The 141,813-nt window shown below is 50.4% G+C and overlaps 2 protein-coding genes and 1 long non-coding RNA gene across 4 annotated transcripts; 2 read left to right on the forward strand and 1 right to left on the reverse strand.

Annotated features, from left to right (window-relative positions):
- LAMB3 (laminin subunit beta 3) lies at positions 15,952–58,457 on the forward strand. The gene is made up of 23 exons (XM_018060783.1): positions 15,952–16,412; positions 17,805–17,869; positions 18,809–18,963; positions 31,993–32,107; positions 32,594–32,667; positions 37,193–37,384; positions 37,888–37,951; positions 38,293–38,486; positions 40,361–40,481; positions 41,227–41,415; positions 43,283–43,438; positions 43,709–43,905; positions 44,095–44,206; positions 44,921–45,299; positions 46,655–46,815; positions 46,954–47,174; positions 47,446–47,643; positions 48,210–48,354; positions 52,108–52,315; positions 53,576–53,717; positions 54,125–54,301; positions 55,269–55,422; positions 57,974–58,457. The coding sequence occupies exons 2-23, from the start codon at positions 17,842–17,844 to the stop codon at positions 58,108–58,110; spliced, it is 3,519 nt and encodes a 1,172-aa protein (XP_017916272.1). The 5' UTR covers positions 15,952–16,412; positions 17,805–17,841; the 3' UTR covers positions 58,111–58,457.
- Positions 59,416–92,212, reverse strand: CAMK1G (calcium/calmodulin dependent protein kinase IG). Of its 2 annotated transcripts, none has more exons than XM_018060785.1 (13): positions 92,133–92,212; positions 81,913–82,033; positions 75,941–76,069; positions 72,864–72,938; positions 70,209–70,347; positions 69,442–69,565; positions 66,448–66,523; positions 64,739–64,851; positions 63,909–63,987; positions 61,954–62,041; positions 61,304–61,722; positions 60,405–60,532; positions 59,416–60,272 (listed from the first exon to the last, which is right to left on the reverse strand). In XM_018060785.1, the coding sequence occupies exons 2-12, from the start codon at positions 82,002–82,004 to the stop codon at positions 60,442–60,444; spliced, it is 1,425 nt and encodes a 474-aa protein (XP_017916274.1). In that variant the 5' UTR covers positions 82,005–82,033; positions 92,133–92,212; the 3' UTR covers positions 59,416–60,272; positions 60,405–60,441. The 2 variants fall into 2 exon arrangements, with proteins under 2 accessions (XP_017916274.1, XP_017916273.1); XM_018060784.1 differs by lacking the exon at positions 92,133–92,212 and adding an exon at positions 91,133–91,845.
- On the forward strand, positions 113,367–121,847 carry LOC108637758. Its single transcript, XR_001919257.1, has 3 exons — positions 113,367–113,525; positions 114,102–114,148; positions 121,708–121,847. It is a non-coding gene; the product is annotated as an uncharacterized LOC108637758 (long non-coding RNA).

Consider the following 141,813-nt stretch of genomic DNA (forward strand, 5'->3'; position numbering starts at 1 on the left):
TATCATCCTGGTTTTAAAAAAGTTTTAATAAAAAACACTAAAAGCTTCAATTGTCGAAGTTTCTAGTTTATTTCTTTATTGTTTGTCTCCTCCGGGAAGGAAGGGTCTTTCTAGTCCGTCTTGTTTGCTGTTTTTTTTTTTTGGTCCTAGCCTAGTGCAATGCCCAGTATAAAATTCATGTTCAGTAATTGTTTGTTTTTTAAAATAACTGTACTTATTTATTATTTATTTTTGGCGTTTCTCTGGTTGTGATGCACAACCTGCTCATTGTGGTGGCTTCTCTTGTTGCAGAGCATGGGCTCTAAGGTGTGCGGGCTTCAATAGTTGGGGCCCATGAGCTCAGTAGTTGCAACTTCCAGGCACGGTAGTTGTGGCACACGGACTTCGTTGCTCTGAGGCATGTGGGATCTTCCCCAACGAGGGATCGAACTCGTATTGCCTGCATTGGCAGGTGGATCCTTTACCACTGAGCCACCAGAGAAGCCCCAGTAATTATTTCTGAAATGAAAGAATGAGTGAACGCAGGCTGATGTATGGCAAGTCGTAGTGAGTAGTTTCATTGCCAAGTTGATGGGTCATTTTTGGTTCTTACCGTGTAAATGGCTGTCTTCAGGGGGTGAGATGGGAGAAGTGAGTTCACAATGAGAGGAGACTCCCGACTGGTTAAAAGGAGGGAAGACCCTGGTACCAGCAACCAGGGGAAGACACAGAGCTAAGGAGAGAGGTGGCAGCGGGAACTGGCCATAATGTTGGATGGATTCTGGAGACAGTGAAAGCTGAATATTTCTTTTTAGGTTGTAATTTCCCTATGTCATCTTCATATTTTCAGTAAAATCTCTCAAACTCAGCAGCTGTGTCTTTTGTCTTTAGGAAAATGGAGAAAGGACCATACATTCTTGTTTGGGGCCAAAACAGGCTGGAGAGATCAGGGGCGGCATGAAGAAATTGTAAAGAGGAAGCTAAGATTGCTTGAGAACAAGCAGCGACTAGAGAGAATTTGCATCATCTGTTAGCATCTCCCTAGAATTCTCAGAATTGGGGTTGTTGGCGTAGTAGAGGAAAGAGTGACTTGGATAGTGAAAAAAGATGAGATCCCTCTGGCTGCCTGATCAATGAGTTATTTGGCAATGATGTGCTTAATGTCTGTGTCCCATGAGACAGTAGTCTCCCTCTGGACAGGGATGCATCTGATTTATTTACTACGGGGTCCCTGGATGCCTGGCATTGGGTGGGTACTCAGCACGTGTTTATTTTGTGAATGAACAGCTCAAAATGTCTTTGTGTTTCTTGGTCAAAAGTCAGAAGGGTTTGCTGAGACATGAGGAGAAACTGCAAGAAAAGCTCAGAGTCTGGGGATGAGGGCCAGGCAGAAGCTGTGGGCGGAGGGGTGTCAGTGAGCAGGCTGCTGTGCCGGGAGGATTCAGACCCAAGCTCAGGCCCCGAGGGTAACTGGCAGGGGGTACCGGGTCCTGTTAGAGACCCAGGCAGAAAGGCCAGTAGAGCAGCTGTCAAGATACACAGAGGGATGTAAATGAGAGATGTCCCCCTCAATGCTTATGCCAGCCCTGGGACACTGCTGGTCCCCAGTGAATTAATGGACTTAGACAAACCCATACACCTAGACTCAGTTAGGTATGGGATGGAGTTCCTTTTTTTTTTTTTTTTAAGTTGCCAGTGGTTTTAAAAAAGAATTTTTAAAACCGTGGACCATTTTAAAATTCTTCATTGAATTTGTTACAGTATTGCTTCTGTCTTATGTTTTAGGATTTTTTTTTTTTGGCTTCGAGGCATATGGGATCTTAGGCCCCCAACCAGGGATCAAACCTGCATGCCCCTGCACTGGTGAAGTCTTAACCACTGGTCCACCAGGGAGGCCCCTGGGATGGGGTTCTTAATGGACCAGGCTTGACGCTTATCGGCCAAGGGTTGAGATAGGCCTGAAACTCCTAGCAGAAGGACAGGCAGGGGCTGACAGACCTTCTGCTACACGTGTCCCTTGACTCTGGAAGTGACCAAGAACGCTTGAATCGTGTTTAGTTCTTAAGTCCCAAGACCTTCCCTCCCTTTGTGCCCTCCCCTCCCTTGGACCCATATTTACCCCGTTCGTTACCTCTCAGGCTTCTTAATGGAGAAGGCAATGGCGACCCACTCTAGTACTCTTGCCTGGAAACTCCCATGGATGGAGGAGCCTGGTAGGCTGCAGTCCACGGGATCACTAAGAGTCAGACACAACTGAGTGAATTTACTTTTACTTTTTACTTTCATGCATTGGAGAAGGAAATGGCAACCCACTCCAGTGTTCTTGCCTGGAGAATCCCAGGGACAGGGGAGGCTGGTGGGCTGCTGTCTATGGGTTCGCGCAGAGTTGGACACGACTGAAGTGACTTAGCAGCAGGCTTCTTAAAGCTTGGATGTCTTGAGGACCTGGATCTATGGCTCAACTCCAGAAATATTTCAATTCCAAACACCAAATCTACTTCCGACTTGACTCCTGGCCATTCTGTCCCCAGGTACCAGTCATGGAGGACGGGGAAGGAAGCACAGCCGTGGAAGTCTGCTGATCAGTGGATCAACTCCTCATGAATTTTCTCAGGTCATAATTCTTAAGGGGATAAAAAAGGTTTTTCTTTTTCTGGATGATTTTCTATCTATGTTGTCTTGAGAGGGAGTTATAGGATGATATTCATGACATCATATTCTTCAAACACGCTCTGGTAGGTTTTTCCTTGCATCAAGGATTCATACTAGTACATCGTGCTAAGTTGCTTCAGTCATGTCCGACTCTTTGCGAGCCTACGGACTGTAGCCTGCCAGGCTCCTCTGTCCATGAGATTCTCCAGGCAAGAATACTGGAATGGGTTGCCATGGCCTCCTCCAGGGGATCTTCCCAACCCAGGAATCAAAACTCTTATGTCTCCTGCATTAGCAGGTGATTTCTTTACCTAGTGCCACCTGGGAAGCCTACTAATACATAAGTGTACGTTTGTTGAGCCTTTAACCATGTGCAGACAATGGGTGCGCATAACTCAGCAGACAGAAAGAGTGGCCAAGGTTTGCCCTTCTCCTTAAGGAGTTTGCAACACAGAATTGGGAGCAAATCACAAAGTAAATAAATGTTGAATAGCCTTAAGTATGTAAATATGAGAAAGAAGGGATTTACAAGACAGATTAGAACTGGTTGTTAATTGAATTGTATCTGTAAGGTCTGCTACTGGAGTTTGGGAAGAATTTACAGAAAATAGCAGAGAAGCCACCACCTAACCAGAATCTAATCTGAATCTTGGATTTAGGATTTGGCCAAGTACACAAGAGGTGGGAAGGGCAATATAGACAGTCAGAGCCAGAAGAATCAAGCCTAAGAGTGGTCAAGGGAATGAAATGGCTGGATCAGAGCACTTGTGTAAAGCAGGGCTGTGTGAATTAGGGCCAAAAAGGCAGCTTTTCTTCAGCAGGATTCTGAGAGCCTGACTGTGGACTCTGGACTTTAACCTGGAGATGGTGGAGCATGGATAGGTCAAAGTGCTTACCAAATCCAAGTTCGCAAATGGAGCGCTAAGCCAAAACTCGCAAAACAACATGCAGTAGGAAAAAGTGCAAAGGCCTGTATGTGCTTCTGTGTGTGTGCGTTTGCGTGTACATGCTTGTCAAGAAATAGCACGAATTCAAGATGACACCAGACTTGAATGGTTTTAATGGTATTTGACTTGAAAAAGATGGAGGTGTTGATGCATCTATAAACTCAGGATGAATCCTTGATGTTTGGCTGGAAAAGCCTCCTGCCCATCAGGGAGCAGCAGTAGAAGCACAGTCATAGTCTTTTCTCCCCCCAGCTCCTCGAAGAGGACCACTTGGCTGAAGTGAGCCAACATCCAGAGAGGAGCTGCCCGAGCCCTTTCCTGTGGGAGAGTTTTATTCTCACGTGCTATTTCCACCCGGGTTTTTCTTGGATGTAGGGCCAACTTTACTTTCTCAGATCACTGTGCTTTTTCATGCAGAGATGACTGAGCCACTTGAGATCATGCCTTGAGAAGCTGTCAGGGAGAAAAAGTATCAATGTGCAACCAGGTGACCGAGCATTTTTCTGTAACTGAAGGGTGTCCTGGGAAGTGAAACTCAAGGCTAATGTGAGGATGGACTAGGATGGTTGGTTAATAGCATATCAGAATCTTCTCTTTGAAGATTTGCATCCCCAGTGGATTTTCCCTTAGACTCTGGAGTGATGTTAATGTCTCAAAGATATTTACCCTCTGGGTACAACTTGTAGAGATGTCACTGCCTGTGCTTAAGGTTTTTCTATGAGGCCATCTTGTGATGCTTTGTTCAGTCACTAAGTCACGTCTAACTCTGCGACCCCGCGGACTGCAGCACGCCAGGCTTCTCCCTGACCTTCACCATCTCCCAGAGCTTGCTCAAACTCATGTCCATCGAGTCGGTGATGCTATCCAACCATCTCATCCTCTGTCGTCCCCTTCTCCTCCTGCCTTCAGTCTTTCCCAGCATCAGGGTCTTTTCCAGTGAGTCAACTCTTCGCATCAGGGGGCCAAAGTATTGGAGTTTCAGCTTCAGCATCAGTCCTTCCAGTGAATATTCAGGACTGATCTCCTTTAGGATGGACTGGTTCGTTCTCCTTGCAGTCCAAGGGACTCTCAAGAGTCTTCTCCAACATCACAGTACAAGAGCATAAATTCTCCAGCACTCAGCCTTCTTCAGGGTCCGACTCTCTCATTCATACGTGACTGGTTTTGCAAATCTAAAGCATTCACTATGGCCGTTTTCCCTACCAGTTTCCTTGAGGAGTCACAGTCTATAAATTATTCTGTCACGAAAATTCCTTTTTTTTTAAAATGTAAAGCAAATTCTGTCAGTTTGGGGAGGCCAAACATTGTAGTGGAAAGAGCAGGGATTTGGGGAACTTAAGGGTCTGCTATTGGGTTCTGGTTCCACCACAGACTGGCTGTGGTGGACAATGCTATGTGGCCAGTAAGTCCTATTTCCCTTTCCCCCTGTAGACATGTAGGAAGATCTCTTAGGAGGCCTGGGAGTAGCTCTGCCCAGTAGGTCCTGAGCAGCATGACTGTGGAGCCTGGGGTAACTGGAGAGAGTTCCCTGGTGCCATGTGGCCTTGTTGCCGAGGCCGTAAAGACCACGTGTCCTGGCTGCTGCGGATACGAGATGGAAGCTGTCCCTGGGCAACTGTGGAGCAGAGGCCCCCTCCTCTTGCCGTTCCTTGCATTGTACTCTGTGCAAGCAGCAAATAAACATTTGTCAGTTGTGTTAAGCTGCTGAGATTTTGCAGTTAGTTTATTACTGCAGTGACCTCATAGACTATAGCCTGCCAGGCTCCTCTGTCCATGGGATTCTCCAGGCAAGAATACTGGAGTGGGTAGCCATTCCCTTCTCCCAGGGGTCTTCCTGACCCAGGGATCGAACCTGGGTCTCCTGTATTACAGGCAGATTCTTCACTGTCTGGGCCACCAGGGAAGCCCATATTGGCTAAAACACTAGTTCTGTGTCTTTATCACTTCAGGCTGCTCTAACAAAATACCACGGATAGGTGGCTTCAGCAACATGGTATTCATTTTCACAGCTCTGGAGGCTAGAAGTCCAAGATCAAGGTGCCAGCAGAGTGGGTTCCTGGTGAGAACTGGCTTCCTGGCTTGCAGAGGACTGCCTTCTGGCTGTATTCTTCCTTGATGGAGACAGACCCTGGTGTCTCTCCCTCTTCTTGTAAGGGCACTCATCCTGCTATGAGGATTTCACCTTCACGACCTGATGTAAACCTAATTATTTCCCAACATCCCCGCCTTCTAATACCATCACATTGGAGTTAGAGTTTTAACATATGAATTTCTGGGGATACATATTTAGTCAATTCCACTTGGAAACCTTGAACAAGCTACCAAATAATGCTGAGGCTACAAAAAAGGGAATAATAATAAATCCTTCAAACAACCACCCTAAAAGTCTGCTGTGATGCTTAAATGAGCTATTGTAGATGTGATGTTTAGAGTGATGCCTTATTTTCTCACACATTTACTAAGGAACTGTGTTAAGTGCTTTCTTGAAGTAAATCTAACAACCTCAAGAAGCAACACTTCCTAAGAGGGGGAAACCACATGTTATGAAATATACAAAGATGTAGAAAACTTGTAGATGGCTGGGGCAGTCTGTGGGTTTAGTGGACAAGGTTCAGGGCAAAGGAGGGAGCAGAGAGAGGAAAGATGAATCAGTTGTAGGTGGACAAAATCTCTCTCCTTCTCCTGAAAGATTTCACTTTATTTTTTACTGATTGTTCTAGTAAAATAGCCTTATTGTGGAAGATGAGAGCATCAGAGAACTATAAAGAGATGAGAAATGTTAACATTTTGGATATTCTCTCCCTGTCCTCTGTGTATTTTTCCTTTTCTTTTTAAATATTGAATTATAGTTGATTTACAATATTGTGTCACACACACACACACATATATATACACACATATTCTTTTTTGACTGTTTCGCATGATAGTTTATCACAAGATACTGAATCTAGTTCCCTTCACTGTACAGTAAATGCTTGTTGTTTTTCTGTTTTATATATAGGACTGTGCATCTGTTAATCCCATATTCTCAAATTATCCCTTCCCCTCCTTCCTCTCCTTCCCCTGTGGTAACCGTAAGTTTGTTTTCTATGTCTGGATCTGTTTCTATTTTGTAAGCAAGTTCCTTTGTACTATTTTTCAGATTCCATGTATGAGTGTTACGTATTTGTCTTTCTCTGTCTGACTGACCTTACTTGGTGTGATAATCTCTAAGTGCATTCATGCTTACTGGGGTCCAACCCCGGTGGATCCAGGGTGATTCGAAGGTGCGGACGGAGTCGGCGTCTTTGGAAAAATACATATTTAATCACAGATATAGAAAGATTAGAAATGGATAGTGTAGTAGGAAGATTAGTGGAGAAAAGGAGGCTGAATAACTTGGATTACGTGGAATAGCATCCATGCTCCAGATGGGAATTCAGCCAGAAATCGGGAGCAAGAAAGAAGCAACATGGGGGAATCAGTCTTTCCGGAAACTGATCCGATTTCTTTATTTTTGGGTTTGCTTATATACCTTTTGTTACACATAGGGGTGAATACAGAGTCACGTGGGGGTCAGCAGTCCTGACCTTTATCAAAATCAGGTGCTTCACATAAATGTATAAAAAAAAGGTCTTAGGGATATTACATCATCTTCTGGCCATGAGTGAGACCTGTTGACATTTTATGATCCTTTATTTCTGATAACCAAAAGACTTATTTCTTCCAAGGGTGTTTTTTCTTAAACCAGGCACCACCCTCCAAATAAAGTTACATTCCTATAGGGTGAGGGTGTAGTGAGTTACAATCAAGAAAGGAATTTATTTAACCCAAGGTTAACATGATTAATCTTAAAGGTTAATACTTATTTCTTCCTATATGCTTAAAGGTTAATACTTATTTCTCCTATATGCTAGTTATATTCATTATAAGGGTAGGGAACATGGAGATTTAGCAGCAAACATCAGCCTAACAAATGAAAATCCTTTCACCAATGCTCCCCTTAAGATCTGTTTAGTCTTAAGATATGATAAAGTTACATTTTTACATAGCAAGGACACAGTGATTAATAACAAAGTACAGTGATCTATTACAAAAGAGAAAATCCATTAACTCAAAAAGTCTAGTATTGCTAACATAAAAAACTACTATATTTCCTTTGCTATATTCCAAATACATTGATTAATATATTCCCAGGTGCCTAAGGATACAGAGGCCTGGCGGCAATCATTGACTCAACAAGAAGGAAAAGCCCTATGCTAATTAAGACTCTCAAAATACTCCAAAACTCTCTGTGCTATTTATGGTTGAGAGGTAGTAAACAATCATGTGGCAGGAGTATGGATAATCCTGTCACACAAGCTAGTCTGTCAGCAGAGAGGTTTGACCTGCGACATCCTTGTCCCACCCAGAGCAGGGAATTAGCAGCAATTATTGACACAACAAATGAAGAACCCTTCACCAATATAATTCCTAACCAACACACTATACTAATAATTTCTAACTCCCCAAAAGAATTTGCCTTTAGTAAGTCTAAAACATCTCGTGCCTCTCAGGTTGGGAGGCTGTAAACAATCACATGTGGCCGGGCAAACCTATACAGGTGGGCTAGATAACCTTCAGAGGAGTCCGTAAGCTGAAACACTCTTGTCACGCCCAAGAATTTTTATTGCCTTGGAGCTGCACGTTTACTCCTTCTCCAAGAGAAACGATTATGGGGGAGAGCCCCCCGTAAAGTCAGAGGTGTAGGTGAGAGCATAAAACAGACTCTGGCTTTGGGGTTAGATGCTCGGGAACAGGGGGTTTCCTGAGGCGTGATCACGCCTTTGCGTATGCCAAGCCTCCTTCCTCATGACCTTTGCCATGGGCAGAATTCCTCACGCTGGCCCCCGGCACATGCTGTTGCGCGTGGCAATATTTCATTCCTTTTTTTATAGCTGAGTAATATCCCATTGTACACATGGGCTTCTCAGGCTGCTCAATGGTAAAGAAACTGGGGGTCAGTGCAGGAGCCACAGGGGCCACAGATTCGATTCCTGGGTCTAGAAGATCCTCTGGAGAAGGAAGTGGCCACCCACTCCGGTATTCTTGCCTGGGAAAGCCCATGGATAGCAGAGCCTGGTGGGCTACAGTCCCTGAGGTCACAGAAGAATCGGACACGACTTAGCAACTAAGCAACAGCAGCAGCGAGCAGAGGCTCCAAGGAGAGAACGCGCCTTTTCTCTGTAGCCCTCAGACTTGCTGGGCAACTGCCCCGACGTAAGTGACAAGCTGCGGTCCAGACCAGCTTTGACGCCTCTCTTTATCAGGGGTTGGACTCTGGTTTTATTAACTCTTGAAGGCCATAAAGCAATGTAGGTTATGCTCCAGCTTGCTCTTCTGCCCTGTTTGTAAACACCCCACCCCGTGTCTTTTCCTGTCTAGGAAGGCCGGAGGTGTCACCTTGCTCTCAAGGAACTTAGCTCATCTGGCCCCCTGAGTGGCCTCTCTTCCCTTGGGGTCCAGATCATTGCTCCTCGAGAATTTTCCTTCACCCGGGGAACAGAGTGGAATGGGGGACCTGAGGCCTCGGGGTTGGCCCACTGTCTGGTAAGTGAGCTGTCAGACATCTGGATGGAATGGGGTTTGCTTTTTGTTACAAGCACCTGCGAAGACTGCTGCTCATACCCAAAACCTGTGTATGTGACGCACACTTGGGGACAGACTTTGATAGAGCACACAGCCAGCCAGGTACTTTGCCGAGAGTCCTGTATGCATCGTTCCCTTTGATCTTTACAAGGATCCGTGAGGTGGACTGTTATTGGTCCCATTGGATGCAAGTAGCTTTGGCTGTGCAGAGTCACTCAGCTGGTGAGTGCAGAACCAAGACATGTACCTTCATCTCTTTCAGTTTCAACTCTAGGCTTTCAAGTGCTATCCTAAACCACCAGCCCCGAAAGCAGGGCACCCTAAAGCTGGAGGGGGCTTCGAGTATGCTAAGTCGTGTCTGACTCTTTGCAACCCTATAGTCTGTAGCCTGCTAGGCTCCTCTGTCCATGGGATTCTCCAGGCGAGAATACTGGAGTGGATTGCCATGCCTTCCTTCAGGGGATCTTCCTGACCTAGGAATCGAACCCGTGTCTCCTGAGGCTCCTGCATTGGCAGGCAGATCCTTCACTGCTGAACCACTGGGGAAGCCTGGAGGGGGCTTCGAGGGAGCTTTAAAAGCGTTGTCAATGTCCCTGCCCCTTTGCCCACCCATTAAATCTCTGGCTGGGGCCTGGCCTAAGTATGTGATTTTGTAAGTTCTGCAAGTAATTCTGAGGACAGCCTGGATTGAGGACTGGTAAAATCCAACACTTCTATTTACAAAGGATGAAACTGAGGCCCAGAGTGGGGTTCTCCCAAGTCTGTGCTTCTGTTGAGAAGCACAAGTGGAGTTGGGTCCGGGAACTGTTCAAGTCCATACAGAGACCCGCCCCATGTGGCCACAAGCACTGAAGGGAGGTGCTGATTCCATGCCTTCAGGTGTGGTTGATTCCAGGCAAGAAGCCAGACACACCCGTGCCTGCTCCCCCTCCAACCGCAAGAGGTTCGTTTGTCCGTACTCAGCCCTCAAACGCCAGTCTGAGCAGTAGGAACCTGAGTTTGTCTCCTGGTGGTCCTTTTAGAGACGCCGTTTGGAATTTTAAAGTCCCCTCCGCTAGTGCAGGGAGCCGATCTCTCGAGGTTGGTTTCCCCTGCTCCCCGACTCTGGTCCCTCTTGGCCATGCCCAGTGGGTCCTGACCTCACCTGTGGCTGCACTTCCCCGCGTCAGGTATACGCCTCTCTCCTCTCAGCCACGTGGCCAGCTCCACATGGCAAATTTGTGGCCAAAGTGCACAGAGGTTGGACTTAGGTTCTGAGAACCTAGTTCACGGAGGGCAATGACTGGACCGTAGGGGGAGGGGCAGTGGGGGGTGGAGAGGGGCCTTGGTCTGTGCCAGCTCGTCTGAGGAGGCGTGGGTGCTGAGTCACTCAGTCGTGTCTGACTCTTTGTGACCCCATGGACTGTACCCCCCAGGCTCCTCGGTCCATGGGATTCTCCAGGCAAGAATGTTGGAGTGGCAGATCTTCCCAACTGAGGGATGGAACCCATGTCTCCTGTGTCTTCTGCATTGTCAGGTGGGTTCTTTACCACTAGCGCCACCTGGGAAAAGCTCGGGAATTTGGGAGGTCAGCAAAAATGGCAGAGATGCCGAGATATTCCACCCTCTTCTCAGGGGAGCCAGGAGCCAGCCTTCGACCCCACCACACTGCCGGCTGCACTGGGCTATACCCCTCAGGAGGGGGCAACATTTGGCAATGCACCCTAGGACGTGGGAGATAGGACCTGGAAGAAACTGGGGCCCTGGCCTCAGAGGAGGGGATTCCTGCCGGGAGCCAGCGTGAGGAATTTCACCCGTGACAAGGTCATGCGGCAAGAGCTCTGATGGCAAGGCTAATCAGACCTCAGGTTTTCCCCCTGGAATTTCCTGAGCATCCACCCCCCAAAAAATAAGAATCTGCGTGCTTTTCCACTCTTCTGACATTCTCTGGAAAAAGTCAATTCAGGGCTTTAGTCTTCTGCATTTGAAAGAGTGTTTCAATCTAAAAACCCCTCTGATGGCTTTCTAGCCTGCCTGCAGGACTCGTACAGCTGTGCGTGTGATTGTTTGAGGCCTCCTGACCGCAGGAGGCACAGGAAGCTTAAAACATCCTAGGAATGTAGGGGCTTCCGAGGAGTCAAAATCTTTAGAATAGGACTGATTTAAAGTTTCATTTGTTGAGTCAATGCTTGCTGCTAAATTTTCATATCCTTTATTTTTAGATATAGTTGGTGTATAGAAAAACAAGTAGTAGACCTGGTATTAGCAACTTAACTTTGAGTTAAGTACCTTCTTTGTTATAACCCACTGCACCTTTGTTCTACAGAGATGTAACTTTAACGCTTTAAGGAGATGCAGATTAAAGAAAAACACTTCAGGGGAAACAAAATTAACATTCATTAAGGAAGAGAGCCAAAAAGTGTTAACAAGCCTCTTGGCCAGAAGATAATGTAAATCACCTGAGACCTTTTGTATACAAAAAGATATACGCAAAGAGTCTCGGCTGCGAACGCTACATAATTTTGTATTACCCATTGATCTCTATGTATAATCAAAAGTATAAAAGGCCTTGAAGGACAATAGAAGGAGAGCCAGTCGCTGGACTGGTTTCCCCCGTGTCTCCTCTTTACTCTAATTTCAGGCTGAATTCCCATCTGGGACGTGGAGGCTCACTATGTCTACTTACTTGTCCCGGCTTTTAAGATCCGTAAAAGAGAGAGAGCCCAAGGCGGGGCACTCTCCGATATTCAAACGGGCGCCGGCGGCCTAACGTAGATGGTGCAAGCTCCTTGTCTGGAACTTTATTGGTTTTCCACGTAACCCAAGTTAATCAGCCTCTTCTCTGCACTTAATTTTCTTACTACACTACTTCTTCCTAATCTAATCTTATATTAATAAATAAATAAGGTTTCCTCGCCGACTCCGTCCACCCTTCGAATTCCCTGGATCCACTGGGGCTGGACCCCGGCAGATTCCCCTTCCTCTGGCGACAGGGGAGTTGTGTTATCCGATCCTCACTTTCCATCTTGTTTGTTTAATCTTGTCAGCAATCCGTGCTGTTTGTCTGCTCACCTTCTCTGTCCTCCCACCCCTGTGGGGCACTCACGTCCTCACTCAGAGCAGCTTCCTGTTGGCATGAGGGGGAGACCCTGCCCGTAAATGCCAGAGGCTCTGAGATGGGGCAGCTGGATCCCAGCACCTTCTCCAACTGTGCCCACGCAGAAGACGTTGTCTGCATGGGAAAACAAAGAGGAACGCACCTTGTGGTGGTTGTTCTGGGTGTTTCTGTAGCATCGGTGTTTACCCAGGAGTCTCTGGTCCACGTTAGTGCTCCAAAAGCACAATTTTCAGATATCAGGTCCTGATTAGGTTTGGGAAACATCAAGTTCAGAGTCTGGTGGACTCTGGTCAAGGCTTACCAAGTGTGGAAGCAGGGAGTTTAGGCCACTTTAAACTCTAAGTAGTGGTTAAGAAGTTGAAGCTCCAATACTTTGTCCACCTGATGCAAAGAGCCAACTCACTGGAAAAGACCCTGATGCTGGGAAAGATTGAGGGGGAGAAGGCGGTGACAGAAGATGAGATGGTTGGATGGCGTCACTGACGTGATGGACATGAGTTTGAGTAAACTCTAGGAGATGGTGAAGGACAGGGAAGACTGGGGTGCTGTGGTTCATGGAGGTCACAAAGAGTCGGCCATGACTGAGTGGCTGAATAATGGTGGTGAAGAACATGAGTGCTGAGCAAACTGGTCTGGGTTCCCATGACCACTTATTAGCTGGGGCCAAGTTGTTGAAGATGTACCTCACTGTCCTCATCTTCAAAGAAAGGACGATAAGTGTCCACTTCATGGGGACATGGTGAGTATGAAATGTGGGGATACATTTATGAGCTTAGAACAGAGCCCGGGGCACAGTGACCTCGCCAGAGGATGTCAGCTCTGGTTAACTTCGGCCTGCTGCCGGCTCTCTCCCAGACCTCAGGCCTGGGCTGATCGCAGTTCAGGCTGGGAAGGGGAGGGAGGAGGAAGACAGACTCTGTGGAAGAGAGTCACCCCGCGATGGCAGCCCAGGGCCCGTTCTGCCTTCTCCGGGTCCCCGCCGGAGCCTGGGCTCCAGCCTGAGTTTAGAAAGCCCCACCTCCTCTCTCCTGTGCGTGAGGAGTGACCCATTGTCTGGGCGGCCGAGCAGCTGTGGCTGGAGCGTAGACACGCCGGCTTTAGTCACATGGCGGATCCACAGGGCCCTTCCTGGAGCCCACCCAGCCCCACAGACGAGGACTCAGCCGTGATTCACTGGGTCCAGGTGGTGCCTGAGCCGTGAGTCACCCAGTGTCCCTTCCTCTTACACCTGGGATTCGGCATTCACAGCCTGGACCAGGTTCTGTTGCCTTCTCAGCCTCTTCTCTTCTCCCTCCTTCCCTTCATTCTTTGCTCCGTATGCCTTTCTCTCTCACTCATCAGACCCTGGCTGATCTCCCTGGCAATGTGCGCAGCTTGAGCCTGTCAGATGGGTGATGGAGATGGCAGCTTCCCAGGCCACCCCTGAGATGTCATGAGGGACGGCGGACAAGCAGGCAGAGGGCAAGACTTGCCTGTCCTGACCCGGTGTCGTTTCTGTAACCTGGGGGCGTGTGTGCGTTAGTCTCTCAGTCACGTCTGACTCTTTGAGACCCCACGGACTGCAGCCCTCCAGGCTCCTCGGTCCATGGGATTTTTCAGGCAAGAATACTGCAGTGGGTTGCCATTTCCTTCGTCAGGGGATCTTCCTGACCCAGGGATTGAACCCGTGTCTCCTGCACTGCAGGAGGATGATTCCTTACCGTCTGAGCCACCAGGTTAATTCTGTTAGCCCCCTCTGCCTTTGGAAGCGGGAGCAACAGAATTGCTGGATGGACAGACGTGAGTGCGAGAGGAATGGGGGGGTGGGTCAAGGAGAACCCCTTTCCTGAGCATCGGTTCTAACAAGCCAAGGCTCTGGGGAGCTGAGGGTGGGGGCTCTGGGGCAGGATGGTGGGTGGCAGGAGAGGAAGGGGATGTGGAGAAGAGGCTGTCAGAGCAGTGCCCAGCTTGCCTTTAGTCCTTGCCAGGTCCTACCCTTGCTTCTGCCTCTGTATTAGACTTCCTGTCTCTGAACAAACTGAGTTCTGAAGTTCAAGGCCTGTGCCTGGGGCCCTGCGGTCCTGGCCGGTGGGGGCTGGGGGCTAGATCCCCACTGGGAAGTGCTCAGCGTTCCTGAGGGGTGAGGCTGGCTGGGCCCTCCTTGGGGTTTGCCAAAGCAACGTCCTGGATTGGGCTGGGAATGCGGAATGGGGTGTAGGGGTCCACACAGAGCAATTGGCTTTCCCCTTTGTGAAGCCAAACCGCACTGGGACCTGCCCCAGCCTGTGAAGTCTGAGACACCTATTTACCTGGGCTCCTGGCCGTGCAAGGGGAGAGGAGGAGGGGCGTTTAAAGGGCTCAGCCTCCTGCCGCCTGCTCGCCCCGCCTGTCTGGGGATCTGGGAAGGCAGCAACTGCTTCTTCTGCTGAGTTAACTATTCCTGAGCTCTGCATCACATCCTCTTCCTGGCGGTGGGCACAGGACAGAGCTCCATGAGGGGCCAGGCTCCCTGGAAGCCCTGCATTCAAGGAGTTGGCAGGGTGGAGAGAAAGAGACCGGCAGGTGGGCTTAAAGCCCCGGTGGTGTGAGCAGTGACCTTTCCCTGTGGGGGGGCTGTAGGCTGTGTGCGTGCTCTTGCTGCAGAGGCAGGGCCCAGGAAGGCCCGCTTCTTGTATTGATCCTGGCTTGTTAAGCCAGATTTTATTGGAATGTTTACATGGGTCAAGACGCTAACATGTATGGCAATGTCCGTTTTGCTTATTGTCCATTTGCTACTTGGAGTATTTCTCCTGCCTATCAAAACCTCTTGGGCTATATGAGAATCTGAGGGTTAGAAATGCCCAGTTTATCATTTAATCCACAAAATCCTCCATTTTGCCCTGAAGGGTTCTCAAACCAGTTTCTTGGACACAACCCTCCTGTTCCCTCTTAGGAGACGCTGACAGGCTGGACCAGCTTGTGTAGAATCTACTTTAATAGAAACTTGGAGGTGACTGTGTCCAAACAATGCCCCTGTAGGCTGTGCGCAGCCAAGATCTGGACTGGGTGACCTTCTGGATCTCTCTAAAAGCCCTCGGACCCTCGCCTGGTGGAGGGGAGGCATGTCCTCCAAGACCAGCCCCTGTGACTGTCATTACAGCCACTTGCAGCCCAAAGCCCCGAGCCAGGAGCCGCCCAGCGTCCCACAAAGGCAGCTGTGTTCTCAGGCCTGGCGGGGGCCCAGGGGAAGTCGGTCCAGCTGTGCCTCAGCCCTCCCTTCCCACCCCTTGTGGTCAGATCTGCTTTCTGGCCCTCCAGGCAGGCATTCTTGCCCAGTAGGAAGGGCTGGGAGAGCAGCCTTTCCCTGAGCTGGGAGCCGTGACTCACAGGTGGTTACCTGTCCTTGGGCTCCCTGCCAAGGCTTCAAGGGAGCCGGAGGGGAAACATTTAGAGTTCATGCCTGTTGATTCCTCCTAAGCTTTTCTTGGGTGGGTTGGGCTCTGACCCCTTCCTGATGAACCATAGCCTTTTAATCCCCCCAAACCCCCCCCGCAAAAAGCAGGGGTTTTCCACTTTTTTGCTTTCCCTTGGGAGGGGTCTGGTGCTTTCCAGGGTCCTCAATGTTTGCGTCTTCTCCCCTTCCAGCTCGCTGACAGGTCTGGAGCTGTAATAACCGATATGCAAGCCCTGATCCTTCTGTTCTCTGCGTGGTCTTCTGTCCAGGGTGGCCCAGGACCCCAGGAGAGGCTGACCTCTATGAGCCTTGGAAAAGCACCCAGCGCAGCGGCTGTCACAATGCGAGTGGCCATCACCCCTCACCCCACCGGCCCCCAGGAATCCTGGTCTCCTGTGATCACTCACATTTCCCTGGTGCAGCCCCCACCCACCCACAGCAAGCAGATGGGCACTGCCGATCTTGCCGTGAGGCCTCCGGACTGCCTCCACCTGCCTGGTCCTGTCTGGGGTGGGGGTAGGGGTGCTGTGACGGCAGATGGGTGTGCCAGCGGCCAGATTCCTGAGTCCCGCCCTGCAGCCGGCGACGCCCAGCCGGGGAGTCTCCAGAGGTGAGGCCGTTGTTTAAAAACTGGGAGCCAGGAGAGGAGACCCCCACATTCAAGGGGAGCGTCTCGGAGAGGTGATCTGGAGAGAGATCCGCGGCAGCACGGAGCAAGGTCTGTTACCTGTCTTCACCTGCCCCGTGGGGACCGGGGTGGGCCCAGGCTTGTGTACCTGGGTGTCTGGGGCCTGGCTGCAGGTCCAGATTCCTTCCTCTTCCTGGGAGCTTCAGTTCTTGAGCCCACTGGGATCCAAAGTCTGGGTGTCGAGTCTACCACTGTTTGGATTGCTTTCTCCCATCTGATAAGCATCTCGGTGACTTAGAAGAGAGCAAGTTCAGAGCTGGGGCTGGACACAAAGAGGAAGGAGAGGGCAGGCTGGCCTCTTCTAAGAACTGCTCACAGTGCCTAGTTCCAGGCAGGGAGAGGGCGAGGTTCCAGCCCCTGGAGGAAGCCAGATGATGGGTCTTCCTCTTGGGCCACAGTTAGCTGTGTGAGCTCAGGCCCTGTCTCTTCCCTGGGCCCCTGACTGCTCTGATATGGGATTGGAGGGAAAGAGTTTGAAGCCTCACGATGTTTGATTTAAAGATGTCAGGGGGTCCCCAGTCCCTCCCTGCCCTGCCTTGCCGACTCCCCCATCCCTCCATCCAGGCCAAAAGAATGTGTGGCTGTTGCTGGAGCTGAGTGGGCATCTGATACGAGGCAGAGGTGGGCGCCCCATGAGCAGGGCGGGGCTTGCCTCAGCAGGGCAGCACCCTGCCTCTAGGACCCTTCGAGTATCACCCCCCACCCCAGCCTCCTTCAGAATCCCTGCTCTGTGGCCTCCCAACCCCCAGCCCTCCTGTACAGCCCCAGTGCATCACTGGAGACATTTTGAGTTGCTCCCAGTTCAGATGAATCCCTCACTCACTTTTTAAACACTTCCAGGCCTCCCTCTCTTTCCCCATTCTATTCCACAACCTGCTCAGCCCAGAGATGCGGGCACCACAGTCTCACCCTCAGGGTGGCCATGGGAGATACTGGAGACCATGTCAACAGCAGGAGAGGGCTCCCCTCCAGGCCACCAGCCTCTTTGAGCCACTCACCATTGGGCCTGTAGGTGGGCCAGGGCCTGAGAAAGGCCAGTCCTCTTTCCTAGGGTGACACTGAGGCCACAGACTTCTCCTGCAAAGAGCCTAGTCCTTTCTGGCTCCCCAACTTGCTCTGCTGACCATGGCGGGCAGGGCAGGGTTGATCCCTCCCGTCTGTTTCAGAAGGGGGAGCTGGAGTCCAGGAGGATGTAGTGACGTTCTCCCAGGACAGCCTGGGAGTCATGTGCCAGCTGGGACAGGGGCCCAGGTCTCTGGCGTCTTCCAGGTTTTGGCTACAGATGTGCCTGCCATTCAGAAGTGTCCTAGGCCAAGGCCCTGAGTAAAGGCTTCTGAGAAAACCCAAGTACAGAAACAGCAAAGGGCTAGTGCAACCTAGGGGTCTGCGTGTCTTCACCCAGGCTGCTTTGCTATGCCCTAGGTGAGGTCCTGAGTGGGGATCGCCTCGTCAACTGAAGATGAGGCTGCTCCTTCTCCTGTATTTTGGTGAGTATCCCTTCCCGTCCTTCCGGGCCCTGTCATACAGCGGAGAGGGGACCAGCCATGGGTGGGAGGACAGTCTACCAAAGTGTGAACATCACCCATCACCCGGGGTCCTGGGGTTTGGAACACTTATCTACTGGGATGCCCATGGGATTTCTCTGTCCTGGGGGCCTCTGAAGAAGATGAGACTCTTAAAAGGCTCCCAAACGCCTTCTTCCTGCCTGAGGGTGGTCTGTGGCGGCCCCAGTGTTCTGGTGCTGCATTTATTTTCCATCCTCTCACTCTCAACCTGGTCCCAGAGCCATCATGCCTTGAGTTCCAGATGTTCAGGGAGCTGCAGCTGTGAAGTGAAAGTCGCTCAGTCGTGGCCGACTCTTTGTATCTCCATGAACTCTACAGTCCATGGAATTCTCCAGGCCAGAATACTGGAGTGGGTAGCCTTTCCCTTCTCCAGGGGATCTTTCAGACCCAGGAATAGAACTGGGGTCTCCTGTGTTGCAGGCGGATTCTTTACCAGCTGGTTATTTGCAAAGTGTGGCGGGGCGACTTTCAGAGATAAAGGAGCAGACAGAAGGCAGGTCTCTCCCCGTGTCCCCCGGACGACCAGCAGCCAGCGCTGCTCCGTTAACAGGCGAGGAGAGCTGTGGGCAAGCGTGTGTCCACAGCTCAATTCTGAAAGCCACATATGGATGCCACATTTCAGGATCAACTTCTGCTTTTTTAAAGCTGAGAGTTACAGACTATAAAATCAGCTTTTTAAAAACCAAACAGCACCAGGATTGCAATTATTCCCACCACCAGTAGGTTGGAGCATGAAGGCAAGGAAGAGGGTCTAGCCTTGCTGATGGATGACTGCTTCCCTGGGGGGCACTGGGGTGTCCGGCTAGACTGCCCTCTCTTTAGGCTCCACCCCAGCACCCCCTGAGCCCCCTGTGATTTCAGGCTTGCCCAGCCTCCTGTGTGCCCAGCAAGCCTGTTCCCGCGGGGCCTGCTATCCACCTGTCGGGGACCTGCTCATCGGGAGGACCCGGTTTCTCCGAGCTTCATCCACCTGTGGCCTGACCAAGCCTGAGACCTACTGCGCCCAGTATGGTGAGGTAGGTTCTTCCTCCACGGCCTCCAGGGGCTGGAAGAAGGTGAGCTTGGGGCACGGGGGGAGCCCGCCATCTGTTCACTGAACACTTAGAGTGGACTTGGTGTAGGCCCAGCCCCATGTACTGTGGGGAATGTAAGCAAAGCATAAGGCTGGATCTCTGCCTCTCAGGAATTTCCACCTTCGATGAGCAAGAGAAAAACGTACTCAAAATGCCTTTTAACTGAACAGATCCTTTTCCTCTTTTGCTTAATAAAGCTGGAGTTTTTCTCAGCCCTTGGCCCTGGGCAGGATAGTCGCTGAAATCTGGGGCATAAGCAGTAGTTCGAGACAGGTCCTTTAGGTGTGTGGAGAGTGAGGTGCCATCTTTGATGGACGGAGTCAAGGCTGGTGGCGCACAGATGCTGGGATGTGTGCACGGCTTGTCTTCTTGCCAAAGCGGGAAGGGAGCTGTGCTTCGGCCACACTCTGCGGCCTTCTCTTCTGCCCGTGTTGGGCTAAGGGTGGGGCTGGAGCTACCAGACCGTGTGATTGTAGGCTGGAGGCTCTCCTTCTAGGTTTTGTAATTGTCATGTGTGAAGAGCCAACCTGTTTACCTCCAGTCTCTGCATGTTTCACCACCCTGGGCGAAGCGGGAGACTTATTTATTTATTTTGCAGAATTTCCTTTTAATTAAAAAAATTTTTTTGGTGTGTGGGATGGATTGGGAGATTGCGATTGACATAGAAACACTGCTGTGGTTAAAGCAGGTAACTGATGAGAACTGGCAGCACAGGGATCTCTGCTCAGCGCTCTGTGATGGCCTAAATGGGAAGGAAATCCAAGAAAGAGGGGACACGTGTGTGTGCTAATCTAGCTGATTCACTTAGCTGTGTAGCAGGAACGAACACAACACTGTCCAGCAACTATCCTCCAGTAAAAATTAGTAAACATTTATTTTGAAGGATAGTTGCTTAATAATGTTGTGTTAGTTTCGGGTTATAGCAAAGTGATTCAGTTATCGTCTTTTTAAAGTTTCTTTTCCATTATAGGCTATTTTAAGACATGGAGCATAGTTCCCTGTGTTATACAGTAAGTCCTTGTTGGTTATCTATTTTATACACAGTAGTGTGTATCTGTTAATCCCAACATCCTAATTTATCCTTCCCCCTGGGAAAATATTCAAATTGCCATTAAAGGACACAGATCAGTGAGGTGAAGGCAAAGTGACTGGGGGTTAGCAAGAGGGTTCAGCGGTTCAGCTGATAAGGAACCCTGCTGAGCAAATCCAGACATTGGAACGCTTTGCTTATTTAAGCAACTGATTTATTTTTCAAAGAGCCACTGTGAGTTTTCTGCTTTGCTTCTGGACCTTCCTGGTAGGAACTTCAGTTTTCTTTTCCCTTCAGTAAGTTTGAGGTCTTTCCTTGCTCCTTATGTTGCCCAAGGTGGAAATCACCCAGTGTTTTCTTGTTTCCCAGCTGCCTGTCTCTTTTTTTTTTTTTTTGCCCTCAATACATAGATTTAGACAGGAAAGAGTGAGGGAGTCGTTTTCCCTTGAGTCTCTGCATCTTTGGCATTAAAAAGACAGAGCAAGAAAGGGAGTGAGAGGCTGATGGCCGCAAAGGCAGCTTGGGGTGTCTGCGGTTCCCTCTCCCTCGGCGCTCCTTGTCCTCAGGGCCATGCGGTGGCGTCTGACCCTACCTCTGGCCTCTTATCCTCCTGTGTCCTCTTGGCCGCTTGTGATCATAGATGGCCCTGGGTCCTGGCTTTGGAGGTGTTGCGCGGAGATGGCTGTGGTTTCTGCACCTTACCCACTTGGACGTGAGAAAGGCCATCTGACAGTGTTGGGAAAGACGGCCAGCAGCAGGCGAGTCCTCCCTGTGGGCCTAGATTACTCCACCGGCATCAGGGAACCTGGCAGTGGGGAGCCCTCCAGACAACAGAATGAGTCCAGCTGCCCCCTTCCCACTTGCCCTCCAATCTTGTACCACTGGGCCATGTCTAAAATTTTCAGGATGTCCTCTGCTGGGTCCTCTCTTTGGGCGGAGCCACCTTCAGGGATGGACACTGGGCAGAGATCCGAGGCTGCTGAGAGAGGCTCAGTGCCAGGCCTGCCTGGACAGCCCCCCTCCCTCCCTCTAGGCCACACTCCATCCTGTCCTGCCCTCTGCCTCTCTCAAATGCCCCAGGGAGCCAACTGCCTCCCCTGCTTTTAAGCAGCATTTTGAGAACACATAGGAGCTTGCAGAAAGAGAAGGCTAGACTTTTGCAACCCAAGGGATGGATAAATTTCAGCTATTTTGATGCTGTGAAAGTTGAGATGCATTGGTTCTTTCTTCCCCTCGTCTACCAGGGGAATAAATCCATGTAACCTCTCGGAAGAGGAGAGGATAGAGCATCTTGAGTGTAGTGTGTAGCCCAAAGTCTGCCACTAACTTGTAGTGTGATCTTGGGCAAAAGATCACCCCCTCTAAATCTCGCTTTCCTCTTCCATGAACGAGTGTTAGACCAATGGTCTTTCGTGTCGCTCTTTGCTCCAGTTTTCTTTCGGAATGAGCTGACCATGGGGAACCAGCTTCTCTCCCCCACCTGCCTCCTCTCTGCCTTCTCTGATTTCTCTTTCCTTCTTTCTCTCCGGCCTCCCCTCCCAGAGGCCATCGGTTGCCGGCAGTGAAGACATACGTGAAGGCACGGATACTCCTCTGTCCGAGTGGACCCTGAACCCTCCCTGGGCACACGGGGGGCTGTGTGATGAGAATTAGGAATCCAGATACAACTCTCATGAGTTCTAATTTCAGTTTTCAAGTTTATTTTTATAATTAAATGATATTATAGTAAAGCTATAGTTTATTAAGCACATATTATATGTCTCAGGCATTAGGCTGAGTCTATTTTATATAAATTATCTCAATTAATTTTCACAGTGTTCCATGAGGTATCTCTTATCCCCATCCCCATGGGAATGTCTAGGTGTGTGCTGGGATCCCCCAAACTTCTGATGGAAATGCCTAGGAACTGAGTTTTCTGAGTGGCTAGAGATGGCGCTGCAGTGGCCAGGCCCAGCTGGAGAAGAGGGCGGCATGGTACAAAGCTGCCTTGCCAAGGCCTGCCCCTCAGCCCCGACCTCCCCATCCCTCTCTGCCAGCCCCTCCTGCCATGTATACACCTTACTTGAGTCAGAGCCCCTGGTTAGTGCCTCTGTTGTAGTTTCTTACAGGGGTGACATGGTGGGCCCTGAGCCCAGTAAACTCACGCGGCCCCTGCCGCCTGCCTGCCTTCTGGTGTGACATAAATGCGAGTGCACTGGGGATTCATGACTCTTGGACATTTTAGCATTGCTCGCTGCCCCCTGCCCACCCTGGGGAAACTCGGGGGCAGTGGGGACGCCTTCCAGCTCCAAACGGCCTCTCCCAGCTCCTGACCTCAGAGTATGGCTGCTTTCTCCTGGGCCAGTCTTAGCCTGTCGGCCCATCACCTCTTCTGCCTGCTTTTGTCTCACTGGCTTAATCCTATTGGCCTTTGTGCCCATACTGCAGCCTTGACAACGGACTTAGGGCTCGGCCAGCTTTGCCTTGTCCCCCCACCCCCTGCCCAGCTTTGCTGTTCCGGGTCTCCCTGCCTTGACTACCCATTAACTGTTTCGGACTTGAACCCAGACTGATCCTTACTGAAAGAGCCTGAGGCGGAAGTTGCACCCTGTCCCCTGGCTCTCTCTCTTCCAGCTCCCAGGTAACCTCTGGGTGAATTCACTGTACTGTTTCCCCCTAAAGCCCAAGGCGTGGATGAAAATGTCTGCGATGTCTCCATACCCTCATTTCCTTCTGTGCTTTCCCCAAGCCGTCGATCCTTGTTTGAAAAGTAGGAGGGATGATAGCACCCCCTTCAGTGAGCTGCTGTGTTCATGCATGCTGAGGTCCTCCCGCCGTGTCCAGCTCTTTGTGACCCCATGGACTGCAGCCCGGCAGGCTTCTCTGTCCACGGCATTCTCCAGGCGAGAATACTGGAGTAGGTTGCCATGCCCTCCTCCAGGGTTGTTGTGTGGACCACATTAAAAAAGGAGCTGAGTGACGGTGGGCCTGGTGTCTGGAAGGGGCTACATGTCCCAGCCCCTCGCCCACTGGCCTCCCGGGACCTGTGTCTGCGTGCAGAGGCCGCCTCACCTCTCAGTCATTCTCCTGAGTACTAATTCTTGGATCAGGACGTGCAGTTGCACAGTTATTGAAGTCAACCTGCCCTTGGGCCCGCCCACTGACCACCGCACATCTGATTTTCAGTCTGGCTGCTGGATAACCCAGAGGCAGTTATGGTTAGTGAAGTCGCCTGATGGGGGGTGAAGACTTTCTAGGTCTGGTCCTGCCTCTGACACTTAGAAGAGGAACATGACCTTGAGAAGGTCATGGCTTCTGTCTAGACCACCATTTCCCCATTTATGAAATGAGGGAGTTAGTCAGCCTTTGTTGGTTCAGCTCTCACACGTCTGCCAGGCTTCTGGCTGGGCTGCATGTGACCCCAAGGGTCAGCCATGATCTCAGCCAGGTGGGCCCTGGCAGGGGCTGAGCCATGACCTTCAGTCCTCTCTCGGCTGGTCCATGCTGCTTAGGGACCAGAGGGGTTTTGCTTGGAAGCTTTCAGCTCTGATTTCTGCTCCTGACAAAGTCTCCTCCAGTGTTGTGCCTGTTCCCTTAAATGCTTTATTTATCCCCATTCCCTCCCTTTCTGGGGGAAAACTTAATTATCTAGTTTCCTTAATAACAGTCTTACACAGTGCATTCCTCAGGTTAATTAGCTGTGTAAACCAAACAGCTGTCATTTTTATCTCTTGGAAACAAGCTGAGGAGCAGTAGTCAGTTGACATCCCTTCCTCCTAACACACACACAAACACACACACCACATAAGCACACTCACACCCACAGGCACACACCCAACCACCACTGCCTTTCTGTGTTTGACAGACCTCTGTTTTCTTGACCTCTGGCATGGCTAACGTGTACACGCAGAATGTGAGAATGTGTTCATATCCATCCTGAGGGCCTTGTTCTCTGCTCACAGAGGACTTTGAGCCTCTCTCTGACCAAAATATCTGCTCCTGATTCCCAGGAGATTTTAGAAGATCTGAAACATTCAAAGCTCCTTCCATTGTGAATCTTCATTTGGATGAAACATCGTTGAGTTCTTTGTTTAAAATACAGATGCCCTTGGGAAAGGCGTCATATTAATCTATCATCATTTATATTTCAACAAGGGTTTGCTTATCAGAAAATTAGCTGTGGCTTTTGCAAAGGGTCCCAAGAGAATGAGACCAAGAATGAATAAGTTTAGAAGAGATAGCAGAAAATGAAAAAGATCACTGGGGGAAAGAGTTGCTATCAGAGGGAAGCAAAACTTGGGATGTGGAACGTGAAATTTGGGGGTCCTGGTTGCTTTGGACTGGGGAGTGTGTCTTGTGGGGTTAAAAGGAGGGAAGAGAGTTGAAAGGTGAGATGGAAACGTGGGCACAAACTTGGGTAGCCTCACAACTTTGTTAGCCTGGCTTCTCACACCGTTGCTTCTTGAATCAGGTCCCTAGAAGCTCTCTGGGCAGTGCCTTGCTTCTTTGCCCTCAGCGGCGAAAGGAATCACTGTCAATGGTAGAACTTTCAGAGGACCAGGAATGCAAACCAATTATCTGCACTCAGGTCTAGGAGGACACCTCAGTTTCTGGAGAAGTCTGGGCGGGGAGTGAGGTTGCCTTTACTAGGGGAGGAGAGAAGGAGCATCCTGAAAACCATCTCTAGTCCCTGCAATGTCCCATGGTTGTCACGTGACTGCTGTGTCCCTTGAAGCCCTGCAGGATGAGAAGGTTTGGAGACAGAGAGCCAGGGAGCAGAATTCCTGCTTCTTCTCTTCCTAGTCCTGTGGATTTGAACACATTCTTAGCTTCTCTAGGACTTGCCTTCCTAATCTGTCGAATGAAGATACCCACTTTTGATCCAGTATGCCTACCTCAGAGATTTTGGAAGGATACAATGAGATAATGTATGTATCATGCTCAGGTCAGAGCCTCAGTTCAGTTCAGTTGCTCAGTCATGTCTGACTCTTTGTGACCCCGGGGACTGTAGCACACCAGGTTTCCCTATCTATCACCAACTCCCAACATGTGCTATTGAAGCCTGGCTTGGAGAATTTTGAGCATTACTTTGCTAGTGTGTGAGATAAGTGCAATTCTGCGGTAGTTTGAACATTCTTTGGCATTGCCTTTCTTTGGGGTTGGAATGAAAACTGACCTTTTCCAGTCCTGTGGCCACTGCTGAGTTTTCCAAATTTGCTGGCTTATTGAGTGTAGCACTTTCACAGCATCATCTTCTAGGATTTGAAATAACTCAACTGGAATTCCATCACCTCCACTAGCTTTGTTCATAGTGAGGCTTCCTAAGGCCCACTTGACTTTGCATTCCAGGATGTCTGGCTCTAGGTGAGTGATCACACCATCATGATTATCTGGGTCATGAAGATCTTTTTTGTACAGTTCTTCTGTGTATTCTTGCCACCTTTTCTTAATATCTTCTGCTTCTGTTATGTCCATACCATTTCTGTCCTTTATTGTGCCCATCTTTGCATGAAATATTCCCTTGGTATTACTAATTTTCTTGAAGAGATCTCTAGTCTTTCCCTTTCTATTGTTTTCCTCTATTTCTTTGCACTGATCACCAAGGAAGGCTTTCTTATCTCTCCTTGCTATTCTTTGGAACTCTGCATTCAGATGCGTATATCTTTCCTTTTCTCTTTTGCCTTTAGCTTCTCTTCTTTTCTCAGCTATTATACTCATGCAGTATAATTTTGGAGTGTTGTGGTATTGATCATTTTGGTCATCAGCTTCAGAATTGAGCTTTCTGAACTTGGTTTCGATGGAGATAAGAGCTGTATGAGTTAAGGCTTTGGTCAAGATGTTAGTTCATAACAGTGCTTCATAGCACTGGGGCTCAACTCCCACCTGGCCCCAAAACAGGCCCTGATTTTTCACCCTTTGCTGGAAATATACGTTGACGTATAAATGATGAGGCTTGTGAATCACAGGAGCTTCCCAGGTGGCTCAGTGTTAAAGAATCTGCCTGCCAAGTAGCAGACTCAGGAGATGCCGGTTTGATCCCTGGGTCAGAAGATCTCCTGGAGTAGGAAATGGTAGCCCGCTCCAGCATTCTTACCTGGGAAATCCCATGGATAGAGGAACCTGCTGGGCTATGATCTGTGGGGTCACAAAGAGTCAGACATGACTGAGCATGCACACGCGCGTGGATCACAGTGGGAGTCTAGTGGAGACTTTGCTGACCAAGGCCTTCAGGGTCCCTTCTTTCCCTGCTCACTTTGCTGGGAAGAGTGCTTCTCCAGCACCATGTTTGGCCAACGTCTTATTTTTCCCTTGCTTCTTTTGCATTCTTGTTTGGAGTGTCTTTAACCTCTGAGCAGATAAGCTGGAGTTGGGGAGAATTCTAATAGCATGTTAGAGCAAGGAGCTTCATTATCTCATCCCACCCCTGCACTTTGCCAATGAAGGAGCTGAAGTAGAGGGAATGTCTTGTAGGCAGCTGCATTTTTTTTTTTTTTTTTGGATTCCGGCTGTCTTTCTCTCGGCCCTGGCTGACAGCCATGACCCTGAGTCCAGCTCCTTAGATGGACATAGGCCGTCTCTCACTTGCTTGGGGGGAGGGAGCTGGCCATGGCTAAGCAGAGCCTGTTCTCCCATTTCCCTCCAGAATTCGCTCCCTTTTCTGCTAAGACACAGAGCTTTGATTTGCTTTGCCTTCCTTGTTCCACACTCTCCACTGTGATTGAGGCTTCCCGCTGTCTCCTTTGCCCTCCCATAGTTCTCTGGTTTGTCTTCCAGCCAGACTGCTGAGCTTCTAGAAAGCTCTGGGATAAGGGAAGAGGCCCAGCCTTTCCAGACGGAGAATGAGCAGGAGCCAAGCTGGCTGGAGGCCTGGCAGGCTGAGTGGATAATAACACTGTGTCTCTGAGGTAGCCCGGCCAGGGGAGCGCTGGCCAAATGACCCCAGAGAGGGAGGCAGCTGCGGCTGGGAGCTTCCATCTCCAGGAGAGACAGAGGCACGTAACACACACGAGGGGAAGGGCCTTGTGTTGAGAATCTCTCTCTTTCACACATATACACACACACTCACACTCACACACACACTCTTACACACGTACTGCATGTAGACATACAGGAATAAAATAGAAAGGGAAACTGAGGCCCAGAAAGAGAGGGAATTGGCAGCTTGTCTTCATGTGGGCTTGTGCCATAAGCCACCCTAATTTGGGCCTCCATCCCTCCAGCTGGTTGACAAGCAGAGCTGCTTAAAATACCTGTGGCTTAGGCTGTGTCTGAGGATTGAGATAAATCCCTCCTTTAGCTACATTACTGTGATGAAGGCGCGTAGGTGTTCAGCTCATGAGGCCATCTGATCCGTCATCACTGTCTGTCCATGTGGAGGCAGGTGGCGGAGGCTTGGGGTGCCCCAGACTGACTGCAAAGACAGGGAGGATGCAGGGTGGCAAGCCCATGCTGAGTATCCTGGGCCTTTTGAGTTTGTTTAAAACAAAGGCCTGGATATAGAAGTTAATATATATTCAAGGCATTGAAAGTTATTAAAAAATAACCAAGAAAAAAAGTTACCTGTAATCCCATTTCTCAGAGGTAATTAGGTTAAGCTGTGTGTAGTTGCCATTTTGCAGGTCAAGATAGCTGAATATCAGCCATTTCATTTGGTTCAACCTAATATATTGGTGCACTGCCTCCTACCTACTGATTCCTTTAAAAATATGCATTTGTGATCATGGTGTATATACAAGCTTAGGCCCAACTTTTTTCATAAAACATTATAATTTTTTTTTCATAAAACATTGTAAGCATTTCCCCCATGCAATGAAAATCTTTCTGTCAACTGTCTTTTCAAAAGTTACGTAATATTCCATCATTTGGGAATATCAAAGGCATCTCCTGAGTCTCAGGTTGGGCTGTTCTAGCTCCTGGGTCCCACGGCCCAAGCAAAAAAAAGCCTTGTTTCTGGCACTCTCTTGGCCAGAGAACAGGCTGGGATCTGTTCCCAGCAAGCCCAGAGGAGCTCGGATGACAGGTCACCGGAAGGCGGCTGGCCCCCGTCTCTCGGTGGGACATGTGCTGAGCGCAGACAGAGGATGGGTGGTGGAGAAGTTTGCCTCTGAGAGGCTGGGCAGAGCGGGGAGGAGGGCGTGCCTGCCTCCAGGGGCCAGAATAGGATCCTGGAGGAGACTCAGATGCCAGCAAGAGGCAGCTTTTGCCCAGAAAGGATTATTTTAAGTGCTTAGGTATTTGTGTTAGCCACTGACATCCCTGCAGTCTCTGTGCTAACTGAGCGAGGTTAGCATGACAAACCAGCTTTTTTCCCCAGAGCATTTTCCCTGTTGTGGTCAGCCTCAGGGTCAGACTGAGCCCTATGAGTGAGACAGATGGTCACCCTTGACCGTGCTTCCTTCCCGCGACGTTGAAGTGAAGTGAAGTCGCTCAGTTGGGTCCGACTCTGCGACCCCATGGACTGTAGCCTTCCAGGCTCCTCTGTCCATGGGATTTTCCAGGCGATATACTGGAGTGGATTGCCATTTGGTTTCTAGTGGAGAAGAGAGAATGGCAGAGAGGGAGGGATGGAGGGGAGGAGAGAGAGACAAGAGGAGGGGAGAAGAGAAGGGTGTGGGGAGGGATCCTGTCTGGTGCCGATGCCGGCACTGGCCATCAGTCAACGGGAAAGTCACAGAGCCTCATGGAGCCTCAGCCTTCTCACACCTGCAATGGGAATAATACTACACGTAGGGTGGTCGTCAGGCTTACATAGATTATTGCACTGAAACTCTTGATACAGCACCTAGCACGTGGTCGGCACTCCAGTCATTTGTTGATTTTGGTCACCTCACTCTCTCACCCTTCTCTTTAAACTCCCAGGAAGGGAGGGTCGAGCAATAATATAAATGAAAGTGCTAGCCTTTCCTGAGCATTTACTGCTGCTGCTAAGTTGCTTCAGTCGTGTCCAGCTCTGTGCGACCCCATAGACAGCAGCCCACCAGACTCCTCTGTCCCTGGGATTCTCCAGGCAAGAACACTGGAGTGGGTTGCCATTGCCTTCTCTGTGAGCATTTACTATTCATTCCAAAAGTATCTACAGAGGGCCTACTAAGTGCTGGGCGCTTTGCTCAGCACTGGAATACCGCATAAAGGAAAGTAAGTTCTGCCCTTGTGGAGTCCACATTCTAACAGAGGGAGGCAGATGGCAAGTGAACTCTGAGCAAATGCATGGACACTCAATGAACAGTATGTCCCATGGAGACACTACTGTGAAGAAGAACGTGGCTCGGCAAAGGATGGGCAGTGGCTGCTGTTTTATATAAGGCATGCGTGCCAGCCATTATGTGAGCACTAAACGTCTCCCCACAATATTTTTTTAAGTATTTCATAATCATTTAAAATTCTTTTTCAACACAGTTTATCATAGGATATTGACTATAGTTCCTTGTGCTATATAGCAGGACCTTGTTGTTTATCTGTTTTCTATATAATAGTTTGTATCTGCTAATCCCAAACTCCCAATTTAACCCTTCTCCCCCCACCCCCGACCTTTCCTCTTTGGTAACCATAGGTCTACTCTCTATGTCTGGGAGTGCATTTCCATTTTGTAAATAGGTTCATTTATTTTGTACCAAAATTATTGTTTACTAAAGCACTTTGGGAAGTGATGAGGACACCTCCAAGCTCCAGGAAGGGGACAATCCTCTTGTTTTGCAGATGGGTGGTGGGAGCTGGAAAATGGGGTGGGAAGCAGATTCTCACAGAGCCAGGACTCCTGGCTCCCCTCCGGCACCGTCCACCATTCCAGGCTTTGCTCAGTGGCTCTGGGGGAAGAGCAGTGTTGGGTGAAGAGTTTCTGTAACTCAAGGCGCAGACTCGGCACGTTAACTCTTCCCTCCGGGACTGAGCTGTCAGCTTCACAGGATTAGCAGACGTCACCTATTCTGATGGATCATCCTCCCCAGCTTAGGGCCTTCCCTGGATGGAACCAAGGTTCAGGGGCTGCAAGGCCTCAGAGACGGCTGGCTGAGCTTTCTCTTGGTTCTGCTGGGTGGAGGCTTAGGGGCAACAGAGGCAGGGGGTGTGGGGAGGTACAGTCGCCTCTGCCCAGAAGGACTTGCAATTCAGGGAGGTTCTCGTCCAAGCCTTGCTTCAACATGTGTGTCAATCTGGAGCTCTCTGAAAAGTGTTTTTTCTGCTGGACACGAGGTTTGGGACTGTGGTTACTCAGAGAGAACAGGTTTTGTGTGTGTTGCATGAAGAACCTAGGCAAGGTCATGATGTCTCAGTGGGGTGTGTGTGGGCTCGCGTATGTGCCAGGGCAAACCCATGCAAACATATGCAAATGTATGCACATTCACATATTATGGACAAACCAAAAGAACAAAGGCCAATCCTCTGGCTGTGTTCTTTTCCTTGATGGTCTCTGCCCTGCTCTGGAGCCCATGGGGTTCATTTCTGTCTCTTGTCTCACTCCAGGGCATGGGCAGACCAGGGAAGGTGATGTTTCAGGGGGACCTCCCTGGTGAGGCTGTTTCCTCCTTGGCTGCCCACTTTAACCCAGATCTTCATGGGGAAGAGACCCTGCCTTCAGCCCCAGGGCTGCAGACTTCCTCCGCCTTCCTGACCTTGGGACACCTGCCTACAAAGCTCCATCTGGTTGGACACCCTGAGCTTCTCTCCTGTGGGTCAGTTCAGTTCAGTTCAGTCACTCAGTCATGTCTGACTCTTTGCGACCCCATGGACTGCAACGCCCCAGGCCTCCCTGTCCACCACCAACTCCTGGAGTTTACTCAAACTCATGTTCATCGAGTTGGTGATGCCATCCAACCATCTATATATCCTCTGTCATTCCCTTCTCCTCCTGCCTTCAACCTTTCCCAGCATCAGGGTCTTTTCCAATGAGTCAGTTCTTCACATCAAGTGGCCAAAGTATTGGAGTTTCAACTTCAGCATCAGTCCTTCCAATGAATATTCAGGACTGAGTTCCTTTAGGATTGACTGATTGGATCTTCTTGGAGTCCAAGGGACTCTCAAGAGTCTTCTCCAACACCACAGTTCAAAAGCATCAGTTCTTCGGTGCTCAGCTTTCTTTATAGTCCAACTCTCATATCCATACATGACTCCTGTGGTTAGGGGATGCCAAACTGGGAAGGACCCTCAAGTCCCAGAGGTCAAGTGCTGGAAGGCCTTTAAGATCATCTAAATGGTACTAGAACGTTGGCTTAGAGGTCAAGTGCTGGAAGGCCTTTAAGATCATCTAAATGGTACTAGAACGTTGGCTTCCTGATGGCTGGGTCTTTGTTTTGTTCACTATTACAACTCCAGAGCCCAGAGCAGGGTCTAGGATGTAGTATGGCCTTAATGAATATTGTGAAATGACTGAGTGACTCTACTTCAATATCCACTCAATTCACAGAGGAGAGCTAGGACTGGAACCCCAAATTCCCTTGTCCTTTTTTCCTATCCCTTTTTCTAATCCTAAGAAACTCCACTTTTCCAAGGCTGCCAGGATTCAGTGAGATGAGCTATAAAACTCTCTAGCCTACATCTAGGACATGGTGGTGGTGGTGGTTTAGTCACTAAGTCATGCCTGACCCCATGGACTGTAGCCTGCTAGGCTACTAAATCAACGTGAGCTTCTCCTTCTTTCTTCTTTTTGCCCTTAGCACTCTTTTCAGATTTCTCTCTGAGGCAAGGTCATATACAAAATTCATTTTTACAGCCTCATACCTCTCTCCCAGTCACAGCATCTATTTACTATTTACTTAGCTATGTGTTGGGGGCTGACACAGAGGACTTAAATGGAATGATGACCAGTTAGTCTTGTTTTGAGCAGTTGGTCATTCTAAATGTATTGATGAAATCCATGAATTCCTTAGGGGAGCATTTCCATGGAGAGAATGTTCTAGGCTCTCAGTATACAAAGGGAGAATTCCCAGTATACAAAGGCCCCACCTCTGAGTCTCTGATATCTCCCGCAGTGGCAGATGAAATGCTGCAAGTGTGACTCCAGGCTGGCTCACAATTACAACGGTCACCGAGTGGAGAATGTGGTTTCATCTTCGGGCCCCATGCGCTGGTGGCAGTCACAGAATGGTAAGCGCCTGCCGCCGCCTCCAGGAGCCCATGCGTGAGGCTCCCGTAGGATGTGCAGGGCGCCCTTTCTTATGGTGGTGGGACATGGGTGGTTGGTGAGCAGAACCTTCTGTCTTTGTATTTGAGGCCTTTCAGATGTTGTAGGTAGAATAATTTATTGGAGGTTAATGAAAAGGTAAGAAGAGAGAGAAATGCCTTCATTTTATCCTACTTGGTCATAGTGGGCTTGCTGAAGGAACTGGGCTTTGGGAACAGATCTGTGTTGGGCTGAGGAGTTGAAAGTCTAAAGGTTTTAAAGACATCAAGGGACAGTGGGAAGGAAATTTGGCCGAGAAGACATGGGATCTTGAATAGGTGCTATAAGTAGAAACGTACTGGTACCATGCCTCTCTGAGAGGGAGATGAGAAAATCAGAGTTAGATTTCCTGGAGCCTGGGAAGGTAGACAGTCTCTGCTCTAAAGTTCCTGGGTTTTGTGTCTTTCCAGATGTGAGCCCTGTCTTTCTGCAGCTGGACCTGGACAGGAAATTCCAGCTTCAGGACATCATGATGGATTTTAAGGTGTGTTTCCTGGGTATGGCAGTGGATAAGAGAGGGGGGACTCTGGGCCATGTGGGCTTGGACTCATGGGGAGCCCAGGGTCCTTGTCTCCTCAGGCTGGAGGTGATGGTGCCACATGCGGGGTGGGTCTCCCTTCCTCAGGTTGGGGCTTAACCCTGAGCCTATATCATGGGGACAGCAGAGGTACCACTTCTGGGAGATCAGGCCCCCTGTTATCCTCTACCTTTCTGCACCTCCCATCCTTAGCCCATCTAATTAATTCAGCTCTTCCAAGACCAATTGTACTTATACAGTTGTGTAATAGCCACTTATACAGTTGCGTATTCTTGGTATACTCTGTTTTAATAAGTTTGCTGATAAGACTGAGTTTAACCAACAGCAAGGAACTGGCCAAGCCACATGTGAGATGTGCTTTCAGAGCCATTGGCTCATTCAGTGCCATTACTTGTCAGGTTTTGCTTTGAGTCTAGCCTTTGGAGATATACCTTTTGGAGGGAACATTTTCATTCATTAGTGACAGGGTCTTTGGTTTTCCTTTACAGAGATTTGATTTGATTCTTTCTATAGAAATAGTCAAATATTTAATGATAAAGCTTGGTTGATGAGGATAAATGATCAGGATAGGTAATGTTGAGCTGTGAATATAAAGCAACAGGACCTAATATCCTATATGACTGAGGAAGTTGCTATAAGAACCTCACCTCAAGAATGATAAAAGTGGAAGTGTTAGTTGCTCAGTCATGTCCAACTCTTTGCAACGCCATAGACTGTAGCCCACCAGGTTCCTCTGTCTGTGGAATTCTCCAGGCAAGAATATTGGATGGGTTGCATTCCCTTCCCCATGGGATCTTCCTGACCCAGGGAAGACGCCTGACCCAGTGCAGGGGTCTCCTGCATTGCAGGCAGATTCTTTACCTTCTGTGTCACCAAGGAAGCCTCAAGAATAGGTCTCCAGTATTTTGAGAAATGCTAGAGCCATTTGAATAAATGCCCAGTCTCTAATGGTGACAACTCTGAAGGGCAACATGCATTTGGATGGATACTCGTAGTCTCATTGCTTTGTCATCATCCATTCATTTATTTGTCCATTCTTGCTACACACATATTGAACATAGATTATATGCTGTTAAACAGCTGAATAAAACTAGATCACAATCCTCAAATTGCTTTGGTATATATAGGGAAGACAAAGAACCAGTAGCAAGACAGTGGGACGTGTGCTCTGATGTTGGTAGGAAGAAGTACTAGGGACATTAGCAAGGGGGCACCCAGCTTGATCTCTCTTTGATGGGGATGGTCAGAGAATGCACCCATGGGAAGATGAAACTTCTTAGGCCAGTAATAGCCAGGTGAAGGTCAAGTTCATTCTAGGCAAAGAGAATAGCAAAGTACAAAGACCAAGAAGTAAGAGACAAGAATGTATGTAACTGAGGGAGGGGGCAAAAGAATGCACAAAGGGTCTGGAAGGGCAAATGTGTACATGGTGGCGAGAGGCAAGGATATGCAAGGCTACAGACTGAAGGGAGATGCGTTTACAGACGTAAACGGGGAGAAGGAGAGTGGATGAGAGATTCATGTATTCATTCAACAGATGTACTGAATGACTACTCTGTGCTAGATGCTGGGGGTGCAACTGTGAACCAGCTAGACAGGGGGTGCCTGTGGTTTACTGTCGTGGTTCTCAACCAGGTTATTTTTGGCCGTTTATCGACCAATTTGTGGTTGGTACAGCTGTGGGCATGATATTGACATCTAGTGAGTGGAGGTCGGGGGCTGCTGCTAACCATCCTATAATGATGAGGACAGTCCCCATGGCAAGGCATTATCCAACTCCAGATATTAACAGTGAAAGGCTGGGAAACCCTGGTCTGGGGGGAGAAAAAAAAAAAAAAAAACAGGAAACCAACAAATAAGCAATGGGAAATTGTGGTGACATTTACGATGGCAGCAAATGAGATCCCAGAATAGGAAATGATGTGGTGGGTGGGCAGAGTGTGGGCAGAAGAACGCAGGCTAGGTGGGTATAAAAAGATCCCTGTGAGGAAGTGACATCTAGCTGAGAACAAAAGAAAGAACCACCAGGGGAGAAGCGTATACCAGGCCAAGGAAGCCATGTGAACAAAGGCTCTGAGGAGGGAGCAAACGGGCTGTGACTGAGGGCGTGAGGAGATGGAGGTGCACAGTGGCATGGTTAGGGGTTCAGATTTATTCAAGGAGAGCGAGCGGAGGACTTGGATAGATAATCCTCCAAGGAGGGTGTCCACGAAAAGATGCTCAGCATTGTTAGCCATCAGGGAAAAGCTAGTGGAAACCACAGTGAGCTGTCACTTCACACCTGTCAGAATGGCTATCAGCAAGATCAGGGGGTCCCTGGGCAGCATAGCGGGTAGGATTCCAGGCTTTCACCGCCATGGCCTGGGTTTAATCCCTGTAGTTGGGGAACATCCCGCAACTTGTGTGGCACGGCCAAAATAAAACAGATGAGGTAAGTGTTGGTGAGGATGTGGAGGGAAGGGAACACTTGGTTACTCTTAAAGGGAATGTAGACCGGTGCAGCCACTGTGGAAAGCAGTATGAAAGTTCCTCAAAAAGTTATTAGAAAAAAACATCTACCATATGATCCTGCAATCCCACTTCCGGTTGTATGCTGGAGGAAAATGAAGTCACTGTCTCAAAGAGATGTCCGTAATGCCCATGTTCGTTGCAGTATTAACCAGGAGATGCAAACAACCTAAGTGTCTATCAGTGGATGAATGGGTAAAGAAAAGGTCACTCGTGCACACACACGCACACACACGTGTGCACACACTACACACATATATACACATGTGCACACACGTGTGTACACACACCACACACACGTGTACACACACAGACTAGAATATTCAGCCATGAAGAGAGAGGGAGATCTTGGGACAACATGCATGGATTTTGAGGGCATTCTGCTAAGTGAGCTAAGGCAGAAAGATGAATACCATATGTCTTCACATATATGAAAGGAAGTGAAAGTGAAGTCGCTCAATTGTGACCGACACTTTGCGACCCCATGGACTGTAGCCTACCAGGCTCCTCTGTCCATGGGATTTTCCAGGCAAGAGTACTGGAGTGGGTTGCCATTGCCTTCTCCAGGGGATCTTCCCAACCCAGGGAATGAACCTGGGTCTCCTGATTACAGACGGACGCTTTACCATCTGAGGCACCAGGGAAGCCCTATATAGGGAATCTGAAAAACCTGAACTCATCAACATAGAGACGAAAATGGTGACTGCCAGGGCTGGAGGGGGGAAGAAATGGGCAGGGGTTGCTGCTCACAGAAGATAAAGGTCTGAGTATAAGAGGCGTAAGTTCTGAAGATCTAACGGACAAGGTGGTAACGATTATAATGATTAACACTGTACTAGACACCTGGAAGTCGTTAAGAGAGTAGACCTGAAGTGTTATCATGACACAGGAAAAGATTATTATGTAAGAGGATAGACGTGTTAACTCACCTTATTGTAATAATCATTCTGTAATATGGGGCTTCCCTGGTGGCTCAGATGGTAAAGCGTCTGCCTACAATGCGGAAGACCAGGGTTCGATCCCTGGGTTGGGAAGATCCCCTGGAGAAGGAAATGGCAACCCGCTCTAGTATTCTTGCCTGGAAAATTCCATGGACTGAAGAGCCTGGTAGGCTACAGTTCATAGGGTTGCAGAGAGTCGGACATGACTGAGCAACTTCACTTCTATGACTATCAAATCATCACATTTGATACACCTTAAACTGGCGTATATTGCACATCCATAATATCTCAATAAAGCTTGGAAAGAAACAGAGTGGGGAAGCCGTTGGAAGGTTTTGAGGAGAGAAGAGTCACAGCCCATTTTACGTTTTAGAAAGGAAGTTCTCTTTGTGTGGAGGTTGGGTTTTGGAACCAAAAGAAGTTTTCCAAGCTGGGAGCTGTCAGCATAAAGACAACACGGAAAGCCGTGAGAAATGGATGGAATCACTGAGGGCAGAAGTAGGCCAGTGCAGACCCGTCAAAGGGTCTCATGCAGGGAGCGACGTGATCAGATAACCCTGCAGGTGAAGTGTGGGGGCGTGGCTTGGAAAGCCTGGGCAGAGGCTGGGCTTGAGTTCCAGGCTGTTGCAGGAATCTAGGCTCAGCGCGATCAGGGGCCTGAGCTCTGACCATGGATGTGGGAGGAAAAAGGGGAAAGGATAGAATCAGTATTTGGCTATAGGAAGCCCAGTGGGAGAATGTTCTGGCCTGACTGCCTGGGTGGTGGGCTGAGTAGGGATTGTGCCTTCTGGAAGTCAGATCTGTTTTCTCTCACTTTGCAAAAGCAGGGAAAACCTGCTGGGGCCCATGGTTTGCCAGGAGGATTGGACCGCAGTGCCCCTGAGCCCACTTGCTCTGTGCAGCCCTCCTTCTCCCTCCTCACTGTGGTTCTCAGGGGCCGCCAGCACTTAAGAGCGTCTTTCTGTGACTGTGTCCCCCAGGCGGGGTCACTCAGGCCTCCCCCTCCCCGTGTGTCCCTGCAGGGGCCCGTGCCTGCTGGCATGCTGATCGAGCGCTCCTCGGACTTTGGCAAGACTTGGCAGGTGTACCAGTACCTGGCTTCCGACTGTGGCTCCACCTTCCCCTGGGTCCGCCAGGGCCAACCCCAGGGCTGGCAGGACGCTCGGTGCCAGACTTTGCCCCAGAGGCCTAACGGGCGCCCGAATGGGGCCAAGGTAGGAGAGGGCACCCTGAGAAACAGGCATGGGGAGAGGTTTCCCACTTCCCATCACTCACGTGGTCACTGAGGCTTTGGGGAATCCGCGAGAACCCTCCCCCTCCTTCGGGCAGAGCTCTGCTGTCTTTCCTGAGCTCCCCAACAGTGACCGCTTTAGGAGACGTACGTGTGAGTGCGTGCTCAGTCATGTCTGGCTGCGACCCCATGGACGGTAGGGGTCCTCGGTCCTCTCCAAGCTCCTCTGTCCATGGGATTCTCCAGGCAAGAATGCTGGACTGGGGTGCCATTTCCTCCTCCAGGGGATCTTCCTAACCCAGGGATCAAACCCACATCTCTTGTGGCTCCACGTCGGCAGGCATATGTTTACCACCGTGCCACCTGGGAAGGAGCCCTCTGGACACCCTAAAGACATTTGGCAGGGCATCAAATGGAAAAGAGGACTTCTGGGCTTGGCGACAGCTCACCTCTTCCTGGGTCTCCCCTTACCCCCACTCTCTGCAGGTCCAGCTCAACCTTATGGATTTAGCCTCTGGGATCCCAGCCACACAAAGTCAAAAAATTCAAGGTCAGTGTGGCTACTCCTCTAGCCTGTGGGACTGTGGGTAGAGAACAAAATAGGCTTGCAGCTCAGATCGTGGACATTTCCGAGTCTTTGCTGCCTCTGTCAGTGGGGTTGGATTGAACTCCGGCCCTGCTTAAGCTCGTAGGGGTATGGTGCTGGCCCGGCCACTAAAAAGGCCCCAGGCAGGGTTGTGGGGGGTCTTTTCGTTGTGGGAGGCTTGGGGAAGATGGGTAGTGAGACCAGAGTTCCTTTCCTTATCGTCCTGCCCTAGGAGACTCTGCGTCTAAATTTTTTTTTCCTTTTTTCCCCATACCTGCCCCCTCCCTCCTTGCTGTTCCCCGCAGAGCTGGGGGAGATCACCAACTTGAGGGTCAACTTCACCAAGCTGGCGCCTGTGCCCCAGAGGGGCTACCACCCTCCCAGCGCCTACTACGCTGTGTCCCAGTTGCGTCTGCAAGGGAGCTGCCTCTGTCATGGCCATGCGGACCGCTGCGCCCCCAGTTCCAGGACTCCTGCCAGCCCCTCCAGCGCCGTGCAGGTGGCCACCCAGGGCGGGAAGGGAGAGGGGAGCAGGTGGGGCAGACTGTGGGCATCCTCGGGACCCCTGGAGAGGGGTGGGGCACTAGATTGAAGACTTGAGTATTTACTGTTTTAGCGATGGCGAAGATGAGTGTAAACGGTTATCGTTTTCAAGGTCCCATTTGGTAGCACTTCTTTGGACCTGCTTTATTATTTGAGATAATTTTTATTCAGTAACATAGGTGTAAGTATAAGTACACATGTAAGTAGAAGTATATACATGGGTATCGCAGGGAACTTAAGGCATTGATTCTTAGCCCTGGCCACACATCATAATTTCCTGGGGAGCTAAAAAGATTACTCGGACCCCTACCTCAGACACTCTAATTGTATTATTATTATTTAAAGCTCCCGGTGATTCTAACATCTTGCCAGGATTGAGAGCCTGGTTCGGGGGACTTTGAAGTCCCATTTAGAGGTGAGATATGGGACAGGAAGAGAAAACAGAGGCTAACACGGATGCTAAGTTCACCCCAGAGCAGCTGAGTCAGATGCATCAGGGATAGAAAGAGAAGCTCCAGCTTAACAAGTGACCCAGGGGCGTTTGCTGGGAGGCCAGGCTTGAGAGCCATCAGCAGAGGAGGGAGACCCTTTTGCACCAAGAAGCAGAGGGAGCTGTCGTTTCACGTCCCTGCTTCTTCTACAATATTAACAATCGGGAGCAGGATACTTGTTCTAGTGATAAAGGCACACGGTCAAATCCTATCAAATCCTATCAGGTGGCCAGCTAGGGAAAATAAGGGGACAGGAGCATTGGGTAGCCTTTTCCTTTCCACTTTCTGGGCCAGTGCTTCCCCCAGGCTGCAGAGGAGGCCAGAGAGAGACCGGCGCCAGGGATGTGTCAGCCGTTAGGGCCTAAAAACGCAAGACCAGAACACAGGCTGAGTGTGATCGCTGGCGTATGAGGATGTAGAGGAGGGTGAGGGCCTGCCCAGCCCCAGTGGTTCTCAACTCTGGCTACACCATGGAAACACCAGGTTATAAAGTACTGATGTCAGGGCCTTGTCCCTGAGATTGGATGGAATTGGGCCTGGGCATTTATATATACAAAGCTCCTCAAATAATGCTTAAGTGTGTCCAGAGTTGAAATCCATGGAGTTAGAGGGACCAGGCAGGCCTGATGAAGGATGTGCCATTCCAGCTGGGCAGGATCTCGCTGGTGAAGAGAGCGAGAAGGGGCTTCTAGGAAGGAAGCAAAGCAGCAGTACAAGCCACAAGGTGGGGAGAAGTGGGGCTTATACCGGGAGCAGCCAGTTCAGCTCAGCTGCGCTGTTAGGAGCGAGCGGAGGGCGGGCATGGAGCAAACACAGTGCAGGTCCTGATGCCAGCCGGCGGGTGGTGAGCTTAATTTGGAAGACAATTAGCAAACAATTGCTATTCTATTTCTGTACCTTAATGAGTCTAGTAACAATTCATCATCACAGTCTCATTAGCCAAGCAACTGCAGTCATAGCTTGTTGGAGATTCTCCAGAGGGCCCACAAGAATTGCAGTTTACCAACAAGGCTGTGTGAGCAAACTTCCAGGCGCTGTTTTGCATTGGGCGGTATGGGGATGGCCAAATACAAGGACCGGGCTTTTAAAAACCCAACAGGAGGAGCAGTGTAGATGTGAATGCATAACAAACACACGTGTGTGTACACATATGCACACGTGCACCACACAAGCCGGCCTCTGGGAGCGTCAGAGGAGCTCAGTGCAGGCTGGAGGAGCTGGGGTCCGGGCTGGGCCCTGGGGTCTAAGCCGAGCGGGAGGGTCAGAGCGGAGAGGGCAAGTCTGTCCCTGGGACGCTCCTGTGATGGTTCCTCCTGGTAAGTGATGGCCCCGCCCCCAGGTGCACGAGGTCTGCGTCTGCCAACACAACACCGCCGGCCCCAACTGTGAGCGCTGCGCGCCCTTCTACAACAACCGGCCCTGGAGACCCGCAGAAGACCAGGACCCCCACGAATGCCAGAGTATGAACCTGGGATCCCCCACCTCCCCTGCAACCACTGGCAGGGGTGCTGGCCCCTCTGGGCTGTGATGACCTCCTCTGGGATACGAGGAGAATCTCGTCTTTATTATTAATATTTAAATCTAAACTGAATTGCCCCTGTAACCAAAGCTCTCCTTGCTCTTTGGGGAAGGAGAGGACCTGTGAGTCACATCCTCCCACCGCCCAGATCTCACAGGGACCACGGGCAGGTTCATACTTCTGATGCCACATGCTGTTCATGCTAACCCAGGTCCTCCTTCCTCCAGCCTCTCCAGTGCTTTATCTTGTGTAGGACACACTTGATCTCCCTGTTGTCATTCTTTCTCTTTCAGATGGCTTCCTGGGGGCAGGGCCCTTCCTTCCATAAATGAGGACAGCCAGGGTCCCAGCCTAGAGGACAGTGACCCAGCAGGAGGCCCATGGTGGCAGTGGGGGAGGATTGGCATGGGACTTTTGAACGGCTCTCTCTTTGGCCCCACACGGATATCATCCTGGGATGAGTCTACACACTGGGAGTCGGGAGGCCTCCGTTCTCCGTTTTCCTTTCTTACTGGCTGCATGAACTGAAATAAATTAAACAAGCCTCCTTGGGCCTCAGTTTCCCCATTTTTCAGACCTGGGCATCTTACAGAGTCAGTGGGGATGCCAGTGAGTTAGCGTGGCGCGTGCTTTGTAGATGCCAACGATGCCGTCTAGTGTTCAACCCCAGGAATCTCCTTTTTCAGGGTGTGACTGCAACGGACACTCAGAGACATGTCACTTTGACCCAGCCGTGTTTGCTGCCAGCCAGGGGGCACATGGAGGTGTGTGTGACAACTGCCGGGACCACACTGAGGGCAGGAACTGTGAACGGTGTCAACTGCACTATTTCCGGAACCGGCGTCCTGGGGCTCCCATTCAGGAGACCTGTATCCGTGAGTAGGGGACCCCGGGCCTCATCTGTCTATTAATCTGCTCTGGGCTCAACAGAGCACACATCCCTGGGGACTCACATGCCCTCAGGAAGCATAAAGACTTGGGGGCAATTGTTTTTGACTTGGCCGTGCCTTCCTAAGCAAGTCACCCAGCCTCTCTGGGTGTCAGTCAATTGGTCAGCTGGTCATTATGTAGAACTTATTGTGAGTATGTGGCTGCTTAGTTGCTTCAGTCATGTCCGACTCTACGACCCCATGGGCTGCAGCCCTCCAGGCTCCTCTGTCCCTGGGATTCTCCAGGCAAGAATAACTGGAGTGGGTTGCCAGGCCCTGCTCCAGGGGAATCTTCCCAACCCAGGGATTGAACCCGGGTCTCCTGCATTGCAGGCGGATTCTTTGTCATCTGAACCACCAGGGAAGCCCTTGTTGAGCATAGGAAAGAAAAAAGTCAATATCAGATACAGTTCCCGCTGTCAGGAAACACACAGATTGTTTGGTAAATGAGGGAGGAAATGAGGGAGCACTTGGCCCGTTTACCTGCCTTTACCAGGTGGTAATGTGGTTTGCTTATTTTTCTGTTTCCGCCAGCATTAAGAACTCCTCTATGGCAGGGATTATTCTTGTATCCTTGGGCCCTAGCACAAGGACAGATAAATAACTGATGCTCCAGAAATGTTTACTGAAGAAATATAAGTCCCCCAGGAGTGACTAAACACATCCATAATGGTCAATAGGGCTTCCTGGGTGGCTCAGTGGTAAAGAACACACTTGCAATGCAGGGGCCCCAAGAGATGCAGGTTCAATCCCTAGGTCAGGAAGATCCCCTGGAGGAGGACATGGCTACCCACTCTAGTTATTCTTGCCTGGAGAATCTCATGGACAGAGGGGCCTGGCAAGCTATAGTTTGTGGAGTTTCAAAGAGTCAGACACAACTGAAGCGACTTAGCACGCATGCAGCGAGGGCCAGTGAATTTGTACAATTCGAATCGAAAGCACTCTGATTCAGGTGGATTAATCATGCAAAACTTTCCAGAAGAAGTAAGAGTCTCTATTTTGAAAGCTATGAAAGGCACCCAGGTGTTAGGGTGAAAGAAAGGTGGTTCACTTGCTGTTGATATTATCTGCTTATGGAAAGAATGAGAAAGCTTGAGTTTGACTTCTGTTTCCAGTACTACTTGCTGTATGACCTGAGTATGTTATTGGAACATCTCTGAGCTTCAGTTTCTTCATCTGTACAACAGGGATAAGCATGGTCAATTCTCAGGGTTATGATAGGATTGCATTAAGGCAACATGCAAGAGTGCCCAGCTCAGTGCTGGCCACAGAGTGGTTTGTTCAGTATATCATGCCAACTGAAACTTTCGTACTACATAACATGTGCCAAGGACTTCCCTGGTAGCTCAGCTAGCAATGCAGGAGAATCCATATTGCAATGAATTCCAAAGAATCTGCCTGCAATGCTGGAGACCCGGTTTGATTCCTAGGTTGGGAAGATCCCCTGGAGAAGGGATAGAATTCTTGTCTGGAGAATCCCAAGGACAGAGGAAGCTCACGGGCTACAGTCCACGGGGTCCCAAAGAGTCAGACGCGACTGAGCTACTAAGCACATCAAGGCACAGCAACACATGCCAAGCCGAGCCCTGTTGCCCCTGCTTTATTGCTCATAAGAGGCCCTATGAGTGTTACATAAGTATCCCCATTTTATAGATGAGCAAACTGAGGCACAGGGGAGCTTAAATAACTTGACTAAGGTGGTCAGGTCCTAAGCCAGGAAGTGGGGGGGCGGGGAATAAGAGTCTGAACCAGAATGTGCTCCCCATGCTCTGCTTTTTCTCTCTGCCCCCCTGGCACCACCTTTGTCTTGCAGCCTGCGAGTGTGACCCCGATGGGGCAGTGCCAGGAGCGCCCTGTGACCCAGTGACTGGCCAGTGTGTGTGCAAGGAGCACGTGCAGGGGGAGCGCTGTGACCTGTGCAAGCCGGGGTTCACGGGGCTCACCTTCTCCAACCCGCAGGGCTGCCACCGTGAGTAGAGGGTCCCAGCCTGCCATGGGGCAGGGCACGCGGCCCTGCGCATGAGCCGGGTGCAGGCCTGGCTCAGAACGGGACAGAGACCGCCCGGGGAGGTGGCCAGGTGCTGGGACTGGTGGGAAAGCGTGGCGGCCTGGTTTTCTAGGTTTTCTGCGGGGGGAGCGCCCGGCCAGGTTCGTCTCCCTGATGCGTGTCCTCTGGGGGAGGGGTGGGGGCCAGACTTGGGTGCCCCCCCTCAGCTCAGCAGCTCCCCCTCCTGTGCAGGCTGTGACTGTAGTGTCCTGGGCTCCCGGCGGGACGTGCCGTGTGACGAGGAGACGGGGCGCTGCGTGTGTCTGCCCCACGTGGTGGGCCCCAAGTGTGACCAGTGTGCCCCCCACCACTGGAAGCTGGCCAGCGGCCGGGGCTGCGAGCCCTGTGCCTGCGACCCGCGCAACTCCCTCGGCCCCCAGTGCAACCAGGTACACCGCGGGCTGGCCCCCACGCCCCCGCAACGTCCCTCCCTGTGGCTCTCGGCCTTGGCAGGCCCGGAGACGTGCGCCTACGGCGGGGCGGGCCTGGTTCCGACCGCGGAGCTTGCGTGCTGGCGGGAGCCTCTGCGGCTGGGTGCGCCGGCGAGTCCCGCTGGCTGACCCGGCTCTCCCCGGCAGTTCACAGGGCAGTGCGCCTGTCGGGAAGGGTTCGGGGGCCTGACCTGCAGTGCCGCAGCCATCCGCCAGTGTCCCGACGGGACCTATGGAGAGGCAGCCGCCGGATGCCGAGGTGCGGTCTGAGAGGCGGGGGCTGGAGGCGGGGGGTGTGCAGACGCCGTGGGGGGTGCGGGCTCGGGTGGGCTTGTGCTGGGGGCGTGCGGGTCTGTGGTGTCTGGTCCACGGGGGCTGGGCCCTGGCAGCCCGTGAGAGTACTTGTCCCCTGCTAGCCCATCCCCATGTCCCCGTGTCCCCTTGTCCCTGTGTCCGCATGTCCCCCTGCTCCCCCCGTCCTCATGTCTCCCTGTCGTCCTGTCCCCCTGTCCCCGTGTCCCGGTGACAGGAGGGCTGTTTGCGCCTCTCTTCCCTGAGAAAGCGTCTCCCAGCTGTGGAGAAACCCCCTCCTCCCTCTTCGCGGATGCAGAAAGTGAGCCTCGCGGGGGTCAGTTTGGCAGACCCCAGTCTGTTCCCAGCCCTGTCGCCCCGGGCGGGGTTGCTCCCCCTCTCCGGGCATCGGCCTCCTAGCCTGGGAAGGGGCACCCTGCCTCGGGTGCTTGCGCCCTTGACGGCGGGCGGGTCCGAGGCGCGCGCGTGCGCTCGGGGAGCGGAGCTCGGGGCCGCGCCTGCACAAAGGGGCTGCTGAGTGAGCCCCGCCGCCCTCGCCATGGTTCTGCTCTGGCCTTGACAGCCTCTCTGAGTCCTAAGACCCCGAGGCCAGAGGGCGCTCCCCGGCAGACGCTCGCCCTCCCTGGCCCCCGGCCCCTGACCATCTTTTCTCCCCCCCCAGCCTGTGACTGCGACTTTCGGGGCACCGAGGGGCCGGGCTGCGACAAGGCTTCGGGCCGCTGCCTCTGCCGCCCCGGCTTGACGGGGCCGCGCTGTGACCAGTGCCAGCGGGGCTACTGCGACCGCGCCCCGGTGTGCGTGGCCTGCCATCCCTGCTTCCAGACCTACGACGGCGGCCTCCGGGAGCGGGCCCTTCGCCTGGCCGGCCTCCGCAACGCCTCTGCGGGCCTGTGGCCCCGGCCGGGCCTGGAGGACCACGGCCTGGCCTCGCGGATGCAGGACGCCAAGAGCAAGATGGAGCAGATCCAAGCCACTCTCGGCGACGCCTTGGTCACGGAGCAGGAGGTGGCCCAGGTGGCCAACGCCATCTTCTCCATGAGGTCATTCCCTCTCCCCACTGAGCCATGGGGGTCCACAGAGTGGCCCATATTGCTTACAGCCCTTTACCATCTACAAAGCCTTTTCCTAGCGCTTCCCTGGTGACTCAGAAGGTTAAGAGCTTTCCTGCAATGCAGGAGACCCAGGTTTGATCCCTGGGTTGGGAAGATCCCCTGGAGAAGGGAATGGCAACCCACTCCGGTATTCTTGCCTGGAGAATCCCATGGACAGAGGAGCCTTCAGGGCTAGTCCATGGGGTTGCAAAGAGTCGGATAAGACCGAGCAACTTCCACGTTTCACTTTCAAGCCTTTTCATGGACGCCTCTCTTTTTCACCGTCACTGCAGTCCTGGGAGGTTGGTGGGATGGGTGTTACTATGTCAGTCTTGCCAGTGAGGAAACGGGCGCAGCTTGGTGACGTGACAGAACCAGCTGTCCACAGAGGGGCAGAGTAGGGGACCAGGAGCACAGGCACCAGCCCAAGTGCCCAGCACTGCCTGCGGGTGTCAGCTCTGGATGAGTCACCCTGGTGGAGGGCATGTGAAAGGCAGGGCTCCGAAAATAACTTGTGTTTGCCTTTGGAACGGGAGCGGTCCCACCCACAGCCCCCTCCTACCAGCAGAGGCCTCTTCTCAGTGAGGTTTGGTTCCGAAGTTTTCATAATGAGTTTTGCCTTCCCTGAGCCCTTGCCAACTCGCTGACTGTGGTGGGGCCGAGCCACCCTGGTGTGCAGTTGGCCTCGGTCTCAGAGCTGAGCAGGGAGCCTGTGGGTATCTGATGGGCTGGGCGTGCCAGCCTGGAGGGGCCTCCTGAAGGATGGTGCATGTGGAGCAGAGGTTGGCCGCGGAGAAGGGGAGGCTAGTGGCAGGGACTGGTCGGGTGGAGCTGCAGAGGGCCGGGGAGGGAGGAGTCTCTGCATACTCAGTGACCATGGGTCAGGGCAGGTGACCCCCCTTTGGGCAGAAACGGACCTGCGGGTCAGCAGCTCTGGGAGCCCTGGTGGGGAGAGGAGAGACCCGGGTGCCCAGGGTCCAGGCGTGGCTGACGGCAGCCTGTAGGGACCCCAGGAGGAGAGGGTCAGGGAATCTCCTTGTGGAAGCTGGTGTGGGGATGCAGAGGAGAGCTAGGAGCCTTAGGCTCACACCCGTCCAGGAGGGAGAGGTTTTTCTGGATCTGCTTGCGTAGGGATGGAGGGAGACGATGCCGGCTTTAGCCCAGCAGAATCCTCTCCCATCTGCAGCTTTCCCTGATGGCCTCTGTTTCTCCTGACTCGGTAGTTGTTTCTCTGGGGGGATGGCTGGGTCTGGGGAGGCAGCCCCTCTCCTGTATTTTAGTGGAAACTTCTCCCCCTACCTTAGGCGGACGCTTCAGGCTCTGAAGCTTGATTTGCCCCTGGAGGAGGAGACCTTGAACCTCCCGGGAGACCTGGGGAGTCTGGACAGGAGCTTCAATCGCCTCCTCGTCACGTATCAGAGCAAGAGGGAGCAGTTTGAAAAGATGAGCAGTGCCGACCCTTCAGGTGAGCGGGGTGAGGGGGAAGTGTGGAGACCCCACGCCAGGCCAGACTTCGGCTCCCCTCCCACTGGTCCTCCGCCTCCAGGCCTGAGGGGTCCAGGGCTGGCTCAGTGAACCTCTCTTCTTTCCCCTCCTGCACCAGGAGCCTTCCGCGTGCTGACTGCAGCCCACCAACGGTCATCCCAGGCTGATCAGCAGGTCTCGGACAGCTCCCGCCGGTTACTGCCGCTCAGGGATAGCCGGAGAGAGGCGGAGAGGCTGGAGCAGCAAGTGGCGGGAGGATCAGGAGCCGGTGGTCCCCAGCTCGCAGCCCTGAGGCTGGAGATGGCCTCCGTGCCTGATCTGACGCCTGCTATCAACCAGGTGATGCCTGGCAGAACCCTACTTTCCCCCTCCGGCCCCACACCAATGGCTGCCCCGCCATTCCCACAGGGGCCATATAGACCCCACTGCCACCCCACCCATCTTGACCCTCAGCCCCTGCCCGGGCTGCTCAGCAGCAACCAAGCCAACCAGTTTCTGGGGGCCCGGTTGCCACAGATATGTCTGTTGGCTGTTGGCTTCCCAGGTGTGGGATGGGAGTGGTTGTTGCAAAGCCTCGGGGACCCCCTTTGACACCTCCATCTCTCTGCAGCTCTGTGGGGGCTCCAGGGAGATGCCTTGCACCCCGGGAGCCTGCCCTGGGGAGCTCTGTCCCCGAGACAACGGCACGGCCTGTGGCTCCCGCTGCAGAGGAGCCCTCCCCAGGGCAGGGGGGGCCTTGCGGACGGCGGGGCAGGTGGCTAAGCAGCTGCAGGCGTTCGGCGCCCAGCTCCAGCAGACCAAGCAGATGGTAGGTGTGGCGAGTGGCGGTGGGCGCCCGTAGTAGGGGAAGGCAGAGGGGACAGAGCCCCCGGGCGAGTCAGAGCTCCTGTTTGGCAGCCAGGAGACACAATCCCAGAGGTGTCAGCTGACTTGCCCGCATGGCCCCACAGCCAGCGGGGCATCTCAGGCGACTCTAGTGGTAAAGAACCCGCCTGCCGGGGCAGGAGACATAAGGTACTCAGGTTCAGTCTCTGGGTCGGGAAGATCCCCTGGAGGAGGGCATGGCAGTCCACTCCAGTACTCTGGCATGGAGAATCCCCATGGACAGAGGAGCCTGGTGGGCTACTGTTCATGGGGTCACGAAAGACTCGGACACGACCTGAGCGACTTAGCAGGTGGCACGCATCACAGCAAGTGAGAGATGGAGGCCAGTGCGTCTACATCACTTCTTGTGAGGCCAAACCAAGCTAGTTGCACATCTCCCAGGTGGATCCTGGGTAGCCGATGCCTGCAGACCCCCACCCCCTCCATGGGGGCCGCCGAGAGGCTCCCTGGGGGCTTCGAACCCTGCTGACCCACAGCATGTGTCTGCAGATCAGGGCAGTGGAGGAGGCTGCCTCTCAGGTCCAGTCGGACACTCAGCGCCTGGAGACGCAGGTGAGCGCCAGCCGCTCCCAGATGGAAGAGGACGTCAGACGCACGCGGCTTCTCATCCGGCAGGTGCGGGACTTCCTCTCAGGTGAGCCGGTCCTCACCCTCCCCTGGGCGGCTTTCTGGGAAGGCGTGTCTAAGCCATGTTTTGAGAGTAGGACTCTGGGTTAGGCGAGCAGTTGATGGCCTCTACTGGGAGGTCCTTGTGAAAGCAGGTGGTTGGGGAAAATCTCATTTGATCAAACTGCCTGCTGGCCCCCAGGGCCCCGTTCGCTGTCCCCTGACCCTCCACCCCCCACTTCCCATTCCTCCATCAGCGCCTCCTCTCCCTGGACCAGTCCCCATTTTCACCTGGGCGGCTGCTTCCTCTCCCACCTCCTTCTGGCCTGTTCTCCACCCAACAGCCCGAAACATCTTTGAAACGTGCAGGTGGGGTGGCATTCCACGCACTCCTAATGTCCTTCACTCCACGGCCTCTGTCACCTCCTGGGTGTGGCCTGGAGCCTGTCTGTTTGACTCACAAACTGTCCTTGAACAGGTCAGCTCTCGCTAACCTCAAGAGTGCTCTGTCTCTTTCTCTGCCTGGGATGCTCTCTCCAGGGCGACTGATTCTTGCCCTCCAGGTCTGAGTGTACAGATCTCCCTCGAGGGGACTTTCCTGATCATCCCCTCCAGTCATCCCCCTCCCCCAGCCCCCTCCGGAGTCAGCCCTTCGTCGCTCTGAGCCTGTGGTTGTTGAATTCTTCTGTCAACGAGTGTGTTGCTTGTCTCCGCGCCAGACTCTCAACTCCAAGAGGCCAGGGATGGCTGTGTGTCTTATTCACTGTGTCCCTGAGAAAGCACCCAATGTTGGTTGCATGAGTAAAGGAACCTGGGGCACTCCCGAGCTACCCTGGGGAGCGGCAGAGATGCCAGGACAGGACTCAGGAAATTCGTGGAGCTTTGGGCAAGTTGCTTTCCTCTTTGCCTCCATGTTCGCTTCTGCCAACCGAGATGAGAGTATTTTGCAAGTTTATTCTGGGCATCAAGCAACTGACGTAAAATGTGTTTTGAAAAATGAGAGGTGCCTCAGGAATGTGAACCGATATTGTTAGATTTCTGGTTCCTGCCCGGGTACTTGCTTGGCTGGGAGCCGAGGGCTTGGTGTGACGACAGTGTTTCCTCCTGCTATTATTGGGGTGCCTTGGCTCCAGGAGCCCGGAGCTCCCTCCTAAGTGCACGTGGCAGGTTGGAGAGAAGCAGGAAGGATCTGCCTGAGGTGCCCTGAGTGGCCCCAGGCCAGGCTGCAGTCAGCACCCGCTGGAGATCCTCAGAATGGAGACGTGCCAATGGGGCCTGACGGCAGATGAAGGGGCAGGCCAGAGTTTAGGGCTCCAGCCCCCGAGTGAAGCCGAGTAAGGCTGACCCCCCTCCTGCATCGACCCCAGCCAGAGGTGAGAGGGGGTCGGGAGCCTGTCCTTGGGGTGCTGCCCTGGCTCCTGTGAATGGGCAGGGGGCTGCCAGGCTGTGGAGTGCCTGCTGCCCCCTCAACTCAGATTGAGTCCTGAGACAGGAGGCGGGGAGGAGAGGAGGAGAGGGGCCTTAGCCAGGACAGGAAGGAGCCGGGGCGGTTCTCACTGCCTCCAAGGCCATGGGTTCTCGTGTCCAGGGTCCTACTGCAGGCGGCACGCGTAGCAGCTGCTGTGGGCATGCAGGGTCACCCAGCGAGGGCGGGAGAGCATGAGGCCAGCAGAGGAGGGCGGGGATCCTGTCTTTCCCAGGTCTTCAACAGAAGTGACAAAAATAATAAACCAGGTGTACGGAGTTCTTACTGAGTGCCAGGCCTTGTTTTGAAGTGTTTCACGTATTCCCTGATTTAATCCTGCATGCCTGCCGCTTTGTAGATGAGGGCGCCAGACACAGGGAGGGTAAGAAGCCTGCCCACGGGCACCCAGCTTGGGGCGGGTGTGGGTAGGGCTCGCCTAACTCCAGGGTCCACACTTTAGATCATTGCACTCTGAGATGGAGGCCCCCCTCCTCGCCACACACACACACACACGCACGCACGCACGCACGCACACACACACACACACTCGCTTCCTTGTGCTTGCTCATGTTCATCTTCTCCTTGCTCTCTCTCCCCTGCCCTGACTTGCACCTGCTAATTCCTAGTCACCCTCTAAGCGTCCTCTAGGTATCTCAGTCTCCAGGAAGCCTCTCTAGACCCGTCAGAGCGGGTTAGCCGCCCCTCCAAGGGCGCCTAAGTGGTTAGATGCCCCCCTCACAGGTGCCGCCCTCACACCCCGTGCTTGGCCCCATCACCCAGGGTTGTGCTCCTTTGTTCCGCTAGATTCCAAGCTCCATGAAGTCAGGAACCAAGTCCAATCTGGTTTGCAGCCTCTGTGCCCCATGTCCTGCTGCTCAGAGCAGTGAAAGTTTGCTGAGCCCACCCTGAGACTCAGAAGCCCACGAAACTGTGTGACTCAGACCAAACCCTCGGGCACAGCTGAAGTGAAGCAGAACGGAGGAAGGGCAGGCGCTAGGTGGGGGTGTGCTCGCCATGGGCGGCTTTCTGGGAAGGCGTGTCTAAGCCATGTTTTGAGAGTAGGACTCTGGGTTAGGCGAGCAGTTGATGGTCTCTACTGGGAGGTCCTTGTGAAAGCAGGTGGTTGGGGAAAATCTCACTTGATTAGACTCAGCTGCAGTCATGGCCTGGGCTCCTGTGGTGTGCTGCTCTGACCCCGTAAGAACCCAGTAGCAAAGAGGCATGGTTTCCACCTTTCAAGAATGTCCTTCCACCTGGCACGGGGAGGGGACTTGGTCTGGGACCTGTGTAGCCACCTGGTTAGGAAGCTTTTGATTGCAGAATAAGGCTATTCTTACCTGGGGCCCCCAGAAAAGTTCCAGTCACAGGGCAAACCATCTGGGTAGGCGATGCCCCCTTCCTTCCCACAGCGGTACCAGTGGAATCTGTAGAGTGACCACGGGGAAGGCGATGTCACATCTGTACGTCTGATCTTACTCTCTGACCCGGAGGTGGTTTGTGAAATTCCTGATAATTGTTTCCTATCAGCTCCTTTCACAGATCAGAAGACTGAGCTCAGAGAAGCTAGCTAACTTGGCCTCGGTGGCTTGAGTAGAAAAGGGGAGGCCTGGGTCTGGAGCCCCTTCAGCCACTCATTTGCTGTATACAGAGTGCCTCCGGGTGCCAGGCACCGTGCGCGGGGCTGGGCTATAGCCATGGCTAAATGGCAGTCCCTGTCCTCACGTTGCTCACGTTCTAGTGAGGAGTCAGATGGAAGAGCCAACAAATGAGTAAATTGTTTGGCATGTGGGTGGTGATAAACGTTCAGGAGAATGAGGAAGCTGAGAGTGAGGAGAGGGAACGTTGGCAGAGGGTGCAGATTGCCACCCTCGATCAGATGGCCGGGGCCCGCCTCCCTCAGAAGGTGACATGTGAGCAAAGCCCCGATGATCTTGACCCACCTTTGGACAAACGAGCCCTCTGGCCCGAGGTGGAGGGGGCATGTGACAAGGGTCTTATTGCCAAAGAAGCAGTTCCAGTTCCTGGCTGGTGTCCCCGCTCCAGGCATTGTTCGGGGCCAGCTGCCTGGCACCGCCTCCTCCTCCCAGCCTGCAACTTCCTGCGGTGCCACATAGTTGCCACAGCTGTGCCAACACCCCTCCTCCTGTGGCAGGGCGCCCGGAAATCCTCAGAGCAGGGTGCCTGGGAGGGGAGGGCAGCAGCTCTGTGGGCAGGCTAGATGGAGATGCCACGGGTGCCGCTGGGCCTGCGGGAGGCCTCTGACCTTGGAGGAACGTGGTTGGGCTCCCCCAACCCAATGGGCGGCTTGTCTTCCAGACCCTGACACCGACACGGCCACCATCCAGGAGGTCAGTGAGGCCGTGCTGGCCCTGTGGCTGCCCACCGACTCGGCCACAGTCCTGCGGAAGATGAACGAGATCCAGGCCATTGCGGCCAGGCTCCCCAACGTGGACCTGGTGCTGTCCCAGACCAAGCAGGACGTCGCTCGGGCTCGCAGGCTGCAGGCTGAGGCTGAGCAGGCCAGGTATGGCCCGGCGTCCTGAACTCTTCTCCCAGGACCGGGCCGGGGTTTTGCTCACCGGCTGTGTGGCTGGAAGCAAGAGAGGAGCCTCTGTAACTCAGAGGGGTCCTGGGAGACAGGAGGGATGCTGACTGTGGTGGCAGATGGTCAAGTGATGCCCAGCGTCCAGGCTCAGGTTCACTCAGCATGGCCCCGCCTTCCATACTGGACTCCGTCCCCAAGGGCCGCCTCAGCTCTTGTGGTTGGGGAAGTTCAATTCAGGTCAGTCGCTCAGTCGTGTCCAACTCTTTGGGACCCCAGGGACCGCAGCACGCCAGGCCTCCCTGTCCATCACCAACTCCTAGAGTTTGCTCAAACTCATGTCCGTCAAGTCAGTGATGCCATCCAACCATCTCATCCTCTGTCATCCCCTTCTCCTGCCTTCAGTCTTTCCCAGCATCAGGGTATTTTCAAATGAGTCAGCTCTTCACATCAGGTGGCCAAAGTACTGGAGTTTCAGCTTCAGCATCAGTCCTTCCAATGAATATTCAGGACTGATCTCCTTTAGGATGGACTGGTTGGATCTCCTTGCAGTCCAAGGGACTGCACCACAGCTCAAAAGCATCAATTCTTCGGAGCTCATCTTTCTTCACAGTCCAACTTTCATATCCATACATGACCACAGGAAAAACCATAACCTTGACTAGACGGACCTTTGTTGGCAAAATAATGTCTCTGCTTTTGAATATGCTATCTAGGTTGGTCATAACTTTTCTTCCAAGAAGTAAGCATCTTTTAATTTCATGGCTGCAGTCACCATCTGCAGTGATTTTGGAGCCCTAATAAACAAAGTCAGCCACTGTTTCCACTGTTTCCCCATCTATTTTCCATGAAGTGATAGGACCAGATGCCATGGTCTTAGTTTTCTGAATGTTGAGCTTTAAGCCAGCGCTTTGACTCTCCTCTTTCACTTTCATCAGGTGGTTGGGGAAAGCCCGCTTTATTAAACTCAGCCGTAATCATGGCCTGGGCTCCTGCAGTGCACTGCGCTGGTCCCCAGAGGAGACAGCAGTAAAGAGGCTTGGTTTCCACCTTCCAGGAATGTCCTTCCATCTAGCACGGGGAGGGCGCTTGCTGGGGTCCTGGAATGGAAAAGCTACTACTGAGTTAGTTCTCGGCCCCTTGCCTTGGCCGGAGAAGGTACTGTCCGGGACTGGAGCACCTTCACTCAGAGCTCTCCCCTGAGTGAATCCTCCGCCATCCCTTGTGCCCGTCCCACCCCAGGAGCCGGGCACACGCGGTGGAGGGCCAGGTGGAGGAAGTCCTGGGGGCCCTACGGCAGGGCACACTGGCGCTGCAGGAGGCCCAGGATACCATGCAGGGCACCCGCCGCTCCCTGCGACTCATCCAGGACAGGGTCGCTGAGGTAAGTGGCATGGCTCCCCCGCCCACGTGGGGGAACGGACCTGCAGACCCGGGCGCGAGGCAGAGACAGTGTCAGGAAGGGACCTGGCTGGGAGCTGAGATGGGGCCCAAAAGAATCAGGGGCTACAAGCCTTGGACCTGGCTTCGAGCTTGTAGTTTTCTGGCCTCATGGCTGATGCAGAAGCAGGGGTGGCCTCTGGGCTCCGGCAGGAGTAAGGGGGGATGGTCAGCTGAGCCGGTGAAGGCGGGGAGGCTTGCATGCTGGGGGCAGTTATGGCATTGGATGGGGGTGATAGTGATGCCCTGATTGGAGGCATCAGTTTTTGTGGCCCCAAGACTGGAAAGAAGACCGAAGGTCGCTGCCTATGAGACCCACCCCAAACCCCTGGTCTCTCTTTTCCCGCAAAGGTTCAGCAGGTACTGGGACCAGCAGAAAGACTGGTGACCAGCATGACGGAGCAGCTGGGGGGCTTCCGAGCACGGATGGAGGAGCTTGGCCGCCGGGCCAGGCAGCAGCGGGCACAGGCAGCCCAGGCCCGACAGCTGGCAGAGGAGGCCAGCAAGGAGGCGCTGAGCGCCCAGGAGGTATGAAGAGGGCAGAGAGAGCCCGAGGAAGCACTGTCAGCAGGAGCAGGAGGGGCCTCTGTACGCTTGATAAGACCATGGCTCCAAAGCACTTTGCATAGGCATGGTCGCTTCAGTCCTGTCCGACTCTCTGTGACCCCATGGACTGTAGCCTGCCAGGATCCTCTGTTCATGGAGATTCTCCAGGCGAGAATACTGGAGTGGGTTGCCATGCCCTCCTCCAGGGGATCTTCCAGGCCCAGGGATTGAACCTGTCTCTTACGTCTCCTGCATTGGCAGGCAGGTTTTTTACCTCTAGCATCACCTGGGAAGCACCCCCACCCCAGAGCGCTTTAAGTACCAGTTACTCTGAAATATATCTGGGGTTGGGGGGTGGAGCTTCTGGATTCTTGCTCCTTTGGCCGCTTTTGGTGGAGCCACTTTGGGGATGTTGGAAACAGCTGGTCCAGTTCCTCACCTTTCACAGACGAAGTGGATTTTGTCCAGGCACAACACTTGTCTACAAAGCAGGGCTCTTGACACCCGACCCAGAGCTTATCCTCTGTCTGTGGCTTCCCAGCCCAGACAGGCACTCTTGATTTAGCACAACCTGAGCCCCATCACTGTCAGAATTAGATCAGAGAGAAAGTCAGAGAGCCATTCTCAACATCTATAGGGTACCGGTGGTCCCGGTACAGTGGCCAAGCGGCCAAGCACGCTATTAAGTAAGTGACAGCCGTGTATCCGGCCCTGCGCTGGTGGTCAGCTAGGAAGCGACAGGCGCTCCGGATGGAGGGAAGTACAGAAGTTAAGGAGCGGTTTGTGGCCCAGGGGCTTTTATAGAGCAGACCCACCCCATGGGGGATATTAAAGAGCACCTCATCTCCGTGTCTGGATGTGGGTGATATCAACTCCTTTAGCCAAAGGCCTTTAGGACTTTGGATGATGGTGATGATGGTGATGCAGAAATGGTTTTTCCTTTTTTCAGGGACTTGAGAGAGTAAAGCAAAAATATGCTGAGTTGAAGGACCGGTTGGATCAGAGCTCCAGGCTGGGAGAACAGGGCAGCCGGATTCTGAGCATCAAGACAGAGGCGGAGGAACTGTTTGGGGAGACCATGGCGATGATGGACAGGATGAGAGGTGAGGGAGTGGTCCAGAGCCTTGGACCGCGGGGCATCCCTGAAGGCTGCTGCCAACCCAGGGTTTCTGAGGCCCACCTTTTGGAGCTAGGAGTGCCAGGGGAGTGAGAACAATTGGGATTTCCCGAGTGCCTAACAGGAACAAGGCCTAGAATGGGGCCACGAGGAATGTGGTGATGTTCACAAAACTAGGCCTGCCTTCGAGGAGCTTGCGATCCAGAGGGGGCATTTTTTCCTGTTGGCCATTAACTTCATGAAACTGTATTTAACCGCACAAGGAGGTCTGTGGTGAAAGCCTGAATAAATAGGCTCTTGAGGGGCTCAGAGGATACACAATGTCAGAGAGAAATGGTCAGTGACGGTAGTGTTCAAAAGAGAAAAAAAGATCAGATTTGAGGTGGGCCTGGAAGGATAAGGCTGTGAGGAAGAGGAGGGGCATCAGGACAGGGTGGTTAGGGAGACACTAGAGGATGTGGGCGGGACCACCCTCCTGGGGAGGAGGGTTGACGAGGACAAAACCGGTGGGAATGAAGGAGCGTGGAGACACCTGGCTGGTGCCCACGGCCGACCCGCACGCCAGGAGGAGGGGGCAGACACAGCCCCAGAGGGAGAAGTAAACCATCCAGCGAGTCGCAATGAACGGAGCTTTCGAAAGCGCTCTGAGGCTCCCCAGAAAGGCGAACAGGGGCTTCCAGGCTCACTCTCTTAGGATGCGATGATGGGGTCATGGCCCTGGGGTGCCCTGTGAGCACCGCAGAGTTTCTCTGAATTTTGGAGAAAGCTTTTGACAAAATTCTGTTTGGCTAGCCAGACGGACGGAATGGAGAAGGGTGGGCTGGTGAGTCGACAGTGAGTGGATTCGAGGCTGTGGCCAGCTGCACCTGAAGCAGGAGGTGCGAGGGGCTGACCCAGATGGAGGAGCCCAGCCCTGGGCCAGTGCCTGCCCTGACTTTGTCCATCAGCGTTCTGTATGAAGACAGAGAATGTGCTAATCAAATCTGAGGATGGCAGGTAGCAGATACACTGGATAACAGAACTAGCATTCTAAGTCTCAGAAGGATGGGCTGAAACTAACAGGATAAGATGAAGTAAAGAGAAACATTCTCTCTCAACCTGGCATTGTCTGGACTCACAAGTATAGCTCAGGTAAGGGCCAGCTGCTCAGGGGCTAATGTAGCTAAAAACCTTATAACTGGTAAGTGGTAAACACTTAAAATTGTTACTCACCTGAAAAAGATCCAGGAATTTTGAGATAAGCCAGAAGTGCCTTGCTCCTGACAGAAGAGCTAATAAACACAAAGCAGCCAAAATATGGGGAGTAATGGCTCAAGGGTGATATTAAAAATATTTAGTAACTAAATATTTAGCACACCAGTTGGTGTGCCCTGCACCTACTACCCGCCAGAAAAAAACTCACTGAAGCAAGCATTTACCTGCTTGCTGGAATTTACCTTTAATTGCAGGGTTGTGGGGAAGATCATGCATAGGGAGCCCCTAGGAACGAGAACGGAGGAAGAGGACAGCGGCTATTAAAATGTCACTATTTTACTATGGCCCATAGGTCCAAATGGGGGCCTACTGGCTGAATGTCAACCTGGTAATAACCGCTGCTACACTCCACTGATAGTCTCACCTGGGAGATGGGGTTCAGTGGGGGCCAGTACACCTCCAGAAGAGATATTGACGAACCGGTGTACATCGGGGGTTAGGGCGGGGGTGAGCAGGGGTGGGAAGTAGGGAAGGCCCGGTGATTCTAGCAGGTGAGGCATAGAGGAAGGAACTAGGGCGGTTTCCTCTGGGGAAGACGAGGCCCAGACATGTGAAGGCCTGCCACGTGGGAGGCATAGCAGATCGAGTCTTAAAAGCCCAGGAGACAGACCCAGGACCATGGGGTGGAAGCAAGACGTGCTCAGATTCTGGCTTAATGAGAAGACTTTGTAATGAGGACTGCCTGAGGATGGAGCCTTGTGAGGCAGTGACCCCCACTGCCACCCTGCTCTGGGAAGTTGAGGCTGAGGCTGAGTACCAGCTCCCGTGAATGCCGACAGGAGGTCCAGGCTGGACCAGATCCCTTCGGAGTCCTTCACATCCCCCACACATAACCTGGGAGGTGGGATGCGGAATGAACCAGTGGGGCAGGACTAGGTGTATCTGGAGTGTCGGGGAGAGAAAATGGGGAGGAATCCAGCCTTCCAGCTCTTTTGGCCCTGGTGCCCACCAGGATCGCTGGTGGGATGGCAGCTGACTGGGTCCATTGCAGCGAGTGTCTAACCTTGGTGCCGGGGCCTCCAGCATCGGCCTGGGACTGCTCCACCTAGAGCCGAGGAGAAGCGTAGGGGCAGGGGACCCCCGGGTCCAGTCCCGGCCGGTTTCTCTAAAAGTGGGAGAGGGGGCTGGGGAGAGCTGCCTTGGAGGGCCAGGCTCCCCTCGGGGTGCAGGTGGTTTCTCCGACAGGTGCAGCTCCGGGTGGGCGGGAGGGGACGGAAGGGTTGGGAGTCTCAGTACGATTCACCGGCTCCTCTCCCTGCTCCGGCTGTTCCCTTGGCCCTCAGACATGGAGTCAGAGCTGCTTCGGGGGAGCCAGGCCATCGTGCTCCGCTCGGCGGACCTGACGGGGCTGGAGCAGCGCGTGGAACAGATCCGGAACTACATCAACGGGCGCGTGCTCTACTACGCCACCTGCAAGTGAGGCGGGACCCCGCCGCTGACCCCTCGACTGCCCTCTTGGCTCCCGGGGGGCCCGGCTGGCTGGCAGTACTTTCCTGCTCCAGGAGACTTTTACGCAGCCTAAAGCACAGCCGGGACCACCCCCAGGATGCAGCTGAGCCTGGGCTGGTGGGGCAGCTACAGCTGGGGGACGGCGACCGTGGAGGCGGGCCCATGTCAGCGTGACCAGCAGTTCTCGAGTGCAGGGCGCTTGGCTGGGCAGTGTCCTTGCCCTTCACCCTCCACTGAAGCTGAAGTCCTGGGTCCACACAGGACTATAACTAAAAATGATGCACAAGGGAAAAGTCCAATAAAAATCTTGGGAAAGGAGCCTGGAGGTGCAAAGAGGGGAAATATTCTGTCTCCCTGTTACATAAACCTTTCTTGCCTGTTTCTGTCTCTGGTCTGGGGTCCCCGGGTGCTCCTCTGCTCAAGCCCAAGGCCTGGTGGTGTATGAAGCATAGGCTGGCCCCCTCTGCTCTGTCTAGCTGGTGCACCACCCAGACTTAGGGAGACGGGGCCCATTTGCTCCAGGAACTGATTGAATTCCTTCCTTGAGAGGCCAGAGGAGCCGTTTTCATCTTTGAACAACTATCCAGTTTCTCATTTGTAGATGAAGAAAGAGAAACGCAGACACGGGGAGGAAGTTGTTCGAAATCACACAGCTCCGAGAGGCAGAACTAAGACTAGACTTTGTGTCTCTTGGGATTTTAAAAAGAAGCTGTAAACGGGTGTGCGTGTGAGTGTGCATGTGTGTGTGTGCGTGTGTGTGTGCATGTGTGTGTGTGTGTGTCGGCGGATATGCAAGTGGCACGAATATTTTTGTGTTAACCATGGTTCAGGCACCATGCTAGCGTTTTAGCTACATTAACTGCTTGGTCGTTACTGATCACAGTAATTATTTATGGAGCGTGTGCATTTTATCTCATGATATGGGTGGCACTGTTGTTCCCATTTGATAGACAAGGAAACCAAGGCACCAAAGGCTCACAGATGTGGCGGGCAGGGCCGAGCTGAGCCTCAAACCCACGTTCATCTGTTAGAGGCATTAGGATGGATGCTGGGCCGGGCTGTCTGGGTTCCAACGGCGCCTACCTCCAAGGGGCTGTTGGAGAGGAAAATGAGTTGATGTGTATAGCTCACGACACTGGGTGCCTGGCCCACCCCCCAGAGCTCCTGCCCTCGTGAGGTCCCGTCTGACCTCCAGCTCTCCATGCGTCTTCCACTCCGCAAAGCCCAGAAGCCCCTGAGCCACTTCTGACTTAGAGAAGGACCAAAAGAAGCCTCATAGAGAAAAATATGTCCATTTTATTCAGCACAACACAGAGCAGGAAGCTGGAGGGGGCGGAGGACAAGAAAACGGGCGGGACAAAAACAATGTGCCTGATTTTCAGGGAGAGAAAGGAGCAGAAGCAGCATTTGAATGACTGGCTGAAAGGACAACAGTCGACTTCCAATTTTTACTTAATTGAGTGTGTGTGTGTGTGTGTGTGTGTGTCTGTGTGTGGAGGGCGTCTGGCCAGGATAAAAAGTGCTTACAGTACCTAGTGGTGGGTTTCTTTCTGTTTCATCTTGGAGGGTGTAGTACTGCTTTTGGATGGGCGTGGAGGCATAGGCCGATCAGAAGTGGATCATCCAGGAGTTAGGGAGTTGGGAGGTGAATTCAGAGAGCTCACAGGCAGACTGCGATGCTGCCTGTCACTCATGCAGACCGGCAGGCCCCTCCGTCAATGAGAGGCAGGAGCGAGTGTGTGCTGAGTGGGGAGGCTGGGTAGTTGCTCCATATGGCTTTGCTCGGAAATGACAACACAGATGGGCCAGCCCGTTAAGCTTTTCACAACGACACAGACCTGGGCACGAGCTGTCTACGCACCCTGCGCAGAGCCACCCCGGTAGGGGTGGGCGTGTCGGGGCGGGGGTGGGGGGGCATGGATCAGGCAGGCCTGGGAGGATGCCACTCCTCCTGCCCACAGCTTCCTGAAGCTCCACCGCGCCGGGGCTCGCTCCCGGGCCTTCGGGGAGGCTCTGCCCTGGGCGGCAGCCGGCTGCTGCGTCCGATCAGGTCTTGGTCTGCTCGCTCTCCCGCCCTCCCGCTGCAGGGTGGACTCCAGGTCTGGAAGGGCTGAGAAGAGTTGAGTATCTCTCCTGCAGAGGAAAGGGTTGAGGGTTGGGGTTGGGGGGCACTGCCTCCTCTAGTACCCTTCGTACTCCATTGTGGAGACTCCCCGGAGGGCTCTCCCCCTGAGCTTGAGGCCTTCCTTCCTCTAGTCCCCTCACCTGAAAATTGTAGTGAGACAGACATGAGCCCCAGGAATCACATGATGAGACAGACTCCAGTCTGCCCCACCCGGCAGTGGGAGTTGCCGCCGGCTTTCACTGGCACCATGACTTCCGATTTGAAGTTCCTGGAAAGGAAACGTTGCAGCAGGCTATGGAGTATTTGGGGAAGGAGGTAGGGCTGGGGTAGCCCTCTGTGCCTGTGGCAGCCACTCAGACCTCCCTTCGTGAGGTGCAGAAAGTACAAGCCTTTACAGAGAAGACGGATGAGATAACCAAGCCCCCTAGTCCTTCCAAAACACAATGTCCCTGGAATCTAACCCCCGCCACTCACAGATACACACTTTACTGCAGGCGTTTATAGTCCCTGATGCCTCACTAACTCTGACAGCAACACTGTAGGGCCTCCCTGGTGGCTCAGAAGGCAAAGAATCTGCCTGCAATGCAAGAGACCTGGGTTCGATCCCTAGGATGGGAAGATTCTCCTGGAGAAGAGAATGGGTACCCACTCTGGTATTCTGGCCTGGAGAATCCCATGGACAGAGGAACCCATTGGGCTATCGTCCATGGGGTCTCAAAGAGTCAGACACGACTGAGAAACTTTCACTTTTCCTGTGGGGCAGACTGGGCAGGTGTGACCCAATCAAACCATTTTATAGACGGGCAAACTAGAAACAGAGATGCAGATGGACATGTTGGTGGCCACACAGCTGGTGAGGGGTGGGGACTGGGCTGGAGACATCTCCATTGACCCCCTTGGCCCTTTCCAGAGCTTTTCTACACCACAGAGCTGCTTCCAAGTGGGAGAGGCTCCCAGGTCTATTTCTTGTAGCTCCACTGCCCTGAGTTCTTTCAGCCCCAGGTTGAGCAGGGCTATGCCTGGGGCTGGAAATACGTACTGTTTTTTGTTGGCCTTTTTGAGCAGTGTGGGCTCCGAGCAGTAGGAGGCGTTTGCTTTGGCGCCAACGTTCGTGCAGCTGGAGCAGCAGCCGCAGGGCCCGACGGCCAGGGGCCCCTGCTGCATGGGCACCAAGCTGCTGCTGATGCGGAGGGAGCCATTGATCAGGCAGTTGAGGGACCTGCCCCCGGGGGCCACAGGCTGGGGGCCGTGCCGGCAGGGCAGCCGGGGCGGCACGGGGGCCGCCGCGCTCGGGCCCGGGGCAGCGGGTGTCTCGGTGATGGTGATCTCCGGGGAGGTGGGTCTCGAGGCTGCAGGGACGGGCGGCCTGTTCTCCACCTCTGGCCGGACCCCTGGGCCGTGCAGGTTCATGTGCAGCTTCCGCATGTGGTGGACCACGGCCGCTGCGTTGAAGGCTTGCTGGGGAGACACAAGACCCATCTCTGGCCTTCTCCACCCCAGAGGGCCTCCAGCCTTCCCTCTGCCCCATGGACGCTTGAAACCAACGTGCGCACCTCTCACTTCCCAGAAGGGTCCAGGGAGCTCCAGCGTCTGCCGGGAGACCCCAAGGAAAGCCCCCTTACCCTAGCTGCCCCAGCCCAGCCTCCAGGGCCCAGACAGCCTGCTCGCCTCCTGGAGAGGACAACTCACCCTCCACTTGCTCTTGGCGAAGTTCTTCTGGATCTGGAGGCTGACTGATGGGTAGATGTCCCGGTGGAGGGCTGTGTTTCCGTTAATCCTGTGGATGTGGAGGGGACACCTGGCTAGTGGTGGTGATGGGGACTCTGCAGGGGTTGGGCAGGGGCTGGGCATGCAGATCCAGGGTAAGCTGCCTGGAGATCCCCAGGACAAGGGCTGGAACCCTCTGGACAGGTCATGGGGGCCTGTGGCTTAGAAGGGCTTCCTAGGTGGCTCAGATGGTAAAGAATCTACCTGCAAGGCAGAAGACCCGGGTTTGATCCCTGGGTCAGGAAGACCCCCTGGAGAAGGAAATGGCTACCCACTCTAGTATTCTTGCCTGGAGAATTCCATGTACAGAGGAGCCTGGTGGGCTACAGTCTATGGGGTCTCAAAAAGTTGAACATGACTGAGCAACTAACACTAGTATTACTATGCTTTAGAAACTTGCTTTCAGGCTGAGTAGGCAACCTATAGCCTGTGGACCAAACCTACTCATGGCCTGCCTTTGTAAGTAACGTCTTACTGTGACACAGACAAGCCCATTCATTCAGCTATGGGCTCTATTGCTTCTACGCTGCGACAGAAAGATTGAGTAGTTACCATGGAGAAGATATGGCAGCAAAGCCTAAAACATTTGCTATCTGGCATTTTACAGAAATAAAAGTTTACTGATACCCCATCCCTCCCCCCTGGCCCAATGTCAGAGGGCATTTGCTTGTTACTATCCTCTGACTCTAAACTTTGCACAGAAGCCAACTCCTCTCGGTAAGCCTTCCTCTATGCGGCCACCCCTACAGAGTCTGCCCGTTCCGCCCTGAGCCTCTTATCCGTCCATCTCTAAGTGTCCTCAGACACTTGCCTTGTGAACAGTATTTTCTAGGTACTAAGGGACCCGGAGAAGTAACAGATGTGGCCCTGCTTGCTGGGGGCTTACAGTGCAGGTTGGAAGCCTTGTTTCACGCCATGAACTAGAGTAACTCATGGTGAGCTGTGTGATTGTTAAAGAGAGATGGGAAGGTCTGTCTGGACTGCAGGAGCCAGGGCTTCAGAGGACACAGACGGCTCTGGATCCTGAAGGATGTGCATCCGAGGCAGGGCCCTCGAGGTGGTGAACATGGTGTGACCCAAGGTGAAATGTGGAAAGAGCTTGGGATGGAAGAGGGTAGGAGAAAGATAGTCATTAGGCCTTTCTGGAATAGAGGTGTGTTGGGAACCCTGACAAATGAAGTTGGGGGTGACAGGCCAGGCCAGATTAGGGAAAACCACGGCTTACTGAAGTAGGAACTGGGGAGCTTGTAAATTTGCCAGCAGGTGGGTAGCACAAAAAAAGGAAGCGTTTCCAGACTTTCTTTACCTGCTTTGTGTGTGTGTGTTAGGCCGCTTCAGTCGTGTTCGACTCTTTGAGACTCTGGACTGTAACCTGCCAGGTTCCTCTGTCCATGGAGCTCTCCAGGCAAGAAAACTGACGTGGGTTGCCAAGCCCTCCTCCAGGGGATCTTCCTGACTCAGGGATCGAACCCCCATCTCTTGCATCTCCTGTATTGACAGGCAGTTTCTTTTCCACTAGCACCACCTGGGAAGCCCCTTACCTGCTTTACCAATTGGTTGCTTTGTGATTGTTCTCAAAGCACCTTGCATGGGACAGGCTTTGACCCCAGAGGAAGATGATGCTCTTAAGGAGAGTAAATTTGTCTATCTGGCCGCATCTGATTCCCGGTTCAATGATCCAGCTGCTACTCTTGGATCAGAATCCACCTCATTAAATGCTGTTTGTATCTCTGGCTTGATCTGATCTGTGCCCTTTGGGTGCTATACCAGTAAACAGCTCAGGGCAAGCAGACTCCAGGGAAATGCATTGTAAAAAAATCAGTGTGGTGTCTGGGGAGCAGCAGCGAGGGTCTAGAGCCTACCCGCGCCTCACTCACCAGGGGTGCCTCAAGGCCTTCTCGCAGGTGTACCGCTCATTCGGGTCCTTCTCCAGCAAGTGGCAAATAAAATCCTTGGCTGTGGGGAGCAACCAGAGACAACAGCTAAGGACCAGATCTCATGACTGAGGGAGAGTCACCGCCAGGCTGGTGGGTGGCACAGAAGGCATGTTTAGCTCATCTTCCAAAGAGGCAATTTTAAGAGTCTTGAAAGAGAAAAAGAATCCAAACCACCGAGCAACAACCCACCTGAAACCCCCAGAGTGGCTCCACACAGCTGTGTCACCACACAGCACTGCAGATACATCTCTGGTCACGAGGCATCCATGTGCCTGACGCCGCGCGGGTGCCCGCCCGCACCAGTCGGGGGCCAGCACCGCACATGGGCACACGCGTGAATGCTGGCTTAGCTCTGGTCCCCACTTAAATGGACCCAAGGACAAACACTGATGGCCGTCACTGACACAGACCTTGCAGGCTCTCAGCTGGACAGGTGAAAGGCAAAACTCGGCCTTGGTTTTGCTCCTCCTGCCTGGAACATGCCCCTGGGCTTGTTCTGCCCTCCTGGCCCCTCGTCTGAAGTACCTCCCTGCTTTTCCAGGCATCCCACGGTTCTGCCTCCAGGAAAACAAAAGCAGGAACCTTAGATGCGAATCATTTATTTGGCCTTTGAACCAGATGAAGATTTCTCCACTTTCCTTGGCAGCCTGTTCTGTCAGATTCCCCCGGGACCGTTAAGAGCCAGGGCTGTCATCCTTTGTTAAGCTCTCTTTTCTTGGCAGCCTCTGCCTTGAGCCTGTTATTTTGTCTTTCCCTCAGACTGGTCTTACCTGACTCAGAAATGTCATCCCAGAACGGAGATTCAAACTCATAGTAGCCTTCCTTGATCTTCTCAAACAGCTTAGACTCAGTTTCTTCATAGAAGGGGGGATACCCACACAGCCTGCAGTGGAACAGCAAGGTATATGCTGCTGAAGGACCCTGTCCTGGGCCAGCTGCTCCCCTCTGCCCAGCCTCCACTGTATACACCGGCAGGAAACAAGAGTCCCCAATCAGCAGTGTGACCAGTACATGGGTCTGCCCCTGATTCACGAATGATGCATGCATGTGCTAAGCTGCTTCAGTCATGTCCAGCTGATGCAGGAATGATGCAGCTTCCGTCAGATGTTTATTTAGGAACCAAAGTTTGGAACAGGTAGCCCTTTGTACATGATATTCCCCAGACCCTCACTTTCTCCCTTCCCCTGACTCTTTGCATGTGTGCAAAGTCACTTCAGTTGTGTGGGACTCTTTGGAACCCTATCAACTGGAACCCACCAGGCTCCTCTGTCCATGGGATTCTCCACCCAGGAATACTGGAGTGGATTGCCATGTCCTCCTCCAAGGAATCTTCCTGACCCAGGGATTGAGCCTATATCTCCTGTGGTCCTACATTACAGGGGTATTCTTTACCACTGAGTCACTGGGGAAGCCCCCATGACTCTTCAAAAGTGAAAGTGTTAGTTGCTCAGTCATGTCCAACTCTTTTTGATCCCAGGGACTGTTGTCCAGCAGGCTCCTCTGTCCATGGGATTCTCCAGGCAAGAATACTGGAGTGGGTTGCCATTCCCTTCTCCAGGGGACCTTCCCAACCCAGGGATAGATCCCAAGTCTCCTGCATTGAAGGCAGAGTCTTTATCATCTGAGCCACCAGGGAACCCTGACTCTTTTTTTTTTTTTTGGAACCCTGACTCTTTAGATGACGTATAAACTATCTTTAAGAAGGATGGTAGAAATGTCTACTTGAATGTAACTTTCCGAGGGATTCTTTTTAGGCTGTTTTGTTCTTCATTCTTTAGAACCTAAACCGCTGATTGGCACAGAGGAGACAGCCAATGACAATTTGTTGAGAAGGTCATTGAAGAGAAGAGTTATTCAACATACATTGAGGAAATAGAGAAATGCATCCATACTGAGGAGGAAATGATTAATTTCAGGTTATTTTCCAAGAGCAAAGTTTGCTATCAGTGAGAAGGGATGCTGGGCAGGGGGTGGTGAGCAGATTTGGAAAGGAGAGCCTGAGAAGGTGAGGAGAGGAACCGTGACCAAGTTCATCCAGGCCATCATTTTGCCTTGGGCTGACGTTACCAGGAGAGAAATCTAAGACGTGGACATTGTGCCCCTTTGGCTTCTAAGTTTAGGATGTCTCCTCCCTCTTTAACTGCTCATTCCATAGGGTAGGACTCAGTACATTTATACACAGTAAACGGGGGTGGGATGCAGACAGCGGGAATGCCATGTGGCTGCACAGTGGGTTCACGCTGAACTCTGTTTTTATAACCGGGTGGCGATCAGGACAAGATCTTCTGGAGCTGTGTGCATGAGTGTGTGTGTGTGTGTGTGTGTGTGTGTGTGTGTGTGTGTGTGTATGTGAATGCACATGGACATGCACATGCTTTGGAGGTGGATGCTGCTTGAGGTGCTGAGATGGGAGGAGAGAAGAAAAGATGAGCAGGCGCTGAGACTCCTCAGGAGCTGAGCCAATGCCAGCTCTACTTACAATATGTAAGTGATGACACCGATGGACCAGCAATCCACAGCCTTGCTGTAGGGTTTCTGGGCCAGCACTTCTGGAGCTGCAGTAAACCAAAGGAAGAGTCAGGCTGAGCAGGAGCAAGAGCAGGGGGTGAAGGATGCGCATCAAACGTCAGCAAGAGGCTTAGAGAAGAGGATTAGGGAGGCACCTGGGATGGTGTTGATGTTTAAGGCTAAACATTCTCCTACAACACAGACAGTGTCTCTTCCAGAAGGCTAAATCTTTATCCAATACACTGGGAGGTCCCATGCCAGGGCCCATGGCTCCTCCATCAGACTGGGGATCTCCAGGGCTCGGTTTCCTCCTTTAGGCTGAGTACTCCGGAGGCAGGGTCTGTAGCTTTCCACTCAGATGGGAGACCCCCAGGGCAGGGATCCTTAGACAGGGAAATCTGCAAGGTAAGGACTTTTTCCTCTCACGAGATCGGGATCTCCCTGAAAACAGAGGTTCCATTAAATGAGGAACTTCCAGTGGGCAGGTAGGAACTGTCCCATCAGTCTCTGTTACCTCCTGAGGGCAGGCCTTACTCTTCCCCATCAGCCCAGGAGCTCCATAAGGAAATGGGCCATGTCTTCCTCTGACTGGCAGCTCTGGGGCAGTAGTGAGCTGCCTTTGGTATTTATCCCAGATACAAGGGATTTGTATCCAGTGGACTCAAAACCTGTTGGTTGCCGGGAGCCAGCGTGAGGAATCCCACCCGTGACAAGGTCATGTGGCAGAGATCTGATGGGCAAGGTGAGTCAGATCTCAGGTTCTCCCCCTGGTATTTCCTGAGCATGTACCCCAAAGAACCAAAGTCTGCTGGCCTTTGTACTCTGCTTTTCCACTCTTCTGACACTCTGGAAAAAGTCAACTCAGAGCTTTAGTCTTCTGCATTTGAAAGGGTGTTTCAATCCCAAAACACCTCTGATGGCTTTCTAGCCTGCCTGCAGCTGCGCATGTGGTTGTTTGAGGCCTCCTGACTGCGGGAGGCACAGGAAGCTTAAAACATCCTAGGAATGTAGGGGCTTCCGAGGAGTCAAAATCATTAGAATAGGACTGATTAAAGGTTTCATTTGTTGAGCCAATACTTGCTGCCAAATTTTCATATCCTTTATTTTTAGATATAGTTGGTATATAGAAAAACAGATAGTAGACCTGGTATTAGCAACATTAGATCTTTGAGTTAAGTACTTTCTTTGTTATAACCCACTGCACCTTTGTTCTACAGGAATGTAACTTTATTTAGTACTTTGAGGGTGATGCAGAGTAAAGAAAAAACCCTTCTAGGGAAAAGGAGTTTTCTGGTTGATAGACAATTATCCAGGAAGAGAGCCATAAAAATGTTAACAGGCCTCTGGGCCAGAAGATAATGTAAACCACCTGAGACCTTTTGTATACAGGAGAGTATGCAAAAAGAAAGTCTAGTCTCAGTGAGGGTCAGGACTGTTGCCCCTGCATAACTCTGCATATTCCATTATTTCTTTATGTACAACTTGGGGTATATAAGCTGATTTTGAAAGTGGAGTCTTTGGCGTCTTGCACCGATGCTGGGCTTCCCCATGTCTTTCTTTTCTCCCCTTTTTCGGCTGAATTCCCTTCTGAAGCGGGGAGGCTCACCAAGTCTACTTACTTGCCCTGGCTGCTAAGATCCACGCAAAAGGGAGACCAAGGCGGGGCACCCTTCGATATTCAAGTGGGCGCCGGTGGCCTAACGTAGATGGTGCAAACCTCTTGTCTTGAGGTTTTATCGGTTTTCCCCATAAACCAAGTTATTCAGCCTCTTTTTCTCCACCTAAATTTCCTACTGTACTATTTCTTCCTAATCTAATCTTATATTTCTATATTAATAAATAAATAAGTTTTCTTTGCCTATCTGTCTCCCCTTCGAATCACCCTGGATCCACCGGGGCTAGACCCCAGCAGTTGGTAAGTAACCAACCTCTCTTCTGGGGAGAGAGGAGATTCCCTGTCTTGAGTCAGGGTTGTACTTCCCACTTCCAGCCCCAACCAGGTGATGAGTGGCCAAGAGAGAAGGAGCAGATGTGGATGCTCTGAGCTTTGGCTTTCTCCTTCTGAGAGCCCAGGAATGCTCTCTCCTGGTACCCTGCCTGTTGCCATCTTTTGGGGGGGCCCTGGAAGCTTACAGAGCTATGAGGCAGGAGGCCCCACTTCTGTCAGTTTCCTAGGGTATGTCCTTGGGTGTATATTTGGGTGCCCATATTTAAGTTCCTCAGATTCAAACTCAACACTGCACCTCCAGAATACCAGCAGTTGCGGGGCTGAGGTCTCCTCCAGACTGGGAGAAAGGAGAGAGGGGGGCTACTGGCCAACCCCTCTGCTACTGATCTCTGGGTTTGAGGTCTTGTTTCGGTCCCTGTTCTAGGTGAAAAAACAAAACCAGGAAGCCTTGCTGCAAAAATGAGAGCCAGAGTATAGACAGGGCAGTGGGAAGGCTCATGGGTAGGATGTCTTTAAAAGATGCAGGGTTTGGGAGCAGGAGGAGGAGTTTCAGATAGATTGAAAGTGAGTCGTGTCTGACTGTTTGTGACCCCATGGACTATTACAGTCCATGGAATTCTCCAGGCCAGAATACTGGAGTGGGTAGCCATTCCCTTCTCCAGGGGATCTTCCCAACCCAGGGATCAAACCTAGGTCTCCCGCATTGCAGGTGGATTCTTTACCAGCTGAGCCACCAGGGAAGCCCAAGAATACTGGAGTGGGTAGCCCATCCCTTCTCCAGCAGATCTTCCTGACCCAGGAATTGAACTGGGGTCTCCTGCATGGCAGGTGGATTCTTTACCAACTGAGCTACTCAAACCTTAGACCAGATAGATCGGGTGGCCCTAAGTCTCACATGTGACTGCTGTACTAGGATCCCGCTGTCTCCTCAGAGCAGTCTTTTTCTGTGAGTAATATCCATGTGGAGGAATGTAGCCAACTGGTCAACCTCCCCCGCCTCCCCATCCCCAGACTCACCCACGTAGCCTGGGGTCCCACAGGCAGTGGACATGACACCACTCTGCTCCATCTTGGAGAGACCAAAGTCTGTGATCATGATTTTAGAATTCTCCTCGGGGGTGAGGTACAGGAGGTTTTCAGGCTGTGAGGAAAGAGAAACATCATGTAATGTAGGAGACAGTTGCCTGAAACATGCATTTATTTCCTTTCCCCCGTATCTAATTTCTTAGGAAGCTGTATCCTGGGCTCCTGACTTTAAGGCCAGACTTATTTCCCTCCATTTTTCCTATCTTCTTCCTACCTGGACCTTCATTTACCATAACTCAGCACCTTGTATTTTGCTTTTGGCCCTGACTTTACTTAGCTTTATAGCTATTGATGTAGTAACCCTTCCTTCTCATCCCCAACTACCCCAAAATTGTTTCATTTTTTGAGGAAACCAACCCTTATTTTGTCTGATCTTTCTAAACTCTGGTACATGACTGGTGCGATGTTGACTCTGAATAAGTATTTATTAAATACTGTATTCAAGGCTGTGTTCAAGGAATAGCATGGATTTTCTTGGTAACCTCGTAGGGTGAGGATAGTGAAAATCAGAAAAAGGCTGAGGTGCAAATTAACAATGATTGTTCAGTCACGCAAGATTTGTTCTAGAATCCAAGAGTGAAAGGGACCTTAGGGGTCATCTGGTTCAACTCTCTCATTTTACAGAGCTTAGACTGCCCACGATCCATGCAGCTTCCCAAAGAATCCTCCATGTTTCCCGGAGGGCCCCGTCTCGGCACCTTTAAGTCTCTGTGGACGATGCCGTTCTCGTGGAGGTATTTCACAGCTGACAACACCTGCTGGATCACCAGGCTGGCATCCTTCTCTGTGTAGACACCCCGTTCCAGAATCCGGTCAAAGAGCTCCCCACCAGAAACACTGTGGACACAGGGGCAAGTGCAGGAATCCAGCCCTTATTTCAGATCAAAGGGATGTGAACGCCTTTGTTCTGGAGCTCTGGGGACATAGAGCCCTCTGATGGAGTAGGCATGTTTCCACCCACCATTGTTCAAGCGGTGCTGGGGGAACTATTCCAGTCTCAGGATACATCCTTTTGAGTACCTGGAGTGCTATCATTAGGGAGTCATTTCTTTTGGCCAACCATTGACCTCTCTCTGGAAACTCTTTTTTTAAATGCAAAATACCGCTGTTCAGGGTTTCGCAAGGAGTCAGTTTTCAACTAATACTACGTTGTAAATCAACTATATTCCAATCATTGCTTCCTGTGGACATATTTCACAGCTGCCTTCTTTCCTGGCCTGGGACGCAGGGAGCCGTGACAAAAGGGAGAAGTGACGCTGAAATCAGACAAAGTAGGAAAGAGAAGGAAGTCCAGATGAGGCTCACTGGGCTTCTGCCAGGATTTCTTTCCTCATTTCGGAGAACTGAGTTACCTAAAGCTGAAATGATGAGGTGGAGTCATAGTAGTGTTTTTGGGCTCACGTGGTACAGTATCTGAGGGTTCACAGGAGCTTTAAGATCAAGTCCAACCCTCACGCCTTGATGTTCTCTAAACTACTTTTACCAAGTTTTCTGTCAGTACTGAAACACATCAGTGGCACAGAACTCCCTCCCTCCTAAGACAGATTGTTTTATTTTTTGTCATCGTCTTAATATTTCTATGTATTATGATGGAACTTGACTCCCTGCAGTTTCTGCAAGTGACATTGCTTGTGGATATCCACACACGACAGCACCATGCTGCAAAAAGGGGGCAGAGATTTCTGTAATCAAAACGCACACCGTCCTGTTCCTTCTGTCTCTTCCTGAAGCTCTGGGCTCTGTTGTGGGAGCTGGAGGCTCATGAGAAAGATACTCTTTGTCCATGACTGTGGATTCCTGACTTACAGCAGCCTGGGTCCTAGAGCTGGTGCTCTAGAAGCCTTGGCAGTACTTTGGGCATCCGTGCGTGCTTGATCACGTCTGACTCTTTACCCTCTAGCCTGCTAGGCTCCTCTGTCTAAGGGATTTTTCCCGCAAAAATACTGGAGTGGGTTGTCAGTTCCTCCTCCAGGGGATCATCTGGACCCCAGGGATTGAACCTGCGTCTCCTGCATTGGCAGACAGACGCTTTAGCACTTGAGCCACCTGGGAAGCCCTCGACAGTACTTTGGTGACATCTAAACCTGCCCACCCCCCCACCTGGGTGACTGTGTGCTAATTCTGTTGACTTGGTCTCATTAAGATGCCATGTGATCCCTGCTCACTTGACAGTGCTGCTCTGGGTCCCTCTAAGCTCACTCCCTTGGCTGCTTGCTACCACTAGTCACTGGGCCTCACGTGAGTCCAAGAGTTAACAGCCTGAGTAGACTCAATAAAACTCCTGGGGAATCAGCCTATCAGTCAAAAAGACTGTGTCTACCTTTGCTGACATTGCAGGGTTAGCGTATGTGTGTGTGTGAGTGTGTGTGTGTGTGTGTGTACCTTATACACAGAAGCATCTCTGAGCCTAAGGATGAGCCCTCAGGGGCACTGACCAGCCCTACAGCAGTCACTCTCAGGCATAGCTCTTATCTGGATGTTACCATCACTTGGACACCTTTGTAATGTGGCACCATTTCTGTCCGACACACGGACACATGCAGCACGGTCTCAGCCTATTTTTAACACTGGGCAGCTCTCTTTTGCAAAAGTCATTCTTCCTATTGAATTGCTATCTATCTATCTATGGCTTCTACCTCCACAGTAATTTTACCCTGGAGGGATGCTAAAATATTTAATACCCAGTTTAGAGAACATGGGGGGCTTCCCCAGTGGCTCAGATGGTGAAGAATTAGTCTTCAATGCAGGAGACTCAGGCTTGACCCCTGCATTGGGAAGATTCCCCTGGAGAAGGGAAAGGTTACCCACTCCAGTATCCTTGCCTGGGGAATCCCATGGACAGAGGAGCCAGGTGGGCCACAGTCCATGGGGTCGCAAAGAGTCAGATACAACTGAGTGATTAACACTTTCACTTCATTTTCTTTAGAGAACATGGACTGATGGGTCAAAATGGACTCAAGCCTCGGTGCCAGAGGAAGGTTCTGGAGGTCTCCTGCTATGCTGGGCACTACCCTTTCAATTGTAGGGTTGTGAGGCGGTCCAGAAAGTCTGAGAGGCATAGGGAAGCAGGGAAGATGGACAAGTTAGGGCTACAGCCATTTACAGACTGGTATTTCAACAAGTGGTAAGTCTACACCGGTACATACCAACTCAATTATCAGCCCTAGTTTTAACCCTCGGTCCACTCAGAACACATCTACAACCAGAAAGAACTCTTGGCACGTCAAAGCCTCTTGAACTAATTCTTGGTTTGTCTTTTAATCACCATCCTTCTCTTACCACCAACAAACCTCTTCTAGGCCTTCAAGGCCCCACCAGACATGTGTGAGGGAAGAGGGTCGCCATGTACTTACAGCTGCATGACCAGGTAGTAGTGAGTGGTGCTCTCATAGATGTCCTCCAAGGTCACAATGTTCTCGTGCTTGATCCTAAGGAAGAGAAAGGGTCACCGTGAACGACCTATGGTTCACATGGTCCAGACACAGAATGCAGATCTAGCCTAGATGGACTTTGACTTCTTTCAGAGACTTGATGACAATGTTTAGGAAGATAGGATCCTTGTGACTCCTTCCTGATAAGTAGGCAGTCACAAAGAAATTCCAGAGAAAAGATTCCCAGCATGGTATTCAATTCGTATTTTTGAGTTGGGTAACTGATCCTCCTGACTTCAAGGAACAAATACCTCACTGTTACTCCAGGAATCTCTTTAAACTTTACCAAGAGAGAAAGCTAAAAGAACTGAGGGAAGCTGAGGGATCTGTCATCATTAGTTTATTCTACAAAACGGGGCTCCAGGTCTCCTTCAGAAACATCCCATCATGTGTGATCCCTCAACAGCTGGGATGTAGGTTAGCTAAGCCTCCTCATGGATAACCTAGGAGGAAGCTTTGCAAGATGATTGTTCCAGGATATTGTGAGAAAAACAGATGCTCATTTTGTGATTCTCAAGCAGGGGCTCTTTTGTCCCTCAGGGGATCTTTGACAATATTTACTGATGTTTTTCTTTGTCACAATTGGGGATGGGGGATGTGTTCCTGGCATTCAGTAGGTAGAGACAGGAATGTTGCTAAGCACCCTGCAATGCTTAGGAGAGCCCTCAACACAACAAGGAATTAACTGGTCTAAAATGTCAGTAGCACCTAGGCCAAGAACCTCTGCCCCAGACTACCTCTGTCTGGGATTACTCAGAGGCTGAGTCAAGCAGAATAATCATGTTAGCTGAGGGGTTGGTTTGCAAGCAGCAATTCTGTGCATGCCCTTCCAGGAGGAAAGTCTCTACCTAGGGGGAGAGGTAGTTTTACCCAGGGCTGTGCAGTACAAGGATTAACTTCAGCTTGGAGACAATTGGACCTGAGTTCAGGTCCATTTGCTACTTGGCTAATCTTGGCTGGTTTACTCAAATCTTTCAAACCTTGCTTTCCTTGTCTATAAAGTATATCTCTTCCATAGAATTATATCAGGATGAAAAGTGATAAGACATGTAAAATGCTTAGTACAGGGCTTGGGGAATAACAAACACATCATCAAGAGTAGCTAGTATCTTGAAGATATTGAAAAAAAAATACAGGCTCCATGCAGTGACTATGTGATGGATTCATCTACATTTATAAGCTGATGATGCTAACAGTAATTTATCGATGATTTACTCACTGAACAAATATTTATTGAGTATCTATGCTGTTAGGGACTGGTGATACAATGTAATGATAAGAAGGACCAGTGAGCCTATAGTCTCTCTCTCTACCCTAATCTCTCTGGAGCCCAGACCAAGACTTCTACCAGACACTTCTATGTAGAGATAGCTGGATATATTTATTCAATATGTATAGAGGCAGGTGGATATTTATATTCAATATACTGCAACCCACTGCTATTTCGTCTCAGCCTACACATCCTTTTCATTTGCTGTCCTAAGCAATGAATGATTTGACCACAGAACAGCTCTATCTCAGGGTCTCTTTAATGCTTTTTTTCTTTTATTCTCCTTCCAGCCAGCCCCAACCACCTCTCTCTCTGAAATATCTCTGGGACTCAGTCTTCTTGCCACCATGTGATCTTGCCGCCACCTCTGGTCCTCATCCATTGCCTCAGTGATTGAGAAAGTTTGGCAGTTGGTCTTCTGCCCTCTAGGCTGGCACCCTCCAATCCATCCACCACCATGCTTAAGAGGGATGGCTCTAAAATATAAACCGACCATGGAAATTTTGCCTTAAAACCCCTAGATGACTTCTCTCTGCTGATAGAATAAAGCCAATGTTCTTTCTCATGGCATCCAGCACCCTTTATTATGAGGTCCTCTTCACCATGGCTTCATCTCCAGTCCCTTGATGGCACCCACTCTCAGTTCACGGGCTTCCAATTCTAACTCTTCCCTAATGTCCCTTGCCCTTCCATGATCCTATGTTAATATTTATGCTACACTTGACCTGACTTCTCTTTCTGCACTGCCCTTCCTGCCTCTATAAAATTCTACTCACCCATCAAGGTCTGTCGTCTTTGAAAATGTACCTAAAATTCATACTCACGAAGACACACATACAGGCAACACGAATCTCTGTCTCTGCTGCTGCTGCTGCTGCTAAGTTGCTTCAGTCGTGTCCAACTCTGTGTGACCCCATAGACGGCAGCCCACCAGGCTCCTCCGTCCCTGGGATTCTCCAGGCAAGAACACTGGAGTGGGTTGCCATTTCCTTCTCCAGTGCATGAAAGTGAAAAGTCAAAGTGAAGTCGCTCAGTCCTGTCCGACTCTTAGCGACCCCCTGGACTGCAGCCTACCAGGCTCCTCCGTCCATGGGATTGGCCAGGCAAGAGTCTCTTCCACACTTTGCCTTTTGCTAGTGTGGCTCACAACCAATGGGACTGGCATTTGTTATGGGCGCTTCTGTCTCTGCTAACAAAGATATGAGTTCCTGAGGATAAGAGTTTTTCAACTTCATCTTTGTGGTCCTGATGCCTAAGCACTTTTGGATTACTGTAGGAGTTCCATAGGGGTTTGGTTTGAGTCCCGTTGTAAACATTTGATGATTTGTTAGTGCTCTCTCCATCGTGATAGTTGGAACACTGAACCTACATCTGCGTTAGAAGAAATCGAGGCTCATTTCCAAATCTTGTACTACTTCCTTAATTGTTACTTCTTCCTGGTGTTGACTTACAGCTGATTTTTGGTCCTTTGAGCTAATTACTTTGTGGTCTATGTGTGCAAACCAGCTCTGCTCTCAGCTGATCACTAGTTGATTTGATGGAAAAAAAAATCAGCCAAGACAACTGTCTGGCTAATATAGCTGATGGATCAAACTGACTCATCAGCTTGAGCAAAGGGAGTTAATACCTATGCGGGTGGAAATCCCACCTCAGTCTCTCTCAAAGGTAATTTGTGAAGGAAAGGTTGTGATCCCCTGGTTGCCCTTGACCAACACTAAGACCCACTCACTTTTTCAGCACAGCGATCTCATTCTCCAGGCTGCTGTCCCGGAAGGCAGGTGACTTTTTGATGCACTTCAGGGCAAAGAGCTTCCCAGTTACCCTTTGCTTCACCAGGAAAACTTCTGAGAAAGCTCCTCTGAGTAGAAAATACCAAGAGATAAACATTAGAACTGGCAGCCCAGGGAACATTGCTGGAGACAAAAGCAAAGGGCAGGTGAAAGAAGGTGTGGCTGGTAGTTTGTTTCATTGTCATCATGGGCACCATGGCAGATCCTATCTGACATGATAGCATATTCTTTGACTCAGGGGCTAGAGCGCTGGTTGCTCTTGGCTAGTTCCATGATTTGGAAATGATTCTCAGAAACTCTGCTTTAAGTCTGCAAACTTCTCCTCTTGGCAAACCTATTAAGGAGAGGCCACTGCTGATCTTAGAGAGGCAAATTCTGTAAAGAAGTGCCCAACTATACGCTTACAACCCCAGCTGCGGAAGCTTTGTGGTTCCCCAGTCAGGGCAGCTCTTCAGAAGCTCCTTAGTAAACGACTCACTAAGCTGCTTTCAAAGCACAGAGCTCAAGTAATTTACACCAGAAACACCAATGGTGGAGACATTCCAGCTGCTGGTGAAGATGCATGAACAAGTGCTACAACTGTATATTCTGAGAAAACTTGATGAAAAAAAGAGAGAGAGAGAGGTCGCTACAGAGTCAGTTTACTTGTCTTCTCCCAACATGGTGTGGGCTTCCTTGATAGGAATAATTAGTCCTGAATATTCATTGGAAGGACTGATGCTGAAGCTGAAAGTCCAATACTTTGGCCACCTAATGTGAAGAACTGATTCATCTGAAAAAACCCTGATGCTAGGAAAGACTGAGGGCAAGAGGAGAAGGGGACAACAGAAGATGAGAGGTATCACCGACCCAGTAGACATGAGTTTGGGTAAACTCCGGGAGTTGGTGATGGACAGGGAGGCCTGGTATGCTGCAGTTCATGGGGTCGCAAAGAGTTGGACACGGCTAAGCGACTGAACTGAACTGAAAGAATCTGCCTGCAGTGTAGGAGACTCCGGTTCAATTCCTGGGTCAGGATTGTCCACTGGAGAAGGGATAGCCTACCCATTCCAGTATTCTTGGGCTTCCCTTGTGGCTCAATAGATAGAGAAATTCACCTGCAATGTGGGAGACCTGGGTTCACTCCCTGGGTTGGGAAGATGGCCTGGGGAAGGAAAAAGCTACCTACTCCAGTATTCTGGCCTGGAGAATTCCACGGACTGTATAGTCCATGGGGTCGCAAAGAGTCAGACACGACTGAGTGACTTTCACTTTCAACATGGTTGTTGGCAGTTAGAAGTAGCACTGAGAGATGGGGCTCTAACATGAGAGAGAAAAGACTCCTCTATCAGCTTTAGACGCTGATGACTACTGTGATCCAACCATCAGCGGCAAGGGGGCTGAGCATCTGCTCGTTCGGTAGTATCTGTGAGAACAAAAAACAGAGCCCAGCTGCTCTGGGCAGGCTGTCTGAAGATGGAGAGGCTGGAACCCAGTGAGAACACAGGGTAGGATTCCAAATTGCAGGCTTCTTGGTTTAAGGGCAGTGTGGGGGGCAGTCCTCTAAAGACAAGGCCATAGCAACATTTAGTGAACAGCGGATGCTGGAGCCTGATGTTAGAACCTCAGATTTGGGGTAACAAGTCATATACCCAGTTTCTTCATCCGAAAAATGAGAATGTCAATAGTATCTGATTCATAGGGATGTTGAGAAGAGTATGTGAGTTAGTAGGTGTAAAGTGCATAAATGTGTACCTGACATCTAGTTAACTATGCGTGTGAAATACTATTATCGTTCTAAGTACTATTTTAGGGAGAACGCAGGTTAGTAACGAGAGGAGAGAGTTTAGGTGAGGAAATAGCTGAGCCATCCTCTGCCTGCCATCTGGGGGTTCTAGCGTGGAGGCCCAGTGGCAGCCCAGCTTCCGCAAGGACGTCCAGAATCTGCACTAGAGAGAGCTGGGTGTTTCCTGTGTCTGTTTCCTGTTTCCCCCAGCTGCACTTGGAACCGAGTTAATTAGAGCCTTCAGAGCTTGCTCTGTTCATTCATTCATTCACCCATCCCTCCAATCAAGATTTATTGAGCACCTACTGAGTCTTAGACACTAGAGATGAAAAGGAAAGTTTTTATTCTGCTCTTAAGCAGCCTGTAAATTAGTGAAGAGCCCAGACAAACGAGCAATTAGCATTCACTTTGAAAAATGCTGTTAGGCTTTCCATGAACGCTGGTTGAGCTGACAGAACCTCTCTGTCAGGCCCTGGGATTAGCACTGGTCTGCCTTAGAATCTGGTGTGAGAAACAAGGCACAGACAGACCCACAGGAAGTGCTATGACCCCACAGGAAACAGACACTTAAGACAGGGCCTTGGTTGTGCTTGGGAGGGTGGGTCACACACTGCGCAGCCCCAGCAGAGGCTGTCGCCTCAGAGCCACTGTATCTTTCAATGCAATAATTACGATAACATTTTTACTCTGGACCGCAAGCTAGAGAATAGGGCCTTTTTCCCCCCTAATGTGTACAAAGTGACCTTTTGGGTCGGCTAAGAATCACATCATTCGTGGCCCTCTGACTTAAGAACATGCTGAACTCAGTTTCAAGGGATCAGTGAGGCTTAGCCCAGGGCAAAAACAAGTTGGAAGTGATGTTTCAGGTGGGGGTGAGGAAGAAGCAGGATTAAAAAGCCTGGAAGTGCAGAACAGCAGGGCAGGGTGGGGCCGCTGGAGGGTGGTCCAGCCCCTTTGTGATGGATGAGGCAGAGAACAGGGGAGATGGGTGTGGAGGGAGGGACACTGGGGGTCCTATGCCTGGTTCTGGGTGGAAAATGCTCATGTGTTTGTGTGATGGATGGATGGAGGGAGGGAGGTTGGATGGGTGAATGGATAGGAAGTTTGGACTGAGATTATCATTGTGTTCCACTCATCGGAAGACCTTGCTTTCCTTATTGTAAAAGGAGAGTCGAACCACACGGCCTTAAAGATTCCTCCCACCTGTGATATTCTCAGGTTTGCCTTCAGATTTCTCCTTTTGCCTGTATCTTTGGAACCACATGAGGATGGTTCCCTGATTTTAAAGCTGATACCCTCTCTGAGTCCACTTGGAAAATGAGATCAAACTAAGAGCTTCCTGGCAGTGAGTGGCATCTCCTAGGGTTGTGCAATGTTGTGGGAATTACTGCTCTTCTGCTCAGGCTGTTTTATGCATGTTGTATGTTTGTGTGTGTGTGTGTCTGTGGAGCAGGGCCAGAGGAGAGGGATTAGAAGACTTAATTGTGCCGTCTGCCAGACTGGGGAGCAGAGAGCTAGTTTTGAGTGGCCAAGGTTGCATGGGTCAGGAGGCAAGACGGCCGAACCTCAGTGCTAAGAGCACTTGCCGTAATAGAACGTGATTTGCGTTTCCTGCTCTGAACAGCCTTCTGCTCTTGCTGGGAGCAGGGGTGCTAGAAGAGGAAGGGAGGAACCAAGAAGAAAAATCTTCTCCTGGGCCGTGAAAAAAGGAGGCCTGGCGCTCGAAGACATACCCTCTGTAACGGACAAGTTTTGCCAAGTGTCCCTACAGCTGCCCAGGGCCCTGGAATTGTGGGTGATTCTGGACAGATTTCACAAAAGCCCATTTTCCCCTGATGGGTGGTTCCAGTGGAGCTGAGGACTAGAGGACTAGAGGCCTTTATCGTGAGATCCTGGCGCTTCCTGAACAGGGGAAGTTGGCGCTGCCCAGCTGCCCCTCTGAGATCACATGACCTGGCTAATGCCACGGGGTCTGCAGCCTGGGGCTGCCTGTCCCCATCCCGAGCACCACAGAAGTGTCTCCTGAGCTTCTGTTCAACCTTAGCTGCTGCAATAGCTGTGACTTGCCCCCGTCTTGTCTGTCTGCTCCCCTCATATTAGCGCTGGGCTGGGTACATGAGAGCCACCAACAACACAAAATATAGACGGCTGGCCGCCGGGTCCTAGCCCCTTTAAATTTCAGTTTAGTATTCTGAGACCAGGAAGCTGTATTTTTCAAAAATTCCCTAGATTGAAATAAAACTAGGAAATGATTCATTCTCTTGACTGTCACAGTGATACTGTGGATATAGAAGGTGCCTTTGTTCTTAGGCGGTGCAGACAGAAGGATCCAGACGTGATGTGTCATGATATATGCAACTTGTTTACAAATTGTGCAGTGAAGTGTGTGTGTGTGTAAAGCAAATATGGTGAAATGTTAACAATTATTGGATTTAGGTGATAGGTATAGCAGAGTTCATGGTACTATTATTTCCCTTTTACGTAACATTTTCATAGTTAAACATTAGAGGCATGATAAGCTCCCCAGGTGGCTCCCCTGTCCCCTGGGGTTTAGAAACTGCCCGGCAGACTTCACTGAGCTCCTTGAGGGTGGCACGCCTCTGTCTCCGATGGTCCTGAAGCACAAGTCTGAGCAGGCAGTGAATACACTCTTATCAACCTGGGCTTCTTTTCCCCTCTTTCTCTGGATTTTTGGGAAGCTTAGCAAAGCATTTTTGATTCACTCATGAGCTGTCTTTCTCTCCTGCCCAAATGCCCCAGCTAAGCACCCCTGTCTTGACAAAGGCCCTTCATGGAGAGCAGATGCTCTGATGCCTGGGGTGGCCACTGAGACCCTCCTGTGTGCTGAGTGCCACCCCTGCCTGGGGTGGGAGGGCCCAGAGGCCTCCTCTCAGGGTCGAGCCAGCTCCTCTCTGGTTTCAGAGACTGTGTGGGCAGCATCACTGCCTGAGGTCCCTGCCTCCTAGCCAGGCGGAGGGAGCTAAACTTAGCCAGAGTTGGCTCAAAGGAAAGCTGGCTTGTGTGGACAGCCCATGAAGGGCCCCTCGCATCCCTGGCCCAATTAGCCCAGACTAATTAGCTGACCAGCAGGGGTTTGGAAGCCACAGGAGCCGGTGGCCCAGAGCCGCTGCCAGCCTGCGTCAGAGGCCGCGGCCTCCTGGAGGCGAGGCAGGATTAAGTGGAGAGTCAGCCCCAGGCAGGCTGTCTCTGCTCCACCAGGCATGCAAGCGCCGTCCAGGGGCAGGCACAGACACCCCAGAGGCGGGCAGGAGCTTGGCTAGGACTCGACTTTATTTTTCCAACATGGTGCTTCAATACGGAGCCGAGAAGATGGTGGTGGCGGTCGTGCACGTGCGCTCAGTCATGTCCGACTCTCTGCCACCCCATGGACTGCAGCCCACCAGGCTCCTCTGTCCATGGGATTCTCCAGGCAAGAATCCTGGAGTGGGCTGCCATGCCCTCCTCCAGGGGATCTTCCCAATCCAGGAATCGAACCCCGCAGACGGATTCTTTACTGTCTGAGCCACCAGGAAAGTCCAAGAATACTGGAGTGGGCAGCCTATCCCTTCTCCGGGGGAATTTTCCTGACCCAGGAATCGAACTGGGGTCTGCTTCATTGCAGGCCGATTCTTTACCTGCCGGGCTACCAGGGAAGCCCCAGAGGATGGTGATGGTGGGAGGCAATTCAGGTGTGTGTAACCCATTGGCTTTGTAGCCTCAGAAGCACCACCTTCTGTAGACAGCAGACAGTGGGTTTGCCCTGTTTACTGTGGGGGGAGTGGAATGAGGAAGGCAGGTGAGGAGGCCCAGGAAGGTTCAGGTCACTGGATCCCCGGAAGTGCTCCAGAACTCCTCTTCCCTGCAACCAGGGCAGGACTCACAAATTGTGATGGATCTGGAAGCAGGGTGGGGTCTCGGGGGGTAAGAAGGCAGAACCTTGGGGAAAGGGCTGAACTGACCTCTGTATCACCCCAAGGCACCTTTCCCTGAACTACCCCTCAAAGCCCCTACTCTGCTCCTGCGACCTGTTGAGATGGTGTATCATCTGCTGCTGGCCCAGGACGGCTGTCTCCAATTCACCCGCCCGCCCACCCCCCCACCACCCGCAGGCAGCCCTGCCGCCCCAGCCTCGGCCCCTGGACTCACGATCCCAGCACTTCCATGAAGATGAAAGTTTTCCGGATGTTGGTGGTCTGTTTCTTCCAGGAACTGCAGTCATCCTCTTCCTTTCTACCCATCGCCTCCAGAGTTGAAGCTTCTGGGGATGCTTGGTTTGCGGAAGGGAAGAAAGGATCTGATCAGCTACTTTGTCCAATAGGATGAGAACAAGTTGGAGAAAGGATCTATAATACTCACATCCTTCACGTAACAACTAGGAGTAAGGACGGGGAGCAAAATCTGGATAACTGGCAAAAATAGGTTACATTACCATAACAGATTTTATTGACAGTCCACTACGTGCCCACTGAGCTTGCCCCGCGGTCACAGGGTTTAGACTCTCATGATGGAAACTCCCCCTTGTACAAATGTCTTTAAGGACAATAACACATTTACAAGTAGATTAACATGGGACTATCCACCTTTGGAGAAGGAAATGGCAACCCACTCCAGTATTCTAGCCTAGAGAATCCCAGGGATGGGGGAGCCTGGTGGGCTGCCGTCTATGGGGTCGCACAGAGTCGGACACGACTGAAGCGACTTAGCAGCAGTATCCACCTTTGAAGGGATCTGAACTGTTTATGATACAACTAGAGCTTCCCTGGTGGCTCAGACAGTAAAGAATCTGCCTGCAACGCTGGAGACCCAGGTTTGATCCTTAGGTGGGGAAGATTCCCTGGAGAAGGAAATGACAACCCAAAGTTTTTTTTATTGATTCAGCCTACCGAGTCAGCCGGACTTCTCTCTATTATCACAGCTTGGCTGCCTCCTCCAGTCATTACTGTTCTTAACTTCTCTCCTACTGTTCTGAGTTCAATGAATGAATAGTAGGTGAATGAGCATCGTGTTTCCTCTGCACCTCCCACAGCATTTAGCACAGTGCTGTAAAAATAGTTCCTCATTAAACTCTGAATTGAAATGTGCCCTGAGTTCATCTTAGGCTTTTCTTGATACTAAATACTATATTTATTCGACGGTCAACACCTACGATGTGCCAGGGGCTGTATGTACCCTATCTCATTCCCCCTAAATAGTACCTTTGGTAAACCCCCTTCATCCGTCAACGTGTGTCGTTTGTTTCCCTGATTGACGCAATGAGAACTGGAGAACCAGAGACGTGATCTTACAGCCTAGTGCGGTAGATAGAGCAGATCTGTTTTTTACAAGGATGATTCAGGATGTATCTGAAGATCAGATCATGCAGCCAAGATTATAGGGCTAATGATTTGCATTCTAGATTTCTTACTCAAGATTAGGAACAGAAGCTATGTATCTCCTACTGTATTACACTGCATTCTAGCCTTTTGACACTTAGTTCTAAGGTCTTATTTAGTGGTTTTCAATACATTTCTAGACAAATGGGTTCATGTTATATTTTACTGCAAGGTAACGTTGCTTATGGTACTCAGTGTATAACCCAGGGGTCAGATGAAGAACATAGGTGATGGTCCTGGCTTTCAAAGCACCAGAAGACTGGAAAAGTCAGGAACCACGCGAGTGAGCTAGTATGTACACATTGAGAAAGCCTGGGTAAACCGTGAAGGAACAGAACCTGAGCTTGTTACAGAGATGATCAGGTCTCTCTGGTCTTCTTTAGGTGAAGGTCAAGGACTCATGTCATAAAGTAGCTTCTAGGTTCTTTTCTGCCTTTAAGTCATACCTGGGAGGCTTAAGACCCTGGAAATAAGAAGAATGTGACTAAGCGTGGTCCTTGGTAGGAGGAAGAGGCGTGGAAAGACTGACAATTCTGGCCCAAGTGGATCCTGAGAAGGAGATGGGGAGACAGATGGTGTAGTTGGCAGAAGCACACATCTTGGTTTTTAACCCTCTTGGAGTAAGCACCCATCTAGGAACAGAGGAGATCAGGGGATGGCTGGGCCCCCCAGGACCCTGATGGTGGGAGACAGCAAGCCTAGGAGGAACTCTGACTGCAACCGCCTTGAGCACTCGCCTCTGGGCAGGCCAGGGATGGGTGGCAAAACAGCGTCACGTGGCCTGCAGCGACTCCAGAAGTTCCCCAGGGCCTGAGGGGCTGCAGCTGGCTTGGACAAGCTCATGATGCCTAACCATGCTCCACGCTGGGTGGCCTCATGTTAGCATGGAATCAGCCACCATGGGAATATTTACACCATGGAAACAGGCAAATGCTACCATCGGGGCCTCTCTTCCACTCCTTCCCTCAGCCCCCAAGAACCAGACGGTAAACATCTACCAGCTCATCTCTGCCCACGGCCCTGGAGAGGGGATACTTAACTACCAGAGCACCTGTCAACCAGAGTCCAGAAGAACAGACAGCTACAATCAGGGCTTCTAGGATGGAAGCAAATGTCTGGGGTCAGGGCTTTAGTGGAAGGTGTCCTAGAGGCCCGATGGAGCCAGGTGCACTGCAGAAGTCACTGGGCAGCCTCTGGCAAGATCCCCGAGAGTCGGGATCCGAGGCCCCTGATAAGTCTGGGGCCCCCTTCTCCCTGCCACTAGCAGGCTAAGTAAGTACCTCAGTAAGTATCTCAAACACAGAAGGCCACCATGAAATAAAACAGGGGGAGGAAAGGTCATCGCAAGGCTGTATGTTTTCTTTAAAGACACTGGATCGGCTAAATGAGACTCTTTATTAAACATGAGGTCATATGTTTATGGACAAGGTTATAATGGACAAGGTCAAATGTAAAGTTTCCCTTTTTGCTGTCTGGTAAGGCTGGAGTTTATGGGGAAGCTTTTATAGGAAATAAAGAAGCTACATTTCCTTTGCACATTTCAGTCTAGTGTGTAAATGTGCAACCTGGCTATATAATACATGCCAAGTCACTTTAGTCGTGTCCAACTGTGTGCAACCCTATGGACTGTAGCCCACCTGGCTCCTCTGTCTGTGGGATTCTCCAGGCAAGAATGCTTGAGTGGGTTGCCATGCCCTTCTCCACCTAGGTATTGAACCCACGTCTCTTATGTTGCCTATGCCTACCTTGGCAGGTAGGCTCTTTACCACTAGCGCCACCTGGGAAGCCCCATAGAAGCTCTTATTATGAAAGACACATGTGGGCAATGATAAGCATTCTTTAGCATTGGGTCCAGCCAAATGTAGGCCCAGTGTACTCTTCCTTCATATCCCTAGGCCCATTGGTTGATTTGTTCCTTTTGGCAGGATGGCAGCCAAGAGGGACCACAGCAGCTGAGGGTCCAGGCACTGGCCAGCAGAGGACCCACCAGCAATGTGATGGGCTGATCTTGAACTTTGAGAGCACAGCCTCCAAGGTGGAGACAAATGAACGCTGACTGGCAGAGACTGCTTTGGGGAAGATGAGATATTAGAATAGAGGGCTATCTTTCAGTTCAGTCACTCAGTTGTGTCCAACTCTTTGCAATCCCATGAATTGCAGCACACCAGGCCTCCCTGTCCATCACCAACTCCTGGAGTTCACTCAAACCCATGTTCATCGAGTCGGTGATGCCATCCAGCCATCTCATCCTCTGTCATCCCCTTCTCCTCCTGCCCTCAATCCCTCCCAGCATCAGAGTCTTTTCCAATGAGTCAACACTTCGCATGAGGTGACCAAAGTACTGGAGTTTCAGCTTTAGCATCATTCCTTCCAAAGAACACCCAGGACTGATCTCCTTCAGAATGCACTGGTTGGATGTCCTTGCAGTCCAAGGGACTCTCAAGTCTTCTCCAACACCACAGTTCAAGGGCTATCTTTAGCCAGGTACTATTCTGCAGATTCTTAGCCCCAAATCTAGCAGCTTCCACTTATCAGAGTTATTGGCAGCTGGACTTGGACCGAATGCATCTTACTGTCTAGACACACAACAGCGGAGAAGTTCTGAAGGCTGTAGGGGATGAGGGTCAAGGCTTGGATCTTACAAGGAGCCAATTAACAGCATTAGTTTGTGCGACTCCCTCTGTGTCTCCCCCTCCATAGAACAACAGGCCTTCAGACGCCCCTTTTCCAAGCAAGGAGCCAACCGAGAGCCTTCTTTCCAGTGTGCCTGTCCACCGTGGGGGCGTGCATCACTCCCCTTTCTGGAGCCCCAGTTGGACTGCCGGTCTCACTCTCCAGGAGGCATCACCGCCTCATTAGCAGCTCTGTACTCACTGTTCCTTCTTTCCCATTGCTCTTAAATAGCTTAAAAACACAGTATTCTTAGCCTAAGCTCAGCTATAAGAAAACATCTTTCCCGCCCACCCCTCCTCCCATACACTCCATCCTAACAATTCAGTTCCATCTCCCAAGCCACGTGGAAAGCTCAGGGCCCCCATCTGAAACCCCACTGAAGTCCCACTTCATTCCCTCCTTGACTGTGTAGAAACCTCAGGACCTCGCTGCCCCTGTGCGCTGGGGGCCTGACTGTGGACTCTGAGCTGGGGCGGGGCGGGGGTGGCCTGCTATTGCTGCTTCTTGCTTCTTTGCCTGAAAATCCTCCCCCTCCTCTCTAGACTTCTATAATCGAGGCCCTTTCAGTGGGGAAAAAAAAAAGAAGAAAACAAATTCTAAGGAGGTTGAAACTTCAATATTGTTTTCACTTGGTTCTAAAGTGATCCCCGCAGGACAATGCCTGGCTTTTAGTTCCTGCTCTGTGGTGTGGTCTTCCGCAAGACCAGTGGCCTGCCTGATCTCTTGGGAGAAAATTTCATAGCTGGGGGAAGGTAGGGAGCAGGGCAGGAAGACCGCAGATGGAAAAGTTCTTCCTAAAGGCTGCACAGCCTTTGGGTGGGCACGGCCCCAGATCGTGACCCTTTCTGAGCTTCTGGGCTGGTGGCATCCAGCATGGCTATTTATGAGATTCTGGTGAGAGATGCTCAGACTGTGAGCCTGGGAGGCAGGCATGCTTCACATACTTCTTCCATGGAACATTGCTGTCCTTCTCTCCTTCCCAGGCTCCATCTGGTCACGGGGCGGGAGAGGGGGGGGAGGGGGGAGGGGCAGTGGGGGGAGGGCAGTACTAGCCCCAGACAGAACTCGAAGGCGGAGGAAGCTTATCCTCACCATTGTCGTCACCATATCCCAAAGGGATCCAGTCACCTCATGACCCCATCCTGCCCTGGGCCCTCTATCCCTGGACCCTCATTCTTGTCTGCGCTGATCTGCATGGCTTCCTTAGCTGAAGTTTTCTACTTTGAGTCATAGCCACTTAAGACTCTGCTCCAAGGTGCCTTAAAAAAAAAAAAAAGAATCAGAAGGGCTAACTGCTTCAGAGTGTCACCCCACCTGATCGGATGTCCCCAAATCTCAGGGGCACCACGGTTGAATCCAGAGGCATTCAACACAATCCAAATGTATATCTCCCAAACCAACAGTAGGTGTCTAAGCCGGACGTGAGTAAACTGGGGGAGATGGACACCTAGAAGGGGAGAATCTTGGAGCAGCAGGTCTGCCGCCTAAACCCACAGATAATGGCTCTCAACTGTTTTTGCGAAGTGCCTTCTTCCCCAGGGTCTCACCTGAGGCCTCTGAGCAAGGAAGTGTGGATGCCTTGGGGGCATGCTGGGCAGGCCTCAGAGCCTTCCTGTGGGGCCAGGTGTGGCTCTTCCACAGACCCCAGAGGGATCAGTCCACCCTAAGACAGTTTCTGGGGTTTTCCACTCCTTGAAAGCATGACTCAGAAAGGGCTGTGGGTCTTAGGAGGGAGGTTATCAGTTGGCTCATCTTTCATGAGAATGCACTCTCGGTCTCCAGGCTGGGGCACACAGAACCAGAGGAATATATACATTGTTTGAGCTTCCCTGGTGGCTCAGATGGTAAAGCATCTGCCTGCAGTGCGGGAGACCCAGGTTCAGTCCCTGGGTTGGGAAGATCCCCTGGAGGAGGAAATGGCAACCCACTCCAGTATTCTTGCCTGGAAAATCCCATGGACAGAGGAGCCTGGTAGGCTACGGTCCGTGGGGTCGCAAAGAGTCGGACACGACTGAGCGACTTTACTTCACTTTGGCCTTAAAGGGGCTAAAAGACCAAAGCTGGGACAGTTTCTGGCCCAGGCCCCACAGTTTCCTGGACTTAATTGCACTTCTCATCACCCCCTGGACTGAGAAGTGCAATGGAAAGAGGTCAGGTTCTGGCTCCAGTCTTGGCTTGGCACCAATGAGCTGTGCAGCCCTAGGCAGAGTTCTGTACATCTTTGGGCTTTCACCTTTTCCTTAGTAGAAACAGGAAGATGAACTAGATTGGGGTTCCTTGACAATATTTTTTTTAAGAATATTCGTCCCAGGAGACTCTGCAACCAAAGTGGATTTGCTATCTGCCCCTTCTTGGAGAGTCAAGATCCATGTTAGCTTATTAAAGGCTCTGAGAGTTTTAAAGACACCTGCTTCATGTTCTGTAAGCTGGTGTCTCCCAACTTTACTAGACTGTAATTGTAAATTCTTTCCTGCAAGCATCCAGAAGATCTAGGCTTGCTCAGAGCCTGCTGGGGAAAGTGGGGACTGGGCCAGCTCCGGCGCTCTGCGATTGCATACTTGAGCAATACGTGACATTTCCAGCAGCCTGCTGTCATGGCTCACAGCCCTGCTCTCCTGTTGGTGCGTGGGCACGTGGCCGGGCCTTGTGCGTGCTGTCAGAACCTATCTCCAACTATGGGCTGCAGCTCAAGTGGCTGGTTTGCTTGCCTGGGCCTGGGCCCTGGACCCGAAAGGCCCCTGGACCCTTCTTGATGGACAGACCCTCCCAGGAACACCGGCTGCCTCCCCAGCCCTTCCCCTAATCTGGTGCCTCCAAAGCCAACTCTGCACGCCAACTTCTGTCCACCCCCCCAAATCACTGAGGAAGGTTGTTTTTCAATTGCCTCCTGCAGTTTACTTCGCTCTCAAACCCACATATAAGTTTAATCAAACCCTGCTGCACTGACAAGCCAGAATTCACAAGCTGTTTAAGGTTTCTTGTGTGCCTCTTGCAGAGGAAATAAAGAGGAAACAAGGGGCTTGAGTTGGTGGCTGAGGGGTCCACACGTGAGCCACTGGAGAGAGCTGGGTGTGTTCCCTACTCTTCATGCATTCGGTCTCCTCTGCTGAATGAGGCTAGCAATCCCTGCTGTCTCCATTTCCCAGAAATCCTGTGGGTGTCCAATACATCAGTGGGCACAAAAGCATGCTGCAGCCTCTCAAGCCATGAGCCCACTTTACAGGCACGGGCATGAATCGCTGGGGGTAGGGGGAGAGGGGAAACAATTGAAATAGGGGTGAGCGCACAGCAGGAGACGTGAGTCTGCTGTTTCCCCAGCGGGTCTCGGCTCCCACGTGCCTCTCAACTGTGACCCCTTCTCACTGTGATTCTAAAGTGCTTGAGGACACATGACGCTTCATACATCGTGGTCCTGAAATGCAGACCAATGATTTTATCTGCTGCTCTCCCAAAAAGGGATCTACTGGAGCACAGAGGGGACCGTGCCCGAGCTGGGTTTCTCCGTGGGCTGATCTCCATCGGGGCTTCTAGTTCTAAGCAGCGCTCAAGGGTCTCATTTTTTAATTAATTAATTAATTTTGATTGGCGGATAATTACTTTACAATATTGTGATGGTTTTTGCCATACATAACCAACACGAATCAGCAACAGGTATACACGTGTCCCCCGCATCCTGGAGCCCCCGTCCCATCTCCCTCCCTACCCCATCCCTCTGGGTTGTCCAGGAGCACTGGCTTTGGGTGCCCAGCTTCAGGCAGTGAACTTGCACTGGTCATCTATTTTGCATACGGTAATATGCAAGTTTCAATGCTATTCTCTCCCATCATCCCACCTAGGCTTAACTGTGTGTCTGCCACACTTTGCCTTTAAGACCCATTTCCACAGGGGAGGTGGGGGGAGCGGGGCGGGGAATGGGGGCGTCGTTGGTACCCAAGTGGGGCTCACTCTACTGCGCCCCTGGGAGGGTGAGAGGAGGGGTCGCTGGGAGTGGGAGCAGGAGGAAGGACCATCTTGAGCTCACGATGGCGTGGGTAACACCACTCGAGAAGCTCTGAGTTATACCACGCTTCCCCTTCCCCACCTCCACAGCCGTGCAGTGCCCCCACCCCACCCCCCAACCCCATCGCTAGCTTGCTTTCACTCAGGCGGCTGCACGGCCCCAGCCCCCTCGCCCTTGACCCTGCGGTTGTAGCGCCGGCTCGAAGCCTGTTTGCAGACAGCCGCCCTCCCTCATTCACGCTGCAGCTCATTCACTCCGCTGCCTCCGGCAGGCTGCGGCTGGGCCCCAAGGCTTATTTATTTCTGGCCGCGTGTCTGTGTGTGAATGGGGGACAGGGAGCCAGGGAGGCGCTGTCCTCCTAGAGGGGGATTCATTTCACTTGCCACCGCCGGGAATTGCACCCAGACCCTCAGGTGTTCGCTGCTGCAGACATCACCCTAGGTGGGTGATGCCTGTGCTGGGCGCTTTACCAGCATTATCTTGTTTAATCTCTCAAGGTAGGGATCGTCAACCCTATTTTGTAGTGGAGGTACTGACAGGTGGAGATATTAGGAAAAATGACCTAAATCTACCACAGGAAGGGACAGAGCGGGGCACAAGCCCCAGCCCTTCAGACCCCCCCACAGCAGTCTCCCTGTCCAACCCTCACCCCTCCCCACATGGAACCTGTTGCCTCTTTCCTGGAGTTGGTTGTCGGAATTTCACTTACCTCCGACCTCATCCTCAGGGTGCTCTCCTGTAATCCCACCACCAGACTGATTGCCCCTGGAACAAGTGGCTGGCTCCCATGATCTGGGAAGCCTGGATCTCTCAGCTTTCTCAGATTTACGCCGAGGCTGGACGTCTGTCTAATGCCTAAGTGATTCCTGGCTCCAGCTCAAACCTTTACTCACTCTAACCTTGAGCTTCTTTCCCAAAGTTTTGCCCTACCTTTCTAAAGAATGCTCTTAATACACATACACTCACACCCACACCACAGCTATCTGCAGTCTAGTATCATGGAAAGGTCTCTGATTATATCAGAAGATCTGGGTGCAAATGCCGCTATCATCAAATGGATACGACCATATCCAGTTTTGCCTGATGAAGCCTCAGAAGAAATGCGATTCACCCCACCAACCCTATGGGCTTGTCTTAAAGATGATTAATTAAAAGCACATTACTCACTGTCAAGTGTGGTCCCCATATCAGGTATTACTAAGCACTTTGTGCTATGGCCTGTGGGGTCTTGTCTTTGGTCCTAGATAAAGCTTCAGTCAAGTAGGACTGCTGGGGGTCGGACTGTCTCCAGCCTCTGGTATAAGAAAGATGGTCTCCTTACCCAAGAGGGAACCCTCTTGACTCCCGTGACCCTTCTCAGAGATTTTCCTCTTCATCGGTTGATCTGATTCCAGAGCAAGCAGCTGGCCAGCCATGAAGTGCCGCCAGGGCAGCGGCGAGAGAGCCCCGACAACTGCCTCTGGGAGCTTCAGGGTTAATGATCGTGCGTCAAAGTTACGTGGAGAGAAGGGCCCCAGTGTGGGTGGGGGTGGTGGTGGTGAGTCCAGACCTCCTGTGACCATCCTGACTTGAGAACTGAACTAGGGAAGTTGAAAGACGGAAGGGGAGACAGAGGCGCCCCCGGGGAAGGTGAGGGAGGAGCCGCATGACTGACAGCGGTGCCTCCGCTGGGTTCTGCATCCTAAGCAGCCGGCACCGGCCAGGAGGGACTGAGGCTGGTCTGCCTTCCTTGGGTCTGTGGAGCCACAGGCTGTTTACTAACCTCCTCCCCACCCCTCCACCCCCGCACTGGCTCTCCTATTCCTCACAACTGAACAGGAAGGGAGGACCAGAACAGGGCATTTGACAGATGGGTCAGAGGTTAAGGGATGCAGGCAGAGCAGGAGGGAGGGCGGTGAGGATGCTGGCAGTCCTGATACCCTGCACATGGACGGCCCCTCCAGGCACAGAGCTGACAGGGCTGCCCCTGGAATGCGGGCGGGCATGGCAGGCCAGGCACATAGGAATGTTTTGCTCCCCTTTCTCTGCCCAGAAGGGCAGAAGGTTCCCACTCAAACCAGCCCTGAAGTTATGGCCAGATGACTGCCCCCCCCCCCCCCCACCAGAGATTCCCTCCCAGACTTCCATTCAGACTTATCTTCCCAAGCAGCTACAACTTCCCTCTGACACCTCCAGAGTCAGGCAAGACAGGACCTGGGGCTGAAATAAACGCCCAAGTTGCTTGCAAGAGTGGCTGTTCAAACCCACTCTCTTGGTGCCAGCAGCCTCCGGCTAAGCGAAGAAGGCTCCCCTGACCAAATAAAGAAGCAGGTTCATCTTACCCAGGGATTCCGAGAGAATGGTCCTCGTGGTCCTCCCACTCCAGCTCCTACAGGTCTGGGAGGCTTAGCGGGCTCCAGCGCTTCCACAATACACTGAATTAAAGGGGAGGAATGCAGAGGTTTTCTTTCCCAGGACCGTAACCAAGCAGCCTTAAAGGGGAGGAAAAGGAGCTAGGGCGGCTTGCTCCTTCGTTTCCTCTGCCTTTCCTTCCCTCTGAGCAGATCCAGAAAAAATCCTTTTGCCCAGGGCCCCTTTTATGGTGTGTGTGTGATTGTGTTTGCGTTGACATGTGTGCTGCAGAGAAGGGAGGAATCAAAGGCAAAAACAAAATGACAAAGATTTCCATCGGCCTGAACGCGGCGGTAACAGAAAATCAGAGACTGCTTGCCTCAGTCTCCCTCTTAACCACTCAGTAGCTGGTATATGTTGTTTCCGATAAATTCCTGAGCAGTAAGACATCGATACTAGTTGCAGGTAGAGCCCCCCGGGTCTCACTGAACGGGAGGTGAAGCACTTGGATGTTCCGCAGGGGGACCCAGGGCTGGACGGCTTCACCCGGTATAGGTGATACGTCCCCTGTTTCTAGAAGCAAAGCATTCCGATCCCTAAGTCTGCCATCCTCTTTTCAGTCCTAACCTGTTGGCCCCCAAGGAGACCATTCCCCTCCTTCCGGAAACTCTAGGCTCTTAAATTGTGCCTTTCCAGTTTTTATCACTTGGGTTTTTGAATAAGCAACACATTCCTATGGGTCAGCAATTAGGATTCTATTGAAAGCCATACATAAAGGTGTCTCACCGCATCCCCTCCCCACCGCCCCTGGCCCCCACCCTGCCCTCTACAAGTGGTCTCTTTTGTTTCTCCTGTGTCTCCCCAGCATTTCATGCAGATACAAACAACAGAATATATATATCCCCTGCCCCCTTTCTTATGTAAAAGGCGACATCTATTTTCATCTCCACAACCTTAATTCAGGTCCCCTTCTCCTCTCTTGGGTACTGTTGTAATAACCTAGATTCTAATTGGTCCCTGGGTGAAGTAGTCCATTGGGATAGTTAAAAGAGGCTCTGGAGAAGGCTTCTAGGTTGGATGCCTGGGTTGTCTATTAACTGGTTGTGTGACCTTGGACAAGTGGCTTAACCTCTCTGTGCCTCAGTTTTCTCATCTGGTCAATGGGATGATCACTGAACTTATTGCATGTACTAGTCGAGTGGAGCAAGGTAGAAGGCTTAGAACAATGACTGGCACTTGGTAGGTTGTCCGTAAGTGTGAGCTACTATTATTCTCTCTCCAACTTCAATTTTTGGTAGAATGATCACCTCAAAAATATCCATTCCCTACATAATAAAATACAAACACCTCACCCCATCATTGCAGGCATTACAGGATCTGGCATGATGCTACCCTGCACCCCACCCCAAGCCCCTCTGTCCACCTAGCCGATGCTCCAGCCACATCATAGGAGACACTGATTTCTAACACACCGCTGATTTCCAGAGCTCCCGACTTTTGCTTCTGCAGCTGTATCCAGGTAGAATGGCCTTTCTTCATTCTCTGCCTATGGAAATGCTATAGATTTTAAAAGCTCACATCAAATGCCATCTCATCCATGAAACCTTCTATGATTTCCTCACCTCTTGAGAAGTAATCACTCCCTCCTCTGTGCTGGTTCCCAAAACTTTTCATCTACCGCTCTCTCTCTTAATCTTTTTCTGCCTTGAATTCTAGTCTGTGTTCCCACTGCTGTCTCCCTTCTGGGACTGAGAGTTCTTAGCAGAGTGATTTCGCCTCTCCTCCCGCCCTCTTGACCTCCTTTCCCTAACCCGCCTGTGTCCCAGGACACAGGGTAGGCACTCAGCCAGTGTTTAGTGATGAACCAGATAGGTCCCACCAGAAGTGGAAATGCCTTTGAGAGTCAAATAAATAAGATAGGACTTCTTATGGTAGGTATACTAGTCAGTACTCAATAAATGCTAACTCATCAGTACTGGTCACAAGAATAACAGCATATTATTGCTATGGGTCTAGCTTCTGCTTAGTGCTTAGATTCTCTGGGTATAGCATCCCTGATGGGCAGCTCTCTTTTTCCTGCTTGGACACTGGAACTGAGGAGTTTATTGCTGTATGAGATTGTCCGGTAAGTTCCATGGGCACCAAAGATGTTAGCAGCTTTGTAGGGAGCTGAATTCTGCCTCTCTGAAGTCTCCCCCAGCATGCATATACATCCTCTCACTCCTTAACTGACTCCTTAACTCCAAGCACTGACTCTGTACTAGGGATCGAAGATGGAAGTCAGACTCAGAATCCACACTCATAGAGCTTCTACCGTCCAAACAGGAGCCAGTCCGTTCTGTACTTTGTAACTCAGAGTGTGTTGCTCTGTAGTGCAGAGTACTTTGCATTCTGATACCACTTTGAATCGGGCAAGGACCTGTCTGTGAGCATCCGCCAGCCTCCTCCTGCCAATTCTGTTCCGTCTACCTGCACACTGCTGGTGCTGGCGAGCCACAGCGCTGGGGCTGAGTTCTCAGTTGTGCAAACACAAGTAGATTCAGCAGGTGTTAGACTGCGTGGGGCACAGTGTCGCCTCTTTATGCCGAGTTCAGAAGGCAGGTACTGACCGGGTCACACGCCAGACATCAGAGGTCAGAGCGGGCTCAGAACATCCACTGCTCTGGTACTGACAGAGGTGACTAGAAAATGTTTCCCAAGGAGGTGGAAGAGAGCTTTGGGCCTGATAACACGTGCACACTTATGCACACACACATCCATGCTTGCAGTTAGACCCCCTTCAGATTCTTGTAAGGGCCTTATCCCTATGTTTCCCCCAATCAGCAATTCAACAAAATGTTTATTAAGCATAAACTAAAACACAGACAACAATTGGAGATGAAGCAGCAGCAGCTAGGATGCTATTAATTCCCACTGTCACCAGAGATGCAGCCATGGGGAGCCAGCTGTGGGCTCGAGATGTCAGGACAGGTTTCATGGAAAAGTTTCATGGGAGTCAGCCTGGGCCTTAAGGATGAGTAGGACCAGATCTGGGAGCTGTGGTGGGTGGGAAGGGATTAGGAAAACATAGAGCTTGGGATGTACAAGACGCGTGCTGGAGATGACAGCCTGCAGTGCAGCGGGAGATTAGGGCCAGGCAGGGTGTTGAAACAGCGGGGGCTTTGGGCTTGCCCACCAAGGCAGCAGAGCGTTGCTGCAGGTTCTGAAGTGAGGGTACTGATGGGAGCCCAGCGGTGATATGCTTGATGCTGGGAGAGATCAGAGCCTGGAAAGCCAGCAGAGAAGCTTTGTGGTCACCAAGACCTGAGGGAATGGGGGCCAGAAGAGGGAGCGGGAGTGGGGAGGAGGAATTGGCCTGAAGGGGGCGCCCTTGTCAGTCAGAGAGTGTCCTCTCACCCTGCAATAGCTGGTGGGTCTGAGCTTATCAAGCTGTTGCTAAGTTCACAGTGACGTTGGCAAAAGAAGAAGTGGTCAGGTGTATCCCCAGGTCCTCACCTCTGCTGCTTCCACGTGGCCACCCTTATCCCTCAAATGAACAAAGTAAGGGGTCTTCCTGTAGTTAGGGTTAGGAGGAAAAAAGGGAGGTGCACTCATGAGGACAGAGGAGTCCTTTGCCTGTCAAAGAGGCAAAGATTCTTTCCTCCCCTTGGTCTGTGCTGTCTTTTATATTTTTATGCTAAAATGGCTATTTTTAATTTTTGCTTAAAGAGTTAACATGCACTGCACCAACTCTGTTACTAACTGCCTCAAAGCACAAAATGAATTTAGTATTGTAGGTAGAGGAATCATACAGCAAATAAAGGAAAAAGATAAATTCAAAAAGAGGAAATAACAGTAAAGGTCAAGAAATGAGATAGTGGGGGCCGTTCGTTGCTATTTGTCTTTTACATTTAATTATATCTCAGATTGTGCGTTCTGGAAAACAAATGACAAGACATGATGAGGTGCCAGGGTGGAAAAGGGAAGGGAAAACAATCTCCATCCATTCATTCATGCAGCGAATATTTGCGAGCTCCTTCTCAGTCCTGGGCGATTAAGCTAGGCTCTGAGCATACAGTAATAAACGCAATAGGCCCAGCCTCTCCCCTAATGAATTCTGTGAATTCTGTGTTCCAGCAGTAACGTCAGATATAGACAAGTACAATTGTGATAAGTACTAAGAACTGTTTAGGGCATTAAGAAACTGTTTAGGGGGATCTTACTAGCCCTGAGGAAGGGCATTTCAAACTGGAGTCAGAAGAAAGAAGAATGAGCTAAAAGAAAAGAACAGCATGTGTAAAGGCCCTGGGGTGGGAAGGAGCCATGCCTATTGAAAAAGCAGAGAAGTACATTGTGGCTGGGCCGGTAGAGCAGGAGGGAGAGGAGCCTCAATTGCTGCTGGTGAAGGCAGAAAAGGAGGAAACTGTGTGAATCTTCAAAGTATCATGGGAAGGATAATGAGCAGGGTGGGGCCTCCAAGGAACAAATCCCACTGACATCATAACACATTCCCACTGAAGTTGGTTAATAGAGACCAGAAAGAGCTCAAGCAGTGGGAATGAGGGGTGGGGACATGTAAGGAGGGAATGGAAATGACAGGACAGCAGAGGCAGGCTGGCACACAGGTGTGAATCAGTGTGATACCTGCTACTTTAGTATTTATGTTTTTAAAAATAAGACGCCAGATTTCTAGTGCTTCCAGGAACAGGCGTGGACTGCATTGCTCCTGCGGCCTGTGGTATGCTCACTTTTCAATTTGAAAGTGAAAGTGAAGTCGCTCAGTCGTGTCCAATTCTTTGTGACCCCATGGACTGTAGCCTACCAGGCTCCTCCCTCCATGGGATTCTCCAGGCAAGAGTACTGGAGTGGGTTGCCATTTCCTTCTCCAGGGGATCTTCCTGACCCAGGGATCGAACCCGGGTCTCCTGCATTCCAGGCAGATGCTTTACCCTCTGAGCCACCAGGTGGGCTTATAAAAAGTCTTCTCATCTAAACACTTTTCTTTGGGTCCACAGGCAAAAGGGACCACCCTCTCTGTTCTCCCAAAGCCCATCTCTACATGGGCATCCAGCTTGCTCCATCTGATACATGTCAAGTTTGGCTCATAAGTGACAAGTTCTCTAAGGGTACGAGCCTTGCCTCAGTGACCTCTATAAGGACCCTGTTGCCTGGCAGAGAGCCGGTTCCACAAATGTCTTCAAAATCAAAGCACTGAGTAAAACCTAAAAGGAGAGTTTTCTGGTGTGTCCTGAGTTTGACACCATTAATGACGGGCAGAGCAGGAGTCCAGCCCATTAGTAACAGGCTGCCATGAGCTGCCCCAAGCACACGCAGAATCCAAAAGAAGATACCAGACAGTTATTTTCTTCTGGTTTTGTTGCATCTTGCAATTTCTTTAGGGTCCACAGAATTGGGTGTTGGGTGGCCTATTCAGTCAGCGTCTCTGGCTACTTCCCCATGACCCCTCCACCTAGGGAGGAAGGTATCAGTCCATGACACCTGGGCTTCCTCTTTCTTCTTTCCTCTTCCCCACAATTCCTCCATCCTATATACCCTCCCCTCACATCTTTCTATCCTTTTCTGCTTTCTGTCCTTCTCAGGTTCAGCAAGTCTTCAGTTATATCTTGCTCTAGCCTGGGTGTGGCTGGGGTGGCTTTGGATCCTGTGGGTGCCTACAAGGTGAGCAGATTTTCACCTAATCCCCTCCTCACATGCTAGCCGTGTATCTATGGCTGAAAGAATCTGTCAGCTTTATTGCCTTGAGTCATATTCCCAAACGAGCCCAGTCTTGGCATATGCCCTGTTCCAGGAAGAAATGGGGGACAGGACAAAGCCTATTTCCCCAGACTTTGGATTTTCGGCTGATGACCTAGTCAGTTTCTATGTGGGAACTTGCTTCTGGTCCCCGGCAGAGATTGCAAGACACTTTGTCCTCCGTGTCCATCATTATCTGCAGTTTTTCCATATCCATAGCTGGTGGAATCAATCATGACTCTCCAAGGTCACCAGTGTGACCTTGAAAGACAGTAGGGGGAGGGGTTAAGGGTAGTGGGTAGGCAGTCATGCGTATCATTTGCCTGATTCAAAGTTTTGTTAAGGCTGCTTACAAAGCACCCTATTGTGCAATTTTATTTTAATCTCCTTTTTCTGTTTCTTCTTAACCCTGCAGGGGATGGACAAATAGACTGGCGTATAAAAATTATGATGGTGAAAATTTCACTGAAGAATTCAGCCCACATCACCACATTTACAGAGATGCCCCAGACTGGGGATTAGGTGACCAAACATTGGTCCCCAAAGCATTTTTTCTTCTTTTTTTTCTATCTAAGCAAGCTGGGATTAGTCGAAATCTCAAGGATCTTCCTGTTCTGCTCTGTGCAATTGGGCTAACAGTGTCAGTCTACCCCATGAGCCTGTCAGGGTCAAATGACATGAAACGATGTGTGTGGAATATGAAAAGGAGTGCTGCGTCTATTTCCGGTTGGAATAATGTGTCTGACGCCAGGTCCCCTGCCTTGGGCAGAGTCACAGCACAGCAGAGCTGCTCTCGGCTTCTCCGGAGGGAGGTGGGGTAGCCGGGCTCCCTCTGTCCCAGCGCGAGCTGCCACTGCCCTCTAGTGACAGCCTTCTGCCCAAACGTGCTGTCCACCCTCTGGCTGACGGGGAGAGCAGACCTCTTCCTGTAGGACTGTTTCTGACCCATCCTTCGTCAATAAATCCTCACCTCAAATTCTCCATGTGTGTGCTCTGGGTGGGTGAGCGCTGCTCTTTTCCATGCTATTCTATGAATTGACGAATATGTGTCCGGAGTCTGCTATGGGGGTGGGTAGTGTCCAGGGTCTGCTATGGGGGCGGGCTGTGTCCGGGATCTCCTATGGGGGTGGGCTGTGTCAGGGGTCTGCTATGGGGGTGGGCTGTGTCCAGGGTCTGCTATGGGGGCGGGCTGTGTCCGGGATCTCCTATGGGGGCGGGCTGTGTCCGGGATCTCCTATGGGGGCGGGCTGTGTCAGGGGTCTCCTGTGGGGGCGGGCTGTGTCCAGGATCTCCTATGGGGGCGGGCTGTGTCCGGGATCTCCTATGGGGGCGGGCTGTGTCAGGGGTCTCCTGTGGGGGTGGGCAGTGTCCAGGGTCTGCTATGGGGGCGGGCTGTGTCCGGGATCTCCTATGGGGGTGGGCTGTGTCAGGGGTCTCCTGTGGGGGTGGGCAGTGTCCAGGGTCTGCTATGGGGGCGGGCTGTGTCCGGGATCTCCTATGGGGGCGGGCTGTGTCAGGGGTCTCCTGTGGGGGTGGGCTGTGTCAGGGGTCTCCTGTGGGGGTGGGCTGTGTCCGGGATCTCCTATGGGGGCGGGCTGTGTCCGGGATCTCCTATGGGGGCGGGCTGTGTCAGGGGTCTGCTGTGGGGCTGGGCAGTGTCAGGGGTCTGCTGTGGGGGTGGGCTGTGTCCAGGATCTCCTATGGGGGCGGGCTGTGTCCAGGATCTCCTATGGGGGCGGGCTGTGTCCAGGATCTCCTATGGGGGCGGGCTGTGTCCGGGATCTCCTATGGGGGTGGGCTGTGTCAGGGGTCTGCTGTGGGGGTGGGCTGTGTCTGGGATCTCCTATGGGGGTGGGCTGTGTCAGGGGTCTCCTATGGGGGTGGGCTGTGTCAGGGGTCTCCTATGGGGGTGGGCTGTGTCCGGGATCTCCTATGGGGGTGGGCTGTGTCAGGGGTCTCCTATGGGGGTGAGCTGTGTCCGGGATCTCTGTGTCAGGTGTCTACTATGGGGGGTGGGCTGTGCCAGGCATGGAGATGATTCCCCCCCTCGCCCATGTTCTGTCTCTCTGAGGAGTGGATGATCTCACACCAGTTATCCGCAGGAGGTCAACCTGCTGGAAACTTTCCCGGGGTGATAACGGAGCCTCCCACCATGTCCCCTGCCCACCCCCCCCTTCGTCATGGAAGGGACCCGACAGGACCAAAGAGATGACCTGCTGATTGTCTCCATCCCCATGGTGCCCAGCACAGAGGCGTTCTGGAAGGACCCACCTATTGAAGAATCTGTCTGCTGAATGTGTAAGTTGACCTTCAGGAGTGCCTTCCTGGATACACCCTGAAATTCTCTAGCATGTGTACATCTCCTTGAGAGTCATAGTGAGGAAGCTAGGCATCAGACGGGAGAGAAGACTTGGGACTGCCTTTCAAGTGTCTGATTACGAGTGGCGTGGTCCTAGGCACGTTAACCTTTCTGTTTCTCTCATGCAAAATGCACCTAAGGGAACCACCTTTCTCTGCTAGAGGGGCCTAAAAATTAAATGAGACAATGTACCTGAACTCCCTGGAAAAGGGTCTGCGCTCAGGAAGTGGACCCTTTGGGGGTGTGAGTGAGAGAGACAGGGCAGGGACCCGCACAGAGAGGAGGGCGGCTCAGAGGCTGGGCGGATGGGGAAGGGGCCGTGTCCTCGTAGATGGTAGGTGTGACTGCGCGAGTGTGCTTTGTAGATGGTAGGTGTGACCGCACGGCTGGGTGTGCACGCCTGCAAGCCGAGCTCTGGGCAGAGGATTTCCACATCCAGGGAGGTCTCAGCTTAAGATCCTAAGGTGTGGCCATGGCAAGTCTTCTACCCTCCTGGGATAACTGTCTCGTCCAGGAAGAGCAGCAGTGCTGAGCGCCAGACCCCTCCAGTACTCAGGCAAGCCTGGTGTGCGCCCTGGGTACGGACTTAGTTACAAGCGGGAGAAGGGCTGTGAAACACCAGACCTTTCCTTAGTGATGGGCCAGGGACAGTGACACCAGGACTCTCATACCACTGAAATGCTAGGACCTAAGAGCTGGACAGCGTTCTGGGGACACACTCGCCCCCAGTGCCCACCGCAAAAGTCACCACAGAAAAGCTCGCCTTCCAGTGAGCTCTATCCACCCCGCCCGAGGGTAGCTGAGCCCCTTCGCCCTCCCTGCATCCAAAGTTTCGGGCTGGGGGTGCTCCCAAGGCTGCTGGCAGCATCACCCTCCTAATGTTCTCATCTCCCACTGTTCCTGAGATAGAACACTTAAATAATAGAGCCGATGATAAGTAGAAATCAGCAGAAATCGTTTAGTCCTGAGGAAGAAAACCGTTGGTTGATTCAGATGCCGGATCTCTTGTTTGACTGTTCGCAGTGCTACGGTCCAAATCTGACCTTGGGAGATGCGCTGAGAGCATCTAGTGGAGGGAGAGAATGCAGGCAGGAGGCCTCCAGGGCCAGTTCTGTGGGCTGAGAACAATGGCCGGCCTCATCTCTGTCTCTGGGCCCCGCCCTGGGAACAGACGCAGTACACTCCACGTCCAAGGCTAGTTTCTGTACCTCGGGTTGGAGGCGAGTCTGCAGCACGGGGTGGGGGTGGGGGGAGCAGGCTGGAACAGAGGCTTCGTGTTATGCGATGTTTTGATCTCAGCTTTCAGCACTGCTACCTCCCCTACAGGTGGGAGGAAGCAGGAAATGGTCTGCTTGGGCTTTCCAAAACTCTGGGGAAAGCAGCCAAACTGGAAGCTTACCGACGGAACAAGAGCTTGCCTTCTGGTGCTGGCAAGGCCAGCGTACTCGGTAGCACTGGAAAATGACCGACTGATCTCGGGCGGCAGAGGTCCTCAGTGAGGCTAAAGGGTCACGCTGGGGGCCTGGGTCTGCAAGATGAGAAGGGGGGTGGGGAGGAGACATTTCTTCTGTTCCTCTGCTGGACGAGGGCACGTAGATCCCAGGGGCAGGAGGAAAGGGTAGCACCAAAGGCGGTCCTTGTTCCTTTTCCAATCCTAGGAAGCTTTGGGAGGAACAACCCCGGGAAGGAAAAATCCCAGGAAGCTTTTTGAAACAAGGCAACGTCCGTCACTTTGGACCTTTCTCTGTAAGGTAAGGTTGACCTCATGGCAGCCTGTGACCAGCTGAGAATGGGAGGATTAGGGACCAAGGCAGAGCTCAGTATCTAGAGAGGGGGCTGATGGGTAACAGCTGGTGCATCCCGCAAGAGGCCATGTGTGCAGGGCGCAGCAGTGGGGGTCCAGGAGCAGGCAGTTTTCTGAGATTGTCCTGCCATGTGCCTTCGTGTGGGCCGCCTCCTTTGCCTGAGTGTCCTCTCCTTTCCTGATGGGAAGATTACTGACTGTGCTTTAAAAACAGCTCACATCTTACCCCCTCCATGAAATCCGTCGTGACAAAGTGATTCATTCTCTCCACAGTGTTGGCAATCTCTTATTCATTTCTGCTATCATTTTCAAAATGCTAAATTATTAGATGAACGTTATTTCATGAAATATTGAGCCCTTAGAGTAGATACTTGGTCTTTAAGTGCTTCTCATATGGCAGCTAGTAATTTATTAATTCATTCAGTAGACATAAATAAGGATTTAGGGAGGTCAGCTGGCTGGCAGCATGGGGGTGAGATTTTATGGGGGGGCTATCAGGGCAAAACCCAGAAACCCAAGATGAAGGTGGAGACAAATGCAAAGTGTCCTTGTCCCCTGGGAACTGGACACTGGGTATAGTTCTGATGCAGGGATTCCAGCACTGGAATCCAGGTTGGAAATGAGGTCCAGGAAGGAGAATTCACTGCAGGAATGAAACAGGGACTTTGTCACCGAGTTGAATGCTTGCCCTGAGAAAGGCTGGATGCTGACTGAGTTTCAGGAACAATGAGCAAAAGGATCTTCTAGGCTCCTTAGTGGAAGGCAGTCCTGATGTCCAAGCTGGGGTGGGTCTGATTGAGTCTGCCGCTGGGGGCTCAGGGTTGAACGGATCTCAGTTGCAGTTGGAGGACTGATGCCTCAGCAAACCAGAGTCTGGACCATGGCTTTGTCCTCTCTTCTCCACGGAGGGAACCCAGGTATCCATTGCCAGCCCTCCAGCCTAGAGCAGCGGAACGCTGGCCCACCCGACGGGATTCCTGGAGAACTGACCCCTGTTCCCTTGGATATTAGACATGCCACGTGCAGCCTATGGAAGCGACGCCTGCAGAGACACACCTACTGCCTGCCCGTGTTTTCCGCAGAGCCTACTTCTAGTTTTAAAATTCAGTAACAGTTCTGTGGCTTTTGTCTTTCCATGGGGAGCATCACACACTTTCTTGATCCAGGAAAAATCTCCTAGGAGAGATCTTGCTCCTAACCCATGGATTAGAGAAGGGAGGATTAGAGTCAGGTGTGCTAAACATGTCTGTGGGTGGTGGTTAATCATCACCAAAGCAACCAGAAAGTGAAGTGGACAAGTCATCTAAGTTTTAGTCTTGAAGACATTTCAGGTCCTAGCAGCCCTTTGCAAATTCTCATCTCATATAAGAGGTTTTCATTCGGGGTGACTTCAGATAAATCTGAGCCTCAGTTTCTGCAACTCTACAATGGAGGAATAATCTTGTAATTTTTGTAAGTAATCTTATAAGTGGGCTTCCCTGGTGCCTCATTGGGGAAATAATCCGCCTGACAATGTAGAAGACACAGGAGATGCAGGTTCGATCCCTGGGTCAGGGAGATGCCCTGGAGGAGGGCATGGTACCCACCTCACTATTCCTGCCTGGAGAATCCCAAGGACAGAGGAGCCTGGCGGGCCACAGTGCACAGGGTTGCAAAGAGTTGCATGTGACTGAAGCAATTGAGCATCCAGTCTTGTAAGTAAGCACTTGTCAGTAAGTAATCCTGCCTGCGTTCAGGTTCTTATGAGAATAGAGGATACAGCTCCTGTGGGGTCTTCACAGCCCCCTTTGTCTTTTCTGGGTACACCCCTTTTCTGCTGGGAAATTCTCATTTTCTTGTCATATGGGTCTGATGGGAGCCAGCGTGAATATGTAGAACCTACCCTTGGCCACAGTTGATAGATCAATGGTGAGTACAAGTCAATTATGTTTAGTTTTGTTCCTAATGAGGTTCAAATTTATTTTTTAAAAAAACGTTTTCTTTTGGATTTTCTGGGCTTTGTGGATTTTGTAATTGTAGATAATGGGTGGTGGAATTATAGGTAGCTGAGTCTACACATATGTAGATCACACATGTCTATTTTCTCTATTAGAATGTAAATTCCTTAGGGAAGACATGAACACCACCCCCAGGGGTCCCACACCCTCAAGTTCATCATGTCTAACGTGAAGTTAGGAGTAGGAAGCGTCAGGGGTGATAGGGAGCCAGAAAACTAAACGTGACATTGTCTTTCCACCTCTGGAAAGACAGAGGTCCCTCTGCCTGCATCCTGTCTTACCCTCTTGGTCATCGACCGGGTCCCCTGAGTCATCTGGGGTCCCCCAACCTCCTTCACCCTTCCCTATCCAATAAGTCTCCTAGTATTGCTGATTTCACTTCCTATGAATTTGCCCTTTCTTCTCCATTCCTTCATGACTTGACTCCATCATCTCTTGCTTGGATCATAATAAGAGCTCTGAACTGGTCTTACTTCCTCTGGTTTTGTCTCTCTCCCAACCCCATTCTTTGCTAGCCCTGCTAGATTGCTTGATCTGAACATATCACTCATTTAAGATCTGCCCTTAGCTCCCCGCTGTTTGCGGGACCAAATCCAAGCTCTATGGCACAGCACAGATGTGGCTCAACTCCCTGCATGTGCCTTGATGTTTCATGCTTCATGGACGTTTTCGTGCAGGACCTCTCTTTTTGCTTAGGATACCCGTCCTGTGTTCTTCACCTTTAAAAGTCATCTCAGGCTTCCACTCCTTGGAGAGCCTTCTTTGGACTAGGTAAAAAAGTCTGTGACACTTTATCACTCTATTTATGTACCTTTATCACTCAGTACATGATTTTGTGTTGAAAATATTTTCCTAATGACTGTCTCCTCAGCTGGACTGCAAATCCTTTGAGAACAGGGACTGTGCCATACTCATCTTTGTAGCCTTAGTTCTTACTTAGTGCACGGATAGAACTTAGTAGATTCTTAAGACGTGCTGAGGAAGATGTGAGTGTGAGAAAGATGCTTCTGGGCTCATCAGGGAACCTCACGAGGTTACCTGCCAGTGATCTGCTTGCATGGAGGTTGAGTAGATTCTGAGAAAGCACCTCGGTGTATGTCTGCTGATGGGGTCCAGATATAAGAGGCCACGTCTTAGGAAACCAGGATTGTTCTATAGAAGCCTACATGCAGAGGAGCCAAGGAATGCTCTGGGAGAAGGCACTCTGAGGCACGATCAGCTTGCTCCTGGGAAAGACACTGCTGGTTAGATGGGAAGAGCATAGTCGGTGGCGGTCACTGGGAATCACCTTTGGCTTGGTGCTAAGCTGTGCTCTCCAGAAGAAAAAGTGCTTCTTACTGAACCCAGAAAGTGTCGTTTCAGCAAACTATAAGCTGTTACAGCACAGAGAGCCCCTTAACAGTGTTCCATGAAGGGGAAAGAGCCATTTCTGACGGACTCCTCTTCATTCTCAAACTGGCTGTGCACAACAGGATAGGTACTGAGAAGGTCAGGACCCTGGAGAAGGTGTGATGGATCAGTGATGGTCACCAGGGAGGAGCTGCGTGGCTCAAAGCAGGTGAGATCAGAGGGGCAGGTGCAGAGTCCCCAGGCATCTCAGAGCAGCAGCAGCAGAGAGACTTGCTCAAGGGCAGACATGAAACAGCCCCTGAGGATTTGCAGTAATACTTGGGGCAACTTTGCAGAAGGCTTTCCTTTTGATGTGAACTGGGGGGGTGGAGTCGAAAAGGAGGGGACATTTGGGTTATTACTCAGGGAGATTTCCACTCTGTACTGATAGGCCAGCAAGCTGGAGAAATTAAATTTAGAATCTAATTAATAAGTTGTCTCTTTTTCTCTTTATCCCCTGGACATGGGCACCCCATCTGGCCTGGCAGATGAGTCGGTGGTTGTGGGAGGGTATACCTTCCTGTTATGGGTTGAATTGTATTTATCTCAAATTCATATATGGATTTTGAGATTTCCTAACATACACCACCAACCACTGCACACCCTCCCCCTCCCCCCCCCCCCCCCCCCCCGCCACACACACACCAATGCCAGTAACTCAGGAGTGTGACTTTACTTGGAAATAGAGTCCCTGCAGATGTAATTAGTCAACATGAAGTCATCGGGGTGGGTGCTAATCCAATATGACTGGTGCCCTTATAAAAGGGGACATTTGATCACAGATAGGCACACAGAATGTACACCATGTCAAGATGAGGGCGGAGATCGGGAGGAGGCCTGGATAAGCCAAGAAACACTAGAGACTGCTGGCAAACCAGCAGAATCTAGGACAGAGGCAAGGAAAAGACCTTCCTTCTCGACTCCCTGAAGGAATCAACCCTACCGACTCCATGCAGAAGGCTTTCAGTTTGATGTTAATTGGAGGGGTGGAGTGGAAGTGGTAGGGACATTTGCGTTAGTACTCGTTGAGGTTTTGAACACATAGCCTTCAGAACAGTGAGACAGTACACTTCTGCTGTTTAAGCCCCTCATATGTGGTCCTTTGTTACAGCAGTCCTAGAAAATTAATGTGATTCCCTGGTAACTCAGCTGGTAAAGAATCCTCCTGCAATGCAGAAGACCCTGGTTTGATTCCTGGGTCTGGAAGACTCCCTGGTGAAGGGATAGGCTATCCACTCCAGTATTCATGGACTTCCCTGGTGGCTCAGATGGTAAAGAATCTGCCTGCAATATGAGAGACCTGGGTTCGATCCCTGGCTTGGGCAGATCCCCTGGAGAAGGGAACGGCTACCCACTCCAGCGTTCTGCCCTGGAGAATCCCCATGGACAGAGGAGCCTAGCGGTCTTCAGCCCATGAGGTCGCAGAGACGGACAGGACTGAGTGACCAGGCACAACACAGCAAACTACTACACCTTCACAGGGACGGATGGGACTGAACTGGGGGTAGGAAGCTCGAGCAGCTGAGTGGGGATGAAGCAAGGCTGTGCTGGATCCGCCCGCCTACCACCCTCTCCGCCTGCCCCCAACACGGGCAGGAATGCGAGTTGGGGAAGGTCCCAGGTCTGCCTCTGTTGTTTGTTCTCTCAAAATGTGAAATCCTCAATCCTTATTTTTTCATTCTCAGTCTGGAGTCAGAGGCCCCCGGGGTGCCCTCCAGGAGCTGTGTAGGCAACATGCTTTGCGTGTCAGAATTAGCTGACACATGAGTGGTTATCGCTTGTTTTTCACTACACCATTCCCACTGCTGGCCCATCAGACTCTTGCAAGAAAGGGAAGACATGATCTCATGCCTTTGCCCACCTGGAGCTTCAGTCAGAGACAATCGCTTTAGTCACTGCTTGACAGCACTGTGCCCGGGAGTGCCAAGCACACCCCTGGGCAGGCTGAGAGCCTCCCAACGCAGGCCTTCAAGGCGGGGTGGCTCATTTGAGCACTTAGTCGATTCTCAGTCGTCTGTCTTCGGTCAGACCCCAGGTTGTAGACAAAGGCTTCAACTGTTAGCAGAAATGATGGCTGTTCAGTGAATGTGAGTGTGTGTGTGTGTATCTGTGTGTGAGTGTGTGTGTGAGAGAGAGGGAAATGGATGGAATAATTGGCCTTGGATCTTTGATAGCTGTCTAAACAAAATAGCCAGTATTTTTAGATCGCCTTGAAAACTGTAGTGTTTCAAAAATCATTGCCAGGGAGATTTTGAAGTTTTATTAAGAAAAACAGGAAATGAGAGAATTGTAAACCCCAGGGAAGAAATCTGACATTTTGAGGCCAAAGACTGACTCCCTTTGATGCACTAACAAGGATCATTGAATATCCTGTGGTTGGGTATAACAAATCCCTCTTGATGATGTAACCCTAGAAATGCCAGGAGTGACTGCTACTGCTAAGTTACTTCAGTCATGTCCGACTCTGTGTGACCCTATGGAAGGCAGCCCACCAGACTCCCCCGTCCCTGGGATTCTCCAGGCAAGAACACTGGAGTGGGTTGCCATTTCCTTCTCCAGTGCATGAGTGAAAAGTGAAAGTGAAGTTGCTCAGTCGTGTCCGACTCGTAGCAACCCCATGGACTGCAGCCTACCAGGCTCCTCCGTCCACAGGATTTCCCAGGCAAGCGTACTGGAGTGGGGTGACTGCTGCTGCTGCTGCTAAGTCGCTTCAGTCGTGTCCGACTCTGTGCGAAACCATAGACGGCAGCCCACCAGGCTCCTCTGTCCCTGGGATTCTCTAGGCAAGAACACTGGAGTGGGGTGCCATTTCCTTCTCCAATGAATGAAAGTGAAAAGTGAAAATGAAGTCCCTCTGTCATGTCTGACTCTTCGCAATCCCATGAACTGTAGTCCACCAGGCTCCTCCGTCCATGGGATTTCCCAGGCAAGAGTACTGGAGTTGGGTAAAGGCTAAACCGAAGCGCAGAATTTGAAGCTCTCGAAGGCCCTAGACTAGCGCCCTCTGCTGGCCATTCTTCTGCAGCCGAGTCCTATTTCACTGTGAGGGAAAAACCAAACTCTTTGGATATCTGTCCTCCCAGATGTACTTTTTTCTAGCTCCTCCGTTCCCGATTTCTTGTGAAATTGGGACTTAAGTTTACATAGGGTTAAAGGTTTATTTATTATTATTTTTGGCTACGCTGGGTTTCTGTTGCGGAGAGCAGGCTTTCTCTAGTTGCTGTGAGTGAGGCGGGCGACTCTTCATTGCAATGCATGGGTTTCTCACAGTGGCGGCTTCTCTTGCGAAGCATGGGCTCCATGCGTCCGGGCTTCAGTAGCTGTTGCCTGTGGGCTCAGTATCTGAGGTTCACAGGCTCTAGAGTGCGGGCGCAGTAGTCGTGGTCCACGGCTTAGTTGCTCCGAGGCCTTCCTGCACCAGGAATTGAACCCGTGTCCCCTGCCTTGGCAGGTGGATTCTTAACCAGCAGACCACCAGGGAAGCCTGAATGTGGGTCTTTGATAAGGCACAATAGAGGAACGGTTTTCACTGGCATCACCCATGATGTTTTGAGAGCCTATCACTATCAGAGGGAGAAAGGCTCATTTTTCATGTAGGTATTCTAACCTGAAGAGCTGTTTTAGTCACCACTCACTGGGATTGCCCTTCAACAAGGCTAAGACTCAAAGCCTGCTCCTACGATGCTTTCAGGTAGGAGCCGAGCTCAAAGGTCACGAGAGGAGGTGCTGAGACTTTGGTGTGTGTGGGGGGCTCACATCAGAGCTGGCCATGTTCCTTCGGGTGGAACAGGGCCAAGGGGAGGGGTTGGGGGTAAAGAGGGACAGAGTGAGAGTAAGGACATCCCTGGGTCCCCATTTTAGGAGGACCTGTATGATGCGGGAGGCAATTCTATGAGACAAGTCAAGAGATGTCTTGTCTCATCCTTTTGATCACTGAAAAACTACTAGGAAGACTCTGTTGTTTGAGGGGAACTTCCTTGGCCTTTTGGACATTGTGGGGCACCAGCGAGGGCCTTAAAGACCCTCTGTTGGAACTGGATCCCATATTAATATATCCGGCTTGAGCCGACTCCATATATCAGTAGCGTTACTGGTGTGGCGTTGCTCTCTGTAGAACTGTTTATATTTAGAATAGTCTGAACTATCAGCTTATCCAGAACTAGGCCTTCCCACTAGAGTCTCCTCTATTCTCTCTTCAAAAATAAGATTAACTGCAGAGCGAAGGAGCGGAAGAGTGGTTGAAAACGCGGCCTCTAGTATTGGACTGGCTGGGTGACAATCCCAGCCGCGTGTCTCCCTACCTGTGTGACCTGGGGAAACTGCATCACCACAGGCTGTTTCAACTTCCTCATTCGTAATGGAAGTGTAAAGGGTACTTACCATTAGTGCTGTTGTGAGAGACAAGTGAGTTAATACACAGAAAGCACTTAGTTCCTGGCACATAGTAAGCACTCAGTGGTTATTGTCTAGCGTCATCACCCACCACCACCACCATCATCACCATCATCATTATCGCCACCACACCATCACCACCACCACCATCACCACCATCACCATCATTATCACCACCATCACCATCATCACCACCATCTCCACCATCTCCACCACCACCACCATCATCACCATCACTATTATCATCATCACCATCATCACCACCACCACCACCACCACCACCACCACCGTCACCACCACCATCACCACCACCACCATCATCACCATCACTATTATCATCATCACCATCATCATCACCACCACCACCACCACCATCATCATCACCATCATCACCATCATCGTTATCACCACCACCATCATCACCATCATCACCACATCTCCACCACCACACCATCATCACCACCACCACCATCGTCACCACCACCACCACCACCACCACCATCACCACCACCACCATCATCACCATCACTATCATCATCATCACCATCATTATTATCACCACCGTCACCACCACCATCACCACCACCACCATCATCACCATCACTATTATCATCATCACCATCATCACCATCATCATCACCACCACCACCACCACCACCACTGTCACCACCACCATCACCACCACCACCATCATCACCATCACTATTATCATCACCACCATCGTCACCACCACCATCATCACCACCACCATCATCAACACCACCATCATCACCATCATCATCACCACCACCACCATCATCATCATCATCACCACCACCATCACCATCATCACCACCACCACCATCATCTTCCCATCATCTTCCCATCATCACCATCATCACCATCGTCTTCACCATCATCATCATCACCATCATCACCACCACCATCATCTTCCCATCATCTTCCCATCATCACCATCATCTTCACCATCATCGTCGCCATCACTGCTCTATGACCAGCATGTGAGAAGCTGAAAGTGTGTCCTGATAACCACCGTTTCATGTTGACGAGGTTGCACACATTCCTGTGAGTGAGCACGCGTGCTGGATGGGCAGGGTTGCAGCGCAGGTGACCCCCAGTATCCAGCCCAACTCCCTCTCCCTCTAGGGACATGGCAGGCTTCTACCTGGAACATGGCAGGGCTTTGTGAGTAATTGTGGCTGGTGAAATGTGAATGCGCATAATTAGTGTCCTCACTTCTGGGCTGAGACAGTTAAAAGCCCAAATGTGATTCTTCACTTTCTTTTCCTTTGTCACAGCAGCTTAGAAGGTGAGATGTTCCAGAAATTGCAGCTATAAGATGATGAGCCATCTGTTGACCCGAGTCCTCCAGCGACTGTGTGTAACGGAGATGTGCTGACTCGTACTCCATATGCAGCATGAACAGGAAATAAACTTTCATGGTGTGAAGCTACTGAGGCTCATGAGTCATCACTGCAGCACAGCCTAGCCTGGGAGTTCTCAGTCTGGTCTGCTCACCTGGGATCCTGTTAGAAATGCAAATTTTCAGGCTCCACTGCACACATACTGAATCAGAGGCCGAGGGTGAGGCTGGGTTTTAACAGCCTCTCCAGGTGAATCTGACATAGGTCAAGTTTGAGAACCACTGCTCTAACTGATCCTGAATAACACAAGTGGCAAAGGCCAGGGAAAAAGGAGGCCTGCTCTCTCAGCTCCCAGTTACACAGGCACTTTGACCCTGTAGGTGGCCGCTGTTTGGGATGATCCCTTCTGCTTCACCCTTTCCCACTGGTAGAGATATTTAAGCATTGGCTATCTCAGAGATGGTTGGATGGCATCACCGAGTCAACGGACATGAACTTGGGCAAACTCCGGGAGACAGCGAAGGACAGGGAGGCCTGGCATGCTGTGGTCCCATGGGCTTGTGAAGAGTCAGACATGGCTTAGTGACTGAACAACAACATCTCAGGAGAAACACCAGACAGATCAAGGCCTGGAGTTTTTCTTGAAGTCAACGGATCTCTTCATTTACTTGAAGTCAATGGGTTCATTGTTGCTTTAAAAGGCGAATGCTTTCTAGTTCTTTCAGGTGTGTCTGAAACCGTGGGGATTTATTGCTGTCTTTCTCACTGTCTGCTCCACAGCCCTTCCTTTCCCCAGGGAAGACAGAGTCTGGTGGTTCCCATTTCACCAAGGAGGAAAATGAGGCTCAGCAAGCTCAAGTTATTTGTCCATGGAACGGAATCACAGTGTTGCACTACAGCCCTGGAGCTCAGCCTCATGTGAGCAGGGGCTTAGCCAGTGGCTGTAGCACAATAAAGATACAAGGACATTAGCTCGCCTAATACATTTATTTAATTGTCTGAGCTCAGCTTCATCTCAGTCCTGGTGCCCATCGCTGTGCCTGGATGGGTCCCAACAGCACTAAGGAGGCATCTTGGCAATGCACAGCACAAGAGGGACAAAGCAGATGACTGAGCAGGAACAATCTGATCCAACACTTCCTGAGTCTTTTGCTGAAGAGCTGTCTCAGAGAAATGACAGCCTGTGGTCAGCAGAGAGCAGTATTGTTCTAACAACTACTGTGTGGGGAGCAGGATGCCTGCTCCCATCCACCCTGGCAATACTGATGGAATTGACAGAGGCCAGAGGGTGCATTTAAAGAACAACAACAACAAAAAAAATTCCATATACCCACCATATTATTAGACAATTAGCATTGCTTATATAATTCTTTCAAATTTCTGTCTGAAAATTTTCACATTAAAACGTTAAAAGAAGAAAGAGGATAAAGCCCTAAGCTGGCCCAGCTCAGTCCCATGGCTAGTGAGTAGCTCACCCATCTGGACCAGTCCCACAGCTGCAGGATGGATGTGTTGGCACTGGCCTTCATTAAGCATCTTATTCTTAACATTCATCATATTCTCGCTGCTCAGAGACCTGCCCCCTGAGAGCTCCCTTGCTCTCTTTCCTTCCCTGTCTTTTCTTTCTTTCTCTTCTTCCTCCCTTGCATTCTCTTCTTTACCTCCTTGGTGTGAATCTAGGCAGATGGCTGATGGGGTAGCAGGGCCAGGTACCAGGAACCAGGTGTGAAAAACACAACCAATCCCTTCCCTTAAGAATTTATGTTCTTGGCAAGGCAAATCCACGGAAGCAGAACTTTGAAGAGGAGAAGCAGGAGAACATTTAAATCCTGTTCTCTGAGCCACAGGAGAAGCCTAAGACTCAAGTCTATGTTCGAGCCTCAGACTCAAGTCTTGGAAAGAAGCTCTGAACTTCTTCAGGTCTTCACCACCATGAATTTCCAAGAATGTACCTCTTCCATGCCTCCAAGCATCCTGCAAGGTCTTCCAAGGTAGATATCCCTATACCCAAGGGATAAAGGGACAGACTTCTTAATTTGGCCGTGAGAGGGCAGCTCAGCTCACCCCAGAGGCTGCAGATACCCTTCCCCCGGGGTTGTTGGAATCCACTCTTACACTGCCTGAATCACTCCAGGGCTCCTGGCCTACGGATGGCCTAGCATTGGGGCAGGCCTCCTAGGGCCACTTCAGCCAGAGGCAGGGCTCAGCCGGGTTCCACACCAGCCTGGCTCCCTGTCCCCAGGCACCGGCTGAGGCCTCGAAGAAGGAAGCTGTTTCCTGCTGTTCTGCTGCCAGAAGGAGCCAGGACATCCCCCCACAGCCCCCCGGGAACTGGGTGCTGGGAGGTGAGAGCACCATTAGCAGCTGTGGCTACACTGGCATTAGGAGATTAATGAGGCTTTTTGAATCAGGAATGTAGCTGCAGCCAACTGTTGGCAATTAGTTAGAGCAAAGCCATGCTGTGCTTTGGATCTGTCAGCTGGGACCCCCACAGGAGCAGAACAGCAGGAAGGGCTAGACAGAGAGGAAGAGATGAAACTCCACCTTTCCCCTCCTAGGCCAGCGCTCTGGCTGTTATGACCCCAAGCTAAGCCTTCCATGACCATAGCCATCTGATATCTGCCATGTTGACTGGGGACACACAGAAGGCAATAAGGGTTTTTAAGGGGTCATCTTGTCCACCAGCCTGCCTCCACTTAGCAGCACGTAGCAATGCTTCTCAAGGTCGGATCTGGGTCTAGATGACCTGGAATCCTGGAAACCTTGCTCCCAGGTGATTCCCGATGCTTCTGGTCCAGGCTGGGCACTTTGAGCAGTATGGCCCAGAGCGGCTGGGGCGGGGGCGAGGGAGAGCGTCTGTTTCATTAAGCTGAGATCTTAGTGTTTATCCTTCACCCATCATTTACTTGTTCATTCAACAGTGTCCACTCTGAGCCAGGCAGCTGGATGCACAGGTCCAAGCATAGAGGTAGGTAAACGTAGCCTGGAGTAAGCAGAGTGATGCCCTGGGGGCTAAGAAGAGGAGACGGGGGCGGGGGGCATGGTGGGTGCAGGCCTGGGCACTAGGGAGGGCTGGGGACTCTCCGAGAGCCTGTGCCCCTCCTCCCTGCTGAGGAAGCCTCCCTGACGTTGCAGTGACTGCAGCCAGCAGCCAGGCAAGCAGAGGGGAGAGAGAAGTGATGCTCACACCGTCTTCTCTGTAAGAGAGGAAATGCATCTTGAAAGCAGTGGGAGCTAATTTGCTCTTCTGTAATCAATCACCCTGGACAGAAAACAAAAACACATCAGAGTAAGCCGGGAATGGCTGAGAGCAGGCAAGGTTGGCAGGCAGGGAGGAGATTTTTCTTTTAATGGGTTTAAAGTAAAATGACTCTTAAGGACATTCGGTATATGTGTTCATGTGTATGTGTGCGGGTGTGTGCGTGTGTGTGTGTTTCCATGCTGATCTTTTTCAGACTTCTAAGCAGTCCATCCCAAAGGAAATCAGTCCTGAGTATTCACTGGAGGGACTGATGCCGAAGCTGAAACTCCATACTTTGGCCACCTGATGTGAAGGACTGACTCATTGGAAAAGACCCTGATGGTGGGAAAGATTGAAGGCAGGTGGAGAAGGGGACGACAGAGGATGAGATGGTTGGATGGCATCACCAACTCAATGGACATGAGTTTGAGTAAACTCCAGGAGTTGGTGATGGACAAGGAGGCCTGGAGTGCTGCAGTCCATGGGGTCTCAAAGAGTCCGACACGACTGAGCGACTGAACTGAACTGAACTGAAGCGATCTCTAGCTCTCCCCACTGTCTGGCCTCTTCTCTGATGCATGTGTGGGCAGTGGGAAGTGAGGACTTCAGGCAAGACTTCTCTGTCCCTCCTCCCTCTGGTGAAGATGCCCGGGAGGCAGGCAGCTCCCCCTTACCTCTGCCTTCTCGCTTGTAGCTGGATAGATGCTGTTCCCTCCTGAGCCTTAGTTTTTCTCCCTGTAGAGTGGGGAGGCCCAGATTGCTGGGCTGAGAAAGAGGAGGGCTGCGACTGACACTGGTGAGGCAAACTCCAGGAGACCTGGTGCTCTGGCTGTTTCCATCCGGATCGTGGAATTGGGGTGGGGGAACAGCTCCAGCTCCAGAAAGAGCGCCCCTTTGGAGCACGGCGTGTGCCCTGTGCTGCCCCCAGCTGCCGCGTCCCGCTGCTCGGAGCTGTGCCCCAGCCAGCTCCTTTCCTAGTGCTCGCCCTCCTTCCCTGTCCTTTCTTCCCCTCCCTCTCCCTTCTCCCTCACACTCTGTCTTTCACTTCTATCTGTGCAACCGCATTTTTCAAATGGAAGTGGAGATATGGTTTGACTGTGGTTCAGAGTAGTTGAAATCTGGACATTCACGGGCACCCTAGAATGTGCGATCCGTCTGTTGCTGTGGTTCAGTCGCTCAGTCGTGTCTGACTCTTTGCGACTCCATGGTCTGCAGCACACCAGGCTTCCCTGTCTGTCACCAACTCCCAGAGCTTGACCAAACTCATGTCCGTTGAGTCAGTGATGTCATCCAACCATCTCATCCTCTGTCATCCCCTTCTCCTCCTGCCTTCAATCCTTCCCAGCATCAGAATCTTTTTCAATGAGTCACTTCTTCTCATCAGGTGGCCAAAGTATTGGAGTTTCAGCTTCAGCATCAGTCCTTCCAAGGAATATTCAGGACTGATTTCCATAAGATGGACTGGTTGGATCTCCTTGCAGTCTAAGGAACTCTCAAGAGTCTTCTCCAACACCACAGTTCAGAAGCATCAGTTCCTTGGTGCTCAGCCTTCTTTGTGGTCCAGCTCTCACATCTGTACAGATGATCACTCTAAACACTCTAGTTTATATTTCCTCCTTCGCCCTACTGCTGCTCTGGGCTATAACTCCACAGCCATAACACTCTGAGTTGTGGTCAACGTGATGCCAAACATCCAGATGTTTAGAAGTGTCCAGATGGTAGATTTAGGTTTTGCAGTTTTGCTTCCTCTGGGTGCTTGAAGTCCTTTGGACACAATTCAGTGAAACAAACAGGTGAGTAAGTAAAGATAACCTCTATAACCCAAGCAGCGAGTTGTTTAGCATCTTGTTTTCAAAATAACTGGGAGACATATGGGGATTTTTTTCCTTCTTGCTGGCATTGTTTGGGTGCTGTACGTCACCTAAGCTGTCTCTGATCACACTTTCTGGGGATTCTCCTAGAAAAGAGAGTTTTCCAATAGAACAATCTGAGAAAGAAACACCATTGCTTGGTTTTCTGGAGCCACAGAGGCTGTAAAGAGTGTAGTTTCTCATCCAAATCCTTATTACCTCATTCATCCATCCACCCATCCACTCTTCTACTCTGTCATCCCCTCTCCATCCATCCCTTCGTCCATTCATCTGTCCACGCACTTCCTGCTTTTCTTCCCTCTCTACGTTTATGCTTCCTGCCTTCCTTGCTTATTTTCCTCCTTCAAAACTAAGTTCTTTGCATTGTGCTTGGTGCTAGTCCGAGCCTGCTGGGCCTCACAGTGTATCGGGTGAGACAGATGAGCACGCAGCTGTTAACACACAGTTAGTTGTAGCGCATGTACGTTTTTACCCAGACCCGTCTCTGGACAATCCCTCCATCTCTATCTCTCCCTTCGGCCTCACATTTCCTCTTCTTTCCCTGATGGGCATTGTCTTCAGGAGTTCACAGAGTCCTACAAAAGGGCTGCTCCTTTGTTAGCTAGATCTCCTTCCCAACAAGTACGGGAGGCTGGAAGGAGTGATGTATATATAAAGGTTTGAACGGTGTCCTTTTCTCTCCTCTTCCTCTTGACTTCTTAATTCATGCTTCTGCATGGAACAGCAGCCCTCCCGCCAAGGAGCACAGTAAACTTCCGATGAGGTGAAGGACATTTCTTCCCTGCAAATGTCCTGCCCTCACTTCGCCACCCTGAAAAGGGAGCAGATGGACTGGGAGGGACAGCCATTTATTCATTTCAGTTCTGGCTGGGGTCTAGCCTGACGGGAGCCTGTAACCAAGAGGAGAGAAGCCTTGTGGGTTTTGGAGCTTATTTAAACATATTTACAAAACCCAAGCCTGGTTAACCAGGGAAGCAGAGAGACAGAGGTTTGTATTGCGTTGTAAGATTAATAAACCAATTAAATAAGGATGGCAGCAGCCTCGCAGCCCCACTGGGGCAGGAGGCGAGTTTGACAGCTGCTCTTTTCTGATGATTGCCACACACTTTAGAAGAAAAGACAGCCTGGGCTTCCCCTCTTCCGTAAGAGAATACCCCAGGCTGTTGTCTTGTCTAATCACTCACACTGCTACTCAAGTTGTTTTCTAAGCCTGTAGGTCGAATGTCATGGTTAGCCAACTGGGAAAAAAAGAAAACAAAAGCTATTTCTTCTCTTCTAATCCTTAAAAAAAAAAAAAAAAAGCAGCAGTATGAGACCATTTATTCCTCCCTGTGATGCACATTCCCAGGTAGGCAGGGGAATTCTGGGAGTATCAGTAGGCAAACCCCAGAGAAGTCTAGACTTGCTCCCTCTCCGTTGTGCGAGCGCGCCTGTCCGCAGCTCGGGCTCCCACAGGGTTCAGTCTGGGTGTGGCGTTTTGTGAGTATTACATTAAGTTTAAGTGTTCCTCCCGTCCCCCAATCTCCCAGCCATTGCCTGGGGCATAATTAGTGGAAAAAACCCCAAAAGGCCCTTTTGCAAAGTCCAGTGAAGAACCAAGTATCCTGTTCAGGCAATGACAGCGAGGGGTGAACCCCACACTCCTCTCTTTTCTCGAGACCTGTAGGCACGGCCCGTTCTTGGCCTGGGGATGGAAGGCTTCCTGATTAAGACTGAGTGAGACTGTGGACAGATAGGCACGCCCGATGGGACGGGTCAGTCTGGAGCCCTCGCCTGCGCTGCTGTCCGAGAGCGCAGAGAGTGTGAAGGGCTTCCCGCCCGGCCCAGCTGTTGCAGCCCTGTGTGCTCTGGGGGCCGGTCCGTCAGCCGCCTTGGTTTCTTTTTCACAGCTGTTAGGTGTGCTCCGATCTGGAGTCTGTCAGATGCTGGGGGTCAGGGCAAGTTTCAGGGAAGATTCTGGGTGGTTTAGTTTTCTCATTTGCAGGAAGAAAACAAAAAGTGAGGGGTAGTAATTATAGAATGATGATAATTTAAAAATCAATTATAAAAAAGAATAATTATAATAGAATCAATTCTATCCACATTATGAAATTGGCGGAGACGCAGGATGACTAATGTATTTGGAGAATTCTAGTAAAAAAGGAGTATTTGTAGTTATCAGGAAGTGCCTGGATGCTTTTCTGGAACAAAATAGGGAGTGAATCAGTCAGATTGACCTGGGACTTAGCGATTTCTACCTGCCCAAGTTTAACCCCTCTGAGTGTCTCTTTAAGTGGGCGTGACAACACTTAGGGTCAGAAGTGTGGACTTTGATGTCATGATCAGGCCTTTTCACCTACTAGCTGTTGATTAATATTGAAAGATTCATTTGAGCCTTATTTTTCTCATATGTAAAATCGGAATGATCGTAACTCTTGCCCTGTAGGATTACTGTAAAGACTGATTACGATCACTCATGTAAAGCTTACAATTTAGTGTCTGGTATGCGTCGGTGTGTGCCTGTCAGTCATGTCCAACTCTGCGAACCTACTGATTGTAGCCTACCAGGCTCCTCTGCTTGTGGAATTTCCCAGGCAAAAATGCTGGAGCAGGTTGCCATTTCCTATTCCAGGGGATCTTCCCAATCCAGGGATCGAACCAGTGTCTCCTGCATTAGCAAGTAGATTCTTTACCACTGTGCTACCTGAGAAGCCCTTTCATGTCTTGTACATAGTAAGTATTCACCATAATAATAATAACTATATATCGTAACCTTAATTATTCCTATTAATAAATGAAATCACATATATATAAACATCCTGCACAGTATCTGGCACATGGTAGATGTTCAATAAATCAAAGTCCCCACACTCTCTCCTTCCTAAATGAATACATCAGTCTATGCATGAAAAACCTGGCTTAGAGGGGCTTCCAGTTGAACATAAAGACTGCTGTAATAGCGGACAGAGCCAGAGGGGGGTCCCAAGCCTTTGAAAGCTCTTGGTCCACAGAGTCACTGCTTTCTTTAGAAAACAGAAATGCCCTTAAGGAATTAGGTAGAAGAACAAGGCAGACAAGCCCGACTCTGCAGGAAACCTAGAGCTGGCCTCTGCTGCCAGGACCCCTCCCCCACCCCCTGACTCAGAGGTAGTGCCCTTACGTTTTGCTCATATGCCTTCCAAAAACGCACCCTAAAATCTAGGTGGCGCCTCCAACATCCTTAAGTAAATGTCTACAATTTTCTCCATAAGTTGAAATCATTTCAGAGGGTATGATTTCAGCATATCATAAATATGGACGCTTTAAATGAAACTATCATCACTTGTTAAATATATTCTTTGGAATCTAAATACCATAATGATTTGATATCCACCTTCATCCATTTAAAAAGCCTGTGAGTAAATTTTAACAGTAAGAATTTGATTTCATTCTCCTTCTTACACTTGTCTTTCTGTTCTCTCTCAGAATTTTATTCTAATATAGTAAGTTTTTGTATTGGATAATTCTTTATTGACTATTGACTATACATTTCTGAAATAATACTATATCTGTGTTATATGTGTCAGAAATTTAAAAAAAACTTATTTTTAATTGTGGTTAAAAAACACATAAAACTTATAACTGTAACCATTTTTAGGTAGTGTTAAATATATACACATTGTTGTATATAATGTTTTTAATATTAAAATATTTCCATAAAGTTCTAAATATTAAAATTGTTTCTTGAATGAGTGATCATTATAATTATTATCAGTGTACCAAAAATCAAAATATAGTATATATAACATAAATTTTGTCAATAGTAAATTAAATAATAAAAATTCATTGTGGCTACATTTCTTAATGTGGTTAATGGGATTGTCCTAGTTGGATAACAAGTATTACATATTGCTAGAATGAAAAAGGGAGCCACATCAATGCTATTTTTTTAAATTAAAAAAATAAATTCTATTCTTTTCTAAAGACTGTTTGCTTTGTTTTTCTTAGATGTGAACACTGACAAATCTTACTAATGTGAGTAAGTAGATAGGAACAGGAGATATTTTGATAACTTCATTAATTATTTGAAATCTTTTTGGATTAAATGCCCCCAAAATCACACAGTGATCCATCTTCAAAAATTATTTTCTCCTTCAATTTTGTTGAAAAAGAAAAGGCTTCCTAAGGCATTTGTTATCCATCATTAGAACCATTCACTTTTTCAATTTCTGAGACTATCCTAAAGACTTTTCTAAAATTTATTCAATGACTGTTAACTACATCTGCTATTTTTTCACCTTGTCTAGTTCAATTTATTTATAAAAATTGGAAAATTAAAATATCATTAATTTCAATCCACTTTTCCCAATGCAATTTTAAGAAATAAAATACTTCTATTTTATAACATGTTTAAATACCTTTTGGCTAAAACCTTAGAGCTCAGATTTAGCCCTTTTGACTTATGGAAAATGCGTAATCTATTTAGCAACAGTAGTCTTTCTTGTCAACCCAATCTACAAAAGAGATTTACTTTCTCTAAGCAAACGTCTGACAAATTTTTAATTCAAATCAACATTATAGTACATTTTGGGGGATATTATGAAACCTACCATAAAAATGACTGCTCCTAATCTTGTAAAAATGATTATTCAAAGCAGACAAGATGAAGGTCATGAAGAATATAATTAATCTATTTCCTGAAAAGTTGTAGAAACAAGAATAAACTCATTCACTGTTTTTCATCAGTTTGTCGTAATTCAATGTTTTGTGCCCAAATTCAAGTTATTTATGAAACAAAAAGCGTGATGAAAAAGTGTGGCATTTTCTGAGTAATTCTGTAGGTACTGAACTTTAGAATTAATTTTTGGAAATAAATAAGAATCTTGTATGAAAACACAGAAATAACTCCTTTAATTTCGTAGACATTGAGATAAATTTTCTAACACATTTAATGAGAGGAAAAGGTATATATTGCTAAAAATGAGTGTATCGGCAGCTAGCATTTAATTTTCTTTCTTGATTAATAGGAGTTGTAGGAGGGAAAATATTTAAACATCTTATAAGGTGAAGTAATCTCAGGATTGATTGTAACTGGAACACATATCTCACTATATTACTTGATAAAATAGATTTTAACAACCTATGAAATAACGCACACTGCATTTAAAAGAAATCACATGAAACTTTTATCTGTGGGTTATATCCAGTACAACTTCCCAACTTCAGTAGCCCCTGAAAACGCTTCAGTTGTGTTTAAAAGAATCCGTGTTACAAACCTGTGCTGGTGCGGCGGCTCAGAGGTTTTGTTGTTCTTTGCTGTTTGGTTTTGGCTCATCCTAGGATTGAGTATTGAGAGAAGTTGGGAAGGATCACTTTTCTTTGCTATGGTGGGTGAGGGAAAGCCATGTTTAGCCTTCAATAGTGCTTACAACGTTGTCTTTCCTTCACTCTCCCCAGACTCTGTCAAAGCCACGCAGTTTCGACAAGACTTAAGGAATGCAGAGCTGCGGTCCTTACCCCAAATGCCAGCATACCCACTGCGTGAATTCCACAATGCATCTGACGAATGCCACTGATGAACCTGTCTGCAGGCAGCAACAGAGACAGAGACAGAGAACAGACTTGCAGACACGATGGGGGAAAGAAAGGGTGGGATGAGTTGAGAGAGCGGCAGGGAAACATACCTGTTACCTGTATGGCACAGGGAGCTCAGACTGGTGCTCTGTGGCAACCTGGAGGGGCGGGGTGTGGTGGGAGGGGGGAGGGGGGCTCAGGAGGAAGGGGACATAAGTACTTCTGTGGCTGATTCATGTTGATGTATGGCAGAAACCAGCACTACAGTTATTGTAAAGCAATTATCCTCCAATAAAATTTTTTTTAAAAAGTCACTTCTCTAAGGATCCACCATGTAGGATGTGGCTTTCTTTTACCTAAAGAATGGATGAAACAGGGAAGGGATGGAAGTCCCAAGGTGAGGTTCTTGCGCCTTCATTCACCAAGCTAATATCTTTAACTGTCCTTTTTGTTTGGTGCAGTGAAGGATTTTACATCCTATAGAGACACCATAATGGAGTTGGGAATGGGTGAAGGAAACACTTCTCTTTTGTAAAAACAGGAGAAGGGTGATTAAAATGGGGGAGGATGAAAATAGGGAACCAGAAATTTGAGGACTTGCAACTGATAAAAGTAACCGTATCTGCGGACCCCTAGGAAAACCCATACACGTTGAATGTCTTTGTCCAACATCTATATGTGTATGTACACACGTACACATGCACATAGACTTACAAGCTCATATCCGCTGTATACTCCCACACGTTCTCTCACACACCTCCACACTTACACATACTCTTGTACTCACACACAAATAGGACTCACAGACTCACAAATGCAGAAAAATCCATGTATACTCACAGTCAGTCACACTGACTTACATACTCACATACATCCACACACACCTACACTCACACAAAGTATAGAGGGTGGTACTAGGCCCAGAGAGGTCTTTTAGTTGCCTTAGGTCACACAGCGCATGGAGAAGGAAATGGCAACCCACTCCAGTGTTCTTGCCTGGAGAATCCCATAGATGGAGGAGCCTGGAGGGCTGCTGTCCATGGGGTCACAAAGAGCCGGACACAACCGAGCGACTACACCACCACCACCACATAGCACAGTTGTGTGCTTCAGCTTTAAGATTACTTTTCTAAGACATCATCTGTAACTCTCCTCAACCTAGGCTACAAGTTTTGCCTGTCTTCTAGGAGACTGGGAGTGATTGGATTGTTGAGGTGTTTGGCCCCTCACCTTGCTAGGATGATAAGGTGCCAGGTCTTGGCAAGTCGAACCGAACCCCCTGCTGCGCCAGTGTGCTTGCCCTCGGAATCAGCGGTGTTTCTCTCGGAGGCAGTGCAGCTAGGGAGACTGGTCCTAAGAGCATAGGAGCCCAGGAGTGTCCCTAACTGATGGCTGGTTCTGGCATCAGTTGCTGGCTGGCAGCAAGCAGGAATCACTATCGATGCGCCCGGACACACTCGCGCTGCCTGCGGTCCTGCTTGTCCAGCGAGAGGCAGCCTGGTCGCCTGGATGCGCCCGGACACACTCGCGCTGCCTGCGGTCCTGCTTGTCCAGCGAGAGGCAGCCTGGTTGCCTGGATGCGGGCGGTCGCCTTGGGATGCGGTCCCAGTCCTGCCCCAGGTGTGCTGTGTGACCTAGAGCAGGTAAAACACCTCTCTGGATGCCCCTCCAACCTCTGTAATATGCCTGGGGGTAAGCATGTGTCTTAAGTATGCAATGCGTGTGAGTGCATGAGTGTGTGGATATGTGTCTGAGCATGAGTTCGAGAGTGTATGGCATGCGTGCGTGTGTGTGTGTGTGTATATGTGTTTCAGCGCAACAGTGTTTGTAAGTGTGAAGTTGTGTGTGTGATGAGTGTGTATGTGTGTGTGTGTACATGCAGATGTTGTAGAAAGGAAGGGTGAGGCAAAGGGGAATCTCTCGGGATTTTGAGAGATTCGGGAGTTGGTGAAAGACAGGGAGGTTGTGAAGTTCCAGGAGCTGGTGATGGACAGGGAAGCCTGGCATGCTGCAGTCCACGGGGTCGCAAAGAGTTGGATACGACTGAACGACTGAACTGAACTGAACAAAGGATTTCAGATCATCATAGTGCCTCCCAGTAGTGGGTGAGGACGCATGAGATTTCTCTGCTTCCTTCAACAGACACTGATTGGTACATACAATATATGTCTGCTGCTGGGCCCAGACTAGGAGCTCAGTGCTACACCAGGCCAGTGTGGTTCTTGTCCTCATGGAGCTTATGGTCTTGGATTCAGATTAGAACACAGGCTTTAGCACTTCCATGTGAGAGTGACTGCAGGGGCTCTTAGGGACTGTGGGGTCACAGAGGAGGGCCCCTGGATGCAGCTAGAGACAGTGCCCTTCCCGCTGAGCCTGAAGAGTGGGCACGGTCCCAGACCGAGCAGAAGCAGGGTGCTTGGGGCGCTGCCCACTCTGTTGTGCTGTGCTCAGCTGATTCAGTCGTGTCCGATCCTCTGCGACCCCATGGGCTGTAGCCCACCAGCCTCCTCTGTCCATGGGATTCTCCAGGCAAGAACACTGGAGTGGGGTGCCATGCCTCCTCCAGGGGATCTTCCGACTCAAGGATCGAATCTGCATCTCTTATGCCTCCTACATTGGCAGGCGGGTTCTTTACCACTATCATCGCTACTAGCTAAATGTGGCTGTTGAGCACTTGAAAATATGACATGTCCAAATTGGCATGTGCTAATTGATGCTTTTGAACTGTGGTGTTGGACAAGACTCTTGAGAGTCCCTTGGACTGCAGGGAGATCCAATCAGTCCATTCTGAAGGAGATCAACTCTGGGATTTCTTTGGAAGGGATGATGCTAAAGCTGAAACCCAAGTACTTTGGTCACCTCATGAGAAGAGTTGACTCATTGGAAAAGACTCTGATGCTGGGAGGGATTGGGGGCAGGAGGAGAAGGGGACGACAGAGGATGAGATGGCTGGATGGCATCACTAACTCGATAGACGCGAGTCTGAGTGAACTCCGGGAGTTGGTGATGGACAGGGAGGCCTGGCATGCTGTGATTCATGGGGTCGCAGAGAGTTGGACATGACTGAGCGACTGAACTGAACTGAACTGAACTGAATAGGTGTAAAATACATACTAGTCTTTGAAGACGTGGTGTGGAAAAGAATGTAAATTATCTCAGTATTTTATTATCTTAATCGCATGTTGAATGCTGGATACATTTTGGGTGCTGTTTAGTTGCTCAGTGTGTCTGACTCTGCCACCCCATGAACTGTAGCCCATTGGGCTCCCCTGCACATGGAGTTTTCCAGGCAGGAACAGTGAAGCGGGTTGCCATTTTTCTTCTCCAGGGGATCTTCCCCACCTGGGGATTGAACCTGTGTCTTCTGCACTGGCAGGTGGATTCTGTACCCCTGAGCCACCAGGAAAGCTCGACATTTTGAATTAAATAAAGTGTATTATTAGCGATAAGATCACCTATTCCTACTTTTTTTTTTTTCAGTGTGGCCACTAGAAAATTTAAGATGGTATAAGTGGCTCGAGTTCTTCTGGTGTTTTCCTACTGGCCAGCACTGCTCTAGGCAACAAGAATGGTTTGTGCAGAGACCCAGAGGTTCTGCGGTCTGTGCAGAGGCTCAAGGGGTTTGGAGAACTGGAAGACATTTCTCATTGTTCAGATTGGGGGTGGGGAGAGAGCTGGTGAGAGTGGGGGAGGTTGCGGGGCAGCAGCAGCATGAAGGGGCCAGTGAGCCCTTTAACAGCATCACTGGAGGAGAGTTTCCTGGTGGTCCAGTGGTTAAGACTCTGTGCTTCTACCGCAGGGATCACAGGTTCAATCCCTTTGCTTGGGGAACTAAGATCTTCCATGCTGTATGGCGTACCCCACCCCCCACCCCAAAAGCATCATTGAAGGCAGCAGGGAGGATTTTAAGCAGGAACATGCCTTGAATGGGCTCCCCTGGAGGCCCATCAGTAAAGAATCTGCCTGCAAAGCAGGAGACGTGGGCTCGATCCCTGAGTCAGAAAGATCCCCTGGAGGAGGGCATGGCAACCCACACCTGTATTCTTGACCGGAAAATCCCATGGCCAGAGGAGCCTGGAGGGCTTCAGTCTATAGGGTCGCAAAAAGTCGAACGTGACTGAAGTGATTTAGCATGCATGCAGGCCTTGAACAGATTGACATGCTTTAGAAATTCTCCTCTGGCTTCTTCAGGGAAAATGGAATAAGAAGTGGAGGCAAAATTGACAGCAGGAAGGCCATGAGGAAGGTTCCAGCGCTGATCCGGATGAGAGAAGTCAGTGGCTGGGCTTTGGGGTTCCCAGCTTGGATGCAGAAAAGGAAGTATGAGTATACTCACGACAGTCACAGAATCACTTCTGTAAGGAACTCTATAGGAACCCAAGTCTTCAGCGTTTGCATCTGATTTATGTGGAATCCTAAAATCACAGACTGATGGGGGCAGGAAGGTAGCTTGGAAGTTATCTGGCCATTCTTCTTTAAAGCTTCGATAGAATGTTTAGTCCCAAACCTGCAGAACTCTACAACAGGTGGGTGATTGCTTCCTGGGCAGGGGAGAGGTTTTCTTCCCAGGGGAGGTTTGTCAGAGCGGCAGCTGCGTGAGTATCCCCTGGAGAGCAGGCCAAATGCATCTCTGAGAGGTTGGTCTGGAGGTGGCAACCCCCCCGAGCAGCTGGGGCCCCGCTTGGTCCTCTTTCTGCAGAGGTCACTGCTTTGGCAGATGCTTGGGAATTGCCAGGTGCCTATTAAGAGCTCCTGTCTCCTTGGTGCTGCCCACAGTCTCACACCCTCAGGAATTTCATGGCCCTGATGTAGAAATTCAGCCACTACTTGGCAGCTGTCCTTAAGAGTCTCCCAACTGGTTCCCCAATCAATGATTTTGTGCACTGGCCCCAGCCTTGGATTCTTCGTGATGCTGAAATCTAGTTACTCTTCACCCCTGCCTCAAAATCTTCCAAGGTGCCCCACGTTCCAGAGATGGAAGCTCTTGCACGTGTGCATTCTAAGTTGCTTCAGTCGTGTCCGACTCTGTGTGACCCTGTGGACTGCAGTCTGCCAGGCTCCTCTGTCCATGGGATTCTCCAGGCGAGAATATTGGAGTGGTTGCCATGCCCTCCTCCAGGGGATCTTCCCGACCCAGGGAAGGGACCTCCTAGGTCCGCCTGCATCAGCAGGTGGCTTCTTGACCACTGGCATCACCTGGGGAGGCCAGCACGCCTTCACAGGCTCCTCAGGGCTCTCTACCATCTGGTCCTCTTCCTCCTCTCATCTCTCATTCTTCTTTCCAAGTCTCTGACCCTCTAATGGTGCTGACCATCTGCGAGTCTCAGAACACACCCCAGTTTGACTCACACTAGTTTCTACCTGCTGTCAGCCTCTCACTTTCTCCCCTGAGATGTAGTCTGTACATTTCCCAATGTCATGGAAGACTAGTGCCTTCCTGAAGCCTTCTCTTCTGTCTCACCGTCATTCACCCCAGGCTCCTCTGCCCTTCCACACGAGCCAGCCTGTTTACAGGCTTTCCTTCCCTGCCATGCTCTGAATTCCTTACAGGCAGGGACTCTGCTTTCTTTGTGCTTGGAACGTAGGGATGGATAAGAAACACTAAATGTCGTTTTGAGGCCTTGGCCTGCCTGGCACAGTCACGGCAACTCGGATCAGGAGGCAGAGCTAGGACCAGGGTGAGAGAGGCGCCCAAGGTGCAAAATATAGGGAAACATGCAAACAAAAGAGAGCGTGAACTCTCAGGCGCCTACCCTGCGCAGGCCTGAGGCGGGGAGTGAGTGTCTCCCTTGCCTGATCCTAGTCTGAGCTCTGGCAGGAGGGAGGGATTGGAGAAGTCTTGGAATTTAGAGTGGGCCCAACTACAGGGACAGGCCGGATTCCAGAGTCCAGCTCCTCCTCTCACACTGACACACGAAGTGATCAAAATGAGCCCGTGCCCACGGGGCACAGAACTCCCAGTGTGATTCCAGAGCCCACTGGCACCAGGAGAGTGACAAGTTCCCAACAGATAGGAGGGCCTAGGAATCCTGAAATGACTGATGCTTGGAACACTCCAGAGACAGATAAGATGACAGCGCTCGCGTGATGTCCCTCTAAGGGAGCAAGGTACCAGCTGTGGGCTGGGGCGTGGCAGCAGGGAGTAGCCTTATGACGTTAGAGCCAATTCAAGCATGTGAACTAGCAGGGCCCCTAGGTAGTGACGGGTCTAAGGTTAGACCAGGGACTTGAGGCTAATTGGTTAGAACCTATGAGTCGCTCCGTGTTTCCACGGGCCCTCCTCGGTGGGACTGAGTGGGGAAGAAGAAACGTAAAGAATTACATCCTGGCGGGAGTGCGGACAGCGAGGATAGCCAGCCTGTGTGCCGAGCTCACTAGGGCCTGTGGCCGATTGCATTGGAGCGTGGGGGTGTCACAGGAACCCCGCCCTTCTCTCTGGAGCCGTCTCTCAGGGTGTGGTCAACGTGAAGAAAGGGGGCATGGAGGGGAGGGGAGCTGAGGCACAGAGGTGGAGGCTGTTTAAATATGGCCCAAGCCACATCTGTACTGGTTTGTGGATGGAAACAGCGTTCGTGAAGAGTAGCCAACGGGTGCAGTTATAGAGCTCTAGCAGCGGTCCTCTGCGGCCAGGTCGTGGCTGAGTCAGAAAACCCAGGGAATCATGCTGTAGGCATAGCTCTGTGGGCTTCAAACCTGGGAGTTTCTGGTTCACAGGTCTAGAGTTCATTTCAAATGAGCTCTCAGGGTGAGATGCAGCCTGATCTGGGAGCCACTGCTGGGAGCTGAGTTGAAGGAGGCCAAGAAGCTGGCAGTTCATTTGGAGTTAGTCTCATGTTTTCCTTTAGGCCTTCTTTAAGCCATGAAATTCTCCCAAAAGTGCGCCGTTGATATTTAAACGAGAATATTAAGGACAAGATTCTGAGAAACACTAAATATTTCTGGCTGTTGTACTTTCCTTTCCTCTGTATCACTCCTTTCAGATGTCCTGATGGTCCTTTTTTGCTTTAGTGAAGAGGTTCTCAAACCTCGGCATGCAAAAGAGTCATCTAGAGATCTTGATTAAATCTTCCATGCCAGAGTTTCGGAATAAATGGATCTGGGTTGGAATGAGGCCTGATAATTGCATTTTAAACGACTTTCCAAGTGATGTTGATATTACTGGTCCAGGGACCATACTCTGTGAACCACGGATCTGGTGAAACAAAAGGTATAACATACACATAATTAAAATTCCAAAAGGAGAAGAGAGGGATACATGAGCAGAAGAAATATGTCAAATAGAAATGGCTGGGGATGTTCCAAAGCCAATGACAGACACTAAGCCCCAGATTCGGGAAAGCCAAGCCTGAATGAGTGGGGCGGTGTTACGTGGACACCTAAGTTAGTAACCATGGAGGAGCTGCTACAGGGAGGTTGTTTGTACCCTGCCAGCTCTGCCCGAGAAACGGGCTTGCCAAAGCAGTTTTAATGTAAAAGTCAGTTTTTGGGTGGCCTTGATTTTTGTTTGTACCCCAGGAAGCCTTCCAGGTAAGCCAGAATGAGAAAACAGGTCAGCTCATTGCATGGAGCCGAGTGAGAACAGAAGGCAGCGGGGAGCGATCTGTTGCTGGAGGGAGAAAGCTCACCTAGGCCATCTCGGCTTTGGGTTGTTGTTGCCATTTTCTGAGAAGGACGCTTGTGACTTTGCCTCTCCAATGTGCCAAGAACAAAATGGAAAATACAGCATTTCACGGGCTGTTTTGCCACATCTCTTAGGAAGCATTTGATTGATGTGTTGGATTGAGTTGCTCAGAAGTTGAGTGTTCTGGAATTTAATGCTCTGATGTCTGAGATGATCAAAATGCACCGAAGAATATTAGTTTCAAGCAGTATTAAAAGACGCTCTGCTGCTGCTGCTGCTAAGTCGCCTCAGTCGTGTCCAACTCAGTGCGACCCCATAGACGGCAGCCCACCGGGCTCCCCCATCCCTGGGATTCTCCAGGCAATGTGTCCGTATTGAGTAGGTAGTATTGTGGGAAGTGGAGAAAGCCAGGTTCTGAAATGCCTCAAACAAAGTGAACAGGTTTCTTTGTTATGAACCTTTAATATGAGCAAACGTGCAATGGGAGTTCTTTTTTATTGAAGTATGGTTGATTTACAGTGTGGTGTTAGTTCCAGGGGTACAACACAGTAATTCAGTTATACATCTATGTATTCTGTTCCAAATTCTTTTCCCTTATAGGTTGTTACAAAATATTGGGTATAGTTCCCTGTGCTATACAGTAGGTCCTTGTTGGTTATATATTTTATAATGGGAGTCTTGACAGAGGAGGTGGAGAACTATACTGTGGTGTGAAATATTTCCCAAACTAATTTGAATACAGGCACTTTTTCCCCCTACAGAATGCCTGTACTAGAGGCAAATAATTTCCAGTGTGCTGTTTAAACAAACTAAAGTTTTTATTTCCTTTCAGATGAATGAAATCCAGATGTTGGCAGTCCAGGTGACTATGGCTGTGATATCCCCTTCTTTTATCTCCCTATTCTTAGATTCTTGGCTTATTACTTCTATCCCCACCCCAGTCACTACACAGTTCCTGATGGCTAACACTGAGCTCACCATCACATATCTGTTCCATGCAGAAAGTTGGGAGAGAAGGGTGAAGGGCATGAAGTTGGTCCCCCTTGTCAGAGCATCTCCCTTGGGATTTCCTGGAAGTCCCATCCCATAAGTTCTATCTGCATCTCATTTGGTACATTTAGCTGACATGGAGACTAGGAAATGTGGGCCCAGAGCTGGGCACATTGCTGCTGTAAAAATTAATAAACAAACATCTCAGTTTAAAAAGTCAGGAGATCAAAAAAGGTAGCTCTTATGTCTTGTGATGAAAGCAGAGCCCAGCAAGAAGAAAGACTTCCTCTTCTTGCCTGGCAAGAACTCAGCCAATGAGAGGCAGTTACAACTCAACCAATGAAAAGCCAGCCTGGCAAGAACCCAGCCAATGAGAGACAACTCAGCCAATGAAATTCCTCCAAGGGACCCTTTGTTTACTACAGCCCTTCCAATTTCCTTTTCTCCTCTCTGAAGGAGTTATCTCCATTCTTGCTGGGGATTTGCATGTGGCTCACCATGTGCAAACACTGAATTGCAGTTTTTGCTGATCCCAAATAAACTCTCCCCCCCACCCCCTTTTTTTTTTTCCTGAAGAAATAATTGGCAGTCTATTTGTTTTAGGTCAACACTGCTCTGAGTTAAATCAGAAGACTTTTTCTTTTTTAATTGGGGGATAATTGCTTTACAATGCTGTGTTTGTTTCTGCCATACATCAAGGGGAATCGTGCATAAGTATCCATATGTCCCCTCCCTCTTGAGCCTCTCTCACACCGAAGTCAGAGTGTTATAGCCAAAGAGGAAAAGAAGAAAAAATGTCAAGGAGGCAAACAGTCTCTATACAAACATCCAGCCAAACAAAGCTCAGGGCTAAGTTTAGGAAATGTTGGTGTGTACTGATTCCTCACTGGTCTCCAATGTTTTGTCTTACAGGCTACATGATCTTTTTCTGTTTTCTCTCTCTCACACACAGTCTGTATTTCCATTTATCTTTGTCTCTCAACACACATATAAGTATACAGAAATTTATATATCTATGCAGGTATATCTTAGATCATCCACAAACTATAAATGACTAATAGGCTTAGAGCAGGAAGAAAATTTAGAAACTATTTAGCTCAGTGGTTCTCAACTGTGGTAGCATGTTAGAATCAGTTGGGGGAATTTATAAGAATATTTATGCTTGAGTCCTACTAGTTTGAATTGTAATCTTTGGGGATAATGCCCAAATATTCATCTTTTTTTTCCTAAGTCTTTCTTCCCAGTTAATTCTACTCTGTAGCCAGTTTGCAAATATGTGGTCTAGACTTACTTCATCATATTACAGGAAAATTGTCTGTGAAATTATTTCTTTCATGGCTGTTTACCCCATGAGACTGTAAAACCTATGAGAGCAGTCACAGTACCTATTATGTTAACGCGATATCCATCCCCAAAGCTTAGCACAGCCCTGGCACAAATTTGAGTGAATTAATATGAATGAATGAGTCATCCAAGGCTCAGAGAGGAGAAGGTCCTCATGCAAGGTCATAGAGCAAATACACACACGGCTGAACGAGGATTAGAAATTTTATCTCTCAACTTCCTGTTCCGGGCGCCTTCAGGTAGCCCACGGCTTCCATAGTCGGATGGTCAGGACTTGGAGCTCTTTACTCCAGATGTGCTTTAGTGCTCCTGCAGCGCTTATTCTATGCTGTTGTAATTATTTGTGAATCTCGGGTAAGGAACTGTATCTTCTTTCTTCAAGCATCATCAGCCACATACCTTGCCCGGCTCACCATAAATAACTCATCATAATAGCTAACAGGGAAGGAAAGAAAGAAAGAGCCCATGCCAATTCACTCCTTTGGAATACCATAACTTTTTTCAGAGTCTTTCTTGTCAAAAATCACTTCTTCAACCTTCCTTTTCTATGCCTTAACCCTGGCTTTTATGTGGTCTCTAGCCAATTGCTCAATTTTAATTACCTGTCTGGTTGAAAAGTTTTGAAAACTAATTCACAGTAAGGTGTTAATGATTGATAAGGTTTGATGGAATACACCTTTTGGGGATCTTTGCATATCAACCAAGAACAGTGTCCTGACTTGAAAAAGGAAAAAAGTCTAAGTATAATGATCAGAACTCCTGAGGGACAACTAGGGCTGTAAGCAAAATGGCCTTCCAGGAAAGATATAATCACATCAAAACACTTGTCATGTAGCAGGCAGCTAGGTTTTCCTCTTTGAGTAAGAAACCTGGAAGGTACGCCTAGGGGTCAAGTCCTCGAGTCTGCGTCAGTTAGAGATCTGCCTTGATCGTGGGGTCCTCACTGTAGATACATTATGGACGCAATGGTAAAGACCAGCAGCTTCCCTGGGGTGAAGTGGGGGCTTGGCCACAGGAGCTCAGACCCATATGGTCCAGGAGGAAGGAGATGCATATTCAGCGCCTGAGGCAGAGCTCTTAATAAATGTTAACTCTCTTTCTTCTCTCAGCAGGCATTGCTCAGTCAGCAGCCCCAGAGGGAACAATTAGATTGTTTATCCAAACCTCAGCCACTTTGCTATGTAATTGATTTTTCATTGAGTGTATTTAAGAAATGGTTATTTACATGAATACGGGCACACCAGGGACAGGGCAGCATCTGATCACAGGAAATGGGAGGGAACCTAGATCAAAGTGCGGAATTTAGTGGGAGGGAGGGGGGGGCTTTGGAGGCAGACAGCCTTGGCTGGGAGTCTGGCTCTGGCTGCTGACTTTGTGTATTCGGGCAAATTATTAACCCTCTGAGCCTTGGTCTCCTCATTTGAAAAGGAAGTAAATTTACTTGAGAATGAAATTGAACAATGCTTATAAAATGCTGAGAGCTGGGCCTGCTGCATTCTCAATACTATAGTTATCTCTAGACTATTGTTATTATTACTACCACGGTTAGTTTCCATGCCAGGGAAGCTCTCAGTCCACCACTTAGCCTACCTGATCCTAACCGTATCCCACCGCTTGCCCTAAGTCTTACCTCTTCCCCAAAGCACCCCCTGATGGTTCTGGTCCTTCTCTAGTTACCACCCTCTTCCACGATCATTTACGAGATTTAGTCTGTAGCATCATGTTTTAAACCTTAGTTAGAAGCGATTCTGCCTTCTTTTTCCTCATCTAGACAAGGGATTGGCAAACTATAGCACAACGGCCAAATCTGGTCTATTCTTTTGTGGGTTCTAAGTTAAGGATTCACTGGGGGCTCATCTCCTGCAGTGCGGGAGATCTAGGTTCGATCCCTGAGTTGGGAAGATCCCCTGGAGAAGGGAAAGGCTACCCACTCCAGTATTCTGGCCTAGGGAATTCCATGGATTGTATAGTCCATGGGGTGGCAAAGAGTCGGACACGACTGGCCGACTTTCACTTTTGCTTGAGCTAAGAATAGTTTTCACATTTTTAAATGATTGAAAAAAAGTCAAAGGAAGAAGGCTATTTTATAATACATGAAAGTGATGTGAAACTCAAATTTTAGTGTTTGTAAATAGAGCTTTATTGGAAGACAGCCACACCCATTCATTTGTATATTTCCTATGGCTGCTTTTAGGCCACAGTGGCAAAGCTGAGTAGTTATTAGAGATTGTTTGATCCATAAAGTGAAAAATACTTAGTACCTGGAAAGGGGTTTGGGAGAGAACAGATGCATGTACATGTATGGCTGAATCCCTTCACTATTGACCTGAAACTACCACAACATTGTTAATCGGCCATATACCAATACAAAATGTTTTTGGTGTTAAAAAATAAAAATTAAAAAAAATATTTAGTATCTTGTCCCATATAGGAACATTTGCTGAACTCTGGACTATAAGCTGCTTAGGTGGCAAGATGTGCCGTTCTTGTTTGAATCTCCATGGCGCGGAGCAGACACTTGTCATAGAGCAGGTGTTAGACAAATCCTCTGCATTCCTGAAGCAACAGGTCAGGCTTGCCACTGGGGTCTCCTGTCCATCCTCCCTCTGCTCTTGCTTTTGGGGTGCGAGTGGAGGATTATTTGTACAGCAGGAGTGTGTGGGTAGCTGTCCCTCTTGTGGATTTGAGGTCTTTAAAGGCAGAGAAGCCAGTTCTAAGTGCAGTGTCAAGAGAAGGAAATGAATATTCGTGGGCGCCAGTATGCACCTTGCATGTGCTGCTTCCTTTGGATGCCTTATCTCATTTAATACCCATTCATTTATTCAGCAAACAGTTACGAAGTGCCTGCTATGCACCAGGCATTGTTCTAGACACCGTAAGTATAGCTGGGAGCCAAACAGACAAAACATTTCCTGCTATCATTGAGTTTACTTTATATGTTGAAATGGGCAGGCATTCTAAATAAATAAGCACAATATATTGTGTTTTGTTGTTGTTTTAGTTGCTAAGTCATGTTCCACTCTTGCTACCCCATAAACTATAGCCCACCAGGCTCCCCTGTCCATGGGATTTCCCAGGCAAGAATACTGGAGTGGGTTGTCATTTTCTTCTCCTGAGGATCTTCCCCACCCAGGGATCGAACCCACATCTCCCTCATTGACAGGTGGATTCTTTACCACTGAGCCACAAGGGAAGCCCAATATATTGTATAGATAAGATCATAAATGATAAGGGGGAAAATAAGGCAGACATGATACTTGCCAGCTTTTAGTTTTTGATGGTGGGGAATTCTTAGAATTTTAGATGGAGAGGTCAGAGGATGCCTCTCTGAAAAGGTGATTTGAGCAAAGACTGAGGGGGTGAACTATGCGGATATTTGGAGAGAATATTACAGTTGACCTTCAAAAACACAGGTTTGAGCTGCAGGGGTCACTTATATGTATATTTTTCAACAGTTATGAAGTGCCTACTGTGGACCAGGCATTGTTCTAGACACGGTAAGTATAGCTGGGAGCAAAAGAGACAAAACATTTCCTGCTATCATTGAGTTTACTCTATATGTTGAAATGGGCAGGCATTCTAAATAAATAAGCACTACAGGATCTGAGGTTGATTGACTCCATGGAGGCAGAACTGCAGATACAGAAGAACCATGAATACGGAGGGCTGAATGTCAGTTCAGTTCAGTTCAGTTCAGTTCAGTCACTCAGTCGTGTCCGATCTGCAACCCCATGGACCGCAGCACACCAGGCCTCCCTGTCCATCACCAACTCCTGGAGCTTGCTCAAACTCATGTCCATCGAGTTGGTGATGCCATCCAACCATCTCATCCTCTGTCGTCCCCTTCTCCTCCTGCCTTCAGTCTTTCCCAGCATCAGGGTTACACACGGATATTCCACCAAGAAGGGTTGGCACCCTAACCCCTGTGTTGTTCAACGGTCAATTGTATAGGCAGAGGGGTGGCAAGTGCCAAGGCCCTGAGAAAACAGGGGACTTGGGGTCCAAGGAATAAGCCTGAGTGAGGAGAGGGAGAAGTAAGGAGGAGGAGAAGGTGGGAGCTGAGCGGGCAGGGGGACAGGGGAAAGAGAAGGACCATGGAAAGCGCTTCCTATCACCGAGCGGGCTTCAGTTTTCCTTCTGGGATGGGAAGTCCCTGAAGGTTTTGAACCTTCAGGATTGAGGATATCTGACTTTTATTTTAAAATAAGAGCTGTGTGAGGTAGAGCTGATTTTTGTTTTCATTCTACAGATAAAAACATGGAAATTTGCAAAGGCCGGGTGGTGCGTGGTTATGCAACTAGTAAAAGGCAGAGGTGGGACTTGAATAACGTCTTGCTGAGATTCCACTGTCCTCTCCGTCTGGCTGGCTGGCACAGAGTAGAGCCTCAGTAACTGTCATTAAGTGAATGCAAAACGGCTTCTGAGACTCGGGCCGCGGATTGAGCTGCACAGCCCCGCAAGCTGTCCCTCTGCTCAGCTCCGTCCGGGCGCGGGGACAGCGAGGAGCACGCCCTAAGTGCTGGCCACTGAGCCCTGCTGTCTTCCTGAAACTTGCGCCAGCCATGCAGTGGCCGAATGACAAACATTAATTAAAGTACGAGGGAGCAATTAGCTCCTAATACTCACATGCTGCCGATTAAACACCTTGATGACTGGTTTGCCCTGGAGCTTAATGAGGTGTTTCCAAATAAACCTAGCTCTGTGCCACCACCTGTCAGTCTCAGAGCCAACCCTTCCCCTGGATGTGCCCTCTCTTCCTTGGGAAGGAGTAGGAGGGCTGGTTTGGGTGGAGAAGTGAAATCAGACGTTGGCGTCTCTCGAGATGCTCTCGTGGTCCTCTCGTGGGTTTTTAAAGTCAGCAAAAATCACTGTGCAGGTCATATCTTGGTCCCTGCCTGTGCTCCCTCCAGACTTCAGGCCACAGGACCCTTTAGCTACGGGGCCTGTGATAGAGGAAAATTTTAATGTGTATTGAGACTTCTCCTTCCTGCGGGTAACGTGAAATCCCACTGTTTCATCCCTACTGTCTGCTGCCTAAGCACAGGCTATTGCGGTTGTCTAGTCGCTAAGTCATGTCCGATTCTTTGCAACCCCATGGACTGCAGCAGGCCAGGCTTCCTGTCCTTCATTATCTCCCAGAGTTTGCTCAAACTCATGTCCATTGAGTTGGTGATGCCATCCAACCATCTCATCCTCGGCTGCCCTCTTCGCCTTTTGCCCCTAATCTTTCTTCTGATACTGGGAAAGACTGAAGTACAGATTATCCTCCTAAAAACTGTGTAATTGCATTGTTCTGAATGAGAGGCCAGAGTTTAATAGCAACACAGGAGAGAAGTCTTTGTGTTAACAGAACCAAGAGATGGCTGGAGATGCCAAATTGCGCCTTGTTTGATCAAGGGATGACACTGTGATACTTGGTGCTGGTGAGGGACGCAAGTACTGAGGGAAGGGTAGCATTTTACAAGGGCGTTGTAACACTGACGAGTAGACATTCCCTGTGGATGCTGGTCAGTGTGGTTGGTGGGGATGGCGGGGGGGTGTTAGTGCTAGAAATCAAATCAGTCAAGGAATAGATGAAGGAATCGAGAATACTTTGTCCGGAGCCCTGGCAATTCTTGGGACTGGGGCTGGGTATGGTGGCCATCATTCAATCTGTGAGAGCTGCTGTAGCATATTCCGTGTTGCTCCACAGATCAGCGCAAATGTCCAGGAGTGACAGTACCATAACCCACATTTTTATCCGTTATACTTTGTAGAAGGAAGGCGAGGGATTTGCTGGGTTTACAGCACTTACCATTCTCCCCATAGCTGAAGCCATTTTTTCCCAACTTGAATTCTGCAGATGAAGAAAGCTGAGTACCAAAGAACTGATGCTTTTGAACTGTGGTGTTGGAGAAGACTCTTGAGAGTCCCTGGGACTGCAAGGAAATCAAACCCTTTAATCGTAAAGGAAATCAGTCCTGAATATGCATTGGAAGAACTGATGCTGAAGCTGAAACTCCAATACTTTGGCCACCTGACGTGAAGAACTGACTCATTGGAAAATACCCTGATGGTGGGAAAGATTGAAGGCAGGTGGAGAAGGGGACGACAGAGGATGAGATGGTTGGATGGCATCACTGATGGACGTGAATTTGAGTAAACTCTGGGAGTTGGTGACGGACAGGGAGGCCTGGCATGCTGCAGTCCATGAGGTCACAAAGAGTTGGACACGACTCAGTGACTGAACTGAACTGAAGTCTGCAGCAGTTTTAAAACATGATCCCCAAGTCTTCGACTCTCCTCTCATCAATAGATGGAATCTTTGTCTCCTTTTCTTAGATCTGTGACTTTTTCACCAATAGAATATAGGGTAAGTAGCAATATATGGTAGCTTCTGGGCCCAGGGATTAAGAAACCGGCCACTTCCACGCCTCTCTCTTGGGTTGCTCCTTCTTCAAATCCAGCCACTGCAGTGCAAGGAAGCAAGCAGGTGCCTGGACAGCCACATTTAGGTTGTTCAGCTCAGAGCCCAGCCGATGGCCAGAATTAAACACCGGCTATGTGGATGTGATTCTCTGCACGGAGCAGAAAGGAACTGTGCTCCCTGAGCCCTGCCCCCAAAGCACATTTGTGAGCAAGATAAGCGACGGTTGCTGTTTTCAGCCTTGTACGTGAGAAGGTTTGTTCAATAACTGGATCACAGGCAAGGCAGGCTCCCAATTTTTAGAAACATTCCCAACTTGAATGTCAGACTGTTTGTCTATGCGGTAAGTCAGGTCAGCCTGACCCTGGGTAAACAGTAGTGACTCAGAGCATTTGTTGACTGTGTGTTCCAGTCATGGAAACTGAACCCTCGCCCTAGTCCTGAGACCCAGTCTTCCTCTAGTGCCCCAGTTCAGTGTGTGTTTTTTTTAAAAAAAACTTTTATTTTAATAATGATGTCCATTTTTGAAATACAATCTGAAGGTGTTTCAAATACATAAAAGAAGTAAGTGAGGAGCTGCTCTGGGTGAAGAGGGACAAGGCTGTCTGCCCTGACAGCCCACCCTGTCCTCCCTACCTCACAGGGACCCCGAGACCCTTGCCTTTGTGGGAAAACCAATATCCCTGTTCCCCTGTGTACACTTGCCTTTGGTCCCATGCTGGAGTCTGTCCTGACCACCTTTCTCCCCCACATACAGGACCAGGCATTGAAACAGAAACTAAACTGCAGTATTACTAGCGGTAACGGAGGCACGGTTGCCCACTAAGAGCCCTGGTGAGCTTTCTGAGAAATGAAGGACTAATGTCTTAGCAGATAAAAGCAAGGCCCTCGCTGGGGCCCTGGAGCCAATGAAGTGGGCCCTCCTTGTGGGGAGAGAGGTGAGGTTGGCTGTGATCTGCCTGGCCACCGTGAGGGAAGGGCAGGGTCAAGAGGGTGTCTCTGCACTTGGGTGTTAGGATGGCAGTCCATGGAGAGGGTCAGGACACCCACAGCTGGGCGGCAGCAGATGCCATAGGAGCCGTCACCAGCGGGGAAAGTTGAGTACCCCCCAGCTCTAACGGGAAGTATTTAAGTGTGATGGCTCAGTAGTAAAGAAGCCATCTACAACGCTGGAGATACAGGAGACCCGGGTTCAATCCCTGGGTTGAAAAGATTCCCTGGAGGAGGAAATGGCAACCCTCTCCCGTATGCTTTCCTGGAGAATCCCGTGGACAGAGGAGCCTAGTGGGCTATAGTCCATGGGGTCCCAAAGAGTCAGACAGGACTGAGGAAGCAAATGAGTCCAGTCAATGAGTTTGGAAGGTGCAACATGAGGCTTCAAGGGACAACAGTGGACAGTCCAGTTTCCCAGGGCTCCCTGGACGTGGAAGGCTGGGCCTGGGGCAGTTGGAGTGAAGGCTGGAGTGGTGGAGGGGTGCTGAGACGTGTGCTCAGAAGGCAGGAGGACAGGACCCAGTGAGGCCTGCAGAGACCAACGGGGAGGTCAGGGGAAGGGCTGGAAAGGGCAGAGCCAGGACTCGGGGAAAGGCACCCGAAAAAAAGAGGCTTGTTCCCACACAGAGGACCTGACATTCAGACACATGGGATGGAGAAATGGGGAGGGCTCCAGTGAAAAGGCCAGGCTTCCAGAAGGTTCTGAGAGGGTTGATCAGTTTCCAGTGAACTATGATGGGCATTGGGGTTGGGGGTGGGTCCAGTGACTGAAGCCTAAAGGACCGTTACTTCTTTAGAAAATCAGTGTGATGTCATGAAAAGAACAACGTCTAGGAGCCAGGAGGTCTGACTTCTTGTCTGGCTTAGCTGCTGAGAAGCCATTTTGGTTTTCTGGGCCTTTTATTGCCTTATCTGTAAAATGAGGAAGTTAATTGCGATTGATTGCCAAGTCCCTCTGAGTTCTAGAAGTTCTAGACTTTGAAAGATCCCATCCAACCAACATACATGGGTCAGGCACGGTGCTGGGCCCTCCTGGAGGAGCAAGAGGACCAAATGCCCTTTCTTCAAGGGACTCACACTGTAGGAGGGAAAACAGGAGTTTCTACAAGTAGGTGGGCTTCAGTGGGAAAGGAAGAGAAAGCACGGATCTGTTGGTAGGCCCAGATTAAAGTTTAGGGTGACCTAGTGAAGAGAAGTGGAAAATCTCAAAACTGGGAACTGAAGGAAAACAAAAAAAGTCAACAAAATAGTCTGAAATGCAGTCTTTGGGTGCAATCTCAAAAATGTCAGAAGGATCTCTGTTTGTTTACAAGGCAAACCATTCAATGTCACAGTAATCCAAGTCTATGCCCTGACCAGTAATGCTGAAGAAGCTGAATTTGAACAGTTTTATGAAGATCTATAAGACCTTCTAGAACTAACACCCCAAAAAGATGTCCTTTTCATCATAGGTGACTGGAAAGCAAAAGTAGGAAGTCAAGAGATACCTGGAATAATGGGCAAATTTGGCCTTGGAATACAGAATGAAGCAGGGCAAAGGCTAACAGAATTTTGCCAAGAGAACGCACTGGTCATAGCAAACACCCTCTTCCAATAACACAAGAGAAGACTCTACACATGGACATCACCCGATGGTCAACACCGAAATCAGATTGATTATATTCTTTGCAGTCAAAGATGGAGAAGATCTATACAGTCAGCAAAAACAAGACTGGGAGCTGACTGTGGCTCAGATCATGAACTCCTTCTTACCAAATTCAGACTTAAATTGATGAAAGTAGGGAAAACCACTAGACCATTCAGGTTTGACCTGAATAAAATCCCTTATGATTATACAGTGGAAGTGACAAATAGATTTAAGGGATTAGATCTGATAGACAGAGTGCCTGAAGGACTATGGATGGAGGTTCATAACATTGTACATGAGGCAGGGATCAAGACCATCCCCAAGAAAAAGAAATGCAAAAAGGCAAAATGGTTGTCTGAGGAAGTCTTACAAATAGCTGAGAAAAGAAGAGAAGCTAAAGGCAAAGGAGAAAAGGGAAGATATACCCATTTGAATGCAGAGTTCCAAAGAATAGCAAGGAGAGATAACAAAGCCTTCCCTCAGTGATCAATGCAAAGAAATAGAGGAAAACAATGAAATGGGAAAGACTAGAGATCTCTTCAAGAGAATTAGAGATACTAAAGGAACATTTCATGCAAAGATAGGCTAAATAAAGGACAGAAGTGGTAGGAACATATCAAAAGAAGAAGAGATTAAGAAGAGGTGGCAAGAATACACAGAAAACTGTACAAAAACGATCTTCACGACCCAGATAACCATGATGGTGTGATTACTCCCTTAGAGCCAGACATCCTGGAATGCGAAGTCAAGTGGGCCTTAGGAAACATCATTACAAACAAAGCTAGTGGAGGGATGGAATTCCAGTTGAGATATTTCAAATCCTGAAAGATGATGCTGCCAAAGTGCTGCACTCAATATGCTAGCAAATTTGAAAAAGACAACAGTGGTCACAGGACTGGAAAAGGTCAGTTTTAGTTTCAATCCCAAAGAAAGGCAATGCCAAAGAATGCTCAAACTACCGCACAATTGCACTCATCTCACACGCTAGCAAAGAAATGCTCAAAATTC

The sequence above is a fragment of the Capra hircus genome, chromosome 16, assembly GCF_001704415.2.
Source record: "Capra hircus breed San Clemente chromosome 16, ASM170441v1, whole genome shotgun sequence".
Lineage (NCBI taxonomy): Eukaryota > Metazoa > Chordata > Mammalia > Artiodactyla > Bovidae > Capra > Capra hircus.

Coding starts and splice junctions, on each gene's coding strand:
- LAMB3 (XM_018060783.1), top strand. CDS start 17,842: ATGAGGCTGCTCCTTCTCCTGTATTTTG. Junction 37,952..38,292: donor ACAAAGTCAAAAAATTCAAG/GTCAGTGTGGCT, acceptor TGTTCCCCGCAG/AGCTGGGGGAGATCACCAAC. Junction 47,644..48,209: donor TCCAGCAGACCAAGCAGATG/GTAGGTGTGGCG, acceptor ATGTGTCTGCAG/ATCAGGGCAGTGGAGGAGGC.
- CAMK1G (XM_018060784.1), bottom strand. CDS start 91,373: ATGGTCACAGGAGGTCTGGACTCACCACCACCACCCCCACCCACACTG. Junction 82,034..91,132: donor TCAAGAGGGTTCCCTCTTGG/GTAAGGAGACCA, acceptor CCGCAAACCAAG/CATCCCCAGAAGCTTCAACT. Junction 64,852..66,447: donor GGTGTCATCACTTACATATT/GTAAGTAGAGCT, acceptor GTTCCACTGCAG/GCTGTGTGGGTATCCCCCCT.